This window comes from Leptosomus discolor, chromosome 10 (genome assembly GCF_034619465.1).
Source record: "Leptosomus discolor isolate bLepDis1 chromosome 10, bLepDis1.hap2, whole genome shotgun sequence".
NCBI lineage: Eukaryota > Metazoa > Chordata > Aves > Leptosomiformes > Leptosomidae > Leptosomus > Leptosomus discolor.
In genome coordinates, this window is record NC_141400.1 from 9,265,966 (window position 1) to 9,410,144 (window position 144,179).

General features: G+C 44.3%; 1 protein-coding gene across 1 annotated transcript; it reads right to left on the bottom strand.

The window, feature by feature from the left end:
• Nucleotides 1-9,678: 9,678 nt before the first annotated feature.
• Nucleotides 9,679-83,731, bottom strand: HTR4 (5-hydroxytryptamine receptor 4). Its single transcript, XM_086470827.1, has 6 exons — nt 83,601-83,731; nt 83,401-83,526; nt 82,212-82,412; nt 67,727-67,880; nt 65,241-65,809; nt 9,679-9,766 (listed from the first exon to the last, which is right to left on the bottom strand). Exons 1-6 carry the CDS (start codon nt 83,729-83,731, stop codon nt 9,679-9,681), a joined length of 1,269 nt encoding a protein of 422 aa, XP_086326953.1.
• Between the last annotated feature and the right edge of the window lie 60,448 nt (nt 83,732-144,179).

Sequence of the window (144,179 nt, forward strand, 5' to 3'; positions counted from 1 at the left end):
CAAAGCAAGCTGTTTGCTGGAGTACAAAGGCAGCCTTGCAAACATTAAATCTGATAGGTAAAGAAAATGACAAAGGAAGCTTTGATATGATTGCATAATTTCTGTCCCCTGCTTCCTTCATGTACTTTGCATGCATGTGGATTCAGGGAGAGAACTAAAGAGGAAGGATTATCTTCCCTAGGTTAGCCCCGACTTCACAGTCCTTGCTCAACAACACACTTCCTGGGTGGGTTATACCTTTGTAGATTTATATGCCTATAGTGCAGACGCATGCAAATGCACTAGTCAGGGGGGTCTCCTCTTGCAGTCAGTGAAGAGAAATAAGCGCTTCCAGGGCCTAATTCAGCTGGCCAAAGGCAGGTATTGACTGGCTCTCCACTAATTGGAAACTGATTCTGAAATGACTTGTGCCACTGCGGGCAAGTGCTCGAACTGTTTTATGCCTCTTTTCCCCTGTAGCAAGTAGGGGTAACAGGTCTTCTGAAAGAGGATGTGGTGATCATGGCTGTGAGTTGCTCAAGAGCCTGAGAAATGTCATCTAAATAGCAAGTACGTAAGACAAATAGATAAAGCAGAAAGCATGCTTGGGATGTGGGCACTGTGCAGAGAGGAGCACAAAACATCGTGTCGCAGAGGTGGGCAGTATGCTGGTTCGTGCTTTTTGCTCTGATCAGTGTTTAGGTTTTGAAAAGCAAAGGATTTTGAAGGTATGTTTTTGTTTGAGGAGAAGCTGTAAGGAGTTGATGGAGACAGGAATTTTGCTTCTACCCTCACTCTAGTCTCTAAGCTCTTCAGTGTGTTAGAAGCAGCTGCAGACTCCTGCCCTTCCCTGTGATTTCTGCTCCAAGTTGCGAGTTCAAGCAATTCAAGCTTAATCCCTTGTCGGAGGGAAGACAGGACATATGTATGTACACGTGTGCACTGCATGTGGTAACAGGACAGCCAAAACAAGTCCCTGTCAACTGGAGAGTTTCCATTAGCCCATTAACAGTCGTTAGGTGTTGAGATGAGATAAGCTTTCTCCATTGCAGACTTGTTACAGAGCAAAACCACCAGCTTTGTGTTTGCAGGGAAGAACTTCTTCTTCCTATGGTATGATGTCTCCAAAGGAGTTATCGAAGTTGGAAACAGGCCATTTAGTATGAGAATGGGAGATAGGTATGAATGCATAGGTGTACATTGTGTGTGACAAGTGGAAAGGAGACATTTCAATGTTGGGAACTACCCAGCCTGAACTGTGCATGCTGACCTTGGTTTAGCCAGTCCAGCTATATCACACACTTCCAAAGAAAGGTGAGGCAGGGACATGAAACCTTAGCAAAGCAGCACAAGAAGTGCTTAACTTTTCTGGAGGTATCGCCCCGTAACCTGGCTTCATCTCAGAGAAAACCTTTAGCTGGGAGCTTTCAGTACAAGGAATCGTTGTTTTGAAGTGCTTCATTTATGAAGACCCACAGCAATGCCCAGCTTTCAGGCATTGAAGAAGAGCTACCTGAGAAGTGGACGTATTTCTGGTAAGGAAGGTGCTTGCAGAACAGTCATTCGCAAGAAAATATTCAGGATTGCAATAGGATGGGCTGTTAAAAAATGTCCTTGCTTCCACAGGGCAGATGCATCAAAAGTAGAAGCAGAGGATAGGTCAGCTTTCTCTTTCAGCAAGTATTTCCCATGATGATCCACAGTTTAGATGTGAGCCTTTACAAATAGAGCTGTAAAGGGCATATGGAAAGCCGTACGTTGGAGCTCTGGTATAGGAGAGGGAGGTGGCAGTGTTTAGCTGCTTCATATAGTTACGTTCTGTGGACAAGCTACCAAATCTGTGGCCAAACTGGAGGTCTGCAGACAAGAGTCTGAGTGTAAACAGGGAGAGCGCATAATGACAGTCCTGCTTTGGGTGCTGCTGTTTCTTTGTGGAGGGAGGACGGGTCATCTTTTAGGGTTTCTTAGATGAGGGCCACGCTTCTGCTGTAAAACCAAGCAGCAACATTTTCACTCAGTTTTCAAAGCACAAGATCATGTTTCTCGGTGGTCTGCGCTGGCTGGCTACATAACTGAGGTGGATTTCTGCTTGAGAATATTTCCCAACGTAGTTTCATCTCCTTATCTATCCCTCAATCTCTTCCTCCTCCAGGAGCAAAGGGAGACAAAAATCACAGATTTTACGTTAAAGTTGGACTCTGGCTTTGCTGCACTCCTCTTTCCAACTTGTTAGTTGGGCAAGGAAGGGAGCAAGCAAGTGGAAGTTATTGGGTTAAACATGCCCGGTCTAGCTAAGGGCAAAAGCTTTGGCAGTATGAAATGGGAAATGAGTTGTACTCTCAGGTGAGACTGTCCACAGGGAGCAAGCGCTGACGACGCAGAACTCGGTGTAGGCTCTCAGGGGTAGATAACTCCTCTCTTGGCTGCTCTAAGCTTATGCAAGAGGAGCGCAGATGTTCACAGCTTGAATTTCTGCGTGAAGATGGTTACCAGGAAGGATCATGGGACTGCTATTGAGGGATGTAAAGGTGGCAGCAAGTGAACTAACTCTTTCAAAGAGAGTAATGATAGTGGGGCACAGTCATGGAAACTGGTATGGAATAAATGTATGTGTTAATCTATGTAGTCGTTAAAATAACCCCTGGATTAATAGCTGTTGTTCGGTCACTGGCAGTAGTTATTACAGTAATGCTCTAGACTCTCCTTTATGTTTCCTGGTTTTTACAGATAGAGGGATGCCCTTGTATAGGGTTAGATTTAGAGATCAGTGATATGAAGATGACTGTTGATAGGGCTTGATGGCCGTTTTGGATACTCATTATGTCAAGAGGCCTGTGGTGGGTGGGATTCATCTGTCAGGAATATGAAAAAAGATTCATTACTGAGGCTGCTGGAAAAGGATTTAGTTCTGACACTCTCTCTGGATCATTGCCTGACTGAAACACACCCCATGGCAGCTGGAGGTCCTCATTTGGGGCCTCCCTAATCTTAACTTGGAAGAAAGCGTCGAGGAAGCGAAGTGTGCGACTTACTCAGCAAGGCAATAAATTTTCCTCTTGTCCCGAAGGACTGAGAAGCCGCCTTCACAGTGTCCCTTAGAGACTACAGGCCTTTGCACTACAGCTGTTGTGTAAGGAACATCAGCTAGCATTGCGGTCCCAGTCTGTCATGGTCCAGGAAAGGTACTTAAGGTTTCTGTGGGGTTTTTTAACGATCAATTTTAAGAACTTCAGAAGATCAATGAAAATCATTAAAAAATTACAGAATTCTGTAAATTGTCAAGTAATGTATGCTAAAATGATGTTAAGCTCTTCTGCCAAATCTTTGAAAACCTTTAAGTAATAAGCATATATTTTACAGGAAATCTACTAGATTTCATAATAGCATCAGCAATTTCAGTTCAGTTTAACAGGAAGTTGAACTCGGATATTGGGTAAATTCTAGTTAAATTATATCTGATTTTTTAATTAGGTGAGAAAATTCCTGTGCTAAGGTAAGTCTTTATAAGATTGAGTGAATATGTGGTTCATTTGGATTCAGAATGATTTAAGCTATACAAAAATTGAAAGAACTAAAAGCTTTTATATATTTTTATTGAGTTCATATTAGTAGAAAAACCAAATGGATTTATTGCCTTTTGGCATGATAGTACTCGGAGATGGCTCAGGAAATCTGATGCAGAGAAAAAGATCAGATCCTAAACTACGAAAGGATTTACAGTTGACAGTTACAGAATGAAAATGCTCTCCTTGGCTTTAGTGTTTACAAAGATGAGTGAGAAAACTCTTCAGAATGACTCAGAGTCTGCCGTACGTGGGCTGCCTCCTCCAAGAAACCATCATTTTACTGGCATCGTTACGTATTTTTCATCCGTGCTAGGAATTAAAAGGATATGATTTGGACCCAATTGGTTAGTTCTGTTGCACACTATTAAGCCAGGCTGACACCAATAAATACTTAAATACCGTTTGATTCTTCCTCATCTTTGCTGAGCAGAGCCATTTTTGAGTATATTCCATTCTAAACAGTCCTTTGGTCAGATGATCTTAGGTTGAAGATACCTAAATTGAGAGGTATTTTGGCATGTGCAAAAGCATTTAAGTACAACTAATACACTATTACTGATTATTCACAGAGCTCTTGATCCCATTTAGGGGACAGTAGGAGTGGGCAGGGTAAAATAAAAGCTATTTTGAAGTGTGCTGAAGTCAAAGGCAAGGTATCATTTAGCCCTCAGCTCTGACTCATATTCTAGTTTTCAGTGGTTACCTAACACATTTCCAGTGTTCCCTGAAGTGTCATTTGTTATAACAGAGACTCACAGAATAGTTTGTGTTGGAAGGGACCTTTAGAGGTCATCTAGTCCAGCCTCCCTGCGGTGAGCAGGGACATCTTTAGCTAGATCAGGTTCCTCATGGAGGACCAGAATTTGCAAAAAGAAAGAGACTCTCTGGAGCAAGGAATTCATACTGCTCAAAATCAAGGTCACCCTAATAATAGTTTTCATTGCTCGTGTGAGTCCATTTGGATTGCACTCATTCTGCAAGCTAGACCAGCGTCACATCACAGTGACCCTCAAACCTGGGACTCCTTCAGGTAGACATGCTAGGCCATGCATAGGAGCTAGGGCTCCTATGACTGTGAGTAAGTCATAACCAATAATGAATTAAGCTTATTAATATGACAGTGTCTCTGTAAGCAAACGGTGGTGGTATGTGCCCCACTATCTGCTTGTGACTAGAAACGTGCAGAGAACAGAGCATTGAGAAAGAGGTTTTCAGTGTGCTGAGTTTGGTTTTTTCCACTCAAGTCCTCTGCATGCACTATGTGCATGGCCTCTCTTTGAAGCACACATGTCTCTATTGAGATTGGGGAGGATTTTAGCCTTCAGTCAAGCTGAATGTGGAAAATGTAGATTGGAGCCAGGTACTATGTGGGTGAGGAGCGAGTAAGGGCTTCCCACGCGTCTCCACAAATACCACTCAGCTCCAATGCCATCAGTCCCTCTTGTTTCCACTGCGAGCCCCTTCTCAGCTCTGCTAATGCGCCGCAACTGGAGCGTAGGCTAAAAGGCAACGTCCTGCAGTGTAATGCAAATGGAAGCTATTGCCTTTATTTTTAAGCCACTGTGGTAAATGTTTTCATTTCTTATTGTGCTTAGACAGGCACTGGATCCTGCAATAGGAGCAGGTCACATATTACATTTCAGAAAATGAAAAGGGTTTTGAGAATTTATTGAAAGCATTTTTCTAATTGTTCTGCTGAGATACCGTTTCTCCTTTCTTTTTTTGTTGCTCACTCCAAGACTGAAAACTGAAAATATATTCAGTGTTGAGAGAACTGTGAAGGATAAATGTGGAAGGGACTTCTCCCTGTAAGGATTCATCTGTCGGCACAGTGTTTATGAGTATGACCTGCTAGTACACTTGGGCTGCAGCCATAGCTCCCTACACCTCGCTAAGCAATGCAGCTGCTGACCGCCTTAAGCACTGACATTTACAGAGCGTGTATTATCCAGTTATTGCTTCACATCCCTCCAGACAGTCTTGATCATCAGCTAATTGAAGTGTATGGCTGCTTCTGCGCTCTTCCTTGGACCTTCTGTTTTGTGACCACAGCTTCCCCTTGGTGACGTGTTTATTGTGCCTCTGAATTTTACTTTGCAGCATGACCATGACAGTTCATATTTGGGTCAGCTAAGCGTCAGAGACATGGAAAGCTGCTCACTAGGAAGGATGGCTACTCATAGTGTCGTGCACCCTGACACCATCTAGGGCCCACCTAAAGTCAGATGTCCCATAGTTGTAGTGTTAGGCTAGGTTTTCAATCTGCCTCTGGAAGTAGTCAGCCTGTTGCTCTGCTTCCCTCTTTCAGCACAAGTAACCTCAATGCATCTTTGGATTTGCTTGTCTGGGCACATGCCCTGCCATCAAATGTCACGTAAGACCTCAGAAATACTTCTGGAGCCTAGAAAAATACAGAAATATGGAACTACAACTGTGTTGATTTTCCATACAGCCTCCTGAAGAGTTTCATAAAGGCCCAGCCAGCCAATTTCTTATTAGCTAGCTGTTCTGCTAGCACATTACCTCTGGTGAGGAAAAATGTGATCAATTGTAATCCAAGAAAACAGCTACAGCAAGCATTGTGCTTAACACTTCTGAGGCTAGTGCGATTAAAAAAAAAAAAAAAAAATAAAGGCTTCCCAGACCATAAATGCGGTGTGATTTGTTGATGAGTACTAATATATTTATGTGAAGACATAAATATATGGTTATTAGAGTGAATCTGTGAGAGATGGCAGGAAAGAGATGGAAAGCAAGGAAGAAAGGAGCATCCTTTTTCAGTCAAATTCAGCGGGAAGCTCAGAGAAACAGAGCTGCACAAAATTATATCTGACTCCCCATTTGCAAATGCCTGTCTTGAGCGTGATGCACATAGCAGTGACATCTCTCAGTGTAGACAGTGAGAGATGAGGTGGACACAGCACAGGTAAGGGAGAAAGAATGCTCAGTAACAGTCTAAGCAAAAGTGTGGGGAGGAAGAGAGCTGGTGCACGAGAACTTGGTGGAGGAGGCGGATTGTTCTGGTAGATAAATATTAGGAACTTGTATTATAAGCCAAGATCTCATCAGTATTTTCAAAGCAATGAGGCCAGATTCTCCCTTGCAGTTACAGCTGTTTGAGTATATTGCGAGGCAGGTGGAAAGTATTACCTGGTAGCATCTTATGTTTGGAGTGAAAACAGTAAAAGAAATGAGCATGAGCTGGAGTTTACTGCAATGTAAATAGAGGATTTTTTATTTTTAGAAACAGCCAATGTGTTACATGTTATTCAGCACAGGAAAGACTCTGACATCACTAGCCAAAGTGATCAATGGGAAGATTGACTCAGAGGCTACAGGAGCAGCTACCTTTAGCAAAGGACATCAAGTACAGCTCCTTTCCACAAGACAGCTTCTTTTCCATAGAAATTCTAACATTATTAACGATGGACAATGTCACTTGTTGGGTTCACAGAAGCATTGCTGAAATTATTGACTTTTTAAGCAGGACCTGCCAGGTGGTTCATGACAGGTTTACTGAGTCCAATGAGAAGTTAGCCAGAGATGACACAGAACGTGGACATTTCACGTTTGGTATTTCATTCAAATGCGGTGTTTGGATTTGGAGCCTTTTTTCCAGTCAAGGCTGTTGACCATTTTGGCTAGTGAGCTACTGTTCCCATTGATAGAGCCTTCTGAACATTGCCAATGAGTAAAATTCATTGTTGAGAAGTTAATTTTAAATTAAGAAGAGATATATTACTAAAGCACATAAAAATATAGGAGAAAACAACACTTCAAGGACAACAGCAGAAACAAACAACACCATCACTATAGCATCCCCATGCTGCTGGTTCCATATCACTTTGAGAAATTTCACACCAATGTCTGATGCCTTTAAACAGGGACAGAGGTAAAGCTTTTCTAGGATTTCTTTAAGAAATTTGATACTTGAGCTGAAACCAAGACAACCCATTCTGCAGTCTTACATATCCAAATCCAGACAAAACCCCATGCACAGTTCCACAGAGGTGTAGATCATAGGACTGAAGCAGCCCTGGATGGATTTTTTTCTAAACTTTCAATAATGGCCTATTTTTTTCATCCGCTGCTCTGTTTTGGTGCTAACAATAGAGTTGAACTGATAACAAAGTTTTTTGGAAAACACAACCCTGTAAAAACAGGTCATTGCCAAACTGTTCCTAATGATGAGCCGGGAATCGGCTCAAACTTTCTCACCCTTTCTTTTCAAATAGCTCATGATTTGCTTCAGCTTCAGCTTCGCATCAGCACCTATCATCACAACATGGCCTGCTTGTTTGCCTTAATACAGGTCACTGTATGTGCAGATACATCCATCGAACATACTCCCTTAGTGCTGCATCACTTTAAATAATGCTCATAAATTTCAATTGTCTCTTTCTCACTGCTAGCAATTTTCTACACTGGTAAGCGTCTGGCTTCTTCTAATTAGGGCTGTTTCTGGCTAGTGTCCTTTTGAATGCTAAAGGGAAATTACGTGATGCTTTATCAGTAACTCTTATGTGGAAGAAGTATTTAAAGAAGTCAGATACCACGGCAAGGAAGCCAGTTGTTCTTATCATGCACAAATTTTTCCTACTGAGCAGCATTTTTGTTTGTTCAAAGCGGGATTTGTTTGTTTGTTTACAGTAAATACCTGTCACACAGCAACAGAAATATTACTAAATAATAATACATATAATGGTAAGCTCCTGGGTCTAGAAGCTTTTAATGAAAAAAACACACATTCCTGATAAAAAATAATAAATAATGTCACTTTTTCTTTTTACATTAAAAATATCTGTACATGATTACACAATATAACAAAGTACAATTTTATTTTCTAGGCTCAGGGTGGCATCTCTGGGTTAGATCTTCATCTAAGAAGGGTAAAGGCTTGTAGTCTTGATCCTGCATATTTCCCACTGCATGAAAGTAATTTTCCCAAAGTTGTGAAGTCTACAGCCTTGCCTACCCTTTCCACGCAAAGGTGGAAGCAGCTCACAAGGAACACAGCAACATCTACGTGCAGGAAGCAGCTAAGGACTGAGATATTTGCAAACAGAGATGTGTATACAGTGATATTTGAAAGTCTTGAAACTTCTTGCCTCAACTGGAAGAGAACAGAAACAAATAGAAAAATAAAGATGGAAAATGTAAGTAGAAGTCTGTCTTCCTAATGTAGCTAAAGGTTTTAAAATGATATATTTTTCAAGATGGCACTTAGTGATCTATTACAGACTGACTGTCTCTTGGCCAACCTTTCTTCTTGGTAAGAACGCCCAAAGTTTGCTCAGGTGAGGACAGCACTGGCAGCCACATCCCGTCCATTGGCCTCAGAATGGCAGAGGATGGCCACTGTCTTCTAGCAATTGGGCTGGATTGAAGCAGCGCTTGCAGGGCCTTCTGTTAGCAGTGAAATGTCTCTGAGGTCCCACTCCAGCTTGTCAGGCGCTATATACACCATATGAGTCTTCTACCAATGAACTTGGCCAGGAAACACAATAAAAGCATTTACAAAGAAAGCTCCGCAAGGTAGGGTGAATCAGCGGCTCATGCTGACCTTTCACCAGCAGCTATAATCAAAGGGCAAACATTTCCTCTTACTTTGCTAAAGAAAACTTAGTGCTCTTTCACTCCTGACAGCATCCAGTCACTGGTGGGCAGGATCTTGCGCAGATAAAGCAGGCATTTAGCCTCACATCGTGTTAGGGCTTTAGCCAGAACTTGTAATCTTTAAGATTATGATATCACAGGACAGGGAGGTGCTTGTACACAGATGGCAGCTGGAAGTGAGTAACAGAAGTCCCTGCACTGGGTGGTTTGTATCTGTGTGGTTTCCTTACATTGACAGAAATCAGCTCGCTCCTGGGGTGGGGCTCTGACGCAGTCATATAGTCCAGCTGTCCTTGCAGATACAGCAAAGTCTCCTCAGCCATTCTGCTCAGGTACCTTCCCATGCCGCCATCAGTCTACACACGTGCAGCTGGATGTGCATATGAAGTCAGTGCAGGAGGCACCATGACAATGCAGATGAATGAGTTTTCATAAAGTCCTACTGTCTGTGAATCCTTTGGGTACCCTAAAAAGAATCTGTTCCTTCTGCTGGGCCATCCCTTTTCTAGGACTGTGACTAGAAACAGGACTCTTGGGATTCGGGGTCATTGTGGATGGGAAGCTTCTCATGTTCCTGATGATGCCCATTATGTAAAACAGCATACCTGGGAGTGGAACAACGTAAAGAAAGATTTGTTAGTGATGGTTAAAAGGACAAGTTTATGTAAAATGAGTTCTTGAAAACCTCAAGGTACATCTTATGACAGTACATCTTCCAAATATCTAGATCCCACATTAAGCAAATGTGAATCCCCTACTTCACTCCATGACAGGAAACCAAATTTTCAGTATGATACAATCAAGGCAATTCCTGAAAACCAAGAACCTGTTGGTTTTTATGTGTCTAAGGTGCGGCTGGTAATGAGAGAAAACTAGACCAAAGAACTAAGAAACACTGATCATTCGTGGGTGGACTAAGCTGAAGGCACTTCAGTTTAGTATCATCAATGCAAACATTTAAAGAATCATTTGAGACTAGCTTGAGAAGTGAATGCTGTTTAAGAGGAAATCAAGACCAACATTTCAGGGCGTTTCCACTTATAAAAGAAAGTAGTCTCTGTCTATTGCAAAGTTGGATTCAGTGCCAATTCTAGTATGTCTTATCAAACCAGTGCTGCTCAGGTTTTATGTCCTTTGGAGGTACCATGTCATGTGTACACCTCTCTGATATTTTTGCAGGCTTTGGGTCAGATACAGAAGAGCAGAATTCAGTTGTAAGGAATTCCACATTATCTCTTACTCTGTGCCTCATCTACCAGCTCATTTCCTGCTGTGCCCATCTCAACATGGCTTTCTGAACAGAACTGTTGATTTAGTTTGCTAATGACATGCATCTCTTTTCCCTAAGTGGTGTGCAATGCTTAGTAGGAATAAATAGATCTGAGGTGATAGTAAAAAATGTTGGCTAACTGAAGTAAAACTAATTATGCACATCCTTCTAGAATTTCACATCTAATCACTCTTGCTTGCAAACCCGCTGAAGGGTGTAAAGTAAGCCAGGTATCTTCCCTTGTCAGTCCAATTCATTTAAACTAAAGCTGAACCAAACCATCCTTCGAGTAGGTCCAGAAGCAGGAAGCTGCAAAAATAACTGTAAAAGCATATTTTTCCCTAGTCCAAATGCATATCAGGGAAATTAGGTCTCTGTTAAGACTTTCCTCTCCTGAGTGTTCAGGGGAAACACCCAAGACATACCTGAAATATCCGCATCCCAATAAAGATTAAAAAATAAAAAAGCCTAAGAAAACAGAATATAAGAGTTCTCTTGCTGTTAGCAGAGGAAAAAGAAGTACTATCAGCCTCATGATTTATTTGAATAAGCATTAGAAAAAAGATCAGGAACTCCTCATTGTCTACATATTCAAAAACTGATACTATGACATCAGTTTACTTGGCATTATTAATCTGGATGCATCTCTTTCTCCACTGGATATACTTGGGACTTAGGCTCCTGATTAAGGTGCTTACAATGCCACTGAAATGTCTGAAGTAGGTGATCTGAATATCCTCCAAATGATGTATCCGTTAGTTCCAGTAGATGAGCCATGCACTCGAAAGTCAGAGTATAAACTGTACTGCCTGTCTGAATTTTCCCTGGTGAATGTTCCTGGAGAAATTTACCCTCTAATGTACTAGATGCTGGTTTTCAATATGGTCAGGCTTGGTTGCCTTAATACAGGTCACTGTATGCGCAGATATATCCATCACACATACTCCCTTAGTGCTCCATCACTTTAAATAACAATCATAAATTTCAAAGAATGTGCTAGTTCTACCAACAAGATACGGACTTGATGTAAGAAACAAGAAAAGACATTTTGCATCTAACACTGAACAGACACTCTGACTAGATGACCATGAAGCATACAAGTCATAACGTAATTTTAATTTTATATACCAAGTCAGACATGGGACATCACGTGAGGCAATTCACCAAAGAGACCTCTAGCATGGCAAAGTCTCTGCTACAAATGGTGATACAGAGGATGAGAGCCAGGAGACCCCCCAGTCTGTGAACAAGGCAGACATAGTTCAGAGAAACTCAGGACTTGCTCAGAAGCACAACAGACAGGCACTGAAAGCTGACTTCATACAGGATATCCAAAGAGCCAAACCTTTCTTATTCTTCTGTAGTAGTCAGAAAACAGTTGTGCAAGATCAGCAATTTTAGCAGGTGATGCCGTTTGTTACAAAGGTGCATTAAGCTAAAGAGAAGTCAGTAAGGTGTCCCAGGATCTCGTGGCAAAAGTGTCTGTCTGAAGCCTCTGGCAGTTAGCTCAACACTTCAAGCTGTTTACCCTGTGGGGAAAGAGGACTGGTAGGAGAGGAGGAAAGAGCATTCGTATGCAGGGTGTGAAAGCTGTGCTGCAGGGGTGATGGCTTGCTCTGGTACTGGCACATCATTCTTAAAGATCTTACCAACATCTCCAGGAAACTGTTAAAGGAGTCCTCTGCCGGCAGGCTTTTGTGTTACCGGGTTTGTTTTCACACACTGTAGTTTTTCTCTTCAAATGAAAGTTCAAAGCTATCTGCCAGTTACAGGGCACCAATTTAATGTTGGATAAAAGACAGGATTGTACAGCCCTGCTTTTTTTCACACCACCATGTCTTAACTGATCTGGTCTCTGAAAATACAATTAATTTTTCAGGCATCGGTATCTATGGAAGCAAGTTTCAGAGAGAAAGCTCAGCTGCACCTGCAACTCATTTTTGCCTCACCTGCAGGAACGCACATCTAATGCGCCTCAGCTCTCACCCAGCTGAGAAGCCAAGCACCATGGGATTTATCTTACTGACTGCAAGAAGAAAACAACACTCAGACCCTGTATGTGTGGGCTGAATATTTCAAAAGAACTTTATCAAGTAGGTTTGAGTAACGAATACATCTGAGGAAGCCATAATATGTGAGCAGGAAAAAAAATTAAAAGGTTTAAACGCATTAAATAAATTATCTGCAGCAAATTAGTTGCTCAGCTTTCCTGCCTATAGTGAGTTCCTTCAATGGGATTTGTATACGCTGGCACATTAAGCTACCAAGCTCAATTACAAATAGCATCCCAGGCTGCCTTTGCCCTCTGCATCCGACTCCTCCAGAACTGGGGGCGAGTGGTACTGTCATTTCACCTGACAGCTTTACTCACATCATAAACACCACCATCCAGCAATAAAACCCAATAATGAAAAGGCATTACCACCTATAAAGGGACCCTGCTGCAGGCTATTCACATAATTGCCAAATGGTACTTTAATTGTGATGATGACCAATTTGGAGATAATTGCTCCTGCATCTCCTGCTGTTTCTGACAGTCCAATGGGCTCTTTAATTAACTGGCTGGATTAGCTCTCAGCACAGTGGAGGGGAGCTCTGTGGTTTTACCCTGTGTAAACCCACAACTGGAACAAGGACCTCCAGCATTATTCTGGGAACGTGGCAAGAGGCGGGGAGAAAACACCAAGGGGATGCAGTGGCTGTTTGTAATCTTCCCACTTTCATTCCCCGCAGAGCTATCCCCCACACCAACTTGTACAATTTATTAAGGAAGCAAAGCCATAAAATTGCTGTCTTTGGCTTCCCCAACCACAATGAAAAGAAAAATAGCCACCGTTTTCATGGAGCCTGAGGTCCGTCCTTAGTCCTCTCCTGAAGAGCAAACCCCTGGCATCCAGCTCTGTCCCCTGGGATCGTGCCTGTCTTGATAAAAGGCAGAAAGCAGTGCAATTGTGGGGCAGAGCTCACAGCTCTGAACACAGAAGCTAACCACATCCATTTCCTCAGCAGAACATGACCCAGAAGGAGGGGAAGCGATACCCTGATGGTGTGTGTGCCGCCCCTCCGTCAAAGCTCACAGCCACCGATCCAGTTTCCAGAAAAAAGCCTCTGTCTGGAGACAGTGCCTGGGGTCCTTTGGACAGCTGGGAATGGACAGGAATTGGAAGGTATCTGTTTTTTCCCAAAAATGCCTCCTACCAACCCTTCATGCTTGCAGTATCTGTGTAAAGCTGCCTACACTGGCTACACATACCCACGACTCCTCTGCACCATCAGAAGTACCTGGGAAGCACAGCTTGCAGTTCGGCAGCTGTTTTACCCGCGAATTACTCCCCTGCTTTTTAACTGTAGTCTTTGCCTTGAACACTCGTATCCATCTCTCTTCCCTAAGCTCCCTGCAAACTCGAGTTCATCACGCTGCAGGCAGTTAATCCTGGTGGCTGCTGCGGAGGGCAAGGGGCCCCTCGCAGGTACAGAAACTCTGCAACAGTTTGGACCACGTTAGTGGATGCTTCTCATTAATAACAAGCTAACAAAGGAGAGCAAAGACAGGCTTCCCCAGCTACAGCTGAATCACTGAAGGGCTAAAAGACTTGTGTGGCAGCATCTCCTGCACTTTCCAAAGCCTCTGAACAAACACTGGGCTTAGTGTTGCATCAGCAGCCTCCTTTAACCCTGGCAGGAGAAATAATTCTACCTAGAGGGTTATAATAATAGCAGAGAAAAAAAAATTAATAAAGTAAATGCCCACAACCATCCAAGCACGGTGAATCTTTCAGCTGGGCTGATGGCAGATTAATGGAGGAAGCCACAGCCATCCTAAACCCGCTGTAGGTGCTCTCTGTTTAGTAATCCTTTCCCAATACACCTGTTTACATAGTAATTGCTTCCATTTTTGAGCTGGCAGAAGGTTGTTTCTCTTGTCCTGACATTGACCGGAGAGTGAGGTGGGGTGAGGTTCTTGCAGCTGTCCTTGGACTGGGTTGGTAAGGGTTCACTTTTGGGACGGGGCGGGGGATACCGGGGGCTGTTAACGCTCTGCTCCCTCTGACTTTTGCCACTAAATCCCCTCCTGCTCGGCCTGGAAAATGAAGAACACAGTGTCACCAGGTAGGGAAGAGATTTTGCACACGCAGTCAGACACCGGGAGGTCCGTGTTGCTGCAGAGGTAGGTGGATGGATGCATTTATGGTATATATGTCTGTTACTGGTACTGCCAGGATAGCTCGGGTCTCAGCTGGGTATGCAAATGGCCGCAAAGACTGGGGAAGATTAGACATGACCTATACAAAAAGCTGATAAGCACCAAGTTTCATTGTATTTGCAAATCTTTTTGATAATCTTTATATTATAAATGCAGAATAGTTACTGCCAGAGTTTCTAAATACCTCCTGGTAATGCAAGAATAGAAGATAAAAACCTTGTACTAAATTCTTTGAAATAAGTGCTGTTCTTAGCTGTCCACATTAAATTGCTTGAAGCCTGTAATATACTCCACCACTGGCTGCAACAGTGACCTTACAGATGTGCTAGCCTGTGAGAGTCTCCTACTGACCCCACACTACATTTCAGGAAAATTACCCCTAACAGAAATGAAACTGTGATCCTCAGACACCCCTGTACTGGGATTTGGGATTTGTTGCCAGCAGTTCATTAGTGACTCCCTACTGGACTGATGGAGGGAACTCGGGCATGGCAGAGTCAGGCAAAGAGCAAGTTTTAACTGTGACATTCTTAAAAATTTGAAATAATAAGAAAATAATCTGCAGGTTTTGTGGCACTGAAAGTTTTCCTGAGTTTTTGCCAGTTTCTATGAATTTGTCTTTTTTAAAAAAAGCCAACAATTCTGTAAAAATGACAAGTGAAATTTTTCATTTAAAGGCTTTGCAATTTGTTGTTGATTTGGGGAAGTCCTTTATTAATATTTTTATTTCAATTTTCTTTTGGTCAACTGCTTGCATTCCAAAAGAAAGATTTCTGATTAAACCAAGCATTAAATTTCAACAAAACCAGACTCCAAGAAGTCTAAATCTATTCATGTTTTCCTGATAGTAGCACACTGTAGTCCAAACTAAAGCAGAAATCTTTGTGTTGTGCTGAGCTCTGGCAAGCTCCTTTTGAAGACAATGCAGGCCCTGAAAAAATGCACAGGCTAATTTAGTTTACAACTAGGAGATTTAATAGATTGGAGTGGATGTTTAAGGGAGGTCAGAGCATCTCAGAAACATGCAGCTATAAAGACTTAATTGCTAGGTCAAAAATAATGAGTTTCAAGCTAAAATCAGTGTGGTATAGAAAATGCTTTTCCCATTTTCCAACAATTTTCAGTTAAAAATATTTTCCCCATTTCTGATCTGGAGCAAGTCTGCAACTTCTCATGCAACAGAAAATTTAAAAAAAAAAAAAAAAAAAAAAAAAGAGCAGACTCCAATTCATGTTCAAGGCTGGTTTCTGCCTTTTATCAAGGTGACTGATCTAACTACTGTGATATTGGCAATTTTGTATGAATGAGCACTCATCTGCCTGTCTCTTTCATTTTCTCCTTTTTCCAGTTGTTGATTGCCAGCACTCCAAATGAAACATTTCAGAGTACATTTCTTCCTTAATATGCAACCAGAAACTCCCTCCAGGACCCCAGAAAACTTCTCAGTAACAGCTTCTGTCCAGCCAATATGCATCTTTGAAGGTTGTGACAATGGCTGCAGAGGGAACCCAGAAAACACGAATATTTCTGTTTATTCTTAGTGAACATAATCAACTTTTCCTCTGCTCTCCTGTTTCTCCCACCTTTAGTTCTGCTCCCAGTGGGCTCAGGCAGGCAGACAGGAGTCCTGCATGTTTGCATCTCATTTTCCAATAGTTCCTCTGAGTTTTGGATGTAAAATTCTGATAACCCCATGGTAGTGCCACAGCCGTGGGGTTCAAGTGATGCCAATTGCTTTGGTGCAGAAGAGCAAAGCTTTCATCTATAGGAGACCTGTAAACTATGTTTCTGAGCCGCTCAGCAGCAGCACAGCCCTCAGACTGCCCACTGAGTGAAGACGACCTGCCACAAGTGGCATCTTGAGGTAGCCTGGGTAGGACATACACACAAAGAGGTGTGAGGGTCAGGAATTAGAACCCGGATAATGGCTAGAACTGGAGAAAGAGAGGCTCCTTCAACCTCAACAAAGAAACCTTGACACTGTGTCTCTGCTTTCATCTGTGTTCAGACCAGATCCTGAAGACTTGATGTGAAAATAGTGGGGCAGAAGATCTCAGAAATAAAATCCTGCAAAGGACTTGAAGTGCAAAGAACTGTCTCCAAATCCATCACACACCTTGCAAGATGACGAATCTGGTAAAGTGAAGCTGGTACAGTAAGATTCCCAAGAAGGAAGGCAAACAGGTGATGATCGCTCCCAGTTATAGCACAAAAACTCTTGTTATTTGCAGAAGCACCCTGTAAACACTTGTTGGAACTAGAGGAAGCCAAGATGTTACTATGTAAGGTGTGAGAAACCGTGAAGATTTACATTTTGCTTGAGCAGAGACTCCCATTTTTAATAACAGAATCTCCCATTATTGAACTTAACTACCTAAAATAGTAGACTATGGAAAGAATTAGCACATAGGTAGAAGCTGGTTGGAGCCACATTTTAAGTGGAACTAAGCTTCCAAACTGAATAAAGAATTGATATTTTTCTTAGATTTGAAAATTGTGTTGGTCCAAAATTTATCTTTCCCTGCATTTTTCTTTCTCTCGCAGCTGCAAAACTCTTCAGTGGTTTCCCATCTGGAATATGTGCAGTACCACTGTTGTAGCTTCACACTCTATATAGTGTCCTTTTCTCAAAGCTCCATTTCTTTCAAATGGACTTACAGAGAAAGAGTAAATAACCCTCTTCAATATCAAATTGAGATTACGGTTAACAATCACTTGGCAGACCAGAGTAGGTTATTTTAATGACCACATCATTCTGAAATAAGCCTTCCACCATCTGTTCACTCCCATAATTATAAATGCAAACAGCATAATTCATAAATGCACTATAAAAGAGAGGGAAAGAGAGAACAGCTTAAGATGACTGTTTGTTACTTACTCCAGACAGTGATGCATTGGCTTACTTTATTCCTGTTTCAGGAGCAGATAGAAAACAGTCTTTTAATTCTGTGTTTTATGGCAGTCACTAACCCACAGTAAATGATTGCCTGTAGATGATAGAGATGTCATTAAGTGCAGTACAGTTTCTGGTTGGCATCATTATTTAGGTATGCCTATGATGGAAGTGTCTAAGAAAGATCCCACGGACCATCCCAGTGGGTCAGGAATAAACTTTGAGCGTGTTTTTCAGAACAGCAGGATCTTTCCTGTGGCATTGAAGTGCCTTCTAGGGTTAGAGGACCTAAGGGTAAAGATGACAATGCTATCGTCTCCCTGAAAAGACGCTTTTGGCATTTTTGAAAACTGGGAAATCTTGGGAAACAGTCAGAAAGTTGAGAAGGGTGTAAACACAACATCCAAGAATCTGGAATTTCCTGTTTTAATCTGTGACATTTTTCATTTTAAAAGAGGCAAAATTTTTTTTTAATCTGAAATACACAAAATGTCAAAATGAAATGTGAACAAAATATGTTGTTTCATTCCCATTTTCCTTTGAAAAAAAATGAATACACATAATCCAAATTAAATATATTTTCATGAAACATTTGATTTTAATACAGCTGCGTGTTTAATTTTCAAAAGGTCAGTGTAGAATTGTCCCTCTCTCACAATTACCAGGTTCATAGACTCCATAAAATTAAAAGCTTTCTAGTAACTGTAATCTCTGGGCTGAACGAATCGTGCTTCCGGCCACTAAAGTGAACTTCCACATTTGGCCATCAGCAGAAAATCATTATAGCAGGATAAGTAGAATACCCCTTACCTACTCACCATGATTCCTGGGGCAAAATGGAGTCAGAAATTACAAGCTTGTTCTATCTTTTCGTTGGTATGTATCAACATTGCAGAACAATGTAAATCGATTTCATATTAAGTGCAGAATTAGCAATACATCCAATTCTTCTAGGATTAATAGCTCCTGTTGTTTCTCTGTGGGTTTCTCATTTCTTCCTGTTTCTGAGATGAGAAAGTCACTTGCAAGATTTCCTAGCAATAAGGTTTCAGATTATTGTGTATTGTCCTTGTGCTGCATCTGACTGACCTGCAACCCAGAGGAGACCAGCACGTTATCAAAGGTGAGTTTACTAAAGGCAGGTCTTTCACTGTGCGTGACTACCTGTGATCTGCTTTGTCCAGCAGAAGCCAGTTCAGTGAGAATTTATCTTCTAAACATATGGCAAACCAATGAATATAAAAAGAGAGCATGAAGTCAGAAAACACAATGAGAACTGCTCCAGGACAACTCCCTCAAATACCAGCTATATTCCTTTAATGCTGTAGAGGTATACTTAATGTTTGTTTCTTGTACACTTTCAAGCGCAGGACTCCCAGCCAAGTGAGCTGGAGGAAGCTGGATTTCAAACCAGACAAACCCAGGCACGGGGACAACGAAGCCATCATTATGGCTGGCTGCTGCTTCTGCCTGGGAGCTGAGTTAGCCTGGATGGCAGACGAACGTCTCCATCCCCTCCTCCTATGGCTATTTCTTTTCATTGCAAGCTGATGTTGTGCAGAGCCCGTAAAGATACGGTGTGATTAGCTGAGTAAAGCAGCTGGGGTAGATGATTTGCTAAATTGCCTACTGGAGCTCTGGAGCAGAAACAGCTGATCAGACACAGCCAGTATCTGTCTGTCCCTTTGCAGCCAGGCCCAGGAAAGCACAGTAATGTGGCAAAGAAAATGAAATCCATCCTCTGCAACAAGCTTTACATCAGGGACCTTCCTTTGCCTTCAGTGTCTTTTATTCCAGCCTTAGGGAGGCATCATCATTTATCTGTGTGTAAAACCCACCTAGTCAGTGGACTTGATGTCTCAACCAGCATCAGCACCAAAAAGAAAATATTCCTAAATTCTTAAAATGTCCTAGCCAAACTTGAAGTCTGTCCTAGCCTTACTATTTAATTATATTTTTTTAAATAAAGAGGAGCAAATATCAGTGGACCATTCCTCCTTTGAGATGATGCAGTCCTTTGGGAAAACATGGGTAAAATTCACAGTAATATCATCAAAAGTTCAGTTTTCCCACTGCAGCTGAATGGTGAAAATCCAGATTTCAGGAAAACATTTGGATTGCTAAATTATTTATGTGGATATGACAGCAATGTTGATTTTAAAGGCCTTTGTAGTCAAATGTAAATACAAATTTGTCTCTATCTCATGACAAGTGTTTATTTTTTTCCACTCTTGAGCAGTTATGCTGGTTATCTTAATTATCTTTAAATCAAATAATGCTGTTCAGACCTTGTGAGCTGGAATTAAGCACTCATCATTCTTTACTAAATTTCAGTTAGAGGTTTTAAAAACAGCTGTCTCCAGCCCACATAATCCAGCCTTCAGTACATTTTGTAAGACTTCCACATGTCTCCTCAGATTTAAAATTAGCAGCCAGTTGTCCAAGTAAGCAAAGCCCTCAAGTGAGAGAAACACCACTGGGAAAAAAATTACTTTCTTTGTATCTGACAAGTCACAGAAAACAAAGAAAGCATCTATCAATACATTTGTTTCTCTCCTTTCTTTTTCCTTTGTTCCATCATTCCTGAAGGATGTTTAACTCAGCTGAAGCTCGCCTGTTCTCTCAGCTCTGGCTGCTGCTTGCTCTAATGACCTACAGCTCCAGGACACGTTCCCAGACCATCTCAGTCAGACATGGCCCAAGGCATTCTCATACAGTACCAGGAAAGTCTCTGTAGCTACGTAAGGGACGTCCTCATCTCCAAAAGCGGAGGTGTGCAGGTAATGCCTAGTGGATATGTGAACGTACTGCTTTAGGTTGATGTACAATAGAAATGTTTCATACTTTTTTCTGGCAAAACAAGACCAAAATCCCCTCCAGTTAATTTATTATTTTTTTTTTTTACCGTAGAAGCGTATCTTTTTTAAGGAGGATGTTTAACTCCTTTTAAAAGTGCAGGCAAATTATAAACTGAAATATGATTTTGAAATAAAACATCGAAACACTTCAGTATCTTGTTTCGTTTGCATTTTCTCCTGCTGAAAACATCTGCTGAATCTGACCCAAACAATTTGTTTCCCTGGAACTGCAAGTGCTCATTACACCTTCCTTTTTTGATTCTTTTTATTGCCAGGCTCTATTAATGAGTTTGGTCTAAGAAAAATTATAGGAACCCTACTTTAACTTCAACAGGTAACCCCAGCACACTGCTCCTTTGCTCAGAAGACTCTTGTTGTATGAATGGAGAAAAATCATATTGGTCTCTCTGGCAGAGTGCTGAACACAATCCTTCACCTGGCACAGGAAATCGATTGGATAGAGATTGATTGATGAAGATAACTAATTAGGAGCCTGGCCTGAGTCAGCCAAGGCATTTCACATAGATCAGCAAAGAAGCAAAGAGTCAAGTTCAATAAAAATAGGGCAGAAGGAACACAATTTTTAAATGTAATTATCTCTGGGTACTAGCTAAAACCTTTTGCCTGGTGTTATCAAGTCTCGTTGTATTGAATAATAACCTCTTAAGGTCATAATTACATTCCTGATAGACATCAAAAGCTAAAAACAGGAACATGACTGCAGATACTTTAATGCTAAGCAAACAGACAAATGCTAAATATGTGCTAATAAGAACAAAGATCAGTTAAGTTGTTCAGCATGGTCTTTTAAGAAATTTTTGACAGAAGATTACCAGGGACACAGGACACCTCAAGACTGCAGAGGTGGCTTTTCCAACAATTCCTGTTTGATTGTGGGCAAACCATGCCATTCCTCTGAGCCTTCTTTCATCGCAAGTAAAACAGAGGTAATAATACTTCCTTTGTATGCCTTGTCTTTAGATTTTAGCCTCTTTCGAACAAGCATTGTGTCATTTCAGATACGAATGGTGTCTGGTACAACTCAATCATAGTTTGATTCAGGGCTGTGGTGCTCCAGCAGCAGCAATTAATCACTTATGTAAAAATAGTTTGTTTCAATTTTAAAATGTCAGAAACGCCTTCCAGGACAGAACAACCTACAGCTGTAGGAAAGGTGTTTTATTTATTGAAGAACTTCTTTCCTCCTCCACTAAATCCTGGGAATATCCTGCCTCTGGGTCACTGACTGTAATGCTGCTCCCAGGCTGGAGAAATCAGAACAGGGAGATGACTGAGTTTGGTTTGGACCTCCTGTTTCCCATTGCACAGTCACAATAATTAGATTCCACCTTTCCTCTGGTGGCTGAATCCCTCCCCCAGTCAGGCTGCAGTTCTGCAGCGCTGTGCTTGTGATGCTGAGCTGGCATCGGGACTCTCTGGCAGCTGTCCTCTCCTGCTGACCACATAACACTGCTGTCCTGGTTTAAACTTCAGTTTTACCTGGCATAATTTCCGACAAGGGGAACAGTTGAGACAAGCCAGGCACCATGCCTGTTGGCCCTGACCCATGCTGGACAGGTTTATTTTCCATTGCCTCCAGTGGAGGTTGCTCTGAACATCCATCTGATGTTTGTCACTGTTGGCCAGTTATTAATTGTAACATGGATGTTGCTAAGATATGCCTGAGATTTTTAATAACTTTTAAAGTAAGAACAGCAAACAATCTCTAAGTGGGGCCTGGAGAGGCGAGCAATACAGGACGTGATCCCTCGAGCGTTTGTGGCTGAGTATAGCTTGTGTATCTTCCTGCCTGCCCATTGCCTAGTTCTCATCTTACAAAACCAACCCATCAGCAGCAAGCAGCTGAACAGGTTAAATTTTTTGGCATAAAGCTGTGTCACCATTGAGAAAGTGAATACTTTGGGAGATAGTTGCCAGATCTTCTTCATGAGCCAGAATCGCTGAACTGCTGGTGGCTCAGTGGCTTTTCAACAGGGCTCAACTGGACCTTAAATAAACCAAATAACCACATACCCAAAGCATGCCATCGCTGTTGTCAGAGTTGTTCTCTGCTGTCAGCCTCACCCAAGCATGAATGCTCAACTGAGAATGAACTTTCTGTTTCCCAGGGAGCTGATAAACTCCCGTTGCTGTTGTCCCTGTGCTCCCGTAGCCTGATTGTATTTTCCCTTTCATGCTGAAGCAGGTGCCTGTGCCTTCCAGAGCTGTCAAACGTGCAGCTTTCAAACAGCAAAACTCACTTTAAAAATCATCTGCCTTATTATACCATTAGCAGTTTTGATCCTGACAGCACAATAGCTGCCACATTTCTCCAGCACATCCCAAATGCATCTCACTGTCCCCTCGCTAGAAAGATTAATGGTTTGTATCTCACCTCTTCCTGGGTGTAAGGATGAGAACCACAGGCACCCCTACGCAGAAAAACACCCGACTCAGGATGTGTGAGGGATGCCACCTCTCTGCTCCCCTCCGCCCCGTTCATGGAGACCTGCTGGGGCACTGGCACCCCCAGCTCTCTCCCCTACAGCTCTGAGTGCTGAGCAGTGCTGTGGATCTTAAACAGAAAGGTGATGCTGGAGGGGTTGAAGACCCCCCTCATCTTGATCGCTGAACTTGACTGTTGCAAAGTACCAGCATATAGTGCAACATTTTAAAATAAGCCTGCTTTGCTTTTTGTTTAGAGTGCTGAGGCAATGTCTGGAGAAACAGTCTTGGCTCTCATGTCAGAGTGAACCAGGGGCTGAAGAAGGCATCGCCAGGAAGGTCCTCAAGCACCTGGGCTGAAAGGTACTTTTTCCTCATCCAAGTCCAGTGGAGACATTAGAGATATGGCAGAGATTACCAGCTACCCCATGCCACTTCTCTGCTGATACAGGGCTGTACCACTTGCTGTTACTTTACCCAGCCTAATTTTGATCATCCAAAGGGTGTTTCTACAATGATTCCCTCAAGAGACTACTTCATGTGCTAATAGATGTTATCATTGACTGGCTTTGCTGACAGTCATCTTAATTATACAAGTCCTATCTCGCAGCTTGGACTTTTGTCTTTTTCCTAGCCTTATGCTTCTGTCTTTCAGCTGCTTGATCTGAATGATGTCTATAAGTTTCCCTATTTTCCACTGCAGGACATCCTGCTCAACTTTAGCAAAAGGCCTTGGACTTTGGATATTATGAACATAAATGTGACAATGATTAGTGATGAAAAACATGGGATCCACACACAAACCAAGATGTTGGAGTCAGTCCAGAGATGTTGACTTCTTCCATCATAGGTTTGCAACTTGTTAATGTTATAGTAGTTGATGTTTCCACAAGAGAAACAGAAACTTGGGCACTAAAGGACAGAAACTAAGCTAACTTTAAAATCAATGAAGAAGCTATTTGCTTTCAGTGATCTAATTATAAACACCAGAGTAAGCAGGTAAGTAAATGAGTGAGGCCATTCAACGCCATGCTGCAGAAGATGGGCACTTTCCCCTTTTTCTCACATTAACTCTGTATTTCCATTTCTCTCTCATTAACGCTAAGTTTGGCACCACATTATATGCTCTAATTACCTGCAGACTTTGGCCTACAGCTCATTTTGGCAACATAATTAATGCAACATTCATAAGAGACCCAAATCTGGTAATTAAGAAAGTACTTGGAAGTGCTCACTTACATTAGAAATACACAGCATCACGTTAAGAGCGGTTTATAACTACCCACAGATGGGATAGCTCATAATAGGCTTCTGTTTTTTAAGTAAGGTGTTTCAATTACTGAAGTACAAGCAGGATCAATTAAGAATATTCAAATGGAAGATAATGAATGTTTTCTTTATAAATGGAGATCTCGCAACTGGCATAATTAGATCTTTCATCTGCTAGGAAAAAACCACAAGCCATTCGTCAAAGCTGTGGAATGAAATAGTGGCAAAAACACTTGGAGCTGTTTCCTTGTGCAATGGAGATACCACAATTTCCAAATGTATTGCAGCACCATGAGCCCCAAGACTGACTTTTGTTTGTCAGGCTTCAAACATGTGCCGCAGTGTTAGGATTGCAGCTACCTGGGAAATGGGTGGCTTTTCTGCAGTGAAATAATCAGTGAAAAATGACAATTGCCATTTGTTGAAATCTTCTGGCAAAAAATTCTTCATCATTTCTTGTGTCTACTTTGTGTGTGCAACAGCAGAACTTTTTTTTGTGTCAAAACAAGACTTTCTATGAAGAATTATGTGTTTTAGAACAAAAGTCTAGCATGTGCACATTGTTAATGTCAGTCACTAGTTTAAGTTCCTTTCTGAATAGCAAACTATCACAAACTCCCTCACAGCATCTGGGGCTCATGCATGTTCCCTCCTACTCTGCAGCCTGCCAGTAAGTTTTCTGGTCACCAGGGTACATATCATCCTTTCCTGCCTTTTGTAGGGCCAGTTCACATATGTGCCCATGCAATGTCTACAGTTTTGTACCCTGGCAACTTCTGAATATCCTGGAAGTGGTGGTGTGAAGCTGTACGTACCCTAAGGCACCTGGTAAGATCTGAAAATTGTATTTTCTGGTAATGGGACAATGACACACAAATTAAATAACAAAACCTAGTATTAAGATCAAAATAAATAATAAAGATCCTTGTTGGTACCTTTAACATCTCAACTGGTACCTACTTTGATCTAGGTTAAGTTGTAGTAAGTCTTACCAACTTAAGGTAAAATTTCTTTGGCTACAGTAGCTGCTGCCTTTTCTCAGCTTTCCATCCTGCTCCCAGGAAGCATAGGTCAGACAGAACCATACAACTGTAGAATCATTCAGGTTGGAAAAGACCTTTGAGATCATCAAGTCCAACCATCAACCCTACTCTACCAAGCACACCCCTAAACCATATCTCCAAGCACCACATCTAAACGACCTTTAAACACATAAAGGGATGGTGACTCAGCCACCTCCCCGGGCAGCCTGTTCCAATGCCTGACAACCCCTTCAGTGAAAAATTTTTTCCTAATATCTAGCCTAAACCTACCCTGGTGCAGCTTGAGTCCATTCCCTCTTGTTCTATCATTAACTACCTGTGAGAAGAGACCAGCACCTGTCTCTCTACAATGTCCTCTCAGGTAGTTGTAGAGAGCAGTAAGGTCTCCCCTCAGCCTCTTTTTCTTAAGACTAAATAGCCCCAGTTCGCTTAGCTGCTCTTCACCATCTTTGCTGCCCTCCTCTGCACCTCAGTGTCTACTGAGGTGCCCAAAACTGAACACAGTACTTGAGGTGTGGCCTCACCAGTGCCGACTAGAGGGGGATGATCACCTCCCTACTCCTGCTGGCCACACTATTCCTAATACAAGCCAACATAGCAAACACCATGTTGTGTTGAATGGGAGTTGCCACTCCTCCTTCCTTCTTCCTCAAGGTTTTTCAGTTAATATTTCTATGATATGCATTAACTAGCACATTCCTGACTTTAGACCGCTTCTCTCTTACAGCCCACTGGGTATAAATTCACAAAACTTTATACACCATAGTATGAAAAATAGTAACATGCCAAACTTTTGCGCTGTGCTCATAAATAGTCATATTTTGTAAGCATTTTACCAGGTTTAAATGTCATACCACAGATGGTGACATTGGAAGTGGGTGCTTAATTTGAGTAAAATCTCCATATTCTCCCCTGTACAGCTTTGGTTTGACAAATGGACACTGTGTTTTCCCTCCCTGCCCTAAGGGCACCGGCAGACCCTCCGTGCTCCCCATCCTACTGTGTCCTATACACACCCCACTTGCAAACATTAATTCCCTGCATCACTTTCATAGACAGTTGCTCCTCATTTTTAGCATGGTTAAAACCGATACCAAAATAAGCCAATAAGTACATATTGCTTGGTGGCTGTGTTTTCATTCCCCTGTTGTTCTTCAGGAAGGATGATGCTTCATTTGCTCATCCGCCTTCTCTGCCAAGAGCTATTTCACAGCTAGGTTAGATCATCTTCAGGAGTGAGCTGAGGAGGACAGGAGGTGCCTTGACAGCTTCTTCATTTCAATATGATTCAGAGGTTGCTAAGTCCCCATTTTTCTGTTAGTTATATCCCCAAACATCCTGTGATGATAGCCTGTTATCTGACTTCAGCCTTTCCAATCTCAACAGGAGTAGTTCCTGGACATCTGCTAGTAAGGCTCTCGTATGAGTGATGCCACCTACTGATCCCCTCCAGGCTCAGGGACCCTCTAAACTTCTGTGTGCAAGAAGGACCTAAGGAAAAAAGATTTCTCATCTAAGCATCATAGCAAGCAGAACATCATCTATTCTGAAGACGTCCAAAAGAAAAATGTCAAGTTCAGTCTGATAGACCATGTCCAAATATGGTTCTCCACGTGTCAGGAGAGGCAAAAATCTGAAGAGGAAAGAGTAGAGCTGCAAACAGTTTCTAATTTTTTGGGAGGGTAATCCAAGAAACTAGGAAGCATAATCAAAGCAGATACTTATTCTCTGGTGGGTTTCATAAAGTAAAAAGAGCCCTAGGCCATTCCTCTGTTACACAAATGCGTTGTGGATTGGAACATGACATTTAAGAGCTGTATTGATTAATGTATTGATTTTGATCATAGGAGGAGGTAACTAGCGCAATCAAAATATCTGGCAATCAGCTAGGAGAAATGCACACAATAATCACTGATAAAGTCATATTCCATCCCCTGCTGACACAATTAAGTTTTCGGTTTCCTTGCAGAAAGACAATGTGGAGAAATTAAGATTCAGGTGAAACTAGTCATTTATTCTACTTGATGTAAAGCGGAATGCTGGCAGAAAACAAACAAAAAATATTTTATGAATATTGAGTCTTTGGATTGACTCAACCAAGCTTGAGTCCTTGAAGTGTATGTGAAACTCTGGAGTTTGTTGGAATGGGTCTGTGGAATATGTGTTTTCATTGGCATTCAAGTCATATCATAGTTACACCTGAAAATGACAGAGAACAACCAGAACAGTATCTGGTACCTAAATCTGGATGCTAACTGTCAAGACAGATCACAAACATACCTGTCATTTGCGCTGCGGCAATAGTCATTGTATGTTTTAAATATCATACAGATTTGGAATTGCTATTAGCTTCCTTAAGGAATTTCTTTATAGGTTATCCAGCACAAGAAATATCAGTGTCTTACTTAAGAAAGAATGTTTAAAGTGTGAAACCAAAACCAGACATAAAGTCAGCAAAACCCCATCTGTGTTTTTTTCTGTTTGTGCTGTTTTAGGTCCTTCAGCCTGAGCCAACGAGGTTGTATTGGTCAGGTTTGCTTTACAGGGTGGGACCTTAACCATGTCCTTGCAGCATTTTCCCTGAAGACACCTGCTTACCTGTCTGAACTCTGCCCTGTCTTTCTAACTAATGGCATCTCGGAGGCTGTCATTGCCTGAGAGATTCCCAGACTGAAGGAGGCTGTTTAAAGAGAAAACGCTGCTGTGGCAGTCAAATGCATCTGTGAAAACGTGCTGGGAACATTTAGATAAGGACTTAAACTTCTTTTTGAGAGATCCGATTGTGCCTTTTTGTGCTGTTTGCAGCCACGGTGAAAACATGTGCATGTGCTGCCTCCGAGGTTGATTCCTTCAGGCAGAGCCAGGCTAACCACAGAGGCAATTTCTTTCCCCTCTCACATAATGAGTCTCTCACTGGTGGTTCCAACCCTTCAACCTATGGACCTGATGTCCAGAGCCCCGCAGTCCTATGCTGTACAGTAATTCAGATGCATCACTGACCCACCATACTGCAGCTTTTCTGAGCCTTGGCAGAAGCTGGTGGGATACCATCCTTTGTCTGTGTCTCTGTGTTTGTGCCTGTGTGTGTAAATACTTTATTTGTGTATACCTGCTGTTAACACTAGGCTACTTCTGCTATTTTGTGATTTCTTTTAGTCATTCTGCTGCAGACAAGAGTATCTTTCAGGGCTCACAAAACTGGCAGACTCTGCCCATTCTTTGCTTTATATATTGCCTTCAGATTTAAAGTGCAGGAGCAAACAGGTAAGTTCAAACTTCTGAATGTTGTGACATCCCCTCCCTTGGTTAGTCCTGGGCCTCTGTATTTTCTGCTTCAGAGGAGACAACATAGTCTACAAATCTCTGCCTTAGCCTCCGCTTTGGTAAATAAGTGTTGCTGAGATTTATGTTTGTTCCGCCTCTTGAGGAAAAGCAATGGTACATGCAGCAAATGGAATGGAAAACTGCGGTTTAGCCAGCGAGTTTCAAATTTAATTGACTTACATTTTGGCTCAATTACAACAATCATCTGTCCATCCTCTTACAAAATAAACCGAATTTTGTACCTACAATTCTTTGTGTTACACTGAGGCAATCAAAGATGCACTTTGCCCCAATAATTTAGCAAAAGATCGCATACCTGCATGATTAGCATGATACTTGCTACATATATAAAACACAACAAGGTTTTGCTCTCTTTTTATGTAAACTCATCTCTGTTCCTATAAAAATGTGAAGATGTATTAGCGCTTACCAGAAAAATAATACAAGGTGTGCTGGACTTTGCAGACATTTGTTCTTTATTATTTTATCCTCCTAAATGCTTTGTTTGCACTTCTTTGAATGGTCTGACAGTACTCATTATTTTTAAAAGTGGAATGATTTATTCTAGAGCAGAGACCTCTGATTTGGCCAAAGTATATGGTTTTCACACACTGCGACTCTAAGCTCTTCGCTTGTGCTAGTAATCACTTGTTATTTATAAGTGAGCAAACCTAAATATTTACCTTTGGGTGTCTAAATTGTGGCACTGGTTTCCATCCAGAACCATGGTATCTTAAGACTAGTATCTGAGAACAGTATGATCTGGGTAGGACATTGCCACACACCCGGCTAATGAGCACATTTGAGTTGAGAAGTGTGATTTCAACCATACATAGCAATGAAATTAAAAGTTTCCAAACATCCTCCCTGTGATACTGAAAATATCAACACTGAGCTCCTGGTTAAATGTTCCTGTTTCGAAGCTAGATGTGTCCCTGAGAGCTCTAGGTTTCTACACCAGCTGCTCACACTAAAAAGGAATAGAATAGAATAGAATAGAATAGAATAGAATAGAATAGAATAGAATATTTTCTCTTCCAACAGAAATCATTCTATTCTATTCTTTTAGTGTGGAAGGTGAAAGGGAGGCATGAAGCTACAAGTGATTGCAGTGTGAGAGAGGGGGAAGGAAATATTTTGGTTAAATTTGAACATAGAATTAACACAGAGAAAATAAAAACTAATTATTACTCTGCAGAGCAAGAAAATAAAGGAACATGTACTGTTTTGAAGGCACCAACCAAATACAGAGCAGATAGTTATGCATGCTAATGCTGATCTGAAGAAGGGGACACCCTTAGCCTATCCCTCTCTGGTATTCTCTAAAGAAAAATAAATAAATGCAATTAAACTGACAAGACAGAAGGGACCTTGGGGTTTGGAACGTGTGGAGAAACAGCATGACAAGAGCTGAATACAACTGTCAGAGTTCAGTACACCTAATTTCATGTCATACATGTTGACTCAAGCTTGCAGATAAGTGAGCTGACTGAAAACATCAGTAAAGTAAGGGTAAAACAACTATAAAAGAGCCTCAGGAGCTCAATGCTGTTTCTCCTTGCAATTCACCAACACAGAAAGACAGAAGATTGTGAAAGATTTGGAATGCTAGAGACATTAGCCCAAGATGGCAGCTTCTCCTGCCACGTTGTCAAAGCAGCCAACCTCGACTTTCTCTTTCTCTGGAAGCCATGGAGCAACCACCCACCAGGATGCCTCAGTAATTACCTGCATGGTCATGGGAAGGATTAGAAGGAGGTGATCACAAAACTCAGGTTTCAGTGCACAACCACAGCAATTATGTCAGGGAAACACAAGATTTTTAGGAACAGACACCTTAAAATGATAAGCCTTTTTCACAAAGGTCATTCATGCAACAACCAGCTCATCTCCTTACTTCACCCACAGACCATTTGCTATTGCAGACCCATTGCATGGGTTTACATGTCATGATCTCCACACTGAGCTTGCAGCCAAATCTCTCCGTGTTTTCCCTAACAGTGTGGCAGAGGAGTCTAGGATGGGTTACCTGAAAAATAAGCCTAATTTAGCAAGCAGAGATGGTGACGGTACTGACCCTGTGTTTCTAATGCAGTCAGGAAATCACTTTCAAACAGGACCACGGATCTGGTGGCTCCAGATAAGACCTGTCATCTCTTGTACCATCCAAAAAAGCAATTCAGCTACCAACATGGAAGTAATTTCAGCTGACTATATTGGTGCAAAGAGTGTTTTTCTCACTTTACAGCTTTTGAATGATCAAAAAACACTAAGCAAGATCTCACAGTGATTAAAAGCAGTCTGAAAAACACGGCTTCACCTACAAAACTTGCTAATACACTGCCACTTAACTCTGGTGGGAATTCCCAAACTGGCTGTGGATGCACCACAAGGACAACAAAACCAGGACATTGTGGTACTGAGATCTCAGACTATTTAGGATGCATAGCTTAACAAAACAGCTATTTAAAAAAAATGAGACTCTTATGGCTAAGAAATCAAAAACTGAGAGAGGCTACCTATTGAGATCACCTATCATATAGGTATTAGGGTTGCAAAACCAGAAGCTGAGAAAAAAAAATGTATGGGGAGACCAAGAATAGGTGCAGATGTCTGCCTGGGACATTGGCATGCCCTGAGCCCATGTGTAGCAAGAGAACATCACAGCTGAGGCATAAAAGGTGTCACATTGTAATAGGTCAAATGGGGATTTCTGGGCAGGGATTCCCCAGTTCTTGTAAAAAAAAAAAAAAAATCTCCAGCTTGCCTTTACTTTTTTTTTATTTGACCCAGAACGACTAAGCTTCTTGCTTTCTTTTTATGGGAGAAACAACTTAGGATTTCTCTCCTGAAGTAAGAACTGATGACACCGATTACTGATATTATCCTTTCGTTCTGAATAGGCTAAGAAATGCTAATTTCTCCCAACCATTTCATACAGCTGGCGTGCCTGGAGTGTGATAACGCTGTTACACAGACAAACTGTGTTGCTGTCAGAGTAAAATAGAAATTAAGAACACAGTAATCCAGCTGCTGTCTCAGAGAAGGCTTATAAAGGAAATCTTTTGGCACTTTTAGCAGTGCTTTTATCTGTGCTACCAAGCCTCAGCTGCCAAGGTGTTAACTCCTAGCTGTTTAACAGGCATGCCTGTGTTTGGCCAAAAAAATGGGTGTGTTCCAGGGGCTACACATCCCCTCATCAAATAAACTTGGTTGGTGAGGCTGCCATAGCAGTATTACTGAGCAACATGGTGCTGGTATGGGCATTCATGAATTCAGCGTGTCACAGCCACTTTGTCTAGCGAGTTTTGAATTGCTCCGTTCCTCCAGCTGTAAATCATGTTGCTTAATTAATCTTAATTAAGTGTTGCGGGCATCTCGCGAGCTCAGTTACCTCTTTATTTAATTACAGTAACATACCATATAATGATCTCTGTTTGATGGGATGTTTTAGACAATAGTTTAATCCAGAAACTGAAAGAATTAATTAGTTCTTAGAATAAGTCTCTAAACGGGTGGCCAAGTAAACTGCATGTTTGTCACAAATGCCTGGACTCATTAGTCGTCGTAATGTATTGCTGTTATTATATACACAGAATCAGAAATACGTTGCCTGCTTCTGTGGCTCTCACTTCTCTGTAGACTCTTCTGAAGTAGGAATCAGACTAATGTTAAACAGAGATATCTGGCATTTGTCAGCTGAAAGGCTTGGCCACAGCCCAGGAGAGTTTAGTTTCACTCTTGTTCCATAAACATTTAGTCCCTGTGAACTGGCCCCTCTCTACATCCCCAGCTATGGTCTATGGTCTGAGCCACGTCTCAAAAGGGATGGAGTGCCCAGTGCAAACTCTGACAGAACTCCTGGAAAAGCACCTCAGTGTTTGCGATGGCCTCAGGGCAAACAGGGCATTTCCTTCCCTACCACCTGCCTGTGTACCTTTATGGGCCATAGTAGTTCCTTTTCTCAACGAGGCCCAGAGCTGCCAGCCTCCACCTTTTCTTTGCCAAAAAAAGAAGCTGGGTCAGCAAAAAATCAAATATTACAGCAGAATTCTTGTGGCAAGACAAAGCTGAGCAAAGGCAGGGGACTTCTCCAAGCAGACCACAGCCCCTGAGCGCCTGGGGCAGCGTGGCCCTGATGCTGCCGCACCGCTGGGCTCTGCTCCACTCATCAGCTTGACTCGTGGCAGCCTTTGCCGTCACGCTTTTCTCACTTTGCTGCACACGGCTGTTACTCCTTCAGCAATACAAATGGAGGGGAGCACCACATGAGCTGTGCTGGCAACAAGGTGAGGTATGCAACCCCTGCAGACTCATGTTTAAGACAAGCACTTTCTCTCCACCCACCCACCCAGATGTACACACCCAGTAAAATACACTTCACTGTAAAAGTACAACACTTGCTAAAGAAAAGTACACAGAGCCTGACTGGTTTGCTATCAAATTTTCCATGAACTTACTGCTTTTCCTTGAACCGAGCAGGGAGGTTTAGGTGCATCAGCAATCTCTCCATGGGTAGGACACGGGTTTTGTGGGTTAGGAGGCTGATGAGAACATGACGATCCTTGGAGACTCAAAAATAACTACTGAGGGGGAAATACTCCAAAGCAGCATGCAGCTTTCATTCATAATTCAGGAATCGGCTTCATCCAAATGGGGAGAAAATCCAGCTGGCCCAAAGCCCTTACAAGCATAAATGCTGGTTTTCCGGTACATATGGCAGTACCATTCAAAGAGCTATGACAATGATACTGTTTATAGCTCTGAAAATGGCGCTGCCATCTGCACCATGGTGCAGCGGCTGTCATCCCCAGGACACGACTCTGCAGCAGGACCCGTCCCATGCCCTGCTCTTCTACGTGCTCAAGTGTCCTGCTAAAACACAACGCAGCTCCCGGGTTGTTAGTTGACGTAAATGAGAACAGAGGCATGATTTCGGTTGAGCGATCCCTGCCATCTTAAAAGCACCCTGAAGTTCCCGTTGTGGTTGTCTGGAGGAAAAGACAAGGAGGTGCTGGCTGCACAGTCTTCTGCTGCTGTTGCTACAGTTGGCACCTGGGGGAAGCACCGGCCCCCTGCATCCTATTCCCTGCAAACGCTAAGGAGGCTGTTGCAGTAGTGCAAGTGGAATATAGGGACACAAGCACACGTGCACAGGCACACACACGTATGCCAGTTTCAAACCCCTTTTACCCTGAGGTTTAACAGGAAATAAAGGGAAAGCCTTCTTCTGTTTCTTGATTCCCCCCATAAACTGGCACTTTTCTTTCCTTCACTTTTGATTAAAGTCAAGACGTTGCAGTGGCAGCACACTACCAGTCAGCGAATGCTGCACAACATTGGATGTTAATTTCTCCTGGAGAACAAGCACGTGGCACTCGCAGGGCACGACGCGCACGCTGCACCTACCAAGCAAATTGCCAGATATCCACTTCCCAATTAATCCCAGTGTGCTGCTTGCAATGAAGCATTGATCATTATTATTGCCCTTTCCAGCTGGAAGCCAGATCTAGGCTGCGTATTTCCAGTTGCTCTTTGAAAGCAGTCTTCAAAACTGAAAGATTTATGCTTTGGAAAATTGTGCAGCCCCTCATTTGTGTTGCTGCAACATCTTTCCACGAGAACTGTTGATGACTACAGCCATAACTCCCACCAGAGATTATTCTTCTCACACTAATGCATTGTTAAACTAGGAAGAAAGACAAAAAAGAGCTTTTCCTTCTCCTTGCCAGTGGCATCTTACCTGCAGTCTCCAAGGATGATTGTGGGAAAAGGTTTGTGTTACAAGCGGAAAATACTTTTTCTGATGTCTGAAGTGTTTGAAGCAGCTGTGTTCCTACAACAGGCACTGACAGCTTTCCTCTCAGTGCTTTTAAGCCTCAAAAATACCCAGCAGGATCTCAAATAACTTGTGCAGCCTCATCGAGTACATCATCAATAGCAACTGTGACAAAATAACTGAGGGACATAAACAAGGACAAATAGAGAAGCAGAAGAACAAGGAGCAGTCTTATCATCCCAGTTCTGTCTCTAACCCATGCTAAATTGGCCCAGAGCTGATATAGCCTGGGGGGGTGACAATGGCTCATGAGGTTAGCCAGAAGACTACTGCCACGCTCTGGCAGAGCTGCCTGTGCCATGGCTGTGAGAAGGAAAGCAAAGGTGCTCACTGGTTGGGACAACCAGTATTGACTTTGGCTTTCAGGCCAGCTGGGATGGACACAACCACTCCAGCACAGCTCTGAGGCACGTCCTACATCAGCCATGAGGATTGACTGGAAGACTCCACTGCCTCTCCTGCATTTCATTAGCAGTAGCTGCTTGCCCTCCCTAAGCTCTGCATCCTCACCTACGCAGAGCGTGCCTACTGTGTACAGCTTTTACCTGCAGTTGAACAATTCAGGATGGGACGACAAGTAACTCAGATTTTTAGAGTGAGGTTAATGCAAGGGCTAAAATAGCATGTCCATTTACCTTATAGAAATAAACAACTTAATTTTCTGTTCACATTATAATATAAAGGGCTCTAAAGGACAACACTATCTCAGAGAAAACGTCTGCGTGGTTTGAGCATGGATTTTCTAAGTGGCAGTTTGATTTTAAAGACTTGGCAATACTTTGAATTTACTTGGCCCATGAAGGGAATGTATTTAAGCAAGGTGCTGTGCTGTTTTATGAAATCATTGTTTAGAAGCACAATCAATCCTCCTTTTTGACTACAATTTTTTGGAGGCTATGGATCTGCTTTCTTGAGTATTTCAGGAAATGTACGCTGTCAAAATTTTGTAAAGAATTGTTTAAGGAACTAGGAATGTAGGAGTGTGTTTGTGTCACTCTGGCTCTGTAGGTAATCATCAAAGCTCAGCAATGGCTTAATGAATCTGTTGGAAAATTTTCTCCCTTTGACTATCCCTGTGGAGTTCCATTTGGGGATCCCATAAAGTGTAGCTTCCTGACCAAAGGAGCTAGTAAGGTGGGTTTTGTTTTTCTTTTTTTTAACAGCAATTACTTGTACCAAAATATTGTAGTGCAAGTTCATTCTGCCCCAATGCTCCAGCTCTCTGCTCTGATTCACAAAGTGAACCTCTCATTATCTTTCACCAGCGGCATCGAGGCAGTCACCCACTTCCTTAAGAAAAGAAATGGAGCAATCCACACTAACCAGGGAGGCAGCCCCAACCAAAGCAATGTTCTAAACTAGATCTGTCACTGCAGCCTGCCAGGGCTTCTCATTTCATCACAATTCCATGTTTTGGAACAGCCAAATTTACTTTCGAATCAATCATGTGGTTCAGGGATTGCCTTGGCAGCCTGGAGTTTTTTTGCAGACTCTAATCAAAGTAGTGGTGTCTTTAAAGACCGTGATAAATAAGGACTGGTCTTATCAAGGTCAGATTGTGAAATACAGCTCTGCACATCTCACAACCAAGGTAGCAGGAGTCCATCCTGTGAAGGAGCCTGCCAAGCCATGGGGTCAGATCCTCAACAGCTGCTATTAGGTAGAGCAGTGTAAGAGGCAGTGGACTGTGCTGATTTACACAAGCATGAACTGGCTTGTGCTGGCAGCATTTTGCTTTATTTGTCCTTGCTCCTTGTTGCTTTCTGAAACCGAGCTGTTGTCCTGACCTCTAGGGAGGTATTTTTCACTTTGACCAGGAAAGTGTAAAATCCTACCAGACCAGATCGGTAGGGTTTCTATTTAGCATAGATACAACTGACTATACTATGGAAAATCAAGATTTTCCTCTCTGTGACTAGCAGAGCAAGTGGAGAGGTGTTATGTTCAAGTGTTAGTGAGTCACAGGATTTGGCAGCACCTCAGTTAGCTTGGATTGCTCCAGGCAGAGTTAATTATTTCACTGTAAAGCACAGACAGCAGCAAACAGAACTGGAGATTGTAGATCACCTTTTGCTTGACCTCTTCAGCTGAACTTTTTGGAAGAACTGCAACCAAGATGGATTACAATTAAGTGATGGACATGCTGAGTGATGTTTGTGTAGGGATAAGAGCATGTGGCCATATGATGGGAAATGACAGCGGAGAAATTGCCAGAGGGAGGAAAGCAGACACAAAAACTCACGAGGACATTTCACAAACACTTGACACAAAGAACTGAAGGAGTAACAGACATGTTAGGTATCTACGTCTGAAATTTAGACCTTTGAACTCTATGCTCAACCCCCATCTAATTACGAGTGCCCAGTAAAGTCTCTTAGATCTCTAAGTGTGAAGAACCCAGAAGAGCTACTAACTTGCCTCATGCAAAAACTGCAGGAGCCTCCTAACCTAGGTCTGAGTGAGTCTCAGCTTTCCAGCCCCATCCTGTTGGCTCAGACACGCTGGCACCAGTGACAGCAGCTTAGCGAGCACAAAGGGATTTGGAGCTCAGCCTTCAGGTCTCTTTTTTCCCAGAGAGAGTCAAACTTATTCCTCCCCCATCCTACAGTGACCCTTCACCTCCAGACTAGTAACTGCTTTTGGGTACTGATTCCTGCTCATGTTTTCTGTCAGAGTTTTTCCATTCTGCACAAGTATTTAAATACACATGCAGTTCAGGATGACTTTTTAACTTCTGTGACTAATGCCCCTGCTTAGGAAAAGGAAGATAAGGTCAGTGCCATCTCCTTAGCCAATGATTGCTTAAATACAGCGACATCAAGTAGCACATCAGCAACTGAGAAGAACCAGGATGGCCTGCCCTCTGCATCTCATTCCAAAAAACATCTCAAAGGAGTCTGACCAGCAGAGTGAGGCACTTCTTTCACCTCACCTTGCTCTTACTGCCCTGTGGGCCACCACAGCTTGTGTCCCACCCATGAAGGAGCACATGGGCCTTCCAGAAGGTGACAGGACATGGTGAAACGGTCTGACGGCCTGAGACTGCACTTGCACCCTGTGCATGCTTATTAACAGACATGCAAATATGAGCTGAAGAAGGCAGCCAGCTGGTCCTAGGCAGTGGTTTAGCCAAAGGAGTAAATCACAAAATTATAATTCTCAGTGAGAGAGCTCACAGGCAATGGAGCTCTCCCTGAACTGAGATACTGCCTGTCTATGGTGTCCTTCAATGCTGTAAAATATTGTCTTTTTCACAGCTGAAATGTAGCTGCAGGGTGCTTGTGTACAGAGCCTGGCCAGGAGAGGGTTATCAGAGAGAGCTGTCCTTGCAGAGCAGGGAGATGGATGGGGCAGCCAGGAGCCTCATTAGCACCCAGTGCCTTGGTGAAGAGGAAGAAATGAAAAGAGGAAGGGGCAGGGGGGGGAGGATAGTTGTACTTCTGGGTGCTAAAGTGGGTGTGGTGGTGTAAGAAGCTCTATTAGTGCTCAGATATCCTGGAGACCATTGAAAAGGTGAGGGAAAGATATTATAAAAGTTAGGAATGAGAGCGGGTGATAGCTGTGCTAATCTCACTAACAGTTACTTTGGCTGAGGAAATCTTTGTGGGAGTTACAGGGTTTGTACCTGGGCTCTTCCAAGTGCTTCCCTTTGTCTTTCCTCTCTCTTAAATGAGATTTAGTGCTCCCTCTTCTCTCTGCCTGTCTAGCTGTAAATGGCTGTGGGGCTGGGGAAGGACCTGAATATAGCTGAAAACCAGTGCTGCTTGTCATAGCCTGAGGCACAGAAAGAAAGTCCATCGGGGATAAAATGCTGTGGGGTGATGCCAGCAGTCATTACTGGGAGACTGCTCTCCCTCCCCTGGACACTGCAAAGGGTGAGAAGATCTCTTTGATGCGCTCTGCTTCATGGGTGCTTTTGTACTTGCAAGTATATCCAGCAGATAGTCCAGATGGCTCTAAAACACCCCGGAGCTTCCTCCTAATCCTTCAAGTTACAGTGACGGCCAGGAACTGGGAGGTGCTGGAAGTTACTGAGGTTTTTCTTCTCTTCTAGTAATGTGCTGTGTGAGAAGTGCTCAGTGTTCCTTTCCTGTTTAGCCAAGGATGCTCCCTCTGTGCCTGAGGTCCTTACTTTGTGTTAGTCTACAAGTTAGCAGCTTATGCAGTTTCCACTGGCTGTTTTCAAAAAGGCATTTTGGCAACCCCTTGTTGCTGAGGAATGTCCTTTATTTCTTACAGCCTTTGAAGGGATGGTGCCAGCTCTCCATCAGTGGTTGGGAGTTTTGCAGTGCAAAACTTCAAAAGCAGGTTGAGCACCAATACAGGGAACAGATTGCAGCCTGATCACAGCTCTGACTCTGCGTATGCTGCATCCTATCCAGGGAACCTGGCTACAGAAAACTACAGATGGCAGAAACAGACACTGCGTTTTCCACTTTGAACTCTGCTGTCTTAAAGCAACTGTTGAAATCTGCTGCCTCTCTTCAATATCTGAGTGTCCTACTGAGGAATAAACAAAAGCATTGAAGGGAAAAAGGAGAGAAACCCCCTGCCTGCTACAAATCTGTTGGGATAATTGGAGGTTTTGTGTCTACTGGGAGGTGCAGTCTCCCCAGGGTCTGTGGCTTCATCAGCTGGATGCAGAGCGCATGGTCTGGAGAGCTGGAGGTTAACACTGAGATGCTGGCGCAGTTGTGGGTGTGTGACACTGAAGGGCCAGGTGCATTCTGTGTGCCTCTTGATGGAAAATGCGAAAGGCTGGTAAGTATCAGTTCTTGTGACTTGTCATCCCATTTTCAAGGTAGGGAGATTGTCATTGTGACTACTGCAATTTTCTTGGTCCTGAAATGAGCTCTGCTCCTTTTCCCTACCCTCTTTTCAGAAAAATCTTGAGCAGGAAGCCAATTTCACACTTACTCCCTTTTTCTCTTTAATGATGAGCTAATTGGAGCTGTGTGTCTGGAAGTGCCTGGCCCCTGCAGCATTCCCATGATGCTTGTCCCACTGTGTCAGGAACTCAGCTGGAACCCTACACACCATGTGAGGGAAGAGGAAGCCTCAGAGCTGTCAGAAGGCTTAACTGACTTAAGACAGGTACTGGAGTTTTCCACATCCCTATGAGAACCTGTCATGGCTGTATCTAAATTCTAGGAATTATTAAAAGTCCTGTATGCTTTATGCATGGGTCAGGCTTGGTCCAGCCAAGGGCCAGATAGAGCTCTTCTGTCCTGAGCACAGCCTGTGCAGCTCTAATGTGAAATTAATCCCAGCTTGTTACTGTTCTCTGTATCTTGTTCTGTTCCTTTATGTGGTACCTACTGGTGAGACCCAGCACTATTGTAACACAGTCCTTTCAGTGAGAGCCACCATCATCAAAAGGCATCATTCCTGCTGCATGTTGCCTGCAGCATCTGCAGCCAGGAGTACACAGTTCATGTCCTGGGGTGAAACATCCCCATTCAGTTGAGGTTTCTGCCTCTACCTCACAAATCTTAAGCTATACATCAAATGAGGCTTTAAATTGTGTTACAACAAATACTGAACAGACACACACACAGGGCTGCAGTAATAAAAGAAAGGACTTACACAGAGTGTTCATGCTTAGACAGGAGCTGGTCTACTGCAGAAGAGCAGGAGGAGTTTGGAGACAGAGGAACAGCCACTTTTAGTGCAGAAAGGAGGGAAGATAGACAGTGAGGTAGTAAGGGGAGAAAGGAAAAAACACAGAGATAGTTAATAGGAAAACGCTCTCCAGCTAGCCCGACAGTAAACACCAAGAATTTATATTGCAGTAGTGTCAAAGTTAGAACTACATCCCTAAAGCTCCCACTAAAGGGGAAACCTGATTTTTACAGTAGTGGTGGTAATTGGGTTAGAACTGTATGAGCCATCGGGTAGGGTCCTTTTTTCATAAACCGTTTTGGGAATCCTACAGCTTTTCAAGTATATCCTTTTCCCACCTCACTGATGATTTTAGGCAGGAATGCTCTACTAAGCCCATTTTCCAAAAGCTTTTCAAGTGTTGCTCAAGGAGGGGATTTGGTAGCTACATGTTGTCTTCCTCCTGCTAATTTCATGAGTACCACCAGCCCATTTGGCCTGACTGAGGAGCCTCTTTTGAGGAAGCCACCTGTATGTCTTAAAAGTCTAGGGAGCAGTAACTATGTTCTACCTACGACAACTGACGTATTCACTGCTAAGAAACTTGATTTATGGAGGCAATGCGGACCTGCCATAGATCCCTGGCAGGTGATCCTTGAGCCTTCTGGCAGCTCTAGTATGCTGGAAATGACGGTCTGCTTTTTTAAGTACAGGTGAGAGAGTGATAGTTGAGCTCCTTGATTTTGTCAGACTGCAGTGCAGGAATATCATGGTTACTACTTAATTTTTAGTAGAGCTATAACTATATCTGGCCGCTAGCCAGCACCCAGTGCTAACTTTAAAAATATACTGCTGTCGGCTGTGAACAAGGTACTACTGGTCTCTCAACAATCCCCTGAAGTGTAACAGAATTACTGGTGCCTCTTAATACACTTAACAGCTGTAACTCCCATCCCTAGTCTCACATTTTTCTCCTGACAGGCCAACACGGGCCTGTTAAAGTGCAAATGGAGAAGAAAAATTTCCTGTACAAACAGCAGCAGTTCTGATGCGGAGAAGTTGAGAGCTTCTTAGACCTCTTCATAAATGGTGATTTCCTTGGCTTTGATGGATTTGTTTGGTTTTTCCCCATTGGCAAGCTGCCTGGAGATTTACAGGCAGGCCTCGGTCCCTGTTGTAGATTTTGATGTCACTGTTCTCTTCACTTGGGCTGCCCTAGGAATGAAGAACACCCTATTGCCTGTGTATAGCACAGGACCTTGCTAAATTTTTCAACCAGTTTTTAATCCTTGGGGGGAATCTTTAGTTTCTTAAGATATAAGTAAAAGAAAAGCCATGCTGCAGTTGATAATTTTCTGTATTGAATAACTACCCTCACTGTTAGGAATCTGTGCCTTATTTTCAGTACAAATGTTCTAGTTTCAGCTTTCAGTCACAGGATCCTCCTTCCACTGCCTTTTATACTAAAGGTTGTCTTTGCCTCCTGGAAGCTTTGGTTAAAGACCAGCTTCCTCTTTAGGCACCAAATAAGAGATCATCTGTGAATCTCTCGCTGTAAGGCAGGCTTTCAAATATTTCAGTTACTTCATGCATTGTTCCTCCTGAATTTTCTGATTTTTTTTTTTTCATGTTCCTGATCTGAGCACATCAGAACAGGCTACAGCATAACCTGTGACCACACAGTATCAAACAAAGAGGTCACGTCTTGATATACCTTTTTTTCTTCACTCGTGGACAGGAGAGACCCTTTTGCCCTCCTGACCCACAGCTGTGCTGAGCTGCCAGATTTGTGTTTGGCTGCCTGTCCTTGCTTACACACAAGCCTCATCCTCTGCAGACCTGTCCCTCCCCCTGATAGAACTCCACTTAAAAACAACTCATGGGGATCAGAAAAGGGGACTCTGATCCTCCAACACCTGCCCAAAAAGGGAGTTTTGGGGAATTAAGAGAAGCAGGTAGCTGCAGTGGGATGAAGGCTATCTGTATTTGCCTTTCCAGCCTTGGATGGATTATCTTCAGCCATATATTCAGGTCATTACACATACACTTCCAAGAACCTGAGCAGAAATTCGTGAGATAAGAACGTGAATTTTTATCCCACAGTTATTAAAAAAAAAAAGTAAGCATCAGCTGTAGCCCTTGTTTCTCTGAGGTGTGATAGACCTTATTCTGCAACAACTACAAAAAATAAAACTCAGTGATAAATAAAGCAGTACATATGAACAGGAGTGTGCAGTCAAAACTATTTGCCAAACAGAAAAGGACAGAACAAGTAAGGAAACAGTAAGTACTTTGCAGGTTTGAAGAAGGTTTCACAAGCTGTGGAAGACACAGAAGCTAGTGTAAAATGCAAGTGACTAAGCAACTCAACTGGATGACAAGGAAAAGAACTACACATTAGGGGAAACTGTGAGAAGGAAAAATTTGCACGAAGTTAACAGACCTGACATATTTTCTGCATTTGTTTACATCTCTAGTTTAATAACAGCTTTTTCCTTTCAGCTCAACAATACCTTTATTCTTCTCCCGTATCTATCATTTTGAAAGCATCACACTGGAGTTGCACAATCTTTAGATGAGGATTTTATTCTCCTTCTGCTGACTTAAAATCAGGGTTGGAGGGAGGGCTTTGCAATACACCTGTATGATACACTGGATTGCAGAAGTGGAGTACCCACAGAACCCAGGTTCAGGCATTTTGGTACTGTGAATTTCCTTCTGGAGGAGCTTGTCTTTCTCCACTGATTTCTCTGGGGCAAGAGGGATGTCCCAGCTGAGGCATATAACTGGGGCAGTGGGACTATCCACCCCAGGTATCTGCAGGCTTGTGGCTACCTCGGACCTCTGCCTGCCTCTACAGAAGAGACGTGTTTCTGACACACAAACACTTGGATTTTGCTTGACCAGCCTGTTTTTCCTCCCCTAAAAGCCACTGAATTGGCTTAAGAGGCTGCAGTAGGGGTGTTAAGTAGCATCAGTTGCAGTGACAACGTAATAGCTGAAAATTATCCTGCTTGGGCACAAAAGCTTTGTAAGACTAATTTAACCACAGAGGATGTCTCTCTGAGCTTGTGTCATCTGTGTCATAGCTTGACAAAAACTGTGGCAGCAACAGCTGAGAATTCAGATCGGTGAAGAAACCAAATTTCAGGCATCTAAAAATTTATCTGAATTAGAAAACTTTCCTTATGTCATGAGAGTGTAATTTAGAGTTGCCCCTTAATACATGTCTGATGTTTCCAAGAGATATTCCAAAGATCAGTCTCTGTCCAACTGCTTCTCTTCTGCCTCCCAATATGATTTTTTTTTTTTTCACTTAAAGGCATATATGGATTTTGCATATAATGAGAATCTAATTGCCTCCAAAATGCTCAGCATCCAGGTTGGTACTGGAAGCCAAAGGGAGAAGCACTGCTGAAAATCAAAGCCCTTTTGTTTAGTCTGGGGGGGGCTCTGAAATATTTGCTTGTAAAACTCTGTGTGCATGTGTGCCTGCTGAATTCAAACAAGATGTGCACATGAGGTAGGACTGCTCCAGAAGAGCATGGCAGCCCGTACCATTTGTTTGACACTCAACTGTTAATTAAGCTGACAATAAGAAGCCCAAGGTAAGCACACACAATTTTACAGCCAAATTTTCCAAGGCAAACCCGTGTGAACCCATGTATAGGGGAAAGAGATTTTTTTAAGGAAATTAATTCAGCCCAAAGCTTATTTTAAAGGATTTTTATGGGCTTGTTCTAAAATTTGCTGAGAACAAAGATTCTTTCAAAAACAGAAAAAGAAATGGTGTGCAACTGAAGTGCATCATTTCCCTAAGTTCTTTGAGCTGTCTTTTAGACTCCTCTCTTCCATCCTGTTTTCTTCACTCCCACATGACTGCAGAAGCTGAACTGGGCGCTGTGCCTAGCGAGGGAGCTCCAGGGATGCCGAGGCGCTGCAGAAGGTGCATCTCCTTGCTGGGGAGGCGGGTGTGACCTGCTGGGGTGGAGCTGAGCAAACGTTCCCTTCTTCTGCGCTAACCACACTGTGCCATTGTCGAGTGCTGTGTTGTCGACGGTATGAAAGTGAGGTCTTCGAAGATCTGTTGGTAACACTTCTTGAAGTGTCACTCGTAATTGCTTTCTTGCCTATGAAGTAGCTGCTCTGTGCAGTTCTTGTCTCAAATATTGTATCAAAGTGTTGTAAAGTGCTTTCATTGCTAATAAATACTAACTACAGTGCTATAAAAACTTGTCAAAAAAGCACCATAGGGCATGAATCTCGCTGAATAAATTATATGTGCCTTTAATACATTAAACTGTTACTGTTTCTGTGCACTACCAGGCAGATGACAGATCAATCATGAATTATTCATACATAACATGAATGTAAGATATGACTGGCTTCTTGATTTTTCTTTCCTTTGGTACTAGTACTTCAGTTTGCCTGTTTGGCTACGCTCCGTTCCATGTAGCAACGCTGCATCTTCCATTCCTTCCAAAGTGACATATCCATATCGTCTTTCCTTCGCTTCTTAAAAAAAATAACGTATTACTGTGGTTTACACTTAAACAGCTGTCATATGTCTTTCCAGAGGTGACTTCAGTGATGGAAAAAGCGCTGCCAGGATGCAGACCTTTGGAGACTTTAAGGCTACAGGAACTTTCTATACTGCACTTTGAGAGGTAAGGATTTCAGAGCAGTATAACGCTCCTATGAGGATGTCACATTACATGCTGTGTGACAGAATACCAAGGCAAAGCACAGAAATGGAGAAAAAGTATGATGGGTTGTAAAGGGATGTGAACTACCGCTTTGTTTTTCCCTTCATATAAGTGGACGTACATGAAGATAAGCTAAATTCAGTCTGACGTTCACAGATTTGTGTTGGATGATTTGGAAAGCAGTCCAGAAAGGGTTATCCTTTACAGTGGTGTTTCCCAAGCTATTTTGGCCTGCCTTCTTCCAGGAGAGTGCAAAATGCAGACTGATGCCCTGGCAAATTCCATGCCAACGCTTGGCTGATGCTATGGGCCACGTGAATACCTGCCGGCTTTCAGGTATAGGCAAGCTAACGCTTGGTTGGTGACCAATGGGTCAGTGGTCCCTTGCAACACTGAATCCTCCTGGGATTGAACTAACAAAACCTCTTACTAGCTTCAAAAGGATCCACAACTGACCTGGAAGAACATCTTTCTGAACTAGAACAAAGTTAATGATCTTGAAAGCAAACATACCCAGCTGCATCTGGGTTCACAGCAGAGGTCGCAGCATTTGCAGGTGATTCAACTGCCTGCATGAGCCTCAGTGCAGTCCCACTGCTCTGGCGCATTTGATGTTGTTACTTAAAGGGGCTGCTGCAGGCAGTGATGGCTGCTGCAACGACATCTAACACATACTGGCTCATACCTGATGTTCTTCCCAGGTAATAAACAGCACTTTATCTATAAAGCTAAATGCTTTTTACTACCACGTGCCTCTTTAGTTACTGAAGTACAGTGGTGTGTTTGATGGGCCTGTGGAATAATGCAAATCAGCAGCCTAATTAACATCCCTCGGTTAAGTCTACAAGAACATCTCTTCAAAGACTGTTAGTGACAGTGACACATAACAAGTGTCAAACAGAATCCTTGAGGGACATGATTGTCTTTGAAACTGCTGGCTCAGTCACTGCCAACAAAGGTTTAACAAAGCCAAGATGGTTATTTTGACTCCCGTGAGGGAAAGCAGCATCAGAGAAAAGGAAGAATGCAGAATGGACCACAGCAATGTTCCTCCTTTCCAGCACAGTACTGTTCAAGCAAGGAAAAGTAATACAGCTCAGCTGTGTCCTAAGGGTTGTTCTGTTGCGCAAAACTAATTTCAAAACCTGTGCCTGTAATGTCTCTCTGTTTTCTGGAATTAAATTTAAAGAAAGTCCAAGTGAAGACTCCATGGTAGGCATCCCTGACTCTGCTATATGTGGAAGCACATAAAGCTAAACTCAGCTTCTGCTAGACCTAACATTTCTTCCTCCCCTGGTGAAAGAAAAAGAGGAAAAATATCAGTGAGTCTATCTGCTAGGTAACTCCTCACTCTATTAATAGGATAAACTTTATTTCTGCAAGAAGGGAAAGCTGTTGGAGCTGTCCTCTCAAAAATCCCCACATTTTCTGCAATGGAAGTATGAGATTGAGGCAATTTCAGCCAGCTGTGCATCTGACAGTGTCATTTTTCCTCCAGGGTCAGAATACCTCTGTGCTTGAGAGTTAATTTATAAACATTTTACATAGAAAATGCCGAAGCTCACTTCGATCCAAGTGTATGACATCTGTGGAGGAAGTAGCTCGCCTCTTCATGACCAGATGTTTACATGTCATTGCTCCCTCAGAATCTTTCTGAAAAAAAAAAATGTACATTTCTCCACAGAGTGATGGCTAAGTCCCACTGTGGATTTAGCAGTTACCATTGACATCAGGGATACCAGCAGAGAGTTCTTAAGCTTCCAGAAGATACTATTTCTTCTAATCCAAACAAATCAGTCCACCCTCAAACTTCTTTGCTGGTGGTCTGGAGCCCTGCAGCACACTCCTGCCAGGGCACAGTTACAACCTCCCAGCATTGCTCAGGAAAGCTCTGAGCTTTTAATGTAGATCAGCACCTCACAATACCCTCAAACACCCTTCACACATGGATCTATTATGCGGTTCCTGCTCACCTCTTTGCCTCTCGTCTGTACCAAGTTAAATTCATATAAAATAGCAGACATTACTAGAAAAGTTCACTCTAGCTACACAGAGATCACAGCCAGCCGTTCCTTCTTCTGGCATCCCACACTGCAAGTAATCGCACTTGATGTGGAGTGTGCTAGTAACATTTTCTATGCTTCAGTGACGTCTTGGGAAGTTCATAGGTTATGAATTTGAAGTAGCGTTTATAGGTTAAATTCAAATATGAATTCGTAAAATAGAGGGTGGTTAACTACCTACACTAACTACTTATGTAGACTTTGGGTATAAGATGCCATGGATACAAACATCAAGAGAGGAATTTTTAGTAAATGAATTAACTGCATGTAACGGGAGAAATTACAGAAAGACTTATTTTTAAAGAAGAAACAGCACTTAGAAGTCACCTAATAGTGAACGCTATTAGAAATCACAAACGTGTTCCCTACAGAAGGTGAGGAATCTGCTTTGTCTCTGGAAATTTGAAAATAGACTTGGGACTCTGACATGTGTCAGCCACAGGTTCCCCCAGACAAGAGTTACTGATCTTGTATGTTAAGATATGACTACTCTTCTGACTACAATGCCTGCAAAATAGTGAAACCAGTCTTTGGATTACAGTATTTCAGACGGTTTGACATCAGTAGTAAGAAAATACATCCAGGTTTATCCCTGCAATGTAAGAAAAAGACTTTGGATATTAAGGAGCTTGTGCATCTCAAAGGAGAGGACTACACTTAGTTATCAGTAAGAGAAAGGTAACACGTGGTTCAACGAGCTCTTTAAGCAAGAGAAATCACATAATTTAATCAGGATTAAGTGAAAACAGTGTCAAAGGAAGAATCCAGAAAAATCCTCCATTGATAGGGCTGTGATCAATGAAGGCCAGGTATAAATCCCATTGATAAAGATACAACCATAAAGAACCATAAAGCAACAAGAACAAAGATGATTTCCAAAACTACATCCTAGATGTGGCTACCTGAATATTTAAAATGCTGCCTTCTGTGACTGATGATAGTATCACTGAAGTAGCCATGATAGCCAAAGAACAGAAAGAGTAATGCAGAAGTAAGGACTGGAAATCATCAGCTAATGCAGGAATAGCCTTACTCGGCTGTATGTAATGGTTGATGTAGTATTTGCAAGACATTATGTACACCTAAAGACGTATGTAAAGAAATGTTGCATCTTTACTGGTGGCAAAACCAAAACAAAACCACATCTGTATCAATTCACAGGTCAGGTCATCTATTCAAAATGCAAATCCATTCTGAGCAGCGGATGTTAGCAACTAGAATATTTGCTATGCCAAATAAAGAAATAAAAAACACCTCAAAATGGCCAATTCACTGTTTTGAAATGCGCAGTTTAAGATGGAATGATGCTTACAGCTGACTAAGAACTGAAATCACAGCCGGATGCACACTGCAGACAGGCTCACAGCTGGCTTAGCGGGTACCTGAGTCTGATGAAGCATGTGAACCAGGCTGGCTGGCACAAGCAGCCACCAGCAATCGGAAATACAGGCAACAGTTAAGGATCCAAAAAGTGGCAAAACAGTAAAAGGCAATCAAATCACAGCAGATATACTGAAAGTCCTTGACACCTTCCTGGACATACCAAATAGCTGGCCAAAATGTCTTGAGAATAACAGGGCTCTCCTCTCCCACAGACACACCAGAAGCTTTAGAAGCAAATCCAACTACTGCAATGGGGAAGCTTTTCCACAGCGTGAGTTTACAGAGAAAGAGGTGGTGCACAGAATGCTTAAACAAATTCTCCTACAGCCATCAGAAAGGAAGAGGGTTACTGAAAAATGAAAAAAAAAAAAAAAAAAAAGAAGTTAACCTAAAATGAAAATGCGCTTAAACAATTAGCCCTGAGTTTGCAAGATGTCTGCTGCCACAACGAATAATAAGATATAACAATAATTGCTCAGACTTATATAGCATTTCTAGCCCTAAGGCATGTGGAGCTCTTTGCAAATGCTGATATGCATTGTCTAAAAACACTTTGACTGATAAAACATGCTAATCTCTGGAGAGGGCATCCACAGCCTAACACATTCAGCATAGCTGTGCAAAAAGGTCTTGATTGGGAGCTATGCAGTTGAAACAGAAGGGAAGCAGGTGGATAATAAATTGTTATCCGTAATAGAATTTATTCAGGTACCAAAATTACCTTAAACCCTGTTTTGGCCCTCTGGAATGAATGGAGAGAGTCCCAAAGGACTTGGAAGCAGATTCGGTATGTTGGCACGTATTACGAGGGATGTATGTGCTCACTTAAATGTAATTGTTTAAGTTGTGTTCAGTTATTTAAGTGGTGTTTTCAATAGGTCTGGGCTTTGCCATGTGACAGGAGGAGATGTCAGGCAGTCCAGCTGCAGGGAGCACAGCACTATGGGCAGCAGTGCTCCTCTCGGGGCAACGGGTCCCTGCTCCTGGTGCAATGAGCAATGGAATCCTAATTACAGCCAGAAGGCAGATAATCTACGTGTATCTTCATCCATCTAATTTCCCCATTCCCAGTAGCAGCTATTCACCTGTCCTGTATTCCCAACACAGGACACATTGCTGTTGAGAAGCTCAGCTAAATATTACATGAGCATGAATTCATTTTTCAGCAGCAGCTTTCTGCTTTATGTGTATAAACCTGAATAAATATCTAGCATCGTATTGTTTATTCAGGAAGCAGAGCTGGGATTAAATTAGGTAGTCCAATAATGGTGCTCTGTATCAGTATGGACTCAAGTGAAATCAGATTAGAGCTTTTCCCAACAGATAATGTCCCGCTTTTTCATCAAGGCCTCCAAACCAATTGAAGTTACCATTCAAATCACTTCGTGCAGAACAGGAGCTGCTTGCTTTTACTGTCAGGAGACCTAGAAGGATGAAAAAGTAAATGTGTGGAAATCTAGCCCACCTTGACTGAGTGAGTCCCACCAGACAGATGACTTTCCTACTTTTGTCATGGACTCCCTTGCTGTTTTCCTGCACTATCTTTTGCAAGAGAGAAGAAAGGAAACTTCAAGGAAAGCTGCAGATGCTGGACAGGAGGGAAGCAGATGGGAGAACGGCAGTGGGTGCTGAGGCTTTGCAGCGAGGGAGGCATTTCTGAAGCCCTTGGGAGAGCACAGTCAGAGCTCTCCAGGGCTCCGCGTGGAAACTGTGTTCTTGTTCCAGGCCAGCGATTGCAAAATGCTGGAGACACTCTGTTCATTATGCAAACTGGCTGCGCAAAGCAGAGAGAAATAAGAAACAGTCATGCGTGTCAAAGACCAGAGAAGTTTAATTGGAAAAGACAACAATTAATGTAAGTTACTTAAAGTTTCCATTTGAATCAGAGAGACAGTGAAGTGAAACCCAACGATAATTGCAAAGAGAAGAAATGTTGACCTGCAGCAGGACTAGACATCCCTGTGGCTTCTTTCCCTCTTCTGCTTTTCCTAACGGCATCCTTCCTTCCAGCACCATCCTCCGACAGCACTGGAGGGGCTACCATCATCTGGATCACCACAAACTTCTGTAAACCAGATTGCTTTCCATTTTTCATCAACAATAAACAGATTAAAGAGAGGTTTGGCAGAGAGTAACAGGGCTGAGCCAGGGGTTTGGTTATGTAGGTTTTGCTGGTGACATATACAAAGACTGAGCAGGACGCAGGGTGGTATGGGCAGGCAGGCAGTTCCTGGAGTTACTGGACTGAGCCCAGCTTCCCTGGCTGGCCCACAGAGCACAAAATCCCCACTGTTTCCTGCAGAAAGGGCTCTCCCAGAAATCTCCAAATTATCTGGGTCATACTGCAAATGGGGAGATAGTGAACCAGGGGTTAGGCATTCCCTAGGGAGATACAAACCAAGGCAATGAACAGCAAATCTCAGATTAGAAGGAAAGCCTTAACTGGGATCCTGCCCCACCAGAATACATCAATTGCCTTTGTTACCCAAAGCACAAGTCATGCAATTAAAAACAGACAAAAATTACTTGATATTTCAATCACTTCCAAGCTCAAGGTGCCCTTCAGTATCTTAGCTTCCCTCCCAGAAACAAACCAATGCAGCAAAGTTCTGATCTTGAATCTTGCATTACGCCAAATAACAAGAAGGGGTTTATCTTAGCTCTAATCTCTTTTTCCAATATACAGACATATTGAAAGAGATTACCTTACTAAAATTGAAGGAAACTGTGGTATTTTAAAACCCTAATCCCTTCTTTCCTGTGTAGGAAATAAGATAAAGATCTTGATTTCACTCAGTATAATTACAGGAAGCTTTTATCAAAAGTTCTTAGTTTCCTCTGGTGAACCATTTTTTTGAGCTGTGTACCAGGCTTCAGCAGTGTCCTGATTATTGGCAAGACAAGTGGTTTTCGGGTGAAGGAAGGTACCAGATTCTTCTGACACAGGGTGCAGTGCAGATGCCAGCACCAGCTTACCCAAGGGCAGGAGTCCCCATAGGAGCTGGTTTCTACTGGGACACGCGGTTTGCTTTGGTGGCGGGTTTCATGGGGCTTGGCTGGCAGGTGGGACTGGTGTGCAGACAGCGAGGACCAGGAAGGGGCGATGTGCACACACGCTGCCCGCACAGCCCAACGTGATGCCAGCAGCGCTTCATCGTCCCAGGGAGCTGGCGTGATGCCGAGCAGGGGAGGGGAGCCAAGGTCACCCCATGCCCTTTCCCTACACTTTAACCTTTTTGCATAAGAATTTTGATGTGTCAAAAGAAAAAAAATCTTAAAACTGTTCAGCTTTTAAATTTAGCACAGATCCCTAGGACAGAAAGAACAGGGAAGGGGTGGGACGAGGAACCTTACCCTGGACCTCACAGATGACAGCTGAGAGAAAAGAAATTAGTGTCTCAGCTTCCTACCCTGGGGATAACGCAACCTCAATAAAAAGCCTATTGCATTTACAAATACAAAGAAAAGCTTCAGCAATAACTTTAGAAAACACCCACAATAAAAAAATCAGTCCGCCCCCATGCAAGCTGGAGGTACACCGTACGCGGTAATGCTGGCGGTTGCTTCAGTAAGCACAGACATGCTTTGCCTTCCCAAAAACACGACAGGGGCAGAGCAGGGGCTGTATCTTAGCGAGCACAGCTTCAGAGAGGCTCCCGACTACCGTGTCTTGCCATAAGCTCCCACCCCCACAGAGCTTTAATGGTGTAAATCCTGCTCTTTATTTTCCACGCTGTGCTGGAGTCTCCCTTCCTCTTTTGCAGCTCTTGGTCTTTGGGATTCTTTTTTCTGTTTTTTGGATTTTAAATGATGTGGGAAGCGGGTGGTAGCCGCAATCACTGCGCTGCCTGCCTGGGGGTGTTTGTGCAGCAGGAGGCCAAAGGCAATGTGTGCCAAACACCCGGCAGCTCCCGCTCCCTTCCCCTTCGGATGACATTACAGTAGGACAGAAACAGCCTGGAGATGTGTCTGCGTCATGGTTAAGTAAAAGGGGCCAAACCCCCGCTGGTGTTGGCTCCCGTTGCTGCAGAGCTGCAAGCCTGTGTACTTTTTTGACTAGCTGAAGCAATCAGCTGGGCTGTAGCACCCCTTGGCTCTCTACCCTTTCTCCCCAGTTTTCCTTTTTAACCCTTGCACTTCAACAGTGAGGAGAAAGCTGCTGGAGGAGAGCTGAGAAGGCTGAGTGGTCCAGGGCTTGGCGACAGGAGCATCATTGGAAGGTGGGCACGGGCGATCGGTGTGGGGAAGCAGCCAGACAGTGATGGGAAGGGAAGGAGCCCCTACTGAGCTGCCCACCTTTGCCCTCCGCACATCCCCATGCACGCTGCCATGCTGGATTAAAGTCCTGGCCGTTGCAAATGCTTTTGCCCAGGGCGGACTCTGCCTGGAGGAGCTTTGTGTGCCACCAACTGCCACAGGGCGCCCTGTGCAGTCGCCTACTTGTAGAAGTCAGGAGATACATAAATACACACATCTTTCTTCAGATGAGGGAGAGGGGAAAGGAGGGACAAGACACTTGTGCAGATGATGATGTCCCATCTTTTTGTGGGTTGATGCTGCACAGAACAACACATGGCCAAGCCCTCTGCCAGGTGTGCAACCCTCGATTTTTATGGTCATAACTTCTGCTGTTGTGGAACAGACCCAAGGGCTTCTCTGCTCTTGCATCCTGCATCGCAGAGTGTATAATCTCACCCTGCACTTCATGACTCAGCCCATATCTCCTGTTTCAGCTAACATGTACCTCCTGATATTTATAGCGCTCCGCGTCCTGCTTGTGATCCTTCACAACTCCCAGTCACAGTATTTGTGAATGTTACTGCAGAAAAGACTGATGACAAGTTGTAAAATCATGCCAGGGAAGCTGGAACATAAGTTTGATTGTAAATATTGGCAAAGCTTCATAAAAAATTACAAGAAAGCTCCTCCAAGAAATTACAAACCTCTTTTTTTAGTTGTTACTGAGTCTAATGATCTCCTATATTTCTACAGAATACCTTTTCACATTTGCAGCTAATGAAATTTCAGTGAAAGCCAAATTATCTCTTGGCTACAACTAACAACATTAGCAAAGGGGAAGACTTCATAAGTGCTATATTCTAATTCCCCAGTCTGAGCCTTTTCCCTGGTACAAGATTGTCCCCCTGTACTATTTTTAACTACTTTGTCCAGTCTAGCTTCAAATGGTAGAATGAGATGAGGCATCTGTATGTACTGCACGTGCCATCACATACCCACTCTGAAGAATAAATGGGGCAATAAGGGCAAAGGTACAAAAGAAATGTATTTAGAGAAGTAATGGATGTTATTTCAAGGTCACCAAGAGCCCTTGTGCTGAACCAAATGCAAACCAACACACTTCTGCTGCCTCTGCTAACACTTCAGGGACAGAGATGGAAGTTTCCTCCTTTCTTGCACTCATCACCTGCACCGGGCTGCAATAAAATACTCTAGCTACTTACAAAGCCACACATTGCTGAGAGCTGATCGGTTTAGGCTGCGGTCCAGCCTACCAGCTCAGTGCTGCATAGTGTCCCTCTGCTCCCCAGCTGCCACTGCCTGTCCCTCGCTTGTCTGAGGCACAACCACTTGGCATTCGGGCTGCCTTTCCCCTCTGAAACTGTGCAGCACCCAGCAAAACAGTGAACTTGCTCCTGGCTGGGTGCTCTCAGTGTTAGTACAACAAAGCAATGGATTGAAAATGAAAGGGCTGAGGACACCCCTGTCCTGGAGACAGGGTCACTCAACCAGCAGAGATCCTTATCATCACCCAGTATGTCCTGAACAAAACAGGCTGCAGGTCTTCCCTGAACGTACTCTTGCTTTGTGTTCAATACCTGTTCTTGAACTACAGAGGTTATTGCAAAGAAAGCCAACCTTCAACTTCTAGTGGTAGAAAACTGCATATGATAATCTGTTTTCATGACTTACAATTTTCACTGTTAAAAACGAACACTGTATTTCTAAGCCAAGTTTATGCACTTAAACTTCCCAGGTCTTTCCCTTGCTACACATCTGTGCATTAGACTTCTGCACCCAAACAGACACTGATCTCTCTGCCTTCTCCAGTACAAGATAAATAGATCATGTGCCAGAATTATTTTGTTACAGCCTCTTTTTGAAACCTTTAATCACACCGCACTTTTTCCAGCCTCCTTCTGAAGCGCAGTACCCCACTGCCAGCCCTGCCTGGGCTGGGTATGTGGGCAGCACTGGCTCTGTGCCTGCTGGAATGGCCCCCTTTGCCCTTCAGGCTCAGTATCAAGTAGGAGCTGATGTTCAGCATTAAAGCCTGTTTCACACTGGCTGTTTATTAGATCAGCCTCTGGTCTGTGTTCAGTATGCCAAGCGGCACAGCCATAAAGACCATATTTCTGTAACTCTGTGGAAACATTTTCCTTGTGCTCAGTTAACCAAGTAAGTCAGAGCACAGAGTAGCCCTGTGCTGCTCGCTCTCATTACTGTTAATCCCTTGTGCTATCTGCATATGCTGTTATCAGCAATTATTTGTCTTTCTCCAGAGAAGATATTAAAAGTCAACAGCTTATGGCCAAGACATGTTCCTTAAGAGTCCTGACTAGAAATACACCCACTAGAAGATGCTAATTTTATTATGACTGACAAACTATGACGGTAATCTAGTTAACATGTGCCATGCTGATGTAGGTACCAAGTCAAACGTGTCACACCTTGCAAACTGTAACCTCATAAAATAAAATTAGTTGGGAGAATTGAGAGCTACTTTTCATAATCTCATGTTTACGGGTGGTACAGATATTACTTTGTCTTTTCAGATTTTTTTATATTGTATTCTAGACGAAACAGTCTGAACACTATTAATTAAGGACCATGTCCTTCCTTCCTATTTATCTGTGGGTGCAATTTGTGCCAAATCTGGATCCTGGGAATGAGACAGAGGCAGCCTCAGATACCAAGTTGCTGATCCACAGGATTACAATCGTGAAAAGCCCACTTGCCAGCCAGCGGGAAATACTGCGTTGCAGCCACTGCCCCGAGGGGAACGGTGAGGCAGGAAGCACGGGAACCCGGTCCGTGAGGTCATTTGGGAAATTGGGGCAATTACTGTTTCTCTTGCTGTTGTCTGATAGATGCAAAATCAGCAGGATGGGGGAGAAAGCTGCACTTTACGTAAGCAGGTGGTCAGGTATCAACAAGATCTGAAGCAGTTCAGCTCTGCTGTTGGTTTCCACATGGGTCAGAATTAAGGCAAAAGTGGGGCTTTGTGGGGTCCTGAGGCAGTTTCCTACTACCACAGTCACACCACATAATGAGATGATTTTTGTAAATTCATCAAGCATCAGTTTGTTAAAAATAAGACATCTTCCCCCACTAGTCTTACCAAGAGGTTGTTTCAAACCGTCACTGCCATGATGGCTGGAAACTTTCAACTAATTCCATGCTTAAATTTATTCTTGGCCACTTCATATCCATTTGTTCCTGTGACAGCATTATTCCTTACTTTAAATAACTCTTCTTCCTTCACAGTCTTTACCCCCCTGATGTATTACAGACGGCAATCAGATCCCCTCTCAGCTTCCATTTTGCCAGGTGAAACAAGCCAGCCATGCTCGGGCTGTGGTACAGAGCCACGCGGTGCCGCTTCTGCCAGCACAGGGAACTGATACTTGAACTGAAATTATCAGAGTGGAAAACACCTCTTCAGCAATTTCTGGCTGTACTGCCCAGAGGGCTCAGCCCTGGGGCTGTGCCAAAATAAAGAAAATACTCTTTGTCACCTCTGAAGTCACCACTTCTAAATGTTTTGGTTAATATAATATTTCATGCTTTGGGATAGACAGCTCTCACGAGGCTTCTCTCCTTGGCGTGTCTCTGTACCAGGTGGAATAAGCAGCCTCCAGAGTGACCCATGGAGCCACCCACTCGATACCCTTCCAGCAGTGCTTGTGCTGCATGGGGTACGCTGTTGGCCATGCCTAATGCTGTACTTGCAGACTTGAAACGGGGAAAGTGTACAAGACTGGTGAAAAGGGCTCCCTGACAGCACCCAAGGATGTCAGCATTGCTTATCCAGGCCCCTGCAGCTGATGAAAAATGACAGTACTGTAATTAAAGTCAAGTCCACCAAGACTTATGTCCATTAAATGAAAAATTTCATTAGCTTCTCTTGTGCCTCTTGCTAAGCAGTGGAGCGCCCCTAAGGACAGAGCCCTCCCAGGTGCAGAAGAGGACATTCCTTCAGGTCCTCCAGCCACCACAGAGCAATGTGATAATGTGCCTGCAGGGTACAGTCAGCTGAGGGTGGCTGCCCACAGGCCTGCTAATTAGAGTAATTTAATCACAGGAGCATGATAGTTTGCATGCAAACATAATGTTTGCATCTGTTTGCTAAGATGATGCAAAATAAATCCCTACCATCAAGGACAAGAATCAAAATCCCATCCCAAACATATGCAAAGATATTAGTTGCACCCTAGCAGTATTTCATCAGCTCCTCTGAAAACAAAAATTGTTTGTGTCTCTCAACAGGGAGTTTCCACTAAGCTCCTGTCGAAAGGAGAAGAAAAGCAGAATTTGCAGGGGATGGAGATATCAGGGGGATATCATAATTTGTTGTGTTTCTCAAGCTTTTGCTCAGAAACTTCCTAAAAAGAGCTTAGTGGGAATGTGCTTTATCAGCACATTCACAAAAGGGTGAAGTTCTTGCCTATTAGTCCCATTAATAAAGCGGCTGCAGGAGAAATTACAACACACGTCCTAAGGCTTAGCAGCCTGTAATTGCTCCAAGTCGCACAAGCACAGTAAAATACACACTGCTTACATTGTGCCTCCAAAATGACCTATGGAAATCCAGTGTGAAACAGTGAGCAATGAGACAACGAAGGGAAGAGCAGACCATGTCCAAATGATCTCTCTTGGGCTAACGACTTTGTAGTGAAGACAATGATAACATATGTCAAAGCTCTGATCCATCTTGGAGGATCATTAAGACTCCCAGGCAGTGCCTGCCAGTCAGAAATTTTAACCCTAATGGTCTGATTTTGCTCTAAATAACTGTATAGCTTTGGGCAGTAGTATCCTGTCACTAGAATTCTTTTCCAAATGATACTTTATTGATAAGAAAAAAACCACAGAACATCTACAGAAAAATCTGTTCGGTTTTTGTAAAGGGGAAAAAAAACCTTTTAGAAGGATATCCATGTTGTAGTTAGTGCTAAAATAAAAACAAAAAATCAACTTAAAATCAAAGACCTGCATTATTTGTATTTAAAAATTGAGTCACAGTGAAGATTCACTTCCACATCAATTTGAAATCTAGGCAAACAAAGCTAAATTAGCATGTTTGTAACTGATGGTTTTTGTTCCCTTGTCGGGTCTGTTTGTGAGTTTTGTGCACCCAGATGCCTATCTGCCCCTTGCCTATTTCTTAAGAGCAAAAGCGAAAAAAAAAAAAACCCTTTCAGAAACTCTGGGAGAACCAATAAATATTAGATTTTACCCTTTCAACTAACTTGATGGAGCCTCCAGGCAGCCTAGCAGAGTGAACGAGGAATGCAAATAGCTGGCTTTGAAGCTGAGGGCAATCATGAGACCCTGAGTTCGAACCTAAACCTTAATCTTTCACCTCTGAGCCTGCTGCAGATCAGAGCATTTTGTAAGTTTGTGCAAACAAAGCTGTGTTATATTTTACATTTTCTTTTATTTGTTTGGGGTATTTTGTTGTGGGTTTGTTTGGGTTTTTTTAAAAGCAGCACTGAAGCCCTTCCTTCCCCAGCTTGGCCAGTTGCTGCTGCATCCCAGAGCACACCATCCTCTTTCCAACAACACAGAGTAGGGTGTAACAACCCCCTGATAACACAGACTGTAAACATCTCCTTTCCAGAAATTACTTCCCTCGGCGTTACATAATTAGTCATTTCTGCAAATGTGTGCACGTGTGCGAGAGAGGAAGAGGAAAAACAGAGGGGAGACAAATACTAAGCATGATGTAGTAGCAGCAGACTTGGGCTCAGATTTCTCTCTGCTGCTACTGAAGCGGTTTTCAGGGACTTCAGCAGGGAGGGCTGAGATGTTGTCCTGGCTGTGCCTGACTTGTCTCCCCACACACGCTGCCACAGTCCCTCCTTTCTCCAACACACCTCTGCCGGTGCCAGCGGTCACCGCTCTGTCCTGGGAAAATGCGATAACGAAGGCACGCGTTCCCCCTGGTCTGAGGCTAAATGCACCTTCGCAGACGAAGCACCCGAGCTGGGAGAGCTGCCGGCTTTCCAAATGCCAAATGCCTCAGGAGAGCTGGAGAAGCGGCAGGTGGGCAGAGGACAGGGAGGCTGCGCTGGCCACGCTGTCGGCTGAAGGCTTGGCTGGGCTGGGGTGGGCCAGCCCCACTGCTGGCCCCAGCCCATGGATGCTGCTGCTGCTGTTGCTGAGGAGGAGGAGGAGGAATGGCGGGAGCCACTGGGGCTTTCCGACCCCCAGCAGCAAGTGTGTTATTCTGCCTTGGGAAGCTCTGTGGTCTCTGCGGCTTAGTGCCTAAGGAAGGATAAGAGATAAGAGGAAGAGGAGGAGGCAGAACAGGAGGAGATATTTCACTTGGAAATCCAGATCCTTGAGAGAGACCTGCAAGTTCCATCAGAAAGCAGCTCTGAGTAATAAACCTCTGTGTTTTCTGAGTCAAGCCACAACTGCAGCCCATGCAATCCCACCATCACAGGCAGGACGGGATCGCTGCTCCATCCCTGCCCTACAAACACAAGAGAAATGACGCACGCCAGGCACTGAACCTGCTACGTGATTCAGCCCATACTCCCTGCCTGGGTGCACAGGGAAACCACAACACCCTTTAACCCATCTTGTGAAGCCACGTCTGAGCCCAGGAGCTCGGAAACAGCCAGAAGATTTGTAACACGACAGCCACCAAAGGCAACTCTGCAGAAGGGGACGATGCATGGTGGCACAGGGACCCCTGGCCATCCAGGATCTGACTGAGCACTGATGGAGTTAATGACATTGTGAAATTCAAGCTGTCAAAAAAGGCATGGTCATTGAAAATCATCTTTCAAAAGACACAAATTGCTTTGCTTCCACAGCACTGGGCATCTGGGCATCCTGCTGGCTATTTGCTGCAGGCAGCACCCAGGCTGCCGCTCAGGCAGGGGTGTCCTCCATGTTGGGGTGTCAGGGACATCCCAGGAGCAAGGGGAGATAGGGGTCTGAGCTGGCAGCCTTGCAAAGCCAGAAGGGTTTCAGGATGGCTGCTCATCTTTGTGAAAAGCTACCTTGTGAAAAGTAAACAAAGGGGGAAAAGTCTCTTTAACTTACTCACTGTTTTAGAGCTGCACAAAGCAATGCAATGCCACCAGCCCATCCATCCTGCCTGTACGTAGTGGTCTCTAGCCCAAAGGCTCCTGTGCTCCTGGCCAGGAAAAGGCAGGGAGAAAGGAAGAGCTCCTACCCTTGCCTTTATGGACTAAAAGTGGCAAGACAAAGCTAAACCCCGGTGCAAACTCACCCTCAAGCCCCGACCCTCCTGCCAATCCCACATGTCAAAGCCTTGCACAGGGGAGTCTGGCTGACGAAGCAGGGGCAGTGGGTGCGCAAGGCACCCACGGAGCTCCCCTCACTGTGCAGGCATCGCCGGAGCCGCAACGCCCCTCAAACTACAGCAGGCATTTCACAGTATGCAGGTGCCAGGAGGGGCTTCCAGCTCAGCGCTGGGGCAGCTGTGTGGGAGGGATGTGGAGGGCACTGAGCCATGGGGCAGGACCACCCCTGTGCCCTGCCGTTGGGGAAGCATCGCTGATAGGCACACATCACTTATTCCTTTGCTCCACGGCAGCTCTGACCTTCTCTTCCCTACAGCCAGGGTGGATTTATTGTTATTCCAACAGATCTGTAAGCCATGGAGTTGCTAAACTTCTGAAAACTGGAGACCCGAGTTGCTGTGTTGCCTGTTCCAACAGCAGCAAGGAAGCACTGGGGCTCGCTGCAGTTCAGGAGATTTACTGGCACAATTACTCATGTTCCCTATAGGGATCAATAAGACTCCACAGCAGTGCTTTGGTGTTGAGCACTGGCTACACGCAATGATTTACTGCACACTTCCCTCAGCATTTTGTGCACCTTCAGATTGCTGACATAAGTGTGGCCTGATTGGGTTATTTATTTAATTTTATATTTACGAAGACAATGAATTTCCAGCCCCCAAGGTGCATGCTGCTTTTTTTTTTCACTTTGTTTCTCTTGGCTCCTCTAAAAGGAAAATCAGGTTGTGTTTTACTTTGGAGAAATAAAATTGGCATCAGCCCTGTCTGAGAAGACCTCTCTACAATGGAAAATGAGTAAATAAACCACTCACTGTAGCTTTCCCTGAAAAGACTAGTTCACTGCACTGTGCTGAACAGTGCACTTCTGAGAGGAAACGGGGAATACACCAAAGTGACCTCCTTGACCCAAATGTTCCAGAATTTGTCTACTCTGATCATTGCTCAAACATATTTTACCCAAAGTCATCTTCTTTGCTGTGGCAAAATTTCAGAACTTGTTTTGTCCAAGAATTCATGCAATGCTGATCTGGGTTCCCATCCACTTGAGCATTACGAGAGTTCTATGATTCACGAAGGCCTGAGTTTGTTGTTTTGTGTTGAATAGATATCTATGCATGACAAAATATATGCAAGCAATATGTTTAAAAGGGAAGATAGCATTTTTCAGGTTATTATGGCATTTTGCTTTCAGTCTCGTGGTGCACAGAACTCCTAAACACATGCTACAGCCATCCAGAAATGCCTATTTCAGTTAATTATTGCACTAATTTTTGCCATATGTTAGAGTCCTCATTGTAAATTCTCCTATCCACTCATTCACAATGATTCCTAAGTTCTTTCAATGAATGATATTCCAAACCATAGGTTATTAGAACTATGAATTGCAAATATTTATAATGAATTACACCATTTGTGTTGCAGCCAGAGAAACAAACCTTTGTATATGACATGTGAGTGGCAATCTCAGCCATTGAAAAATGACCAGGGCATGAATTTTGGATTGTAGCCACACCTGCAGATTTCAGTTCACCATTTGCATGTCCCCTGCTTGAATTTTGCAGTTGGTGGTACACATCAGAATTTAAATAAGTGAATATCCAGTGGTAAAAAAGGGATTCTGGCAATTCCTACATTTGCAGAAAACAAACCTGGAAAAGAGGCAAATCAAAATTTTCTTTCAAAGCTGAATATTTAGTTCTAATACTCTTTCCCATCGTACATATAGACCCAGCTCTAACCAAATCCTATCTCCTGGCTGTTCATGACATCTTCAAAACACGTTTTGCACTACATCTTACCCTGCCCAAGGAATGGGTGTCTCTCACACCAGCTAATGGAGAGTTCAAGAACAAAATGGGTGACAGGAAATCCTTTCCCCATCTTCTGGTACATAATTTAGGGATAAAGTGGGGCAGTTGCCAGGGGATTAAGAAGCTGCAGTCACCCTCATACCATGGTTGAGCCACTGTGCTCCCTTGCCCCATCGCCACCAGGGTTGTGTCTGGCCCCAGGTGCGCTGTAAAGTCTCTTCCTGCCTGGGTCACCCAGAGCACCACAGTCTTTACCGAGCACTTGAAAAATAAATTTAAAAAAAAGAAAGAATGAGAACTGTCTCCAAAGAGGTCCCTCAGTCTGTGTGCAGCGAGTGGGCCTGCCTCTTCTCGCTGCCGTGTTTTACTGCACTCTGCTCCTCCTTCTTCTTTTTTTCCCCGTTCCTAATATAAATGTGAAAATTCCGAAAATGGGACTGTCAGACCATTTTGACACTAAAGTTATCAGAAGAAAAAAAGAAGAAATGCCTTCTCTCCCTGGAAGGCACTCTCACAGGTCAAACGCACCCAAGAGCAAGAGCCTGAATTTTAACAGTGACAAACATAATCTTGCACTTGCAGATGCACCGGTGAGATGGTTGTGAGCAAGGACAGAACGGTTTGGACAGGTAGAGCTGAAGGAAAGTTCAGATCTTCTCAAGATTGGAAGTGGAGAGGAGTGAGAAATTCCAGACCGACTGTCAACCACTCCTGACTCCCTTTGAGGCTAAACGACCCACATCAGCTTAATACAAAATTGCAATACTCTGTGGGTTTTGGGGGAGGAACTCTGCCCTAGATTTAGCACAAGATCTGCCCTTCTCTTCACTGCTCTCCCTGCCACAGTACAAAAAGCAGTTGTAAAATCCCACTTGCACAACTTCCCCATCTGCAGAAGCTCTTGGTTGGGAAGAAACAACTTCAACGTTGGAAAAGCAGCATGTGAACCAAGTCCAGCCTCTACGCAGCTTCTCAGTCGTGTTGGTATGAAGCCAACCCATACAGGAAGGTTTCAATATTTCAGCTGCTGGGCACAAAACCCTTGTATTTCCATGCTAGTAAAGCAAATGTATGTTATATCTTGAGAGAACCTGGCTCACTGAACTTCTCTACTATTCACGCTCAGTCCAACCTTTTTTGCATTTAAGAGAGAGGCACTGAAGAAACACAAATTCCTCAAGTGAGGTTAACTGTTCAAAGACTACAGTTAGTCTGTTTTCCTTTAATCCTCACGCCTCTATCATCAGTCCATAATCTGCACCAGGGAAATCAGTCACACTTTTCTCATCAGTTACAAAGCTGAGGAAAACAGAAAATAATTGCTCTCTGAAGTGCTGACGTGCAGAGCCACATCCCTCCGGCACGCAGAGGGAGGAGGGGATGCAGCAGTGGGAAGCGAGTGCCTTCTGCAGAGCTGGAGTGATATGGAAAGGCAGAAGATAATCTGACTTGCAGTTGTACCATGTTGAAGGGAGGCAACCTGCTCTTACCCATAAAAGTACTCACAAAAGCTAGAAGTGGACAAGATGCCTTTGTGCAGTTTTGGTTCGTATGAGGCCTTTTGCAACGGTTGTCACATCCAGATTGACAGGATTGTTATATATTTCTATGGGTAACTTGTATGTGGGAGCAGAGCAGTATAGTGGGAGGGAGAAGCTGGAAATGAGGAAAGCCTGATCTCAGCTCCATGGTGGGATCCACCATTTACTACAGCCCACCAGAGCCTCCCCAGTTGGCCAGGATGGCCAAGACCGTGGCCACTCCTAGCTTTGGAAGGAAGGTAACCCTTCACATTTGCTTTGGCCATTGCAGAGACATTGACATGTTTAAAAAGAGTCTCAAAATGTTTGTCAGCTCAGGGACACTCAGCACAGAACGAAGGAAACCCCCAGCAGCTCAGGCCTCCTGGAGGTGTGCAGAGCCTCCCTGGCTGCTCACTCTCTCAGGAGCCCGTCTCCACTGCCCAGCATCCCCAGGGCAGTACTGGCCTGAGCCTGCCTCTCCCACAGGGCACCAGCAGGATGATGAGGTCTCACAGCAAGATAACTTAGTGCAAAAGCAGCGAGACATGAGGAGGCACTGGCATTGCCTTCTGCAACACTTGGAAGTCAAACGTCAGCATGGACTGAAGCAATTCACCTTCTGGGCTGCCGTGCTCCCTGCCCTCCACATCTCAAACCCACACCTAAGAGAGACTCCCTGTTGTCTCTCTGCCTTGTATACTTAACAAAAGGTATCCTGTTGCTGTGCTTACTAGCCAAAATAGATGCCACTCTTTCTTTGTGTTTAGGCCACCGGCCTGGCCCCATGGTGAGAGCACAGAGCCACCCTCGTTAACCAGGGACAGGAACGAGCCCTCCCTCCCTTTCTCCCTGCACAGGGATGCCTTTCCAGCATTCACCCCTGCAGCTCCCCAGCCAGAGATACTGGCTCATATGCTGTGGCATGGCACGCTGCACGCAACAAGGGCTGCTCTCTCAGTCCTCCTAACCGCAGCAGAGGAATATCTGGCTTGTCCCTGGGAGCATGGCTCATTTTGATAGAAATACAGGCTGAGTGTGGCATGCATCCATCACAGACAGAGGGCTCTGGGACCATAGCCCCCAAACAGTTTTTAATTAGCAGAAGATAAATCCATTGTAATGTCCTTCGTGCCTTAAAAAGCTTGAGGGCTGTCTCTCATCCATTATAACACTCAGGACTCCTTCCAAAACTTCAGAGATCACTGCAGAAGGGAGCCTGGGGCAAACCAGCAAATCAGACTCAGCTGGGAAGTGCTCAGTGTTTGATTCAGTCTCCAGATGGGTTCAGGTCTGAACACAAATGTGGTTACCCAGTCCTCATCTGCATGTGAACAGCCATGAATCCATCTACCAAAAGAACCAAACCTTCTCTAGACCGCTGCATAGAAATACCTTGTTTTTTCCCACGATTGCAGTTTGTTCTGATATTACAGGAGATAATTGTTCTTCCCTGCCTTCCTCCCGTGCTCTGCCTCCCACCCCTCCACTTGGTGAAAAGACAGCAGAGGGTGCCTTATACCACAGACCCCTCCGAACCCCTCTGTATCCCCACAGTGCACAGCCCACACACTCTCTCTTGCAATGAACACACTGTGGTACTCAGTGAAGGGTGGGGTGTGTGAAATGTGGCGTTCAAAATCATTGGGACCCCAAACTGCTGCCCACCAGGACTATGTCCTGCACCCCTGTGAGGCATGCTCAGCTCCCAGGGCTCCTGCAGAGCTGGGTGCTGCTGCTTTGCACAGGGGCAGGCTTACACTAAATGGCAGACACCCCAGCATTTTCTGAGCTGCTGAAACACAATGGCAAGTGTCCCTTCTCCCAGAGAGCCACTGAAGTGCCCCAGCAGGGTCAGGACATTTGGTGGAGTTCATCCTTTGCCTTTGCAGTTCAGAAGATGCAGCAGTGGCTGGTGGGGCTACAAAGGCACAACCTGAGAAGGGCCAATGGGGGTCATGATCCCTTTGCTAGAAAAGATGGAGTAGACAGCCACCCTTCAAGGTGCTCCCTGTGGGGTCAAGTTGTTCCCATCAAACGATACAGCAGGGCTTACCAAAATGCATAGACGGCTTCTGTGTTCTCTCAAATCTTTCCTCAACACACCTCTAGAGAAACTGCGCATGCCAACACTGATCTGTTATCTACAAACCCAGGTTTTTTGAGCACCCTAAAGATTTCTGGATGCTTCTCTTTCCCCTCCTTTTTTTAAACAGTTAACCCATTGGATATATCAAAGGCAAAGTGAAACCAATCCTTTGCAGAAACTCTAGAGAAGTACTCTTTCTAGTGACTCCAGGCATTTTGCAGCACCCACGAAACACTCACCTTAGTACATGAGTCGATCCATTTATTGTGGTGGTGGAACAGGGGACCGTCTGCCCCAAGATGGAAGGCCTTCGGTATCGCTCATCACCACAGCACAGGATGATGAGGAAGGCACGTCTGAAAGACTTGTTCAGGAAGGCGTAGAGGAAAGGGTTCAACCCTGAATTGATGTAGCCCAGCCACAGGAAAGCCGTCCACAGCTTTCCCGGCACCGTGTAGTTTATGAAAGGGTCCACTATGTTTGTGATAAAGAAGGGGGCCCAGCACAGGCAGAAGCACCCCATGATGATGCACAGGGTCTTGGCAGCTTTGGTCTCAGTCTTCATGCGGTGTGTACTGTGCTGGTCCGGGTGGTGCTGCCGGCCGTCGGTGGGGGCCCCTGCACGCTGCAGCACCCGGATCTGGCGGGCGTGTTCCCTGGCCGTGACGTAGATGCGGTAGTAGGCCAGTACCATCAGAAGGAAGGGAATGTAGAAGGCCACCACGGAGCAGGTAATGGCGTATGGCTTGTTCACCATGAATATGCAGTAGGTGGAATTGGAAGCCTTATTGAACTGCCTTTGCTGAATCTGGGGCAGGCGGAGGAAGGACAAGGACAAAGAAGGAAAGAAGTTCAGCACTGGTCCTTCAATACCAGCAGTCTGTTTGCCAGGACACCTCACCATTGCTTTCCAATTCTCTCTCCTCCTTCCCCTCTCTGATCTGCGGTACCTGCCTTACCCACTGCTGCCTCTCCTGCCTGTGCTCACACCATGGGCTCTCCAGCCCTGCTGGTCCCCAGGTTTGCAGGACCAGCGCACATTGCAGCCCTGGCATCCTACAGCACGCCTCAACCTGGCCAGTGACAATCAGCCTAACTCCCCAGTTCAGACACAGCGAACAGGAATAACTTCACTTTGCACCATGGGTTTTTTCAGTGCTCACTGCTCTGTTCATCAGGGCATGGTTTTACACCAAGGATGCACAAGTTTCACCCAGCCAAGTCCCACACGGGTATTAGAGAAGGACCAGATGGACAGGGAAGGGACCACACTGCAGCATGTAGGGGGCAGCTCCAGGATGGGGCTGACCCTGAGCTTCCCAGGCACAGGGACTGTGGGCAGCAGCCCAGGCAGGAGAAGTCTGCAGGTTGAGTTTCTAGGCTGAGATCCGGTCAATAATGTGTGATGGAAACAAAGAAGCAAAGAAAGAAAGAGGTCTTGCATGTGAGATTGGGAGCAGAGCAGAGACAGGATTTCTCTGAGGCTATTCTTGCTATAAAACAATGCCACTGCAGGTCCCTCAGGCCCATAATTTCTGGTGTTTATTCCAGGAAGAGAATAATCCTGGCTCCTGTTCTGTAATATCAAAATTATTTAATTGGCCATGTAAGGAAATTCACCTCTGAAATAAACTATGAAGCATTTTCACTAGGTAGTGTTTGAACCCTGCACTGCCTCTCAGCCCGCAGCTACTGAAATCCGCATGGTGAACGCCAGCAAGTTACAGGGAAGGGCAAGGCTCACACTGGTGTTTAGAAAATCTGGTACAGACAGCTGGGTGTTGAGACTTTTCTGAAAAGGTGGGGGCAAGAAATTAGCGGAAGAAATCAGAAGCTTGACATGGTTTGTCAAATAAACAAAATGCACCTCCCCTTTTCTACCAGCTGCAGGTCCTAAAGGTGCTTGTCTGGAAGCAATTTTGGCTTTATCGCCTTGTCTAGAGGCTTGTCAGCTTGCACCTGTTATTCTCCATGAGTCAGAAAGTATTCATAGCTCCTTGACTGAGACTTGGCATAGAAGATGCCACATCTCTTTAAACAAGTTCTTCTAAATAAGGTGTTTTCACGGTTTGCCATTTTAATTCCTGCATCTCTACATTGGAAGGATAGCAGATTTGCAGCTCTTAACTCCTTCCCCTGTAGACAGGATCCTGCAAGTGAAGCCAGGCTGCAGTGGGGAAAACTGACTCCTGCTGAAATGCACAGGGGAACTTCACCTCCTCCTCCCCTTCAAGTCTCACACCAAGACAGGGGATATCGATGGGACTGGCCCAAAGGATCATCCCTTCTGGGGAAGTCTGGGTTTCTTGGCTCTCCAAACACTGCTGGCACAGCAAGAAGGGACCCTCGGGCTAAGCTGGCAGTGGCCAGCACTTCCCGAGAGCTGCAGAGGCTGGGAGAACCGAGGCCTCCTGAGGTGTCCGTCAGGAGCCAGTTGGGGCTTGGTGTGTTTTCAAAGGACTACTCACTGAACTGATCAGTAGACATCAGTAAAAACCTCTCCAAGAGCCACCACTGTCTTTGCGTCAGTCCTTCCAGGACAGCGTCATTTCAAACCCCCTTAAAGAACAGCCTCCAGAAATTCAACAGCCCCTTTGAATTGATAACAAGAAGTTTCTCCTCCAGCCTCTCTTGCCACCTTTTCTCTGAATATTGCTTTTTAAAGAAGAATATACAGCACTGAATATGTTTGATACCAGGTTGGTGTACCTCCTTAGCTACTCACCAGATCAATGATGCCAATGCTATTCCAGCCTTGCATGATAGGGAGGAAAGAAATAAATGTTGGGATTACCCAGCACCCTCCAAGCATTACAGCAATGCGCAATGGAGTCATCTTGTTCCTGTAAACCAGAGGCTGGCAGCAGATAGCATAGTACCTGCAAGGAGAAAAGCAAGAGAACAACTGTCATCAAAGGAGACTTACAAGTCTTCTAAAAATAAAACTGTAAAGCATTTTCTCCAGCTTGTTTCTCCTGCCTTTCAAAACAGAGAAAAAAAGATTAGTCTACAGCCTATTTCCATTGACTGCCTCTCACACAAGGAGCTCAGGATATTTTCACAGCATGAGTAAATATGGTTTCATAGTGCCTTGCAGGGGAAAGCCAGTATTTTCTGTTTCCCAGCTCGGGAAAATAAGGCACAGATTAACGCTGTGGTTTGTCTGAGGTCGCAGAGCAAGGGAGTGACTTCATATTCAGCCCTCCTCTCCCTCTGCACTTAGTCACAAAGCTGTCTGCACCCTCCTTACCACGATGAATGAGTACCCCTTCCTTGCATTTAGCCATAACTGAGTAAATCGGGGTTTTCCAAACTGCAGTGGACATTTATTTTGACAAGACTGCAAAAGCTGTTATTGCAAATTAACAAAGTGTTTCAAAGCTGTGAAAATGTAAGCAAAATGAAGTGTATTTTTCTGTAACCAAGCTCCCTTTCTACCTCCCAGGAATCAGCCTCTTGTCTGGCTGGGCTTTAACCTTCTCCCGTAAGGACAGGGCAAATGTCTGCACAGGGCTTCTATTCTTTTCACTGTCAAGGGGACGTGCCCTATGCTCTCCTTTCTCCTCCTGATCCGTCCAACATATTCATAGTACAACAGGTCCCTGCTCTTAAAAGAACAACTAGCTATGAACTAGAAATGTCTTCTCAAAGAGATAAGGAATCAACTCTTCCATTTGTTTGGTTCCTGTGCTACCCACCTGCTAGCTGATCTCTACATCAGCAAGGTGTATCAAACATAAAACTGGAAATCTCATTGCCCTGAAATTAATATATACCCATAAGCATAGCAGATCAGCAACCATATCAGCCTACTGCAGATTTTTGGTGGTCCTGTCCTGACAGTCTGACTCAGGTTCCAAATTAAATATTTTAGATGTTTAGATTTTTGCATTTCAGCACACTGTGCAGAAACAGGCTGGTACTGATGTCCCCACAGCTGAGCAGAGAACTGGGGTCCAGAGGCACAAGATGGGCCCATAAATTCTCAGGTTTTCTAAATAATGAAATATATGATTCAGCTATGTGCCTGATGAATACATTTTCTTAGTGAATTAACAATGATCATCTGGTAGATGTAGTTTCCAGACTTGGTAAGCACAGAAATGATGCAATATGGTGCCCCATAGGATAGGATCACTGCATCGAACGAGCGGCCACAGTTTCAATAACTGTTTATAAAGGGAATGAATAATCTCTGTCAGAGATTTTTTTGAGTCGAGCCTCAACATCAAGGTGCAATGTGTACATAGAGAGAGCCTCCCTGCTGAACGCCTATAAAAGTCAATTTTATGAGGTCAGCAGAGTCATGAATTAGAGACATTAAATTAGCAAACAGACACTAAAGCTGAAAAACTAACCTGAGGAGAAGCCTGTGAGAATTTCTAAGTGTTAGCAGCACATTAAAATAAGGCATAGGTGAATGCACATAGCTTATGTGTATACATTAGAGAGATGTCCTTGAGGTGCGCAATTTATTTCATCAAGATTTGAGTGGGAACCAAAAGTTTTGTGCTAAACAGACACAAAAATCTAAGAATTTCCCATTTTTTTTAAGACTTTCTTTTTAAAAGTCATGTGGAGTCAACTGAATTGCTTTATTTTGATAATATCAGATTATATATTCCACACAAAGGGTTGAAATAATATCAAAGTGTCAAAAGAAAACATTTCTTAAAAGTCTCTCTGAAACAAGATTCAAAATGTCACAGGGGAAAAATGTTGAAACAAGCATTCAACTATTTCAGTTTGATCATTTCTACATTCTCTTCTGGTTTCATGTGTGCATGAAAATTAGCCTGTTCCTCTGAAAAGTTCCACTTTCAAAAAAATGTTATATTTGACAGTAACTGTTCTTCTAGAGCATTGGGTGAAATGTTCCTCTCGTGGAGCTCATGCTAACAGCCACGGCAGTCAGTGGGTCTGATTCCTGCACCCACTAATGTGGCCCTCACATCCTTCCCACGAGGGACAAGGAGAAACTGAATAATTTAGAGGACAGGATTTACATACTTTTGGAGCTTGCCTTCATTGGATCATGAGTTGAACAAGCAAGGGTATCCAGACTCGAAGACATGCAAAACTCAACTGGGTAAGGCCCTGAGTAATCTAATTAAGGGAAGATAGCTTTATGTAAGTTTGAGTTCGGCCCTGTTTTGAGAGGAGAGCTGGATCAACGACCTCCAGAGGTCCTTTCCAACCTACATTTTCCTGAGTCTACCAAACAATAAGGACCATCGTGGTCAGATTTCACTATCTTAATTATTTCAGAGGACAGAACAAATACTTCCTTTGTTCCTAGGATAACTACCCTCCTCATGACAGCCACAATGTGTTTGTGTAACCTTGTCCTGTGTTGCTAGAGCTTACTGCATTTGGATTTCCCCCTGCTCTCCAGCTTTCCTTCCCCCAGGAAACAAACTGATCTTTGAATTCAAACAGGTATTTTCGGCAACGTTTTTGACTGCTTATTAGGACAGATGGTGCTTCTCTTGGCATTACGTGCAACTGTTATTCTGACTCTAAACACAAGGGAGGTATCTCTGGCATATTTAATTGTTTACTTATCTGAGAGACACCTACTGGAAAGTGCTACCCAGTGCTGGACATCAAAGGATTCCCGTGACATGCCTGACAGCAAGTTACTGCAAGAGACTTTGCAGAAAGGGCAAAAGAAGAAATTCAATAAATAAATTGGAAAGAACAGCCAAGACACACCATTTCACATGTTGAATAAGCAAACAGCAGAGGAAAACCACGATGCATTGCTAATTAACTACAGCGGGAAAACAATTCTTCCAAGCAGTTTATTACAGTTCTTTACTTCTCTCTCTGCTGCAGCTGACAGCATTACGCTAGTAATAGTTTGCTATTAAAGGCCATTAGAGTAAAAATTATGCCTGTAAAAATGACATCTTAAGCTCTCATATTTCTTCCCTCCCAGTGATTCAGCAGCAATTTTCCTCCACTTAGATGTCAAAAGATTATATATATTTTTTTTATTTTTTTTTTTTGCTAACTGCTGCTACTGTGACTTCCCTTGTGTTCAGAAAGTCGAGCTGGGTTCCTCCTGCCCTACACCATTATTGGTAACAAGGTTCCGCAATCGGAGTGTGGGTGACAATTCTGCTGATGGTGAGGGAGGCAGAGAAGCAACAGTCCACAGCTCAGCAGGATTTCCATTCAATGGCCCCGAGAGTCAGATAATAGAAATCTTTTTATGCTAACAGAAGTCGTTTAAGTCACACCAATTTTTGCAGTAGCTGGTGATTTGATGTATGTGATGGTTTGGGCATTTAAGCAGCTATTTATTCACTGAGAAAAAAGTAATTATATCTCTAAGATTATCAATAGTTTTAGTCACAAGCTGAAATGAAGACATTTTCTTATTCTATATTTCTGCTTCCTTTCAAGCTAAAGCTGTTTTCCTGTGCTCATAAAGAATATCTATTATGTACTGGTATGACAGTGTGATGGATGAATATAAAGTGTTCATACATACACATGATTAATACGATGTCCAAGTTTAATTAAATATTAATTCTTACTATTATCAGTCAAGACCTATGTTTCTGCAGTTCCTTGAAAATGTTAACTTCCCTGTTAGCTACAGCAGAGTAGATGATGCAAAACACATTCTCTCCTCTGCCTCTGTTATGACATTCTTCATTGAAGGGGAAATACAAGAATCCCCTCCTGGAGCTGTAGATCTTCCAAGTAGCTCCATAAAGCTAAGGCTATTGTAACACTTTTCCTTTCCCATATCAGACATTTGCTACATGCATGAATCAAGTGCTAACATTTTACAGATGGCTCAAAAGAAGAAGTCCGTACCTCCTAGAGCCTTATTTATGGCTCTTATGGCCACTGAGATATATTTGGCTACCGAGGATTTGTGACTTGCCCAGTGTCACTTGGTGGCTCCATGAAACAGTGCAGTGGCCAGTCTCTGTTTCGGATCAGTTCCCAAAGTGGACCTCATGTGTTAAAAACACTATCCCAGCATCTCCGAGGGGATGCAGGTGCACCTCTATTATGTTCGCAAAAGCTATAAAAAAAGCTCAAGTTTCAGTGACTCATTGTCCCAGTCTGTGGGGCAATCTCCTCCATATCCCCAGATGCATCACCAGCAGGAGCTGCCACAGTCACTCGCACACAGTGCCCACGAGCTGTAAGAGCAAAATGTTTTACCCTTTCCCCAACTGGACTGGCGCTTTGCCTGCCGGCAAGCTCCTCCTTACAGTCAGTGCTACACGTAAAACCAGAAAGCAGACGTAAATGCCTGATGAACTGTACATCAGCAACACATTTGTACCTAACAGCCTTCAGCACTTTGGGTAGAGAAGACATAATATCACATTCCTTAGTAGCAGGATCACGGACAGCTTGCCAAATGTGAAACTTGTGTATATGTGAAGACAGGAGATGGCAGATAAGAGGAAAGCTGTGAAGCCAAAGAGAAAATAGGCAGAAAATGAACTTCAGTTATATTCTTGCCTTGTACAACTGAATGTTGAATCTGCTGTGCTGGCCCAAGGCTTTCACGGAAATGTAAGTGTTGTAAAGCATGGGTGTTTGTTGTTGCCACTTTGCCTGTATGCAAAATCCTACACATATGTGCACACACATGTATGCACACTCCTTGTATTATACCCTGCCTTTCCTCCAGTAAAAAAAAAAAAAAATAAAAAAAAAATCTCGAAAAGCACATCAACCTTTAAGTGTACAAGTTTATAGCTTCTAGGTTCTCACAGACAAGAAAGGAAAGACTGAGACTAAGGAACAGTATTGCATATCAACACACTGGTGACCTAGCTCTGACAGCAGCATAACTTAGCTGTGGTCCATGGCAAGGACAGCTATTTGTGGTAGTGACTGTCTGCATACTCACCGAGCACCAATAGGAGACTCCATTTGTGACCAGGAGCTGTGGTCAAGACTGAAATCAAAGGTCCAAGAACCTAGACAACCAGCTGGGCCAATAACATTAACATACACCGGTTTCTGTGGTTAAAGAGGAGCAGGCAGTGAGAGAGCAGCCAGCACATCTGGCCACCCACCAGCCTGGACATCCAAGCATCTCCTGAAGCCCATGGCAGTGGGAAAGCTGCCCTGGACAAATCTCCAGTCCTGGAGTCCTCAGCTCCTGCCTCTGAATCAGTGATGCTCTAACCACATCCCTGCTCTTTCCTTGCCTTCTGGGCATTACAGAAATAGAATTACTTAGCTGCATTAGATAATTCCTTGCCCTTGGAGAAAAATTAAAGTGTATCTCCCTGGTTTGCAATACAATTTTGTTTGAGTTGCGGGTATGTAGACACTACCCTGCAAGAAGCTCCTTAGATATCCCAGACAGACAAATACACACCCACCTTTACTAAACAGACTGGTTCTGTGGGTGGCCCACATTTAAAACCATTTGGTGTCATGTGCATGTATAAAATTATATACATACCATATGTTTTATCATCACTTTAGCCAAAATGAGCCAAGGAAAATTTACTGAATACTCATACTGAATCATTTTTTACACCCCTTAAACAATCTAGAAAAAAGAAGAGAAGCGGGTGGGAAAACTGTGGGTGCTATTAGCTCTCTCCCAGAGCAAGGGTGCGACAACCCTGCCTATACAGGCACTGTGCCTGTATGTGCCTGCTGAACCATGTCTTAAACACCAAAGTGGGAATGATTTGTTTGTGAGTTCCTAAAGAAAGAGAGGCCAAAGAACAGCAACAGGAGACAGCCAGACTCCACTAGCTGCCACCACAGGGGCCTCTGCTCTTAATCCGTCAGCCGGGAGGATGCTGAGCCTGGCCCAGGGGCTCCTGGGGGCTGCCTCCCCAGGCAGCCAGCTCAGATGCTGAAGACACTGAAAAGACACTGAACTGCACTGATGGAAAACTCCTGCAGGTGTCAGGGTCATTTAGCTTCTCCTCGCAGGACACAAGTTATATATAAGGATTTGGGTGGTTTGGAAAATCCTCTTTGTCTTTTTGGAGCTCTACTCTGGCACATTCCACAAAACCCAAATCTGAGTGTGCTTTTGCACACTCCTCCTCTCTCTCAGTGAACCCAGACTGGGCCAGAGGCTTCAGCTAAACCCTGACTAAGCGACGAAGTCTAAGGAGCTAGAATGTCAATTTTTTTTTTTGCCTGTGTGAAATTAAAACAGCGCTACTGGCTTTGCTGATATCCTAGTGAAACCAGATTCTGGCCTCTGCATAACCAGATTTTTAAATTTTTTTGGAGAGAACGGCTCTTTCTCTTTTCCTTTTTCCCACTGAGCAAATAAGCTATGGTCTCTAACTGTGCCAAATGAAACAAAGTTATGCACTGCTGGTCCAGGAAAAAAAAAGTCCTATAATGATTATATCTAACAAAATTAAATTCTTATTAGAAAAACAACGGCCTGCTGGTGTTGCAATAATTACACTGAGAAAAATGCTAAAGAGAACAGTTAATTGGAACTGGATAAATTTAGCTAGTAATACAAACAAACGTATGCTGCCAAACAGAGAGAGAGGACTCCTTCATGGTCCCCATGTGGGTCAGTGTGTGTGGAAGGTTACTGGCAGCAACAGTGGCAAAATACATCACCGTATTTCTAGAGGGTTTGTAAAGATTAATAAAGGACAGTGCATCCCTCAGGCTGTGACATGGCCATCTGCTCCGTTATTTTTCTTCATGCTCTCGGACGTGAATTCTGCAAATCCCGTGCAAGTTTTCTTGCCGAGCTGAGTGCCGACAGGGATAACTCCGCAGCTACGTGTCGTGTCCCGCAGCCCTTGTGGGCGGTCTCCGTTTGCCCTGGCTCAGCGCCTTCTCGTGCTGCCTCTCTGTTCCTCCACCTAAGCACCTGGGAGCTGTACGAGATCCGATGCTTTTCAGCTGAAAAGGACACGGGGGATTTATGGCCTGGTTCAAAACTATAGCTGGAATTTGTGTCATATAATCAGATTGCCGACTGCCTAATCATTACTTACTGATAGCTATTTAAAACCTAGTAAGTCTCCCCACTAATAACCTCCCTCTGCCCCTGGCCAGCCAGCAGATGTTTTGCAGAGCACCTCTGGGCACAGCTGCCTTCTCCCCGTCCTTGAGAAAGACATCATACTCCTGATCTCAAGCCCCACCACGGCCCAGGCATCCTTCGGCGAGCCAGTGGATGCCCCTGTGCCTCGGCTGCATTGGCCGTAACACCATGCAAAAGAAACGAGCACGGAGAGTGATTTGATGCAGCACTGGAAACAGGAGGCAGCAGACAAGGCAGGCAGAGCCAGCAACCACCCAAACCTCACCTCTCCCGTGTCCCCTGCATGGGCTGTCCCACCTGCACACCCTCCCATCCCATGCAGGGAGAGGGCTTCTTCTCCAGACAGACTGCCACTGCGGAGCACCGGGGTTTGGGAATTTCGAAAACATCATGTCTCTCAAGGGACTGTGCTAATTTGATGTCTGAACAGTACGTTAATGTTAATTAATGTTTGTAAATGGTGCAATGAGCATCTGTCACTCTGATGCTCCAACACTCTTTGGATACATCTGCTTTGCCTTAGCCTTTATTTAGCAGTGATTATGTGGTATGTTTGAATTACAGTAAGATTAGCGTTGAATATACAAACACACAGTTAGGTCTGTTCTGTTGCATGTTACATAGCAAATCTGCAAATGTTTCGAACATGGCAGGCTAACAGTGCACCCCGTGCCCAGCAGAGACACAGACTTGTAGGAAAGCTTCATGGGCTGGGACACAGTCAGGAGAGCTGAAGGAAGCAGAGAGAGGGTGCAGGATACTTTGGTGCATGAAGAGCAGAGGTGCTAGATGTGCATCTAAGCCCAAGAATACAGACATTTAGGACCTGCTTGTTTCTCTGTTGTTTTTTTTTTTTTTCCCCAAGACCTTGAAAAGTAATTGTATTACAAATCGCACTGCAAATATTGGAGAAGAAAATTGCCTTTCCCGACATGTTAACTGTATTTGGAGACTCTATCATAGCTTTTTTGGTCTACTTATAAGCAGCGTGATTATTTTTATTGCATAGGCACAAAGAATGGATATGTATGCATAAAAATTGCAATGAATAAATAATTCAGGGCTAAATCTTTCTTTTATATTAGAATACCAAAGAGATGATGAAAAAGCATAACCCAGTGACAGCAAAATTGGGATTCAAAGAGCCTTAAGATACCTCTGATACCTTGGAAAACCACTTTTTCAGATGAGACTGAGGGTTTCTCTAAGCCTCTTCAGTACTTTGCTCTCTGTGTCTGACCAGTAAGATCAATTTATCCTGTGGTGATTTCCCCAGATTTTCTCAAATGCCTTTAAGAATTAAAGCCTGAATGCCTTTATGCCTTTTTTTTTTTTTTTCCTTTTTCAGAGGTGCTAATGGAAATAGATACAAGATATTATCAGATAAAAGTCTTTTCAAGCAACACTTTCTGAAAATGTTGAAGAGAATGACTTTCCAAACCGAGTCCTGGGGATTAGATTAACCACCCAGTTTTCTTTAAAAAAAACCATAGTTGTATGCCCTGAAGTAAAACAGTAAGCAGGAAATATATGGATCACAGAATAAACACCAGCTAGAAGCAGCATACTCCTATAAAGTCTGCATGAACACTAGGGCAACAGCTAGCAAAAATTAAGTAAAAGATTGTGAAGGAAGCAGTGCTGTCAGTGCTCCTCCAACCCAGCTGCCAGGACAGGTGAAGCAGTGGTGATGGAGAACAGGTCGAGGATGGGCTGAGTCATCCTCCCCTCCACAGAAAATCCAGGGATTCATCTACCTGCTCTGATCTTCTCAGGGCCATCCACCACTATTTCCTCATCTATTCTGTCCTCTTAACACTACTTGGGAGTCAGTTCTCACTGTGGAAAAAAACCAACCCCAAAACAACCAAACATTATCACAGAAATTCAGCTTTCTGTTGTCAACCTTTAAAACCTAGGTCTGAGACTTTGTAGGCAAGAGAGGAAAAGAAAGACATGTTGTTCTTCCTCACATCAGAGTGAGTATTTTGAGCTGACCTGAAAGCTGCTTGGAGATGACCGCAGAATACTGGAAAAATTAAACTGTCTGGAAGTCTTTTCAAATCTCAGCTAATGTTTGCACAGGACAAGGGACAGATATGCTTTGAAAGCCTGTAGTCCAAGTCCCAAAAGGAAAATTTGGCGCAGCAGATGGAAATTAGTAGATTTTGCTAGCCTGTTAAATCCTAGCTGTGAACAGCACGTGTTGGGTGCACTGCTCATTTGGGTTAGAGGACGGTTACTCTATCAAGTCATTAATCACTATTAGACCATGCTGTCAGGTACCCACATTTTCACTAATATGCACCAGGAACAGCACAACTTTTTGAGTTCAGTCTGCAAAAGGAAAAGGATTTTAAAAATAGGCAAGGTGCTCAAGAAATAGATGGAATTTAGAAAATTTTTGTACTCATGTCTATTCAAATGTAACTGAAGCATGGGTATTTTCACTTTTCATCTTTAGCACTGACATGAAACGAGCTTGAAATTTTCTCCTTGCCCTTCTCAGGATGATCACAGACCAGAACACATCTTGAAGTGATTCCCCCAGGACAGTCACAGCAAGGGGCTGACACGTAGAGAAGGAGAAAAAGGCAGATTTAAATGGTGGGGTTTAGCCTTCTTCTGGTATTGAAAAGGGATCTATTGTTCTGTATCCACCAGTCCACCCAAGCTGTGGTGAAAATCCCTGTTGTCCTGCTTGCTGAGGAGGTTTGGAATAGCAGCCAAATTCATGGCAGCAAAAGCGAATTAGTCTCTGCGAAAAGGACACAGGAGTGAAGTGGGATTGTCACTAGCTCCAGGTGACCGGCAGCATGACATGGCACAAGCGTAACATCCCCCTCAGTGCAGCAAGGAAGAGACAATGGTACATCCTTAGGGATGTGGTAAGGGCCAAAATCAAAATGTCTGCATTCTCCCTGTCTTTTTCCACCCAAATGCCTCCTCTGAGAGATGGAGGGAAAGACCTCATGTTTCATTTCAATCAGAAAATGGTTTATTAAACAGGCCCAATAGGAAAAAAAATCAATGTCCTTGGTCTTTGTTAATGTTTAGCTCTGACAGTGTTGCTAGGTAAGGAGTACCAGGTTTTGGATCTGCAGGCATCAGGGTCTGCTGCTTGTGTCGTGGAAAGCAATTCTTTCATACAACACGTTTTCTGACTTGCCTAATCAGGCTGCCAGACCTTGCCAGTGCAGAGCAGGCACTGCAGAAATGCAAAATAACATATACAGTGGTAATTCAGGAAGAAAGAAAGTCTTTTTAATAGACTGTTTGGGGCATGAAAGAGCTCATGAATTAGCACAGAAACTCCCAGGCAGGTTAGGACTGTTTCTGTGCTCAAGAACGATGTCCAGGTGGATGTTAAACAACTTCAGCAACAGTACGACAGTACTCTACTGGTGTGCTACTAAGTTGTCTTTTGAAAATCATGTTAATCAGTCAGTCAATCAATCAGAAGAAGAAATACAGCTTTAAGAGAGGAAGATGACCAGGGACTGACCCACCTCCATAATATTTTCATTTACAGCAGTTCAGGAGAGCTAGTCCAGCACTACAGGAGGCACCTTGGTCTGTCTCAAGCCCCATGGTGGGTAGTCTAAACTTGACATTTGGTCCTGGGAGAACCCAGAAGCCCCTAGTCTTAGGACTCAATCAGATTCATACCGAGGTATCTGATCAAACAGAAGGTGACAAAAGCCATGCAGTCGACTTGGGATTCTCCTCTTCACATGAGACAGAGAGATCTTGGGCTTTCTCTTTCAGCTAACACTCACTGTCAGCAAACACAGACATAATTGTGCTTTCTTGTACTGGGAGAAGAAATATAACTTTTGAAATGTCTTAGATGAAATCCTGGCTTTTTTCGTGACAGAGACAAAGCTGCAAATTATTAACCATGGATTCAAAACAGCATCCAAGATGAACTTCTACAGCAACACAGAATAGCTAGGAGAGCTATATAAGCCCTGCAGAGATTAGACAGCAAATAAAAGTTTGTATGGCAAATTCAAGTGCCTTTGGAGAGGAGCAGCCTATCTTGGGGGTGGTGTTAGGGCTCTGCTCATGGTATTGTGTGTGGTGGTCATTGCTCTAACAAGCGCCCAATAAAGCCATTTTGAGAAGAGAAACAAGAAAAACGCAGTACCAGAGAATTACCTAGAATTTAGATCAGCTCTGCAGCCAGTCTGCAGAGGTGCCATTCTTGAGCATGAAAGCGTCAAGCAAACGATAAAGGCTGCGATAAATATCCATGTCAGGCTGCGTCCAGCCACCAGCTTGGAGAACCTTTTCTCTTCCCCTTGCTCTACCTGAGAGCAAAGAACAGCACAGGTATGGTAATCACATGTGAAAGAGAAAGAGCATTTGTGCACCCTGAAATAATTCCCTGAAACAAAATTTCAGGTTTGTCAGCTGTCAAAAATTGCGCCTGTGTTTCTGTATCCCAGACAGTGCAACTCTACTCCCTCACCCCTGAACTTGCAGAGGTTTTCAGCACACCCAGCACTCAGTAATGAATTCACCCTCGGCTTCTTTTCAAGCAATTTGACTGCTGTTTACTCTAACATGGCCAATACTGGAGGGATGGCAAATACCAGGGGATTTCTCTCTGTCAGTGCATTCATGAGGAAGAGGTTTAGAGGCATTTTCTGACAAAAATTTTGTTGCTGTAATACTTAAGATGATCTCCAGCTCCTTCAAATTCAGAGCCACACACACTTTTTTTTTCAATCAGTTTAGCACCAAGATTGGTGGATGTTGGGTTTTTCCTTTTACCCAGTGTGTGTGTGTGTCTGTATGTCCTTCTACTTTAAAGAATCTTTCTAATCCTGAAGAAATAGGGAAAATGTTTCTGGACAAGCAACAGGTTCAATTACACACTCAGGAAGCAGAAATCTTTAAAAGTGGGATAATTTCATCACAGAAGGCCAGGTCACATAAATAGAGTGGTGCTGATACGGGATTAATTCAAGTGCACTGCCCGTCCCCCTCAGACCCCAGTGCAGGGGATGCTGCACCTTCCCAAAACCTTCTCAAAACACACATGGAACAAGCTTAGAGAATTAATCTCTTCCAAAACACGGCTACAACTACCGCTTTCTTTCAAGACAGTCGTTCTCCTCCTCTGTGCAGTATTCTAGTGATTAAAGCATTGGCTTGGGATGGGGGGGACGGAGTGGGGGTCCCCAGACTCAGCTCCCCTTTTCCCTCTGTCCACAGCAAGGGGAACCATCTGTGTGTTACTGTAGGCAGCGATGCTCACCCTTTGCCATGGCAGTTCTGCATCTGGCAGAGAAAATTCAAGACTCCCAGAGCCAGAAAATAAAAGAGCACAGAAGGAAGAGCAGAGCTGTATGCTTCTCCAGGTGCTCAGACTCTGCTCTGAATGTCTCATTTAGTACAGAATAATCTAATCCATCTCGTTTTAGGTGTTTGTTTGTTTTTTCCATTTCCAGTTCCTTCTACTGAGTTGGCTGTTTGCAAACTCTGTCTCAGGTCTGTTTATATAAAGAAAATCTTCCTGTACAAAACTGTGATCTCTGATCTGTATCCCTAAAAAATTAACTGAGCCATGCGTTTCAAAAGCCATAGTCCCAAGGATGCCCCCAACCCCTTCACCACCCCCAGGGAGGCTGCCCCAGGAGCATGGTGACCGATGGGGACAGACAGCAGGAGCAAGAGCTCATGACATGACAAAGGGTGGCACAGGCAGGAGAAAAGGGAGAGTTTCCCTTCCGTGCACCCTACACGGGGGTTCCCCATCCCCTGCAGGTGTTAGAGATCAGGGGGTGAAGGGGAGGGGGAAAACAATATTTTCGTCTCCTGTCCCCTTCTCTACACAATCCCCATGTTTAATTAAGAGCCTGCAGAATCAAAGCCCAACATTTTATAAAACAAGGCCACATCCAAAGCATAGTGCCTAACACCTGCTTTACTGGTAATTGGCTCAAAGTTGTCAACTTTTTTAAGATAATGAGCTTCCTATTTGTGTTCCAGCCATCTAAACTTCCAGATAAGGAAACATGCCGTACCTATTACACATCAGCGCCTCTCTGGACACAATACTGTATGTGCTGGTGCCCCTCTCTCCCACAAAAAAGAAGTGCTGGCCATCAATGGAGAAGTTAGTGAAGTATCTTCTGAAGTCTGGCTGGGTACAGACTCTTTGGATGAAAGATGTTATTTAAATATCAATTGTCATGATGACAAGAACGATTATGGTTACTTTGGCCATACTAAGTAATAGTATTTTTTAAAGTATTGAAATCTCTGCACAGAACTTGGATGAAAGCTCTAAATACTGCTTATTAGAATAGCCAGAATTGTTTGCCATAAACTATTTAGGATTTTGGCTTCATTTTAATTTTGCAAGAAAAGTGTGAAAAAAAGAGAAAGTTTTTAGGATCTTCCACAAAGCCTATGCACACTTTTCACCAGCTTTATTTACCTCCTTGTTAGCAGTCACTAGTGGAGATGTGCGAACAGACGCCTTAGAAAAACATCCCATAAAATATAGGGCAGCTTGCTCTTTTTGCTCTTTCTCCGTATAATCTAGTAACATATGCCAAAATGTATCATTTAGTAATACTGGTTTTCATCTGACTGTATGGCTGCTAGCAGCAGGAAGAACAGTTCTGATAGCACTTGAAAGATATGTCAAATACGTTTTTGACAAGAGAGAGAAAGGCAGATAATTTAGTGTTTCAGTCCCTGGGAAGAGAAGGCTCAGCACAACACATCAAGCCACTCACCAGCCAAGCCTCCCCTGCAGCCCCTGGCAGTGAGCAACACCCGACATTGCAGTGGAGAGCAACGTCCCCGCTAAAACAACTGTGCACCTCCGTCTGTGACAGCTGCAGGTCTCTGGATACACCTTAAGGTGTCTTTCTTTACTTTAAAGAAGAAACTGTGCCATGTCTGATCAGTAATGCAAACAAAGCTGTCCAGCAAAGCAGCTGAGAGCCTGGCTTGTTCTATCGATATAAATCTCATTCCTTTCAAAGTTTTTCTACACTGATAAGGATGCAGAGGGCTCTCCAAAATCAGCCACTGACAGAGACTCGCTGCTCTACAGTTCCCAGCAGGTTCATATTTGCCCTTTGACCACTGCTGATGAGCAACAACACTGAAGAAACATAAAGCAACTAAATTATGCTCTGTGCTCTTCTGTTCATACCTGTCCAGTGAGATGCAGCACAGGTGCAGGATAGACGCTGTAGTGAGCAGGACATCGAGGGACGTTCGGACCAGGCAGAACATCTCTCCATAGATCCAGTTGTCCTGAACCAACTCAATGGCTCCAAATGGCATCACCAGCACTGATACCAGTAGGTCCGCGAAAGCAAGGGAAACAATGAAATAATTGGTCTTGATTTTCCTGCAAGACAGATCACAAAATTAGGGTGGAACAGTTTCAGTGCAGCATCCTCTACATGTGGACAGAGATTTCAGCTTGGGTTTGGGTCTAGTCTGCTCCATCACACTAAAAGGTCCTCTCTAATGTACTTGTCACTTTATATGGTCATCCCTAGCTTGTTCCTCGTTATTACAGCTAAGTATCCACTGTGTTCCCTGCACAAACGCATCTTTCTGCTCACACAGAAGCAGCAGATAGATGCTCACAGGCCTCTGCATGTGTGGCTCAGCCTCATAGCTTGCATTGGAGAGTGTGGGGTGGAAGAGGGGGATTTTATTTTAACTTGCAAATTGAGAAAATCCTTCCAGAAAGCACTGAGAAGAATCTACACTGAAGCTGTAATTTTAACTTGAAGAGTACTTTTTAAATCATAACAATAAAATAGAATTAAATCCATTAAAAATCCCACGCAGAATATGAATAGAGGCTGTTGAATACCTCACTCTGCTCCTGAGGCTGGTCTGACAACTCCCAGGGGTAGCAGCAAGCCTTAAGACAGGGGGTTTGCCTGTGACCCCCTCAAACCACTGGCAGCATTCACCAAGCTGTGGCAGTGCAGCACAACTGCAACAGGACCTTAATCTGCGTGGGTTTTCTGATGGGCTCATAAGGAAATTTGAGATGGAAAAGGGGTAGAGGCCAACCTGCCTCACCAAGGAACTGCTGCTTATCTGGTCTTCACTGAATTATCTGGGGTTTTTACACCGAGAGTGCTAAAAACGTAGAGGATGGCTACTAAAACGATCCCACTGCCACGGTGTAAATCTGAGCGGGGATGCACTGAGACCAGTGTGGGAGTCTGACATCCCCACACTGCAATGCATGACCAGAGACACCCTTCGTAGCAGAAGGTTAGGCCTTCAGCTGCAGGCACAGGAACTTTTAGGTGGGGATTTTTCCCCGTGTCTCCTCACAGAAGGGCAGGCGGTGGCCAGCTGGGTGGACTCACCTGAGCTGCCTGTCCCGGCAGACGGCCACCATCACCAACAGGTTCCCCAGGATGGCCATCAGTATAACGGCGGAGATGAAGGTGAGCAGCACAATCTTCTCCGCTACGCCGAAGCCCTCACTCGAACTGGGGAGCACACAGGAGAGAAAAAAAAAAAAAAAAAAAAAAAAAAAAAAAAAGAGAAGAAGCTGCAGTGGCACCAGGTGGGGATCACCGGGGCAGCGCTGAGGTGCCAGGCATGGGTGTTCATTTCGGCGAGTGCAGGAGCAGCATCCCCGCACACCTGTCGCAGCGAGGCAGCCTTCCCACCAAGACCATTAACAAAGAGCATTTCACGTTTACGGGGAAAGCTGGGAGGCTTGTGTTCATCAGCATTTCACGTTTACGGGGAAAGCTGGGAGGCTTGTGTTCATCAGCAGAAAGGCTACAGGCGGAGGACACGCGCAACGCCTGCGGCCGCCCAGGTTTCCCAGTGGCAGGTCAGGCAACACGTACGGTGCAGGAGCCCATTTCCGACAGCTGGAGTGAACTGTGTCTGATTTCTGAAAGTCTCTTCCAATTCAGAGCCTCTGGACGAAAATGTTTTCATTCTCTTTTCACCCAATAAATAATATTTCCTATGCAGAAGTATTTTGGTTTTCTTTCCCTTCATTTTTCCATTTTTTTTCCCAAGGTTTTCCTCAAGATGAGCATTTTTCATCTTGAATTTTTAAATCTTCTACACAATCTTTTCCCTTGTTCTCTTTTCCCTTCACTCTGGCTTTTGTTTTTTTTTTCCTTTTCACTTGGTAACTTTTCCAGAATTAGGGGAAAGAAAATAAATATTTTTTAAAGGAAGTGCCCAATTTCACCCTACTGCGACATCAATAATTTCTTCCAGTTAATGAAGAGAAAGAAAAGAAAAAGGACGGGTAACATGAAAACACAATGCTGGACATATTTTAAGTCTGCATTTCTGCAGATATCTTGTTAAATATTTCAAAAAAAGTTGTTGGGTTTTTTTTCTGAGCCTGGAAAGCAGGAAGGTAATACACAGCATGCAATAAATAGTGTTCAATTCCTCAAAAAAATGGTTTTATTACAAAATTTTGAGCCACTTTTCTTTTAAAGCCATTTCTAATTATGTATCCAGAACAAAATGCATTCTAACCTTCACCTGCTTGTGTAACTTTCCCTATTATGTTACATGAGTGAGAACGAGTGTTTGTTCATGTTATCAAGCGTGGCTAGAAATAAACTGGCATTAAGAGCAGCACTTGACACTAATTCAGCAGGGAAATTTCTTCACAGCGTACGGAGCTGGTATTTGGCACGCAGGATTAACGCTGATAGATTGTTCAGGTAATTGAAAAATTGAACTGTTATTCTGTTTTACTTTGACTTCCTCTGGGGTCACTTTTTATTTACTAAATACATTCCAGACTTTGACACTTTATCTCACTGAATTCTCCTGCTTTTGGCAAAGCTAAAAAAGATTAGAGACTGCTGAGGTCCTGCCTCTGCTACCTGTGCCATGTTAATAAGCTTCTAGAGACTGACTTCACTCTGAGTCTGCATTGCGGAACATCCACTTAATCACAATCTCCATTTTTGTCCCCAAAAGCGATGAAACTTTGAGTATGACTTTTTTGCCCACTGCCAGTTGCACCAGTGGGTTGGATCACAGCCTGCTGAAGTTGGACTCTTCATATTGAGTATGAACAACATCTCAGGAATTCCTTGATTTCCAACGTTTTACAAGGAAATACATCACCGGGTATAGGTTCATCCAGGTGGGTTAGGATGTTTATGAGCAAATAAAGAGGAAGAAAGGAGATGCCCTGGCCTCACACTAGTTTCATGGAAAAACTCATCACTAGGCAGATATATGCAGGCTGAAAAACAAGGGCAATTATATGGCTATAATATGAAAGAGGTCCAAAGCAACTGCATATCCTAGCTTCATAAAGGTATGTCCATATAGCAAGTAGTGCTTTCTCGCCTGTGAGAGCACAGGCAGCTTCTAATTCCAGGTAATCTCCTCTGTCAAAACTAAGAGATTAATAAATGCCATGTAGAGCGGACAGTCGGGTGCATCCCACCTCTCTACAAGGTTTTCAGGCAAAAGTCTCTGAGCACTGCCAGGCACGTGTCCTTCTGGAGGTGGTCTGTTGGGGTACCAGTGTAGCAGGAGAGGGGGCACAGGTGGCTCAGGGTGAAGGGCACCCAGTAAGAAATGGGTTTTGTCCTGAGATGGAATGAATGATCCCAGTCCAGAGGCAAAGGCGAAGGCATGACTGCTTCTTTTCCCCTGCCTCTGTCGGTGCTAATGTCAGTAAATACACTCCTGCCTAATGTAAGAAGGTCTCTGGGGTTATGTTGAAGGGGTCAGGCACAGCCATGGGTTTGCATCCAGCAAGACACTTATTTTTGTGAAAGCTAATTATAAATGCTAAGATAGGAGAAAGGTAAAATCAAGACGTGATTTTCTTTAGCATCCGAAAGAGTTTGCACTTAATTAGAAAGAGTTATCTACTGAACTTAGCACAACTTCAATGAGGGCAATTAAGGCCCCAAGAAGCTGGTAGCTCTGGACAAGTCCTTCACGGTGCATTCAGAAATGCTGACAAGGCTCTGTCTGAACTAAATGTGGCTTTCCAGTTTTTATTGGAGAGCATTGCTTCCTGACACCTTGGGTCATTAGTTCTGGAAAACTCTTGCAACGAGCGGATTTTGCGTCTACAGTTCTTGCAATTACACTGTAGTTGTTGCCTGAAATTTGCCTGTACTGGTCCAGTCATACTTCCTCCCATTTGATAGAAGAAAATCCCGACCAATCAAAAGGATCAGCCTCATCTATCATTCTGTTTAACAGTGGCCTGTAGGAGATGAAATGCCTACATGCATCTAGCAGTGCCTCCCTTCCATGCTGTCTCATGCCAGAAAGGTCTGCGTCACAGTGGGCTTGCGTTTAACAGCTCTTGGTGGATTCCTTTGCCTTCCTCTCTGTGGTCTGTCTTTCGAACTCCCAGTACACGGGAACCCTATCTCTGGGCAGCTTTCCTCCTTGGTCTCGTAGTAACATGCTAAACGCAAAATCAAGAAAATGGCATCAGTTTCTGTCCTATTCGATCACAAGTGACCACCCCAAATTGCATACAGATGTTCTTTCCTCAAACTTAAAGGTAATTGGCATCTAATTCCTTATCCTAACACTAAAATCTCAAGCCACCCTACAGAACTAGTCACTGGCCACACGGCTGCTCCTAGAATAGGATGTCACTTCCCCTGCTAGAAATCACTCTCCCTCTCTCTCATCCATCTCCACATACATCTGATCTCAAAGACCTCATTTTCCCCAGAAGCAAAGTCCTGCATTGGAGATTTCTGGAGGCAGGAAGCTGGGAGCTGCTGACACATAAACTTGCACTGCAGCACAGTCCTTTGGAAAAGGATGAGCAGCCAGGAGCAGGTCGTTCCCCATGGGCACCATGCTCAGTGGGATGCACAAGGTGATTCTCCTCTGGTGGAGCTGCACAGACTGCCCTGGGCCCACTGCTTGCTCTCCTGCAGATGGCTGCTGTACAGCTGAGGAAGGTCAGACACTTGCCAAGCATCAGTATTTTGAGCACAACTGAATGCCAGAGCCTTCGTTAATAACGTTCATCAGCAGAAGAAGACACCATCAAAATTAAAGGGAAACAGAAAAGAAACAACTTCAAAGGCTGGGCTCAGCCACAGGCCTTCTAGCTGGGTGCCAGGTGGGATGAAAAGCCTCAGGAATAACAGGGGTGCCGGAATCAAAGGCACCTCCACTGCCGAGCTGTAATTGTACCTGTCCAAATAACCCTTCACAATAGGCTAACATTGCTCCGTGGCTGCATCTGTGAAATAAAATGTCAAACCACACTGAATAGCACCATACAAAAGACGTTCCTTTTCCTCCCAAGTAAGCACGGCAGCACATACATGCTGGCATAGTGGTAAAGAGGATGATGATGGTTTAGTTTATACAGAGCCAGGCTGAGTTAGATTTCTATTTTCTCTTATCTAGCTTTGCCCATCCTTCTGGCATCCTTAAACAATTCTCATCGCTGCGTTATTTGAGCACCTTGCATCTGCACCCTGAGCGTGTACAGAGGAGAGACACCTCCCTCGTCCCCGAGCCCTGCCAGGGGGGGTGAGCTGGCCATTGGCTGTGGACAGGGCTTCTCACTGCACCATGCAGTGCCTTGGGAGGGGGGGCTGGCGACTGACCCTCCTGCCTCTTTTTTAGGGGAAGCCTCGGGGTTTGGAGGCTGCCTGCTTAGAGATCCCTGTCCCCTCGCCGCAGCAGGGACACTGGCTCTCAGGCTGGCGGCTGTGCTGCCCAGGGAAAGGCGTTTGCTGCCAGGATGCACTGGGGCCGCATCCCACGGAGGCAGGTAGAGAGGAGGAGTGAAGCGTTTTGATTTGACCTGATCCTTGAATTAGCTGCTCGGATCCTAAAGGCAGTGGGTTTGCGCTCGGACACAAACATTTCACAGTAATCGATACAACATGTCATAAATGCACGGGTGAACTGAACTGCCCGCTCATCTCCCGCTGGAAAGCAGCCGTGCCTCTGCGGGAAACCCCAACAAACAGCAGGCTGGTGCCTGCTATTGCCATCGAAAGGATGGCCCTGTCCCCGAGCTCCAGGACAGGCTCTTCGCATCTCTTCTGTCAAGGCATATCCTCTGCTGCTGCCTCCCTGGCGGTGACAGCATCGACGTGCCACGCAGCTGGGCCAGGCAGCACAGTGGGGGCAAGCTGGGTGCCCCAATGTGCTGCTGACTCCTCAGTGCCTGCTGCTCCCCTCAGGATGGGCGCAGGCAGTTCTGCAGGAGTAGAGGGAGGAGGGAGTTTCAGGGACGCCAGAGAAAAGGGCTCTGGAGGTGGAGAGAAATGGTGATTTTCACCATGCAGCTAGGACAGAAATAGCTGCAGACACGTCTGTGCTCTTCCTTAGCAGCAGCATTTTCTGTATTGAAGAGAAAACTCCTACAGCTGCAAGGAAGTTACAACTCAGAAGTTATAACTGGCTGAATATGTTGCTTTGGGGCAGAAGACTGACACTGAATTTCAGCTGGGTTTTGCTAAGCAATGGCACCCAAAGTGCAAGGATGTGATTTGGGTAGGAGATTTGTCCTTGCAAGGCAAGTATTTGCCATCTCCTTTTGTAAGAATCCCAGATGTTTTCCTCTCATTTGGGCTTATGAAGAAGAACAGATACAATAACAACAGGTGAAGACTTAGATCTGCTCTGTGCTCCCAAACATCTTCCTCAGTGGACAAGCTTACTGCTCGGCACAGAGACCTTCATCCCTTCCATCTGTTCACTTCCAGCAGCAAGGAGCTGTGCAAGTGAGCAGACGAGGAAGAGAAATACGTACCTCAGGTCTTCTTCAGCACACAGAGATTTTGTTTTACTCATCAATACAATCTCTGGGAATGCCAAAGGAGGCCAGCACTGACCCACATTTCACCAGATGTCGCTGTGCTTGAAGACTGAGGGGTGCTTCAGCTTCAGCCAGGATACAGGGCAATGTTTTAAGCCCACATTTCTCATCTGGTGTACCCAGGCAACGCTGCCCTTAAAATGGTGACATCCTCCCTGGTCTGTGTCATTTGACTTGGCTGGCCACAGCCCAGTGCTCTGAACAGAGACCAGCAGGTCCGAAACAGACACTGACACACTTGTCTATGGAGCATTTGCTGTGATAATAGTTTTGGAAGCATTTGGGAGATGTCTCCAAAGAGTCTCTCATGCCATGTTGCACTGCTCCCCTGGGGAACATTAAATAGGTATATGCATCACTAGAGGTACAGTAAGGATGTTGATCTGGGCTATGTTTCTGTACATCTGCCTTTTGAACAATATATCATCAAGTAGGAATATTTGTTAATTATTCAGTCTCAGTAATTCAAAGCTGTTATTAATGGAAGAAGTGGATATCGCTGTAAATTAAAATCAATGGTTTGCATAACATCTTTGATCAAATATGAGTGCCATGGCTTCTAAGCATGCTTCCCTGTTTAATAAAGCAGAGATTGATGGGTTTGCTATTATGAGGAAATGAGATTCAGACAAAATGATTGTTGGTTAGTAGGAATATAGAAATCACTTAAGGAAAAAGGTGAAATACTGATGTGGAATGAATGCTTAAAACCCATATATGGACACATTTAAAAGGCTTTTCTGTATAGTCATTAATGTGAAGAAAAAAGTGTAATTATTCTTTCAAGCTCAATTTCTACTTTCCTGTAAACACCTCAACTTTTCTAAACGACCTGAAGTGCTTTTGCATATTTTATGCAGCATTTAAACTGCATAGATCAGTCATGTCGGTAAGACCATGCACATTGCTCCTCTGGTTTTTGTTACACATGTCACACCCTGACCTCCCTGCCACTGCAGCGGGAAAAAACTGCTAATGAACAGCTCAGTGCTGAGAGCACCTTGGGCACTGCACAGACACTCCCGCGGGAGTGAGAGATGGAAAAGAGAGAAAGGGTTGAATAAATAAGCCTCTGCTTTTGGCAGAGGAGCACAGCTGAGAAAAGAGAGGCTGGATGGCCCATTTCCAAACTGGAGAGGAGTAACTCTGCCTGCAGAGGTAACCTGAAGCATCTCCTGGAGGTAGCCAGGGCCAGTAGTGAGCACTTCATAACAAAGGACGTGTGTAATTCTCACTGAAGAAGATTAAAAGCTTGGAGCAGTGGTAGCCTAGAAAAGAGCCGCCTTCTTGATTTAACAGTGGCCTCAGTGTATGGGGAACACATGGAAGAGTTTGTCCGCTTTGTTTTCAACCAAGCCATAGTTTTTCCCTCTGTAATTCCAGCTGACGAGATATTTCATGTAGGTTTTTAACTACAAATAAGCTGTCATTTCTCTCTCCTCCTTTCTACTCCCCTGATTATTCCTAGGCATAAAATCAGAGGCTGAGTGTTAAACACTTTAAAGTCAAGATATGTTATTTTATGAGTAAACCTGACAACGTGTGTCTTAGTATAGAAACACAACAATAGGGAAGATGTTATTTGATCTATGGCTTTCCAGCTGTTACCATATTCCTTTTCTACTGCCACCTAAAAATATTATTCAGAAGTCAGCATTAATCCAGAAGCATATAATTTCTTTTAATGCCTTCAAATACTACGCTGCCTGCACCACTTTGCTTCAGACTGTGCAGATGGCAGGACAACTTCTCACAGATTCAAAACAATTATGCACCTCACTTCTGTTTTAGAAACAGATTTAAATTAATTGAAGTATTGACAAGCCAGAAGTAAACAGCATTCCATGTATCAAAATAACTCAGCCATACAATTAGTTTTATTTGAGTGCCTTTTTTTTTTTTTAACCAAATTAATTGCGGCGGTGGAGCGGGTGGGAAGGTATGAGGTTTTCTCCTTTTATGCTGGTTTGAACCTCAAATGTTCTGCAAATTCAGTTACTTCCACTGATGGTGTGGGGCTGAAAACACATCACGCTACTACAAACAGCAGCAGCCCAAGTAGGACTGTGAACGATGAAAGGACTTCAAGCCACCTCCTCCTGGAGAAAACTACCGATAACATCACTGATCCTGCACCTCTGCTCCACGTGTCTCCTGGGGGCTGAATGCCATAGTGCTTCAGAGAATGAAGTGTTTTAGAAGCTGATAATACTGATTAAAATCAATTGTCAAGATGAAGCAAAGAAGGCAGGCTATTTAAATGTTTTTAAAATTCCCGTGTGGGTGTTGTGCAGGCAATCAGTACGTGCTAGGAGCGCTCTCCCATTTGGGAGCAGGTGCATGCTGGAGCTGGCAACGCTGCAGGACCTCAGGAGACATGGGGGCCAGAGCAATAGCTCCAGCTGCGCACACACCTCAGGCTTTGGGACTGCCCAGATTCAGGCTGACAGGTAGGCCACAAGGGGCTCCAAGTAACAAACCCAGAAAGACACGAGCTTTCTGCTGGTCCATGCCATTTCCTTAGCTTACACTAGCAGAGGTTCTTGCCTTTCCTGGATGGGAATCGGATCTGGGGCTGAAAACTGATCCTGAACAACATGATGCTTTATCATGATCTTCAGACAGACAAAGGTCTGAGACCTCAAGAGAGAGACAGCAGTTTGCACAGTTATGTGAGAAATGTGCGACAGAGGTAGGAAGCAAACCCAGAGCCAGTGAGTCTCCAGGCACTGCCTAAACCTTAGGGGCTCTCCCCTTGCAGGGAAGTTAGTCCGGACTCCAGCAGCCATGTCTGTCTCTGCTTCTCATACAATGAAGGATGAAACCCTGGCTCAACTCTTTCCCAGGCAGCAGATCAAGTGTTACATAACTTACACCCACATAGGAACGGATATTGCTGCAAGGCTGATGCACGTAAGTACAATCCTTAAAAACCATTAGACTGTCACCTAAAATATAAGCCAAAATTAACTTACGAAATTAGCTTTAGATTAAGATGACGGTATTTACATGGAGGAAGGGCAGCTCCTGCAATTACATTGTTTGGGATCCTCTAACAACTACCGCAGCAGAGCTCTTGTGCAAAGCCCTCTGCATTCACAAATCACAATCCTAGAATCATAGACTTTGAGTTGGAAGAGACCCATAAGGATCATCAAGTCCAACTCTTTGGCACTATGTTTTGTTCCTTGTAATATAGTTTCAAGTCCTTAAATTTTACTCCAAATGCTGCCTTCACATACTGAATATTCCGCATTTATTTTCACATAAATGTAACAACACTTTTCAGATATGCAGGGTCTACTTATTTTAATGAGGTTACCAAATACTCTACAAATAAGAAAAAAATCAAATCTCTGGCTTAGGCATAGGTAGCAATTTAGACACACTACAAAGTGCAGTAGGGAGTTTGTAACAATTGCTTCTCCTTTGTAAATGCTGAATAAAACCAAAGATCAAACATGCCTTTAATCAGAAATGACTTGATCAATTCCTAACTAGAATTGTTCCTCAGAAGTAAGCCCACTTACATCTACTGAACTACACGTCAGTTTAATGAAGAACAGAAGACGATGAAAGAACCACAAAAAAAACCCTGACTTTTGGTGTATATTCCATACTAATAATGTAATTATCCTCTGTTTTCCAGATAAGTGGCTCTTGCCTATCTCATGTCATGCAGAACTCTTAAACAGAGCAGGCTGTATGTTCAAATGACAAATACCACATAGCTATGCTCAGGAGATCCGATTTAATCAAGCTCCTGATTTCCCAGCAGCATTCTCATTAATTGTCATTCATTTAACTTCCTTATTCTATAAACGTTGAAGACAGAGTCAGTATGTACTTTCAAACAAGAATGCTTGTAATTCAGTTATCGTACAAAAGAATTTTACTTTACAGAGACACAAGCAAACACATACACATACAACTATCTCAAGCTTTATCTCAGTAGTTCAGGAACACGCAGTAACTTGATGCAGACCTGCAACATAACCTCCCCAGCACAGGAATGAGCTGGAAACATCAAGGTTTGCACTCATGCTAAATATACTCTGAGTGCTCAAATTTCTCACAGAAATCCGTGTGACACCTCCTGCAATAACCAGGCGCACTGACACTGATCGAGCAGAGCCCGCTACTCTTCAGGGGTGAGCTGCTCTTCCTGGCTAAAAGCGTTTGGTTCCCTGTCATTATAACTTTTCCCATAAAAACCAAAAAGTAAGTCCTACCCTCTGCCCACACATTCGTTTCCCCAAAGAGAACAATTTAACAAAACACTGTAATGGCAGTACTTAGTCTTTACTGGCATTCTCGTACTCAGTTCTCATTTTCAAAGCAGAGAAAACCTTTGTTCCCATCTTTGCTGAAAGCCTGGAAGTTGCAAGACTTTCAAATCAAAAAGCATAAAGGTCCTGCTCTGCTTTTGCAAGCAATATTTGCAGTCAGGGAAATATTGTTAAATGGGAGGTTTATAGTCAAGACTGGTGGAAAAGTCTTGGCATCAGGCTGTATATTAAAATATCCAGGCTGTATACTTTCCCACTGCTTGTTTACACCTTGGACAATAAAAGACAAATACAGCTATTAGCTATCTAACTTCTAATACTTCCTGGATAGTTTCCCAGTTTCGAGAATCTAGAGGAATGAAAGAGTTTCTTCTTGTTACCCCTGCTAATAGAAGACTTGGCCCAGACAAGATAATACATTGATTTCTGGAATACATTTTATTTCAGACACATCCCCCAGACACCTCATATGGCTCTGAGCCACACTAAACCAGTTCCCAGCTCATTTGTTACCAGACAATAGCAGGAGGTATTTACGCTTCTTTTTTGAAGACAGATAGGACTGTATGTCCCAATGAGGTTTTTTAAGGCACAGCATGGTGGAGTTCATCTGCTCCGCTCGCAAGGTGTGTGCCCCTTGAAGTATTTGACTGAGTGATTGCCCTGTGTCCCCAGGGAATGGTGTGTCTCCTCAGTACCTTCTCCAGTGCCACGATTTTGGAACTGCCCAACCAGTTCACGGTACCCTGACATAAAACACATCAGTGAAGCGGGATAAAAGTCATGTTTGCGATGTCATGCATTTCCAGCTCTGCTACCTCAATTTGAGCTTTACCACAAAGATCAGAATTTGGTAAAGCTGATTCCAGAGGAGATAGCCAGAAACCTTCCACCCCCAGAGTACATGTTCCTCAGATCATTTTGTATGAACCTCGCTCTTGTATTTAGGCTCCAGATAGGCATCTTTTCTAAGCAAGGACATGGGAAGTCCTTTATTCAAGAAAACAGCACTTAAATTTCTTGTTTTATTTAAACCTCCTCCTATATCCCCAGCTAACTGCATGTTCTGAATACTCTCCACAAAAGCCTCATCACATTTCTCACTTCAAATAAACAAGAGAATGTCAATGTGGGCAAGCAGCAGGACAGAGGAAAAGCACAGCTGGCACTGCTTTGTAGACGGTAAGTTCAGACACTCAGCTCTGATGCAATCCAGATCCCACCCAGGAGTCACTACCAGCACATTTCTCTGAGGCCAGACTAAGAAGCCCTGGAAGTGTTTGTTCAGTTGTGACTTCCTTTGGCTAACAACTGCAAGAGCTTCCAGGACGAATGTCTCACTGTGCTCGTCTGCAGAAGCCCTTAACAAAGATTCCTAGAAACAGCCATTCCTGGAGAAGACAGCAACATGAAGGGAGAGACCTTCTTCCCCACAAAGGAGTGAAATGACCTAGAAGTTTCTTGGTTGCATCAGGTATGGACTCTCCACTCACAGATTCTGTGAACTTCAAGTTTGATCCAGAACTGGGAGCTAGCTGCTGCCTCTCCCAGCTATCTCAGTGCAGGCTGATTTTAAAAAACTGTTTCAGTTTGATAACTGACAACTTGCAAATAAATCACACTCTGATACGCTGGGTACCACGGGCCTGTAATTTTCCCTGCCACTGACTGAGGAAACTGGTTCAAGAACTGTGAGGGGGAAAAAAAGAAGAAAAGAAAAGCTCAAGGGGAAAACAGAGAGATAAAGCCAGCAGCACTGCAATGGTACTGCTTATGGTGTCCTCGTTCAAGGGTCCACACTACCAGGTAAGTTCTTTAGACTAGAAAAAAAAGCCATGAAGCTGCATATCAAAATGGATGACAAATTAAGAGCCCTATTGGAAATAAAACCTACTGCCCAGACATACTTGGAAACAAGAAAACGCTGGAGAGCTGAAATTTGATAAAATACAGCAGAAACACAGGATCAGTTTGAGGGTTTAGAAGCCTACAAAGCAAGAAAGGCTGGGCATGTCAGCTGTATCATGTGGCCCTATTTGTAAAGTTTTGAGACAAGCGAAGGAAGAGGTAAGGTACCTGCACCCAGCATCTTAGATACACCTAGAAAACGGCACTGTAAACGCAATGGTCTTTTCAAGTGTCAGAGAAGGGACTGACCGAGCATACAGGCACAGAGTACAACAACCATTGGTTCTGGGTGTAATTTGTTCCACAACAAAGCAGGGAAACTGGCTTCCAACCCAGGGCCAGCAGATTCCTGGCAGTGCTAAGCAGCCAGGCTGCTCATTCAGGGGTAACCAGGAAATCATGTTGCCATTGGGCTTAAATTCTCTGCTTAGGGGTCTGCAAGGCTGTTGGAAATGCAACAGCACCTGCCAATCACAAAGCACTGAAAACCTTCATTAGTGACATTTCTGGAAAGCTGGTGCAGCGCATTTTAACTGAGGACAAGTACAGAAAGTTAATTCGTTTTGTGATTAATTTTCTGGCCATTAAAACTTCGTTACTAACTTCAACAGGTATTTCAGGTGAGGGACACTGTTAGCTGAACCAGTTTATAGCTATGAGCTCCAGTGAAAACTTCTGTTTTACAGTGTGTCACCAAGGGTAATTCTAAACAGATCCTCATGTTGCTGCAAGGAGACCGCATCAACAAGGACTTTGAGCATGGCTTAGAAGCAGAAGTATAAGCAACACAAAACCACTAGGTGCCTGCGTTGGACTAGACCCAGATCTGCTGGGCTCAGGAAAGCATACTGAGCAGTAGCTGAATTGCAAGAAATAAAGCCCCCATGTTTCACTGTAGCTGCCAGCTCTGTCTGAGAATCACATCCCCATTATGGCCCATAAAAATGGAAATTGCAAATAATGGCAGTAATGGGATCAAATCTATTCCAGCTGCTTGGGAATGGAGACAAAAAAAATATGCATTCTTCCACTCTAGCAGGGCCCAAAATACCACAAAAGCAGTTTAATTCCCAAAGAAGTAATGCAGTCTATTAATTTTCCAGGGATGTCTACCAGTGAAGAGGAGGTTCGTATCTTGATGCACAAGCCCCATAGAAGTTTCTCTGGCAGAGGCTGCAAAGGGAACAGCCCATGCCTCCCACCGACTCCTTTCCACAGAGTAACTCAAAATCTGTCTGGACTCCGGTGACATCCTCTACCTACCCTAGTCCTCCAAATACCCAAGCCCCTGGTTGAGTAGGGGCTCAGAAACATGTCACAGCTCTTGGACAGCTTCCTCACCACTCAGCTCTCAGTCCCGAGAACTTCTTGACTAAATTAACGTGAACCAGGTTCTTCCTGCCTACCTTCTTTTGTTGCATTTACTTGTTCTCCTATTACAGTGCCTGTTGAGCAGACAACAGCCTGTTCTCAGATAACTCCTCAGAGTTCTCAGGAAGTTTATGAGAAGAGCAAGCCCTGGGCAGGTCTCAAGGCTAGTCTACTGAGACAGTGAGCAATGAGCTGGCCCATCACCACAGCCCTGTGGTCTCACTGTGGAAAGGAGGCTTTGGAAACAAGTAGACTTTGTATTTTCAGGTCCTGGCCTTTAAGGCAAAGTTGAATAGAACTTAAATGTCGATAGATATAACTCTGGAGATACAGAGATGGAAAAAAATCATCTGAGCTCTAGGAGCCAACTGGGAGCTGGGGTGATTCTCCAGATTAGGCAAAGGAACTGGGGACTAAGTGAACTGTTACACACATTTAACACCTGGAACTGACTTCTTTTAAAAGAACTCAAAGTCATCAGGACATGCTCTTGCCCAGCACTATAACCACTGGGGTCTGCTTTTACCTCTATCTGGTACCCTGCTGGAGCAGTGACTCAATATTCCCACAGGGAGGGTGCTTGGGCTGGGAAAGTCACATAGCAAATGAACAAGCAGCTACTGGGTGCAGTAAAGCTTTGGGGGCATTGGAAAAGCAAGGAAAATGTCTGTGCCTATACAGTTAGAGATGAGCTATGAGATAAGCGCCCAGCCTATGTTGGGTGACAGAATTCAGATATGACCCCAAAACACCATGACACATTTCCTCTGCTCTCACATAGGCGTGAGCTCATGTGCCCCAGGAAGTGAAAGGTCCTGCTCAATTCACTCTCTCTCCTTCACTCCAACCCATCAACAGATGGATAGCCAGACATTTAACGGCATCCTGCTCACCCCATCCTATCCCTCACTAGCAGCAAGCAGAGCTGTTTTCATTCTCCTTCACTACTCTGAGCCTACAGCAATGTCAATGTGCAGTCAAAAGGTCAGCTGCTAGTCCATTTGTCACAAGTATACCAGCACAGAGCCAGAAATTCAGCTTCTGTCTCCAGCAGCCCTCTCCAATGTTCATATTCTGTTTCTAATGTTTTTTCTGCAATGATGCCTTGTTTGGTTTTGGGTTTTTTTTTTTAAAGTTTCCAGATTCACTGTTCCTCAAATGTGAGCAATAGAAGGGCATCTGGCAAGTGTGTGATCAAATTCTCCATGCAGTCCAGGCATTATATCCTGGAAAGGACCTGACTTGCATAAGGCCATACTAAGCTTTCAACAATTAGAGAGCAGAAACTTCATCAACTGCAAAAAGTCACCTGCAACAGGCAGACCTTCACCTCTCCACCTCCTATGCATGTGCTTAAAGGAAGGGCAGTTTGGCCTCCAGTTATTTGGTTTGTATTGAGGGATACAAGCACAGGAGCTGAAACTGCCTCTTTGCAAGTCCTTCTGCAAATGGGAGCCCAGCAGTTCACAGCACTAACGGTGCTTTGTCTCCTCATGGGATGATAAAGAACCCACTGCTTTTCTACATTTTTCAGCATGCCTCAAGTTGGGGATTTCCTTTTTGCCCCTTTTTTTTTTTCCCTTCCCCCCCCCCCTTTTTTTTTGTTTTGAAATAACCTACCCTACAATGGATTCACTCTTAAACAGCCAAAGACTCCCCAAAAGCTTCATCTCCACAGGATTCCTGTCCATCAGATAGCAAAGCCTGTGTTCAGACTATGGCTGCTCTTACTTAATGTTCTGACTTTGGGAGGCAGAGGCTGCTGCTCAGAATACACGTGATGGCAAGTATTCGGTTAACAGATGGGGCAAGACAGAAAGTTCAGGCAGCGATGAGGTTCAGATCTCTGACTGTTTGCCAGACCAGGAAGTCACATCATTGATGATTCATTGCCATAGTACAGTAAGGGCAAAATAAATAATGGAAAGACTGAACTAGGTAAGAAGAGGAACACATTTCTTATCTGCATCGCAGATGCACTCTGCTCCAGGGTAATAGTCTATCAACAGTCATTTATACTACCCAACAGCAGCTCCTAGACACATGGCCAAGCAACTAGCACATGTTTTGCTGTGGCATCTTTCATAACTGAGAGAAATGCTCTTTCCCAAGCAGCGAGTGGCTCGTTCTGCAGCAGCACACGCTATTGCAGCAGGACCTGGAGTAGGTAAGAGCTCACCGCAGCTCTCGGCATCGCAGCCCTATTCCCAAGACAGTATTCCCAGAAGAGATGTCTACCCAGGACCTCAGGACTGTCTTTCTGTACTTCTCCACAAGCAACTCAGGGAATTTTAACTCACTGAAAGGAGAACAAATGCCATTAGATTTCCACCTACAGCAAATACCCTTTGGTTTTGAGACACAACATCACGTCTGTTCTATAAGGAAACACAGCTCCGTTAATATGACTCACTGTGCCCTATTGTGTGCTCTTACACAACTAATCTGGTCCCGTGTCTCCCGTACAGCTCCAGTTTTGCAGCAGTCCTGTCTCTCAAGACACTCTAATACCTCCTCCCAGCTTCCTTACTCACAGCCTCTGAGGATGGCTGGCTCAAGAAATCCCGAACATGGGAGACAAATTGTATTTTGCCAGCCTAATGTTGAAGGTCAGCCCTGAAAAGTCAAGGGGGGTGCCCTGGAAAGCCCTTGCATCGCAGCTGCTAGTCTTGCCCTTCCAGGCAGCCGATGTGGGCAGAAGCTGGCAACAAAGTCCAGTCCATTTTCCTCCTCTGGGCAATCTGCTGCTTTCTAGGGCAGCTGCCCATTTTTCCAAGCCCTAGAGCTGTGTCTGCCCCAGGATATCCCAGGCTTTGGGACTGTTTTAACAGCCTTCCACAGCCTCTTCCAGATCTTCACTAGCTACTGCTCTGTGCCGAGACATTGAAACTAAGGAAAGGATGTGCAGAGAGACACCAAAAAGTTAATTTTTATGGCCCAGCTCTTTATCAGGGGCATTTTCATCTGCACAGATTCCTCAGGGCACGCTAATAAAAGCAGAGTCAAACATCGCAGAAGTATGCGATGGCCTTACCTCCCTGGGGGGGCTCAGCACATGCAGACAAATGGTGGAGCTGCCCCTCTGCCTCTGCACCCTCTAACTTATTTCAGAAAGTATATATGTCTCACTTGCTCCACAGCTGTCGTAAGGGAGCACACTATTAATTTGCAGAAGCTGGAGCCAGGCTTAAAAATTCCACTAATTAAGTGTTGGCGGAGGTGTTTGGAAAGACATTCCGATAAATATAGTGCTATAAAGTGTTTCCCTAGAAACTGAGAAAAAAGTTGAACAATATGAAAAGTACCCAGGCTGACAACAGCTATTGCTCCTGCTGAGAGGTGCCTGGGCTGTAGGGAGCATTCGGTGAGAGAACTTCTTCTGCAGGGCGTTTTTGGCTACCAGAGATTTTCGGTTGGCAATACAAAAATATGAAAGTGAACCTGTACACCATGCCTTTCTTCCCTGTGCCCTCCTACTTCACCCTTCTCCTTGCACCCAGTGTCAGCAGATGGGAAATGCTCTGTGAAGTCTATGGCTGCAGATTCAGAAACACCCCATGCATTTTAGTGCTCCCAGCTTGTGGACTCCTTCCTAGGCGCCCCTGCTGTGCCTGACCACCACACCACCCCCAGGCACGCAGAGGCTAAACCCTACAAACCCAGCAACCAGCTGTCTTTCAAATTCATTTTGTTTGACAGCACAGTTTATATATGGTCATATCTACAGCTGATGTAAATCAATACTGTTAAGTTTTGCCTCATAAGGGATCTGTAGGGTTTTACTTGTGTCTTTTCTGGCACTGTGTTCTACCTGCCATTATCCTTAGAAGAAAGTGCACTCATCCACTTCAGCTCAGCAAGCAGAACAGGACATTGTAGCACATGTATACCAAGGGATGGAATCACTCAGCTCTCATCTATGTGCTCCTCTGATTGCTGCACCACTCCTGCCTGGGGGATGCAGGTGGAGTAGACAGGGCTCTGTAGAAAAACTTCTCAATCAGTATGTCAGTCTCCACAGAAATGCATGAGCAAATACCTTTCTGGATGGATGATGAAGATATTACAGGAGGATTACAGCTGATTTTCCCTTAGAAAGGGGACAAGGAAGAGTGCTCTAGGCTGCTTCTGGCCTGTTAAATGACATTTTAGCCTGGTATTTCTCACCTAAACAGAAACGTGATCAAAGGTGTTGAGATAAACCATGATTTAATGACTCAAAATGTAGAAGCTGGAGAGGTTTTGAAAACAGCTTGTGTATGTATAAGAATAAACATTTATATTGCAACCTGCTGGAGGGATCTTACGCTGTTTGCTTTCCATGAATCCCCACTGGCAGGGGACTTAGAGCACACAAGCTCCTTCCTAAACCCCTTCCATTTTCTACACTTTGAGTTATTAAATCAGATGCTTATTTTGTTCCAACCACTCAGCACAGCCTCCCCCTTGCCCAAACAGCCACCTCTGCTTTCAGCCCCGTTTTCTGCCTGTCCTGCCTCACAGCTCAGTTCTTGGCCCCCTCGGTCCTCACTGCTGGCTGCCAGTGTCCTAAGCAAGTGAAGCAGAGGGACCGAGGGCACACACCGACTCCTCTCCTAGGACATCCCTTAGCTACTTCTGGGGCTTCAGAGACGGAGCTCTCTGAGTCCCTCTCTCCCACTACTGACTATTGGTCCTGCTTCCCCCCAGGTCTGGATGGGAAGAGGAGACCTAAGAACTTCCCTGCCTCTTTCTGCAGTCAGCCATCCTGCCAGTGTACCAGCTTTAAGTAATGAAACCATCTTAGAGCCAGCCATCAACAGCACCACTTCTTGTGGTCCATGAAGAAAGGAGCCTCTTGGGCCAACATAGCAAGGCTCCAGGTCTGGGCCAGCACAGCAGGGCTCCAGGTTTGGGACTCACTCAAACACACAACTTAATTAAGAGACGATATCATTGAGAAGGCCTGTTGTCAGAAATAATGTTCACTGCGTCTCTGCATGAGGTCTTCGGGAACAGCAGCTGCGTTAAATAATGGAATATTTTCTTTGCTTCCAAACAAACACAACTAATTCAACCGATTTGATTCCTTGTTCCCTCACCTTGCTTCTCATTTCTCAAAGTCAAGACAAGATTAATGAGCCCCACACAGTATTGCTGAAGGGCTCTGCATTTTTCAGAGTACTTCAAACCACAAAAATACCTTCAGCAACAAACTGAGAAAACTAAAGCTGATAAAGCCAAGTTTGGAAGCAATTAACATCAATCTAAAATTCAGCTGTTTTGGGAGCTCAGCTTAAAAATAAAAAGCAATTACTGTTGTGACAAAGTCAAGTAATACATTGTTTCTCCATAGCTGATATTAAGGAGTCTGCTTTCACCAACAGCTACAATAAAAAGGCTAAGATAAAAGCTATTTACTTACACTGAACATTCTCATGACTTTTTTTTTTTTTCAAAAGCCTATTTCTCAAGAGCATAACAGCCTCTTCCCAACACCTGAGGAAGCAAGAAGCTTTCACACAGTGTGAGCTACACAGAACAGCCCTGACCAGACTCAAAAGTGCCCATTCAAATAGCAGAGGTTTCTGCTTGTTGCCCAGGAGTGTGAGATCTCCAGTCAGCAGAACCACAGCTCTGCCTCCCCCCATCCTGGCTGGAAAAGCCAGGCAGCTGCTCTTCCACTTCTCCCCTCCCAGCTACAGACTTGAAGAGTAACAAGGGCTGCTAGTGCTGGAGCTTGCATGGGGCTCCAGTTGTCACACTGCGGAGAATCAATCAGTCTTGAAGATTTGCCCAAGGACCCACAAAGTGTTGCGAGAACTGGAAAACCACCTAGTTCTCAAAGCCCAGAGCACAGCCGCTTGGGTTAAAATGCTAACAAGAATGATTTAAAAAGCTGCCTGAAAGATGAATTGTGCAGTCAATATTTAGCATGCAATAGTAAGGTGCTTGCCCAATGGAAACATCAGCCAGCACATGAAAATCAATTCACAACTTTTGAGAAATGTTCAGAATGCCTCTCTATTAACTGCAACTTTTCAACCTGTTGCACTGCTGTAAACCACACCAGAGCCTGCCTGTGCCCAAAGCTCTATCAAAAAGCTTGAGCCAACGTTTTTCAAACTGTGCCAGCAGAGCTTCTCTGAGCAATTAACTGAATAAAAGCATCTGAGCACCCTGCAGGTCTAGGGTGGTGGGAGATTTGCAGAGCTGCATCATGAAGAGTCCTCTGTGGTGTCTGGTCAGCTACAACTGAGGGATCCCAGGAGGCAGAAATGCTGGGCTTGCCATGCAGCCCCCATAGCAATGGGAGGGATGAATGAACGAACCAATGATGAGTGCTGGAGCTCAAAGAAAGGAAAGTACACACAAATAGCCAACCACGCCACTCCGAATTGGTGTAGATTTGAGTCACCTGTGACCCCAGCAATGTAAAGGAGTCAGAATTAGCTGCTACACGATGAGGAGGGACTGGTATGCTGGCAGGAAGCTCTACTTCATTCCTGGCTGCAGGGAATGCTCTGTGGTGAGATGATGAAAATATTACCAAAGGTCTAGGAAGGCTTTACTAATCTTTAATAAGTCCACTGCTCACTCCCTGTACACAGCATGTTTGCAACCCACACTGGCACGTGCCCAAGAGAAGCAGAGTCCTCCCTGTTCAGGCCTCTCCAGGTTGCTCAGTGAGGTCTGCAGGTGCCATATTGGTACACAGAAGCTCGTCTCACAGTTTTCATGGGCAGAGTTACTATGGACCTACCCACGCTCTGTAAGAGCCAACTGCCTGGTTTGTACACAGAAAAACAAGAGTCCATGGACTCCCAGATGACTTCTGTACTCACAAACGATGTCTATTTTAGCCGATAACCTGGCACAACAGGAGCAGATCAAAGCAGTTGGTACTGAGACCCCTACATGTCCACTCTATGCAGGACATGAGGGGATATTTTGGATTAGATTTAGCCCAGTCTTCCTACCTGAATGTCCCCACCACACCTGAATGTGGAAGCTGCATGGTTTGAGCCCACGCTTCGAAACCTTTAGTCCTTGTTGTGGACTGCAGAGTGTCTGGTGTAGAGCTGCTGGTTTAATGTCTTCCAACAGGAATGTAGTTCACAAGTCCCCTTGCTAAGTGCTATGTGATCTGAACTGATACACCACACGTGGGGTTGACCAGGGGATTCAGTTTACTACTGCTCTGCACCAAAATGCAAGCATAGGCACAGTAAAGCAGACTGCACCAAAACAACATCTGCACATATTTTCCTCTTGTGCCCAAAGAGATTCAGACTTTTTCTGCTTTCTCCAAGGCTGTAAAAATCATTGTGTTTGTATGGAAGTGAAATTGTCTAATGCACCAAAGAACAGAAAAATTGAAAAAGTCCAAACGTGTTTTGAAGGTTTTTACAAGAACCACGGGCAAACTTCTTGTCATAAGCATGCAGGACAGCGGCCTGCTTGCTAAAACCCTCGCACCAGGTCTGGCTCCAAACAAAAGATTCAAAGTGGTATGTTGCCACCTTCAAATGGATGAAGTAGTTTACGCCAGTGGGGGTAGCAGTGAAGGCGTCTGCAGGAGCTCCTGCCCTTCGGCTGGAGGGCATCAGCAGCAAACAGCCTACAGATCACTATGTGCCTGCTGCGCTAGAGCTGGTCAGCAGGAAGGACCTCTGCACTCTTGTTTGTAGTGTGTCCAACCGGTATTTTTAGAAAGTTGTCTGAAATGAAGAGAGTAAAGAGAACAGCTTTTCTTTCCATACTCTAACCAATTGAAGGGTTTGAGTTTTCATTTCAAACCACTTGACAGTATCTCATTAACCTACTGCCTATAATAAATGTGTCCAATAACAATCACCAAGTTACACAAAATTAAAAAAATCTGTAAAATATAAATCAGAAATACATGTGAGGTCATTTATTTTTCTACTCTAGAATTAGAGAAAATTAAGTCTGTCACCCCCCTTGGCTGTGATAAATACAACTTCGAAAGCAGGCTGTCTAAAATTTCCAGGAACATCTCTCTAACCTCACACTGCAGCCTCTGTAAAATTCATAACCAAATTTTTCCACAGAAATAAAACATTTGTACAGTTGAATCTGCTGGCAATGCTTCAGGTAGCTAGAGATGGAAAGCCGCTCATCACTTGGGATCCTCTGGGGCACCTCAACCAAAGCTGCCTGAGGGCAGAAGACCTGCACCCACAGCCACCCCAGCTGGCCAGAGCAGGACAACTGTGGCACTTGTTGCTCTGAAGCAAAGAGCGACACGCTGTTTCCACAGGGCTCAGCTCAAAACAAAGTCAACCTGTCCGTCTCACAAAATGAAGGGCTGCCTTAGTCCAGCTCAGAAATCTGAGCCCCTAGGAACACAGGAATAAAATCATTCCTGAAGTACACCAAAGTGAGATCTGACCACAGTGTTTAATCAGGACAGCTGGGGAATGGTCAATCAATACTGATTCAGGAGAGCTTTCAAATTCCCATGCATTTTCATTCATCAGATCCCCAGGAATACCTTGTGTGGCTACATTTAACATCTAAATGGGAAGTCACATGAAATAACTCACCAAATGAGAAGTTCCTCCTCAGAGATCCTTCCACTGTCCTGCCAGGGTCAGACCACACCAGCTGGCCACTAACCAGTCTCCAGGAGAAGGCAGTCCCTTGAGGGAGTCTTTCCAAAAACCCTTCCCCAGGCCTGTGCAATGGGCATTTTCCACAGCAAGCTGAATGAAGGAGACCACCCAGCTCTGCTCACGCTCCAGCACCCCGAGCACTCAAACCTCCTTCCCCCCAAGCACTTCTCATTGCATTCAGGCTACATGACATATTGAGAAGTACCACAAGTAGGAAGAGAAAGCCTAATTCTGATGGGAATCAGTTTTATTTGGGTTGGTTTTGGGGGGTTGGTGGAAGGGTGGGTTTTGGGGGGTTGGGGGAAGGGTGGGCTTTGGGCTGGTTTGTTTTTTTTTTTTTTGACCAGGGTTAGGGCTGACTAGTAAATTTTACTATAGTAAAATTCAAAAATAGGAAGAAACCAATAATGATCTGCTGGTTCCTACAAATAGTGAATTACAAAACTCCAATAGATCACTTCAAAACATCCATGATGGGTCACATCTACTCACTGTTTGTCTCTACTGGTGGCAAATAGCATGTTACTGAAAAAAATAAATGGGTAAGGTAAATAAAATGTCACACTTCCCTCCCAGCAGAGCCTTCCTGTGCCCAGGCACTTGTGGTTCATGCAGTCACTGAGCCAGTTTCTCTGTGCCCCTTGGTGTTTATGAACAGACAGATTTTCCTTCTAGGAATGCTGAAATGTATAGTGGGGAATTTTTTTCACCATAGTGAGAAACGGAATATTTTTTCCTAGTGTCTTTAGAGGAAGGAAAAGATTGTAGGGAAAATTGCCTGGTGTCAGCACCTTAATTCCCTTTACAGAGAAACAGCAGTAGCCTACGCACTTAACTACCCGTCTGGTATTAAAAAGGCAAGACAAATTTCATTAAGCAAAACACATTACCTCTCAGCATTGATTACTGGGTTATAAATGTGACCTGCTAAGTGTGCATTAAAGCAGCAACCTGGAGTTGCTGGTGACTTTCCCGACACTTGAGTAGGTGAATAAAGACAGAGATGATCTCTCTGATAGTACAGCACTTTGAGGAGGCTCATTAAGAACAGAAATTGTCTTTGAAAAAGTATTATCTCATTCTGTGCATGCAACTGGAGAGAGTGGGTTGTGGCTTGCACAGAGGCATGTCCCAACCTGAAAGCCCACCAGCTAGAAAGCTGTGAGGACAGGGTGGCACGACAAGATCTCCTTTAAGGTGTAAGACCCTGTTCTCCCCTTTTCTGTACCACGTTTCCTCCTGATTCCTGTAACTCCTTAGGGAAAGGCTTCCTGGAAGACCAGAGTACATACATTTGATCTGTCTCTTATCAGAACAATTTTCTCCAAGACACTCCCCATGTACTTGCCACTTGAGTGTCCAGGCAGGGGAAGGGTAAAGAATTACTCCCTGAAATAAAAACTTGGGACATCATAAAGATAAACCCTGAGTGGATTTTAAGAAAACTCTTTGTGGAAATGTACACCTCTCATTGCAACTGGAATATTGCTTCCTCCCGCGTCTGGGACAGCGACATGGGTTTGGTCAGAAGTCTGATCCCCTTGTGCGAAGCGGGTTTGGTAGGTCTCAGTTCAGCTCCGCACACCGCCAGCGGAGGGCAAGAAACAAATCCTAGTCCCACAGAAAGGCCCTGCAGATCACACCTGAGGGAGAATGGCAGAGCTGTTACCAGCGTTGTGTCCTGGGGACAGCTGCAAACAGGATTTCCAGCCTTTTCGAACAATTTCTGACGGCATCACATTTCCAGGATCAAAACAATCCATACCGAAATTTGTCTCTCGCAGATACCGGTAGTGTGCCATGGGGTTTGAAATTACTTCAGAGATGTCATTTTTTTGCTTGCCCCAGTATAAGGCAGCAGAGATATGGCTCTAAGTTTTTAGACCATTGCACCAAAGAGGAAAAAAAAACCTAGGATCAGACTTTCAGCAGGCACAGATGGGCTTGTGCCTGGTCTTTGATGGGGCCCTATACACCGTACTGCAAGGAAGTCTTTGTCTTGGCTGTGCCACATCTGACATTTACACAAATAACAGGGTGACACTGCATCCTCACAGAAGCTTCAAGAAGCCCTAAACCAGGCGCTGCTGCATAAGCAGAGACCGTCATCTACAGGCAAACAGAAAATACCATGCTGCAGCTCTGCAAACATGCCATACGGCCTCTGGCACCCTGCAGCTCTACAGCTGGATGAGACACAGTATAGGAGGAGCTGTGTTATCCTACCTCACATTAACATCAAGTTCTTCCATCACAGGCAACAGGCATAGGTAGCTGGGAGTTCAATGTCCATAGAAGAGACCTCGTCCTGCAGTGGAGAGAGTTAGAAAGGACAGTTATAAATTAAAGGATGTCTCACGGGTGCACACTTTCACCAGTGAAGACACCCATATGCTGCATTTTGCCCCTCTGGCCTGGCTTCTCTTCAAAGCAGAAGTATGTAGACACATCAAAATGAAGTCATACCATTGCATAGAGCTGTCATAACACAATTGTCTGTTATCTACCCTGACATATCTTGTATCTCACAACACTAAGGTGCATGCCTGGAGGCAGGAAATCAAGCTGAAGTGATAGACAGCCCTTTGTGGTTGTGTATTCTCCACCCATTCATGCATAACCTAGGGCTAACAGAGTGCTTCAGAGTCCCAGTGGGACACTGGGTCTACTGAAAACAACAAAAAAAATTCCCCCTTTTATGAACTTCCAGGTCTTCACTGAGAAGCTAAGATCAACCTTTAATCCAAGCCATGATCATCACCTCTAGAAACTTCTGGGATCTGGATTCCCAGAGGACTGTTTTAGCTGCAGCAAGGCAGTAAACTACTGTAAGGACTGCTACACTGTCACAGAGAAAAGACTCTTCTGGTCAAATATTCAGTTTCCACAGGGGTGAGGAGAAGCTGCACAGGCAGAAGTCATATGATATCATGCATAGGATACAGATCACATCTAAGACTGTATCTGTCACAGTCCTCTGCAGACATCTTGTGTCACTTGTTGAAAAATCCCATTCTGTGTAGTGCTGCCTGAAATAGTAGCAGCTCCTTCCCTCTAATCACCACAAATGAGTTGGTAGAAAAATAATTTTAAAAGCCACAAAACCAAAGCATTATACCAGTGTGTATACACCATGCTGTACCCTTGATCAATCCATCCTGTCCTTCTGCAAGTTAAAACTCCAAAGGACCTCCAAGAGATGCACCTATATATATTGCCAAAGACTCTCACAGCTGAAATAGTCTTATTTCTAGAAATAAATGCCAGCAACATAAATCACTAATATAGGCACCATTCTCAAGAATTGGTCTCCAAGACCAACTTTTTATGAAGTTTATGAAAACATGTAATGTTGCAATTCTGGTGACACCAAGGACCTGAGCACTGCGATATAAATGACCACTTCCTGCCTATGCTTACATTCAAAATTACGTGCGACAGCATGCACACATGTAAGCTGCACTGGACCTAAGACTTTTCATGGTAACCTCCAAACTTTCAAAGCCAAAAAAAGTACAATCAACTGAAGAAGGGTTGCAAAACCTGGCTGGGAATACGCAAGTAAGAATGCTTGGTAAATTAGTTTCTGTTTTTACACAAAATTTAAACATTGACTTACCACTAAATTAAAATAGGTTTCCTGTGACACTATATTGTACAGCCTTATGAATACTTAATAGCAGTACTGTAATTACAAAGAACGAAATGATTTGCAGCTCAAGTTGAAATAAATGTACTTACTCCCAGTAACACTAAGTGATATAAATATTAATGGGATTTTTAATTCTATCAAAATTCCATCGCGACTCCAAAGACATGAATGCACGATCTTTATAAGGAGTTTGTGCATTTGCTGCTGTTAATCCAGTGGAAAAAACAGGGTAAGTTTCTGACCACTTCAGACTGTTGATTGCCCCCTGTGTTGCGTCTCTAGGGAGCCAAGGATAATGCCACCACTACGGCACTATTAATAACAACTCAAATGCAAATAATGCCATTGTGGTTACCTGGCTTCAAAGAAAAAGAGTGTAATAACACTGATTCAGACTTCCTAGATATGATGCCAGGTTTGCACTGCAAACGAACACCCACTATCCAGGCCTGGTTCAGTGTTTACCAGAATTAGTACTTCAGTAGGTATAGACTATACACATTTTTGGCAGAAAAACTTACTCAAGTCAAAAGGGTGGTTTTATCTGAGGGTGGAAACCTTCAGAATTTAGCCACTACTTACAGCTTAACCCTTGAACTGGTGTTTCTGAGGGCACGCTCGACTCCGGTGACTTAAAGACTACTGCTGTATTTTGCAAATATAAGGGTGAGAGGTCTAGAGTTTCTGATCATCACTTCTGCGTCCCCAAGATCTGATCTCTAACTTTTCTTTGGAGGAAAAAAAAAGCTCCCCTGTGCTCCTGCTCTGGAGTTCTTCCATAGAACAAAATGCCTCACAAGCTACTGGGACGGCTGCATGTCAAAGATGCAGGAATAATATCCTGGAAGATGGTCTTGGGGATGTAAAAATACAACCAATAGTCTCTGAGCTCAAGTGGACAAAAAGAAACCTAATTATTTCATCTCCAAAGAGGTTCAAGAAACCACCTACTTCAATTCATTCATTTGGAACACAGGTTAAATTAATTTCAGTTAATTCAGTCACAAATACATCAGAATAGGTCTGATACGGTGCTTTGTTTCAATGGGGACAGGAACCCACTCTTCCCTGTCCTGTCATTTCAAAAGGGATAAATACAAACCAAAGAGAACACACTATAAACTGCAGTCAAAACCCACGAGACCTTGACCCGTCTCCTCTGCCTGCCAGAACAGTTTGTGAGCACTGGTTAATTCTGCCTTACAGCATCCTTCAAAAGCAGATGTCTCAGTTTACCATGGAGGCACAAAGAGGTTGACTAAACCCCACCAAGAGGATTCAGAGCACGGCAGAAGCAACCCCTGGACATAAGACACAGATATTAAACTGATCTTAGTGTTGAGATAGCACAGATTATGCCACAAGGAAAATCTGGTCAAATTTCATTGACACTGATTCAGGGGAAATTGTTCCTTTGCTACACAGAAGAGACGCTTTAGTACTTATTGCTACAGTGGGAAGTTATGAAACTGCTTTGCTGCAGTTCATGCCCGTTACAATTCTGAATTACAAGGGAAATGTGTGTGTGTGTGTGGGAGCGAGCAAGAGCACAGGGTAGGAATAAGAGAAGACAGAAAAAATGTCACCTGTCTGCACCATCCCAGTCCCCCCATGCTCCCTTCAGTATCAGGGTTTAAGAGGTACCTTGGGTAACTTTCTAAACCAAGCAAAACTCGCAATTTCAGTACAATCAGCATGGTTGTCTTACCTACTCATCGAGATGTACTTTTCTATGGAGGCACCAGCATTACTGTTCCATCAGTCACAGCAAGTGTGACATGCTCAAAAACACAGGAAAACTTTTTTGTCTCCATTAATACTTTCTTCACTTCTTTTGTGTTTATTTATAGAGAAGAAATAACATTTTTGGTGCAAAATAGGAAAAAATGAAGGTTTTGAGGATTTTGATAAAACGAGGAATTTTGTGTACAATCACCCAGCTACATCTCAGTGTGCTGTTAAGTGTGTTTCTGGCAGCCATCCCACACACTGTGTGACAGCCAGCAACCATATTTCTTATATTGCACCTCACACGCAAATTATTTTTTCATATAGTTCTTTACATATTCCTAAGCACTGCAGCCCTGAGAACATGTTATCTTTTTCCCCACAAACATAGAAACAAGCAACATTTGGGTCTGAGCAGGCGATGCATTTATTAAAGCATCACACATCGGAAACCTCCCACCACTTTACAGGAGACTTGTGGTGTTTTAAGGGCTGTTAGTACTTTCATCTTTCCCCGCGTGATGAAGCATATAATGAACATATAATGAAAGGAAACTAAACCAATGATATTATTTAGCTTTTGCCAGCTTTTCCATAATGGGTTTTAAAACTCCTTCCCTTTTGCTCTCCCCATGACACCACAGTGGTTAGACCTGTAGTCACTGGAGTCCCAACAAAGAAAAATTACGTCAATGCCATGTAATAAAAAAATCTCCATGAGCTATTCTGTAAATATATCTGGCTCACACAGAGGGCCCAGTGCTATTCTTTGTTATTAAAGGGATTACTCATACTCAATTAGGAAGCTGTTCTCTGCCTCAGAAAGATAACACTGACCGCCTCACTCAACCCTTATACCATCCAGCCCATCATACATATATATTCCCTTCAGCACAAAAGAGCTTCTCTGCCGTTGTGCATGATGGTGATTACGGGCACACAGCCACGCACACCACTGCAGCCAGGTCAAATCTTCCTGAGCATCCAGCATCCAACAGCTCATGAGCAGTCCCTGCTCTACAGCATGGTCTGAGGGCAACAGCCCTGCAAACTCATGGTCTTCCTCTCCTGGGCTCCTGAGCCTTTCCATCCTGGCCTTGCTGAGAATAGCGCTGCTCACCACCTGCCAGGGAACCTGAGTGGGGCTCTGGGTCTGGTTTCTGGTACAAGTCTGGTTCCTGGCTTCTAGCACAGGCTCCTGCTCAGGCACAGGTCCACTCCGCTGGCCGGACAGGAGAGACAGGCTGAGCCTCCGCACTCCAGATATGTCTCAAAATGAATCCTCTTGTATCTGTTCTCTTCAGATCTGGTACCAGGTCTGCAATGAAAAGCTCACCACAGTAATCTACCGAAGGACTTTGGTTACCATGAGGGGCTAAATTGAGGCAGTGAAGAGAAGTGAAATAGTTTCACTCTTTCAGGTGTCAGCACAAAATTATTTTTGGTAACTCCTGCAAAATGGAAGAAAAACTTTTCAGTGATTTTGTATGTCAAAATTCCAGTTTGGGGTTATCTTGTTTGTTTTATTTTCCTGCAAAATTTTGTAATTTTAATGTGCACTGAAGTTACACAATACCTGTACCACCATGCTATCACAGAGACCTCTATAATAATGGAAACTTTCTATATTAGAATAAAAAAAAATAATAATTTAAAAACACCAAACAACCATGGAACTCTTAAACAAAAAAACCAAACCAACTAAACAATGAAACAAACAAAAACAGGCCTTCACAAAGAACTGTACTCCCAGAGAAACTTAACTGAAGTCAGTACTCTTGGCAGTATTTTCACTTCAGCAAAGCACAACATTTTTAAACGGAAAAAAAAATACAGGCACAGCATCTCTGGTAGGCTTGACACTATAGCTCCATAGACTTCCCTTTTGAGGCAAGAACTCCTCATCTTTATCCTCCACTAATCACTGCCACGAAGAGTAAGACAGATATATCATATGTGTACGACTAGTCCTAATCATCACTGCACAGGAGACAGGCTCTGACTTGGGAAAAGCAATCCTGTAATAAGCCTCAGCAAGGCTGCACTGATGGCATTCAGGGAAACCAGAAACCATCCATCTGTCAAGAGGAGATCAGCTGCATGTTTGTGCCTCACTCCTTCACCTGACACACCACCAAGTCATCTTAACAGGTGCTCCCCTATCTCTGCCCCTTCTCCTCCTCACCTCCTCAGTGGTGGGGGTAGGAAAGGGAAAACCCAACAAGGAGATGGATAAACCAATGTATCTTCCCAACCAAGCTGTAGGGACTCTTGGGGAAACATTATTCAGTGGCTTTAAGGTATTAACAAAGACTTCATTTCTCAGAGACCATAAGGAGTTAGCTGGTGGCCAACAGCTAATCCTGTCTCTTAAGTGACCACAGACTTGCCCGCTCTACGTGGTGGCCTTGGTCTGCCCAGTGGAGATGAAAACGTCCCACCAGATGACAGCAATAGCCACATCAGTCTTGCAAGACATTTTCCTTGCAAGGCACCAATTAACTGAGACACTGGCACATTCTTCATCCAATTTACTTCCATCCCACTCAAGCCCCATCTAGTTCCACTTTCTGTTACTGCTGATCATTGTGAAAAACTTACACCCCCATTCCCTGAAGTGCTGGATTGTGCTGCTTCATCATTTATGACACCTTAAATGAAGCCACGCCTAGGGTGGACTGAGCAGTCTGAAAAGCCCATTTCATTTTACCTACAGACAAATATCATACTGTTCCTTCTGCTTTACTGCACCACAGAGGAGGGAGGGGGATATACAAAAACCCCTAAATTCAGTTTCTGAATGTCTCACGCTCTCTGTGAAGAATTGGACTTTCCACTGCAGTTCTCTGGCTTCACTCTTCTCTTTATAAACCTAAGGTAAAAAAAATGCCTTTTTCCCCCTTCCTTTGCCAGCTTAGTCTTTTTACAGCAGAGTGTGGTGTGCAGGGATGATGACTTGAAGCAGCCTCTGACTTCATCATAGACACCCACTGTTATGGGTAACACAGAGCAGTGGACTGACATAAAAAGATGTCATATATGTTTGGAAAACCTGTTTAGCCTTCCCCTAGAAATTGATGTCCTCCACATCTCAGACTGTAAGTTCTTGGAAGTACAGGGAGTCATTTAGCTTTCATCCAATATTTGTGATTCCTGATTGAGGCCAGAGGAATCACTTTAACATAAATAAAGACTACTACTGCTATCTGAATCTGTGATTTCAAGAGGTTCCTTGCTTTCTGTAGTGAACATCTGCCAAATTAAAGCCCTGACTGAAAAAAAAAAAAGGCTGTTGCTCAATTCCCACCATATTTCATATTTGGGGTTGTGATTTTTATCATAGCTCCATCTTCATCAGTATCAGAAAAAGAGAAGTTGTTAGCAGAGGCTAACTGGACAAGATCTTCCCAGGCCATATTAAATTGATTCTGTGGAGTGACAGCCACCTCAATCCAAAGATAACTTCTTGCCCATCACTGTAGAACAGTCCAAATCCTTCCAAGTGTTGCAAGAGAATATCCTGCCCATGACACCACTTGAGGAGCAGGAAATACCAGAGTGATCCAACTTGTTCGCTCCCCGATAAAACAGCTCAATTTCCACTACCCATTTCTGATAAAGGCTCTGCCCCCTCCTACAGCACTTCTTGCCTTCTCTGTCACTGCTGTCTCTCTTCTCCCCACAGAGGACAAAGCTGATAAGAAATCTCTCAGTTGTCAGCAGAGACAGATTGCTGGACTGATTCTAATCAAATGTCACTCCAGCAGGCTAAAATGCAGCACTTTGCTTAAATGGAGAAAAATAAAAAGATAGACACGACACATCACCTGAAAAAGAAAATGGGAGTCCAGCTTTAAATAGAAAAAGACACAAGAAATGTCTTTTCACTGAAGGGTTATTTTTCCAAACAGCTCTTTAAACTTGTGGAGACAGCCTCTGGCTTGACAACCCGAACCACAGGCACTGGGTTTAAGGGGCTCGTGTTCCGCAGGGACGCAGGAGTTGCAGGCGGCACAGCAGGTCACAGCAGAAGCCAGCACCTTATGCTCGCCTGTTTGCAGACAGGCCAGCTTTTCTTCATGTCAATCTGGCCTTCAAGGCCTCTCAGCTGTAACCTCTGTGCCTTTTCAACCTTACACCAAGGTATTCTGCACTTTCAAAAATGAAAGCTTAAATTCCTCATTTGAGTACCAAAAAACTCTAACAGACAGCACAACGTCTTAGAAAGAGCACATGGAAGCAATTCTGCCTACCTGTTCTCTTGGACCAAATATTTACAGCAGTAAAGTTTCTATGGGCTGTTCAAGGGTGAGTTTGTTCCAATGCAGAGCCATCTGTACGAGATCCTTGTCTATACCATGCTACATTTGTATAAGAGGTCTGGGGAGAGAAAGCAGCTATAAAACCTGAGGCGTTATTTACTCTGACAGTAGTGTTATGAAATTTCACAACTCGCTGCGTTCACCTTTAGCAATTACTATCAGTTGGTAACCAAAACACTCCAAGTCTTTGACCGCAATATCAAACCCTCTGCATAGGAAGCCAAGAGAAACATCCAGGGTCTCTTAAAAAAAACAAGATACATAAGAGGTACAAACCAACAAATGAAGGCAAGAAGGGTGGTTGAGTTCAGCGAGTACATCAGACGTGTGGGTGGAAATACAGATGGGCATGATTTCCATGACACTGTCATGAATGGGTTTGTGCTTATAAGGACAAGCCACAGGGTTAGTGCTCCTTGTCACCACAAAGAACTTGAAACCATACCTGCGTTTGATGGGGGTTTGCACAGGACTACCACGTTTCCTTCTTGTTAATGTCACAAAAGTTCACCATAATTCACCGTAATTTTTCCCTGCCTCGAAAACACACTTTCCAGCTACTCTTGTTCTCACACCAGCACAGACCCAGGGTATGGAAAACCCCACCCCAGAAAGGCACCAGCTGTGCTTTCTGTGCCTGCAGTCAAATAAACTTACTTTGTTTACACAGCAGAGAAACGTACACTATAAATGCTAGGAAATATGGAAACCCTCCAGCTTTGACACAGTGTGATGGTACTGAAGGTAACTTGCAGCTCACTGGATGAGCTACATGACGCCCAGCACCGTCACTAACAGCTCTGCCCCTACAGACGGCTGCACACAGGCGGTGACATGGTGCTCACTGCACCTGAGAGCAGCTCTACACTTTACCAGGGATCCTTGCTTTTACCAATTCTCTAGTAAATCACTAGCCAGTATAGTGCCCTCCTACTGCAAGCGAACTTTACAGACAAGTGCTGGTGGTCTTCTGGCAGAGGTTAGCTCATACTCCAACAAGAACACTGCAGGCAGTGACGGGCAGTGACCGCGTCGCTCAGTGTCAATCCTCTGGTTTACAGCGGGTCCTAAGCCTCCAGCCTCTTGTTTAAAAAGCTACCCTGCTCCAAAGCAAACAGAAAATGATCCGTGGAAAATGCACATTACCATGGGCATTCATCTTATCAGAGATTCGCAGCTGCACTGTTCTGAGCTCTGCTAACAAGTACGCACCGGCAGTTGCCACCTTGAGACAGGCAAGGGAAAAAGCAGTGAAAGGAACCATCTCCCTCCTGCCACTGAGCGCTGTAATGTTACAGGAGGAGCCTGGAGTCACTCCCAGCTACCGCGTTTCAATACATGATACTATCCTCTGCTTTGCCAGCTGCGCAGGCAAGCCTTTTTCACCTGTTTTTGTTCCTTGTTTGGATTCCTGTCCTGTCTGCAAACCCACTTGGGTAGCAATGCGTCACCCAGGCTAAGGAGGGGAGCTGTGAGTCAAAGCAGATGAGCAAGCCAGGGAAGATTCCTCATCATGCTCTGCAGAGAGGAGCCCTCCAAGGCTGCCACCGCACTGCAGGCACCGTGATTCATTCATAGCACAACGAGAGGGACTCAAGCGTAACTCGTCTTTTGCACTACCTTCACCTCCCGCCCAACTTCCTACCTGGCTCGTTGTGTGGTGGACATGTTCCGCTCCCCACCTGGAGGTCATGCATGACTATAACTTTATTGTGTTGAAATAAAATTCCTCTGTTTTATTTTTATTGCTGCCATAAGATGGTTTTGTAGTCTGTGAAATGCAAGCAGGAAATAAGCTCCTGCTTTGAAGCCCAGTGCCAAGACACACCAGTTGCTGTGTTTACGGTTCTGCAACTCCTGGACTTCAGCAGAAAGAATATTTCCCGGCCTAGGTATCTTTGTTGTAATCACTCCTGTGTAACTATGACTAAGAAATCAGTAGGGCTGTGCCGAATTAGATCTTCTGTGATTTCAGCTGTGCAAAGGGTTTAGGCAAAGCTTTAAATCTCAAGCTTTAAAGATTCTCTGTTACTTCTGTCTGACCAAACAGACTATTGATGGGAAGTTTTGGGGTGCATCTGTCTGAATATCTTTGCAGCAGAGAACATCTCACAGAGGCTTAGCTGGAAAGTTTCAACCCACAGGATGAAAGCCTACAGGCAAAGACCTTACCCCCTCCTGCCCAAGGGTGCCAACACACCTGCTCTGACATGAGCACTGCCCTTGCTAAAACAAACAAACAACCCCCCCCCTAAAACTCTCTAGGCATAGGGGGTTGAGACAAATAAATTAATGCAAGTGTGAAGCTGTTGCCAAAAGACACATGTCTTTGAGCAAGGCTGCTGATTCCACACAGTTTAACTCATTGCATCACATTCATACTTTCTCATCAACTTTCTTGATTGCCACAGGCAGACCAGAGCCAGGAAGTTTCTGCTGCCCCTGCGCTGGGGTGAAAATGCCCTAACTCCACAGGATGCTCTAGAAAACAAAGCAGAGACAAAATTCCCAGAGCTCTGAGCTGCAGATATATGTAACCAACCCAACGGACTCATGCCTCTGTTGCCATTTCTTCACACTCCATTAAAGGATGACAGCTTCTAGAGAGAAAACTGGCTGAGTTAAACTTAATCTGCCTCTGGCTTACTTAAAAAAATTAGTTAGTTGAGCAGCAAGCTAAAATAATCACAGTCCCCAAGAGACCATGTAATTCTCCAGATCTGTACAAGATATATAAAGTGCACAGCCATCAGCTTTTCTGGTTAAGAAGCTGATACCATTAGGGAAAGTCAAAAGGTTAATTAATTAATTACTTTTTTAAAAGATGGAGATGATGCAAGAGGGAATGTGCTATACGTGCATTCTCAGCACACAGGCTCTGATGTTACCTACAGAAGAGTTTGCTCCAAATATTTCCCAGAAGTAACAGAACTACTTTGAGATGATTATAGGTACTTACATACTACAGCAATAAAGCAGTGACCTTCTCCGGTGGCAACCAGAGGGGAAGAACTGGGGTATGCAATTTTCCTTGAGAGAAGGCAGTTAAAAGAATCACTGCTGTGCTGGCAGTTGTGCCACCACCCTTGCACTGCTAGCAGCGGTCGAGAGCAAAGGGACTCAAACAAGAGCCTGTGCCCCAGCTGCAGGCTTTGCCAGCTCATCATCCCAGGTGGAAACAATAGGTTATCCCATCACAGAGCAGCTATTTTTAAGCCAGCCCCAGCCCTACTGGGCTATGTGGGGCCAAGAGCTATGTTGGTAGGGGGTGAGTAGAAGTTGGGTCTGGTGATTCCCTGTTTAAGAAGCATGCATGTGGAGGAAGTGTCTTTCTCTGCCAAACTATGCTGAGCTCAGCACCTTCCAAGATGCTGCTGTTTTCAAGTTCTTTTAAACTGAATTACCAAGTCGCTGCATCCTTCTCATGTCATTAAAAGTGAAGAAACCAAAGTAAACTTGGAGCTATGAGAACTTGAGGGTTGACCCTGAAGGTAACATTTTGTTAGGCTAAATCACAAGCCTTATGGCACTCCTGATGGGAAAGAGGAAATGCATAAATGAGCTCATAGGGCAATCTGCTTTCAAATGATTATTTCCAAAGTAAGAATGACAGGACATGCTCAGGTGGGCTGTGAGTTCTTATCAGCCAGACTCTCTAGGTAAAACAGATAATTGTGTCTGGCACCAGACAGCTGGTAGCTTTTTCATGTGGCTCATTTTCAATGGTTTGACAGAGAACAGTTATTTCTACGAGCACACATACTTTGAATAGTGCATTTTTCAAATTCTGCTCATTTCAGGCTACTACTCCCTGAAAAATGTTTTCACGTTGGGTTCTGCCGGGGAAAGCGTGGTAACGGCGTCCAGTTTTCCATTTCTGGCGAAGTGCAGGCTTGAAAGAACGGAAAATTTGGCAGGACTTGAATGTAGAAGGCTTCACCCCTCGTTTCTGGTGATACTGGAGGTACTCTTGGATGTGTATCCCACTTAGGATGAGATGTGCTGAAGCAGCAGACATTTACCCTGGACCAGGCGTCAACTCTACAGAGGCAGCTCTGTGGGTTATTCCCTCATCCTGATGTATCATGTGGAAGAAATGATGAGCATGAGTGCATTTGGCCAAGGCTTGTACATGGGACATCACGGTGCTACACTAAGAGGAAATGTTTATTAGATTAAGAAATGGTGATCGTGGCAGCTCTTTATGTTTCTGAGAAGCAAACAGAAAAAAAAAGCCAAAGCAGGAATCTATGGAGAGATAGACACATGCATTGAAGAGTTTAGACAATATCTAACGTTTTTAACACAGCTGAAAACAGTGAGCTAAAACAGAAAGAAGGATGTAAAGAGAAGAGAGCGATAACCACCAGGTCACAGACCTGTGGCACAAAGAAGCCTCCATGCCAACAACCCCGCAGGGAGGCACAGGTCGGATGTCACAGCTGTGTAGTATTTTCAAAAAATAGTGTAATGAGAAGAAAGGGGAAGCTGGTGGCTGTGGATATAAAGTAAAAGCTTGGGAATGGTCAGAAATCGGTAACAGTTGTAGACAAATCTGTAGGCTGCAGAAAAGGTTGATTTTGAGCATATTACAACGAAAAGAAATGCTAAAAGTTAGGCTGATCGGCTGGAAAATGGTAGAGCTGTTGACCATGATTCAGGTAAAGCAGACACTGCCAATAAATACTTCTGTTCTATTTTTGGGAGCCATATTATGTGGTGATGAACTTTTCCATCCCTGCAGATATTAAAAAAAAAAATGTTAAACAGCAGTTACTAATGCTAGACGCTTCAAAATTAGCAAGTCCAGATAATGGCATCTTTTTCTTGAAAAAGACTTTTTAGAGAGCTGGGTAAGGAACTTTACATACGTTTGATCTCGATTTCCAGTAAACTTGGACAATCAGAGTTAATGAAAAAATGCACCAATATTTTGAAATAATAAAGTGGATAATCTAGGTAATTATAAGCCTATCAATCCAAGATTGCTCCCCAGCACAATAATAAAGTCGCCCATAAAGAACACAATTCATCAAGAATTAAAAATGGGGAATGGAATTTGGCAAATAAGTGTGGATTAGAGGAGAATAAATTTTCCATCTTCATATTTTCAGTGATAACCAACAACAATACTGCTGTAATAAGCTGCTGTATTCTCTGATGAAGCAGGGATAAGACCAACTCCGTACAAGACTCCTGCGCAGAGTTCAACCCAGTGCAGAGAGAGGTCTGAAATGTACGTGCAAACATGGAAATGCTGCCTAATAATCCTGGTTTTAGCATGATCCCCTGGGAATCTGCTATAAGTTTTCTGCTACTCTACCTATGTCAAGTAAAACGCCTTGAAATCATCACTTACTTAAAGAGTTTGGTGGTGACCAAGATCAGAGGGATTGATAAATTTAAGCGGCAACACAGTGATATAGAGCAATCGGGATTGTTTGGATACATTTTGCAAGAAAACAATATGCATTTGAGTATCACCAAGGTGAGAAAACACATTTGGAAGCTAAAATAAAGGCAGTATTTACAGGACAGGGACAATACAGCCTTGGAAAGAGATGACTCTGAAAAGGAAATTAGGTCCTTGCTCATCATCAGCTCAATGCAAGTGCCTACTGCCATTTGTTGTAGCTAACGTAATTCTCAGGAGGATCACAAAATGGGAGCAGGTATAAGGCTGCTATGATATGTTACTCCATGCTGATGTTGACATATAAGAAAGATGTTGGATAGCTGGAAATACACAGCAGAAAAGCCATGAGCCTTATGAAAGAAGTGGAAGAGATGCTTTTACCATAGGATTCCTCCAGAGAGTAATCTACTTAGTTTATCCCAGGAGAGGCTGAAGAAGGACTGGGGGATATCCTGCAAGTATGTACTTAAGAAACAGGACACCGGTGACAGAAAAATCCTGGTGGCAGAAGGAATTCTGGGGGCTGAAAGTTGAAACTAGGCAAATTTAGACAAGGAAAAAGATGCATATATTTGACTTGTACCAACTATAGCTGCCACAGTCAGGCACCACAGGACGACCGAACACACTCCTATCAGGAGGCAAATCTCTGCAGATAATGGCAAGGCAAAATCTGTGAGCCGATCTGATCAATGGAGAGCAGAAATGGGAGCCGCTCCGGACAGTCGGGCTAATGGAGGGGAAAGGTATGACTGAAAAGATGAAACTGCAATGTGAAGGCACTGCAGAGCAACCAAGGGGGTGAAGATTGAGTAATGTATCCAGACTGATGTGCGTGGCATTTACCTAGTAGTTATTTGCCGCCTCAAGTCAGTGATTTCAGTCCTTCATTCTTTAAACACAGCAAATCATTCAGTGGAAGGAAGATTCAGCAAAAACCCGTGAACACAGTTATCTGATTGAGGTATTTTCTTTCTTTTCACATATGAGGCGCCAGAATCTCACTGCCTGTCTAAGCAAAAGAAACTTCTGTTGTTCAGACAATAGAATTGTGAAAATTTCATTCTTAAAATAGCAAGAAGAAGGAAAAAAAGAATAATATGTAAAATATAAACCTGTGATCGAGGACAAGAACTTTCCCTTCCCCTCTTCTGTAAGAGGAGAGAAAAGAATTACTCCTTTGTACCCCCTGAGACTTCAAGATCTTTCAGATGAGATTTAATTATTCGAGAGAACTGTTTGGAGCTTTTGTTCAAGATTTCATGCAACTAAGAGAGAAGCAAGTGCCACTTCAGAGCTTTGTGTTATGCTAATTGCTAGGATAAAGGCAGGCAAAGAAAAAGATCTGCATGTTCCCAAACAGTCCTAACTGTGCCTGAAAGCACTTGCTTCCCAAACTAATCCCCAGATACTTGCTGACTTACTGGTGGCATTCAGTAAGAGGTAGCCAACTGCAACAGACACTCTAATTATAGCATGACCTGTTGCTAATTACTGTTTGACTAATCCAATGCTGTTGTATTATTGCACTAAATAAATAACATCCACTCTCCTCTGGCACTGTTTACAGAACTGATTTCCCATTCCCCTTCCACTCCTGTAAACAGTCCCCAGTGACACCAGCTGCTCCAGTCAGACCCTGCAGGTGGGGAGCCCTGCCTCACACTTAACAGCGAGTGATGGACACGAGTGCTGAGCACATGTGACAGCCACCACCTTGGCCAACAAACCGCCAGCTCAGCTGAGGTCCTCAGAGCTGGAAGTATGGACTGGCGTGGCTGCAAGGGAGGTGCTGAGGATCCCACGTGCCCCAGAGGGATTTTTTCATGATGCTTTCAAGGCAATGCACCAATATCGTCAAACACCAGATGTTTCATCCCACTGTACACATTTGGGGAAGTCCAGCCCTGCATGCTTTCCAGCCACTTCCCTAGTGACCTGCTCAGATTGAAGGATTGCAGCCTTTCTGGACCCTCTCCTGTGGAGGCTGGAAGGTCCACCTCATATTCAGCCTCTCTGAAGCTACCACTACTAGGACTCCTTGAAACTCCAGCTATGGATGGGGTGGTCTGTGATACTAGAAAGAGAGTATGGCACCAGGGCACAAGTAACATCAATGAAGGTGTTTGAAATTCTGTAGTTTTAAACAAGAAAAAGGTTTGGTCACAACCAGACAAACCAGCTTAAGAAAGACCTCAAATTTCTCAGTTTTTGTCTCTGAAAAACATGACATACATCATGTCCTTCATGGATTCATTTTGGGGCAGAAGTCTGATGCAGGGAAAGAGCTTCTGCTGGGCATGGAGGTTGCAAGTCCTCTTAATTTACAAGCTACCTGTTGTCATTTTTCACTAATATTCCCTTACTTCCAGCCAACTGTTTAAGCTTCATTCTTTCGTGGTCTCAGTACTTATGCCAAACCCCTGTTGTATTGAACATGCATCATGTGGTGTCTAAGTGTGACCAGCTCTGAACAACTGCAGACAATTGTGCCGTAGGAACAGAAAAGCAAAAGTGGCAAATTTCCCTTAAGATCTCCCTTAAGGGGAATTCACACCTTGCCCAGCACATCTGTAGGATGCTCCAGCCTATAGAATTCTCTCCTTGTTCTTTCCAGGCACATACATACATGGCAGCACAGTGAGTATAGCAATGCATGGGTACAATGCAAACTCTGCAAACTGTGTAGCTTTGGGGGATACACAGTGGTGGAGGAGTAGCTGCAGCCTACAGATGCAGTTCAGCATTTTGAGACTGCTTTTAAAAACTTCTACGTGGGTGTTTGCAGAAGGATCCTTCTTTATATTTTCTTCACTGCTAGTGAAACAATCAACTTTTACTCATACTTACACAGTCCATCATAAAGTAAATAAAAAACCTACTTGTCCTAAGAAGTTGCAAAGCACTAAATCAGCCAAAAATAAATGTTCTTGTTGTGAAACAACTTCCAGATGCATCTGCCAGACTCTTTTCAGACTCCAAAGCTGCAGTATTTAAGGGTCCACAACACAGCCTGGATACAAGGAAAGAAATTTCACTGTTGTTGAAACAAAACCAGGTAATTGCTGGAGAGGCATTTCTATCCATGCTCCCTGGACCTGTTTCCCAGGGCTAGAAGGGAAAGTCAGTGGGGGCTTGCTTCACATGCTATTAATGGGAAACCTGGAGTCCCTACCAGGACTTCTTTAGGATATGGCTGCAAGCAGAGTTGGGATATCAGCGGTAGAGCCACAGGGAAAGAATGAAAATAGAGGGTTTGCGTGTGCACTTTCCTTATGCTCATCCAAGAACTGCTGCTTGCAAAAGGTGGCTAAGTCACCAGATGGACAGTTCCTTCAGAAGTTCTCCTCTTCCCTCCATCACCTGCTATTACAAGGACAGGTTTATCACAACATATCTATCTTGTGTGTCTCCTGTAACCTGCAAGTCCTCCAGGAAAGTGGCCGAGGCAGGGACCTTAATCTTTGAGTTCTCGTAACAGATCCTTAATCACGTCACATTGCTTGTGTGGAGCAGAACTGAGGGCTCTGATTTTGGCCTCCAGTTTCTGTTATGGGGTAACCAATAGGGTCTACATGGAGGAGGCTGTGGGGTACCTGAGCCAGGCAACACCATGCTGGGCACAGAGAAGGCATCTCTGCTGGAGGGGATCTAAGTGCCGCTAGCCCCCAGAAGTGATCTGGCAGCCGATACAAATCCTTCCCACACTTGGTTCTGACCTGAAACATGGCAGTGGCTGACCCAAATTTTCTTCCCAGCTCCTGTCCAGGTCCTGCATGGACTCAGTTTTCTTCTCACAGTTTGTGGGGTAAGAAGTACAGCTCATGAAAGGTGCCACTGAGTGTGAGATGCCCCAGGGTCTGCATTGTAATGTCACCAGTACAGTGGCTGGAGCTCCTCTGAGCCTGCCAAGGCAGAGGTGTGCTCGGTTCGGAGGGGAGCAGTTGGCAGCGTGTTGCAGCTGCTGCCCAGGAGGTGATCAGTGTGCATCTGTCTGCAAGCCCCAGAGGTGCCAGGATGAGCCCGTTTATGCTCACTCTGTACAAAAGCTTTTTGTATCGCCATTTGGAGAAGAGTTTCCATCCTGGAGGCTGCCCACTATCCTGGAGATAACTCATTCCCACAGTTCTTTGAGCTTGTTTGCAGACGGGCATCTGGGGAGCATGACCTACCCTCTGAAGTGACTGCATTGTTAGCACCATTCATTCGAACTTCAGTCAGTTTACAGACAGCTTAAACAAGCATCATTATAAAGTGAATTTTACAAACCTATTTCCTTGTTTTATATAACGTACAAGACAGGAAAGTTACGGATCTGTCTGCAAGGAGAAGTGTTGTTTACAGCACGAAAAGCCCAGCGATGCCAGTGCAAGAGAAGCATCTGCACATGCTGCCCTGGCTGTGCTCTGACCTTCCCAGGGGGCACATTCAGCTGCCCTGGGTGCATGCTGAGCTGCTCCAGATGAGCCCAGGGCTGTCCTGGCTGCACACTGAGCTGCCCTGGGTATGCTGTTCGCTCCCAGGTGTACGTCTGGGCACGACCTGGCACACCGTCTAATCCAGCTGCATCTCCAGCTCCCCACGTCCCCCCCTACGACAGCTTCGCTGCCCACACAGCTAAGTGCAGATCACAAAGCACTGGCATGACTTTGTTAGCCCTGATGATGCTTCAAGCCCGTGGGTTTACATCAATCAGGTCTTGAAGCTTTTAGAAGTGTTCACCCAAGACTGCCCTCCCAGGTATGTTCGTGCTAGTACAGTAAGGCAGCTTTGGGACCACACACATCTCATGCCCGACTGCCCTGGAGCCAACTTATGCCAGCCATCTCCACTCAATGGCTGAAATATTTTTTGCATGCGTCTGGATAAATTATCTGAGAGGAAACCACAGTGTTTAAAAGAAATGAAGAAAAGTAAGATCAGCTTCAAAAGCATAAACAAAAGCAATGCTCTCCCAAAGAGCTCCTCTCCAGCCTGTCCTCCCCATCCTGCATGTTTCATAACTAAGCTTTCCTACTCTAAATGGGAAGGGATCACACCCTCTCCCATCTCCAGCACCACACAAAGTGTGTGACAATCATAAAGATGACTTTAAACAAATTTCAGGATTACAGACAGGAACTTCGCCACACAATTAGCAAGTGAACAAAGTTAACAGTACTGCATTCATGTGGACTATGGGAAAACCAGACAAAGGGAGGTTAAAGGCCATGACCAGGACTACAAAATCAAACCAGTAGTAGAGCTGGGATTAGAAATCAGATTTTTCCTACTCTGAGCCTGCACAACATCTGCATTACCAATAGGTAATGTCCTCTCCTCTCGAGAGTATGAAACAGGACTCCAGATTTTGAGGTGCCTTTAAGACGCCTGCTGGGCTTTACTCTCTTCTGATGAAGATAATCAGCCACAGAAAATGAGATGCCATGGTTGCAGAACAGTTTTGTTAACACCCTCTAGATCAGACAAGTTTAACGTTTGGCTCCCAAGCAGCCGAGATGTGGTTCTCACATCAGGGCTATGCTGCGTGAATGGCAGCAGAGCTCTGCTGACAGGAGCCTGGTGGCTAATGCAGCCTGTGCCTGGCTCTGCGCGGCCTCAGCAGCACTGTTCTGGGAGCCACAGTCTCCCTCTCCATAGCTCTTGTGGCTCTCGCTGTCCAAGGCTGTGACATGCAGGTCCTCCATCAGATGAGTTGGCTGATCTTCTTCCAGAGACACCACAAAAGACTCTCCCTGGTACAGCTCACCCGCCCAGAGCTTCACCTCCGTTGACCCAACTGGCAGACACTCGAAGCTTGAAGGTAGTTCTTGTCTCCCAGAATTATAAACTTGGAAAGCTGTGCATGGGTCTGTCACTGACCCAAAATAAAAAAAGATCAGAACCTTTCTCTCCTGCAATGCAGAAGTGCAGCAGCAAATCTCTGTGTTAAATTGCCACCCAGTGTTAGTGCATGGGATGCCAGAAAAAAGAACCAGAGCCTTTTCACACTGTGCAACTAGAATTTACAATTCTTGGTTTGCTGTCTGATTGCCATACAGCTCACCCTCCGGCCACGTGGTGGCCATACCTTACCCTGCTGCACCAAGCAAAGTCCTTCCAATTCAACATCATCTGATCAAACGACTATAAACAAACTAAATAGCAGCAAAGCTCTTGATGGCTAAAACTGTTAAAATGTTTATTCAGTCTGTGAGCAAATGAACTTGTGCATTGGAACCATTACGGCTACTAACACTTGTCTAACTTTAAGAAGCTTTTATAAAACTTCGTAAACTTCTGTTATTAAATATGATTTAACTCCTGTCTTCTGGACAGCAACCTCTTGTTTGGAGGAGTATTGCTCTAAAACAAAACCGCATAGCAGGCTTTTAACTAAGATTTATTTCCTGTTTAAGCAAAAGTAAATCACTACACTAAGCACTGGAGTTATATTTGTCCAAAACCAGGAGGCGAGAAAAGTACAAACCTCTTCTGACTTTTCTTGTGTTCCTTGGGAAATGTTATGGGAAACAAAACCACATATAAAATAGTTGAACTTAAAAGCTATGGCAGCTTAGAGCTTCACCTGAGCTTCAGGTACAACCAAGTCTCTCACCATCAGTCCAAACAGGGCAGCAGACCACGGAGCTAGAAATGCCATTCCTAGCAGGAGAGTGCCTCAGCAGTCTACGCTAACTGTATTTGGTGGTCTCAGTTCAGAGGAACCATGAATGTGCTTCTATGCACACGTTCCTACCCACCTGGAGACTGGTGGACATGCATGTGAGTGCCAGCATGACAAAGTAAGTTCATAAGCACTTGGCAGTGTCTTCAGCTTCCTGTGCCCAAAAGACCTGTCAAAACTCATGGATGGAGAAACAAAAAAAGCAAAAAAAAAAAGGCAGAAGAAAGGTGCTTCCTCATGACAGTATTTGTAAAGGCGAAAACGTTTAATCCTCCCCTTCTGTAACAAACCCCATCATTTTCCCAAAGTCCACCGTACTTCCAGCAGCTCCATCACAGACACAGGCTAATGAGCTGTCAGTGCTAATGCTGTGCCACGGTGGGAGGAACCACACTGCACTTGTTAGAGATGAGATTGGATATAAAGCCTCAAGGAGATTTCCTTCATGAACAACTCCTTCAAGCACAGCCTATTGAATATGGTTTAGTTTTATATTTCATAGCTAAAAATCTTGCTGAATCTCTCCTGCTGTTCTGGTGTTGTGTTCTGGGGCAGCAACATTTGAAGAGCTGGTAAATCCCGACACTACGTTACACCCTTGGACTGCTTGCTTGCAGTATGTGACCAGACCCTTCTCGAGGCTCACTAGCTATTTCCCAGAGTCTAAGTTCAAAAGATAGTTTCACCTTGGGTTGTACCATCCATTGCAAAGTCAGTAGAACAGCCACACTCCCTTCCCAGCCAAGCTGGTGGAAACACTGCCACCAGCTTCCACAAGTTGGCTTGGTCGCTGTCAGAGAATACAAAAACACCAGACCTCGCAGAAGGTTGAATGAGGGTCAAGAAATAGATATCCTCTACGAAGGATTTGCCCAGTGCAGCGGGAGACGGCAGTCCTTCAATGACTGTGCTCTCTCTCATCTCACATTTTACTACTAGATACCAGTTCAGAAATTGTCACCTCTTCCCTACAACACAAAGTCAAAAAAAAGAAGAGGTGGGCACCTAAGGCTTGTTACATCATCACAACACAAATTTATGGTCTCTCAATGGGAAACACAGACAAAATGACCATTTGTAAAAATAGCTTCCAAGCCAAGCAAGGCTTCACGATCACTCAAAACTAATAATTTGTCATTTTCGTCTTTTTTTCTTTCCTATTTGTCATTCCTGGGAAAACTCTTCAGGATGAGACTTGTCATTTTCTCTCGGTGGATCGAAGGAAAGTCTGATTTATGCTTCTCTGGCATATTCTCCCATCACCTCTGTCCCTAAGCAACACGTGAGCTGTTTGCTCTCAGCAATCTAAGATCCTTCCGTATACATATAATTATCATCACATACTTCTCTGTTTAGGGTTTATTTTACCCTAAAATCTCTTGGCTTCAGCACTTTTTCAGTGGGTCTTAACTTTCCTTTTCAATAAATTATTCCTTTGAGGAATAAAAATCTTAACTATAGAGTTGATTCTCCCACTATATCAGTTAATTCTATTTCCTCCATTAGAATCAAATATGATTTCCACCAGCACAAAAGATCCAGCTAACAGTACTATGGCCACAAGCTCTTCATAGATCTCGTAGAAACTAACTGTAGCTCACAGATCTTTGATGCTGGTATCAATTTATTGATTTTTATCTTAATTTTGGATGTTAATATTCTGTATTCATCACAAAAGGTTTATGTGAATACAAAGCACTACATCACTTTAACATTGATATTCATCATTACTCATTCATCACTTTCTCGGGTTGGGTTGTGCCTGTGCTCTGCGCTCAGCAGCATGGAAGGGGTCAAGACAAAAGAACCCATGAATCCTAACAAGCCACTAGTGCTCAGGAGCTTAAAACAGTTCAACAGTAACTAAGCTGTTTGCCTCAAACTTTTTTTAAATTTTATTTCCAGAAAATAAATAAAGAGTAAAACAGTAAAGGTATGCAGGTAAACTAAGCAGAATGTATAAAACCTGCTCTTTCCCAAATTATTTTTTCAGATGTATAGTCAGTTGATAACAATACGTGAAACTTCCAGAGTTTTGGAAGATGTTCATGAATAACAGCCCCCTTAAGTTACAGTGAACTGAATGAGATGCTTCATATGTTTATCATATTAGCAAAATTGTTCTTCACTGACTTTCAGGACAAGGAAAAGACAGGAATGTTGTTCTCAGCCGCATTAGGGACATCTCTCTAGCGCAGCCCTTAGCCCTTTGCCCTCTCAGAGGAAGTCCTGCCTGCCCTACCCACCATATCTCCTGCCCGTGGTACAGCAAACCGCACCTCCTGACACTTCGTGCACAAAGGAGCTGTCTTTAAACAATCACACCACTCTCATCTGGCTCAGGAAGCTCCTACAGACACAATACGATTTAAAACAACTTTGATAAAAGGCAAATAATAATAAAAAAGACTGAAGAGCATATGGTCTACAGAAGAGGCTGGGAAGGGACAGGGAAGGTCACACTGTCTGCAGTTTGCTGTTGAAGTTAAATGTGGATTTATAACTGATTGGATCTTCTGCAATAAACCTTCCTTCACACCTGACTTCCCTGAGATCTTTTCCAACATCCCTGCTGATGTACAAAAGCATTTCTGTGGGATCTGTCAAAACTTACTCTAATGGGTCATCAAGGTTACTACATCACTTGCAGTGCAGCTTGTTATGGGTTGGGCCTTTGCATGTGGCTAAGAGCCACATGGACTGTGAATTTATGAATAGCATGATCTGTGCACATGCCTCATTGGGATTTTGGACCTTAGCCCACATGCTTCCTACCCTTGAGCTTGGAGATCCCAAATGTGTTGGCACCATTTGAACTAACTTCCCCAAACCAGTTTCACTTCTGCACCCTCTCTGGATGTACATGTGGCTCTTGGTCACAAGCAAAAGCTGTACAGGTAATAAACTTTAGGTAATTACTCCCCCATCTTTACATGGGCACCACAAGACATAGGACATAAGACCCATAAAGCATTCACACACAGGTAAGTTATGCAGCAATACGGCGATATGGCTACTTTACAGTGGCAGACCAAAGGTTTTCAAAGGCACAAATGGTCTGAGCTTCAGCCTTCTGAGGTGTCTTGTTTCTAACCCATTTCTGTCTTTTTTCATACAGTTGTCTCAGCTACTCCAATTACAAAACACAAACTGTTGTTTTGGTGGAGGGCTAGGAACATGCCTGGGGAATAACACCCTTCTCAGGAGGTCCTGCCTGGACCTGTTACACAGGTCGGAAAAAAGACAAAGCTTTAGCCAAGACAACCCTGTTAAACAGACATTAGTGATAACAGAACAGCTAATAAAAGCCTATCTATTTGAATTTCTATTTTCTATAACAAAGGTAATATTCTTTTGGAAGGGTTTTAGTCAGCTGTAAGTGACAACAGCAACCCCTAACTGAACACTCTGCCAGACTGGCCAAACAGAAGGGTGGTCAGGAGCGTACATGTTTCAGAGATGGAGGCTGAGACACAGATGGGAAGATAAACTGGAGCTGCTTAACCCCAAATCGCCTACTTCATTCAGAAAAACAACTCTTCCCCTGGTCCCTGCCTTGGGAATAAGGACCTAGACTTCTTCATGTCTAAAGGCAAATCTAAAACGAGAAAGGAAAGGGGGAAGGAGGTGAAAAAGACTCCAGTTATGGGTAGAGGCACTGGTGGGCTGTATCCCAGGCAGTGCATCATGCTTTCATAGCTTTTTTTAAAAAAAATTCTCCATACCTCTGAGTACAACAGACATTTTGAGCTGATGCTCTCCTCTGTTGAGCAAAGAGAGCCAGAGGTGCCTTTCTGAATTACAAGCACGATTCAAATTTTCCCCCAGAAGCCCTTGGGAATCCTCTGGTGCCAGCCTGCAGCCCTGCTCTGGTACAGCCCTATGCGTGGGGCAGGCCTCCTCCTCCTCTGGCTTCTCCTCCTGCTCCTGCTCCAGCCTGGGCTGCGGCTAAGGAGTGAAGGCGATGGAGGGGAAGGCAGGCAGTCTGAAAGCCAGGAAGGGGGGAGCCCTTTGAGCCTTTCAGTTGTCCAAAGCTGCCTTAAAGCTTTTCAGCAACACAGACATCTTCCTCCCCATCCCCTCTTTGTTTTCTGAAGGCAGGGGAAGGTGCTCCCTCAGGCTTAACTCCTCGACTGCACAGACCGGTGAACTGTTTGTTCTACTGTGCAGAGCATCAAAAGGAAATGTCAGTGAGATCTCTGAGATCCCTTTTCTGTCAGGCCAGGTTTTGATGTCTGTGCTCACAGCAGAGAGTACCTAATTCCTGAAGCAGTGATGTTCAAGGCTCTTTAAAGAGGGAGAGATCAGCTGATGCAGCAGACACCAGCTCGCTTCGCCCTCTCCATCAATCTGCTGCCTCCCCCTGCCTCAGCCAGTCCCTCTACTGCTTCACTGTATCCCATTCCCATTGCTAAAAACCTTCCTTATTAAAAGCAACAGATTGGGCATTTAATTTTCTGTTTGCATGGCAGGAAATCACATCAGGTCCTGCTATGAATGATCCAGAAGCAAAGTTTCAGCTCACTTAGTACAAGTCACTGTCTAATGCAGGAAGGGACATTATCAGCTCCAAGTGCTGATTGAGAATAGCTCAGCTTTTGTCACACTAGTTACCTCTGAAACATGTTCACTCGAGGAATTCATGGGCAGCAATCAGATATTTTCCTGCCTGCTTTTCATCACAGCTCATCAGAAACTGGGATACAACTGGGAAAAGGACAGAGAAGAAAAAGTCTAAGATGTGATGAGAGAACTAATTCATCCTCAGAAGAGGAACTGATTTTGCATTTTTTTTCCTGCTTATTTTACAGTAAATAAAGAATTAAGGAAGATTGCTGAAAATGTGTCCATTCAGGCAGCAGCTGAATTTCCTGCTAATTGCTTTGGGATGGTGAGGGAGGAGGGAAAGGGTTGGGACATTACAATAAGCAGTAAGTGGTGTGATTGGTGACTACCCAAAACCTTGCATCTGCACATACATCGCTAATGATAGAAATTAGAGACATGTTCTTATAAAAGCCCCCTATTTAGTGAATGATGGTGAACATTAAAAAAAATAAAATCCATCTTACAGCTAGAGAGAGAAGAGGAAAGTCATTTATCGTGGCTGGACAAACAGTGCCCAGGCTCTGCTCCCCAGCTTTTCCCAGCACCAGTCTCACGTGCAATGCAGCTCCTGCAGCCTTCAGCTCTCCCCAGCCACCTGCTCACCAGGGACCCAGCATTCCGACCTGCCTTGGAAGAGGAGCCGCTGAGGGCAGAATGAAGAATGGCTTTGCCCACCGCGAAAAGGAGCGGCACAAATAAGATTAACCCTTGTCATGCACTAAGTCTGTCTTTGTTTCTCTGCCTCCCGGGTAGGTCTGAGTTCACAAGGAGGGGGAAGCTGCTAGGAAACGTATGCAGAATAAGCACCAAGAGGTATTTGGATATACATCCTGGACGCACTCAGGAAGAGGGCAGGAGTACCTGTGCTTACAACATACCCTTTAAAAACACCCGTGGCAACAAGCATAAAGTGCCTCTGTACAGGGAAGCAGGAAACACTGAACTGAGACAATCTCCTCCCCTGTTATCTGTATCTTTGGTTTATTATATTTAACTACGCTTTTGATCCGAAAGAAGAACATCCTAATGGAAAACAGCATCAAAATCTTTCGTCAGCAACAACTTAGCAGATCTAGCAAAACCTCTGACCACCATCAAGTCAGCTGATCCAATAAGTAAACAGGTTTCCCCCACGAGTTTTCTTTGTGATTTTGGCTTTTTCACAAAAAAAAAAGATTACACTGAAAACAGACTTTTCCCACAGGGAGTTTCCATTTGTTGCTTAAAAAAAAAAAAACACAACACTACCAAGAAAATCTGCTAGGTCTGTCATTGAGTTGTTTCAGCTCCCTATTTCTCTTCAGACAGACTGTAAAACAGATTCTTAGGCCATGGAAAGAAAAATCAGACAGAAAAAAAGGGCTGGGAGAGACCCTGAGGAGCTGTTTAATCAGACCCAACTATATTTTAACTTGCTGAAGAGGACATTTGGGGATGGAGATTCCACGTGTTCCTTATGCAGTCTCCCAGAGGAGTACACATAGGGATTATTCTAGGGTCTATCCTAAATCTTTCTTGCTGCATTTTATTGCTGTGTCTTCTTTTCCTATCCCAACAGACACTGAGCTCTGTTTATCACTCTTCTTTCTGCAGACACTCCTGCATCTGAAGGGCAGTACCAAGAATCTGTCCCTGGCCACACTGACACAGAGCCCAGCCTGCCCAAGCTTTGCTCTTCTCTTCTGCTGATTTCTGAGAGCTCTCCCTGATCTCTCCTGTACCTTTCCTGAAGTGCAATTTCCAAACCTGAAAAGAGTGCTGAGAGGAATGACTCCTTCCCCTGCCTGACACATCACATTCCTCTGTATGAGTGCTGCTACTGTCTTTGCTCTTTTTCAGCATTAGTTGGCGGGTTTTGTTGATTCCCTGCTTTCTGTGTAAAACTTCAACGTCCTTTCCCATGCAATACCTTCCTAACCTATCATTCTCCATCCACTTCTTGGGCAGTCAGTGATTCCTGCCTAAGCACAGCTCATCGTCATCAGGTCCATCAATCTTCATGTGAAGATCCTTCTCCAACAGTTACTCTGTAATGAATACAGCACGAGTCCTAGGGAAAGTCTCAGGAGAGAGATTTCTGAGTTCTGTACTCGATCCATCTTCATAACCTCTCCACACATAGGAAGCAGACTCTCTGCACCCAGCTCCTGACATGAGACATCTCTGCCACCTGGGGTATGAAAACGTGTCTCCAAGAGCTACACATTCATAGTGACGTCCTGCAAATTTTCATGGTTCATGATTGAGTTCAAGTGCAGTGGAGCACACTGCAGAGGCCATTGCATGTCCAACATGCCAGTGGAAGTGGCAGATTTCTGCAGACATGGTTGACTCCCCAGAGGGATGCCTGCCACATACCAGGGAAAGCTCAGCAGAAACCCTGATGCAGTGTGATCTGTTTAGTAAAACTGTCTGTATTTATAATCAACCCTGGCTGTATGACTGTGACTTCATGTTCATTCCTATGAGATGCGTGCACTCCCAGCAGTGAAAATGGCATCTTGCTGTTGAGATAGAAGCCCATGATCTTATCCTCTTTATGTGGCCAAGCACATGACACCACATTCCCACCAGCCTTATTCACCATCCCCAGCGCTGCACTGGCTGGAGGACACACAATACCTGATCCAGCACACAGCCTGCCAGGACAAACCCACTCCATTCACGAGTGTTTTGACAAACTTAGGTGACTGAGAGAGGGCATGCAACAACTTGGTGCTTTGTGTTTGTGATGGGGTACTTGGCGTCGTCAGCCTGAATTTGTCCTCAGGTGGGAGCACACTTTACCACATGTAACTATGTTAAGACATAACTTCACATACAGCTGTTTACCGGCAGAATTTGGAAGACAGTGTTTCCCAGACCATGTTCTTCCCTCAACTACTCTGAGCACCGCTAACAGCTTCTGTTATGGCTTAGCATTGCTCACAAAGGCCAGATAGACGAGAGCCAAGTTTACAAGAGAAGAGGCTCCAGATAGTCTGGCAGTGCCTCCCCTATTAACAGAACAGCAGAGCAGATAAGGAGCCCCTGCCTTCCTTTAGCCAAGTAGCATAAAAATCCTAATTCATTCATTGTTTAAAAAGTGCAGGGAGTGCAAAGGAGTTTAGCTATGTTTTTACCATCTAAGTAATATTCTTGTAGAGGGATGGCCAGAAGAAAGCTGAAAGGAGGAAGACCTTTCCCCATGAAGTCTCTGCAAGTGATATTGATAATCCAGCTTACTGCCAATAAAAGGAGGGAACTAGTGTTGCTCAGTGCTCCACAGCAATCCCTACAAATTCTCTGGGATTTAAACTATAAATTATTTTTGATGTTGCCCACCCATCTCTTATTTCCCTATTTAACGGGAAGAAGAAAACCTCCTTTAAAAGCAAATTCCTCCATGAGCTCCGCCACTGCACAGTGCACATCCTCCTCCCTTTGCTGAGCTCGGGAGGTCTCCACGGGACACAGAAGTCGGCAGGTGCTTCATGGGGGCACAAAGGTCCACCTGAAATGGTCTGGACATGAACTCCTGGAGGAAGACAACTTCTTGTGGCTGGCAGGCCAGCGGCCAGGGCAGCCCTCTGCATGTGCAGGCTGTGACAAGGGGGAGGGAGAGCGGCAGAAAGCCTCCTGCGTGCCCCTCCCTGCGCCGCAGCTCTCTGGGGAGATAAGATGCATCTTCCCTCACTGCATCCTTGCTCAGCCACGCTGCAGCGACTACCATCAGTCCTGGGAGTGCCTCGCGTCTGGCCCTGGCTGCCGAGGGTCAGGGCTGTCCCTGTACAGCCCCACCAAGGGAGCCTCTCCCTGGAGGAGTGCAGCGGGAGGTGCAGGCAGTGATGTGGAGCCGGCAAGGTCTGCCCCACGCCGTCTCGCTGCGCTGGGCACTTGAGGCAGTGCCAGCTATGCTGCGGGGCATCCCATGCCTGACGCTATTTTTGCCTGGGCTTTGAGCTTCGGTGAAGGATGATAATCAGTGTGCCCTGTGTTTGCCATTTTTCTTTGCAGACGTCTTTGGGCTGCTTTTCTTGCTGTTGTTGCTTTTAGCTGGGATTTTTTAAGCCTTCGTCATCTAAAAATGTTTTTGTGTGCCAAGATTAGAGCCTTCAGTCTCCCTTGGGTTCCGTATTTTTGGATCCTTGATCTGGGCTCTCGTTGCTAATTTTTTCGTCCGTTTGTTTTTAAATAAGCAAAAGCTGTAATAATAAATGTCCAGGGACCCAAAGAGTAGTGAAGGATCAGATGTTTGCTTAAGAAGAGGGATGTGGCTGGGGAAGAGAGAGGAATTGACTGGGAAACACTGCATAGCCAAACATCCCAGCATACCTCACAGCTCATCTGTCAGGCAGTGATGCCAAGAGGGGAAGGCAGGGAGTTCTTGGGATGCGGATAAACGCGGATGAGCCAAAGAGAGGCAGTCAATCTGCTGCCACTGTTATCGTCATTGCTAATAATAAACAATGGCGCATGCTCGCAGACCACAGTCCGCGTCTTCAAAGCGCCTTGCAGCAGGAACACTTGGCTACTGGTAACCTTCACCCACCCCAAGCCTTTCCCTTGCCCTTCCGCCTGGCCAGGTGAATCCTGGTGCGGTGCTGGCTCTGGCAGCGCAGTGCAGCACAGCGATTAGCAAAGCAAGGCAGGAGGATGGGGGCTCTGCCCCCTCACCCTCCACAGCAAACGCCCACCAAGTCAGGGGCTCCAAAATCCTTCCGGGGAGGCACAACAGAGCATAGGTGGAAGACAGGGAAGGTCTGGGACTATGTTACATCAGATGCGAAACATGCAATTATCCACTTTACCCAAGAACTACAAAGTAACCTGAAATATAAATTTGCTTTCAAAGCCTGTTTTCATTCCTCACCACGCAAATTTCACGATCCCTGGCTCGCAGGCTTGGCTCAGAGTGATTACTGAGCACATGCCCTGACTGCCAACCAGCGCTGACAATGGGAGGAACCTGGAAATCCGTGAGATGCCAGCTGGGTCCCTAGCACTGTCCTTTGGAGAAGACAACCCTAAAGCCTGTCCTGGAATTAAAAGCTCTTCCCCCAAACGGGGTTAAATCAAAGTCAAAGACTCTTCCTTGAAGACAAAGCTGGCAGCCTTGTCCAAACCCCGAGACTGAGCAGGGAAGCTAAACTTGGCACCATCTGGTTCAGGCCATACTTGTACCCTTGTCCACCTCGCATTCTCCACCTCACAATGCTTTAAGCCCTGCTAGGCAAAAGTGTGTTCAGAAGCCTTCTTTTGACCAGGGCATTTTCCCCGAGATAATTTAGGAAGTGTGAGGGATGCTAAGAAAGCTGCTGTGTGTTCAAGAGGAACAGCTTCGCCTTCGCAGACCATGCTGAGAATATCCGCTGCTATGTCCCAGCACTTACCCCTCCTTCCAGGAGGTTTCAGAGCTTTCTGCAAATCCATACACAGCCCATGCCCTGCACAACCTCCTCCCCACCTTTTAATTTTTTCCTCCTCCATTCCTCAGCAATGCCTGCATTTGTTCCAGAAAACCCCAGCAAACCAGAGCTCCTTTACCTTCTGCCCTCAGCGCTTCAGCCCAGGAAGAACTAGCAAAGGAAGACCCAGAGCAATCCAGACCCATGACTGTATGGCCACAAATCCACCTTTGTGAGGGACTGACTGTGCCTCTGGGACACCTGCTATTATTACAGGCACAGCCGCGTGCTACTATTACTAGCAGCTTCCTCCCAAATAATAGATGTGATCACACAGAGCACAGATACTGAAGAGCGAGGCTGGTGTGAACAGAAGGGTAGGGGGAGAGGAGATCAAGTAGTCAGTCCTGTGCAGCATCATCATCACAGCAAGGGAAAAATCTGTGGAGATGGCTGTAAATAGCTGATGTTCAATAAAGGCCTGAGGTAGATTGCTGCACATGGCAAAACTGAACGATAAAATGATAAAGCATTGTGAAGCCAGGATTCAGAACGGAACACTTTGTAAGCTGGTCCATCTATTAGTTCTTGCAGTGTTCACCAAAGATTTATGTTTTAAAGATGAGAAAACGTGATTCCTGAGCAATATCCAAAAATGATTTGGTTTCCCTGTGCAGAAGTAACCAAATCTTTTTCAATGCAGAATAAATTTCTGTTACATCATGGTTAAGTTCAACTCTTCCCCTATTTACCCAGTCTCCTGCTTAGACTGCAGTAAGAATCCATCCCTGACCAGACCTGCAGACACCTGAGATTTGTTCATCACTTCTGCAGTTTATAAACCATGCTGAAAATTTCCTGAGATGGGTCTTCTGGCAAAATCTCAAGGTACTGCCTGAGGGCTGGTGTTAAGAGTCGAAACCAAATTTATTTGCCAAATATTATTTTCCTTCATTTACTGTCTTGAAGGATAACAGCCCAAATCAAAATCCACAGGCAACACCCCTGCTTCTATCTAATCTTTTTCAGCATTAATAGAGTCTCCATCTCCTGGCACAGAGATGCAGTATTTGCTTTTTCACCAGCATTTCCCTACCAATATTTACTATCAGAATTACTTCATTTACCCTCTTTCCTAGTTGTTGTGACGTCCATCATTCTGACCATGTATGAAATGATACCAGGGAACACACTGGAGCTTTCCCTGCCTTACCTCCTTAGGTAAGATACTTTCCTCTCTTAAAGGTAGCTCAAGAGCCTTTTTGTCCCCATGATCTTGTCAGCTTTAAAGCAAAACCAGGACAAGGTCCTGTCTGAGCAAAGTAAACCTGGAGCCTCAACCCTGGACACAGGGGTCACCATGCACATGGGTACACCCCATGAGAGGGGGTAGGAGGGAGCTTGTGCTGCTGAGAAGCAGCTGCAACCTTCCCATGTACATGGGATGGCAGGAGCAGTGGCGCAGGGTCCATCCCGAAATCCTCCCTGAGCAAATGCATGCTCTCAAACACCTCTCTGGACTCACAAGAAAGGACACAAGCTTTGCTCCCACCACTTGAGCAGCTCCCGCACCCCATCGCCTCGGTGCCCCTGCTCCAGCCATGATGGCTCCCCGGCACTGCTGTCTCCTCGCCCAGCAGCAGCTCTATCCACACATTTCTTCCGCCCCATTTGTGGACCAGTGGGAACCAGCAGCGTCACTGCCCTTCCAAGAGTTTTGCCTGCATAATGGCTCATTTCAAATACAATGAGAAAAGCCCTGCTCCAGACCATGGTGGTAGATGATCAAGTGGATGGTGTGAGCTGCCCTGCTCCACCAAAGATCTGTTTATCCCAGTGCCCACCACATTCCTCACTGGGAGGATCCAGCAACATCACCTGCTTGAAGAAATGGTGGGCTGCATCTACAGCAGCATGGACCCGGGTCAGGGTTGAGCCCTTCTATGGGAAATGTGATGGAACAAGAGCTGGTAGCTCAAGGAAAAGGGAAATCTTCATTTAACAGAGAGGGAAGGGGTGAAAAAGATGCTCAAGTGTTCTGCTCTTTCTCTCTCCACCTGAGTAGGGCAGGTTGGACTAACACATTTTGCACTTCAGGATTTTGACTTCAGGATTCAAGCTGCCAGTAGCACTAATCCTTTTCAAATGCAAAGGCACTTAGTCAGGTCTTCATTTTTTTGACACTTCTACCTTCAGGATTTCAGCTCTTACACTGACAAATGTCCCTGCCTCAAGTCTTTTTTAAAAAAAATAGTTAATTTGAGAAGCTAGACCTTAATATAGCCCTAATTCCCTTTGATGTCTCCCATGTAATTCACTGGAAGCACAATTTGCTGAGTAGGAGGGGTTTTTCATGTAATGTATATTTACCAACCAGCTTTTATACACCAAACAGTGATGCTATGGTAAATTTAACAGCAGTTTATTGGCATCCCATTGTCATGGCATTGTAATGTAAAACATCACTGTGGGTCCCCTACTGTGGTAATTTCATAACAAAAACTTTAAAGTACTTTTGAAGAAGCTATCAACAATTCCAGGCAAAACCAACCCAAATTCCAATGTCAGCATTTTTAATGCACCCATATTAATCAAAAACAGGCACCTTAGGAAAGCACAAGGTTATGACCCCAAAAACATCACATGCAAGATGCGTCTTCATTGAATTGCAAAATCCCCAGTGACCAGAGCCCATGTTCCTCCTTCTTCTGTCCCTGTAGTGCCTGACCTTAAACTGAACTGACAACCTATACCCATCGTAGGCCAACACATTTTAAGACAGAGCTGGACAGGAGCTGATGCTCTAGGGAGCCATGGAGGAAGGAGATACTCCCCATTGCAGCACTTCAATGTGTACAAAGGAGGATGCAAAGTGAAACTGGCCTGGTGCATGCATGGCATTCAGGAAGAGCATTCCACCAGCTGCCCAGGGAAGAGCCCTGGAAGACTGAGGACAACCACAGCTCTGGACACAGGAGGGTCTTCGGGCTCAATGACTGGCTTTAGTTACGGAAAGACAGAACTGAGGTCTCTGCTCTGCCCTAGGTATCCTTGGCTGCCCTAGGCAAATTGCTTCACTTGGTTTCCTCCACAACACAACACCCTGTCCCTATTTCAGGGGATTGCTGCAATTATTAAGGGGAATTTAGTCAAGGCTCTGTGAGGCCGATGGGTACAAGAAAGGACAGAGATGGTGACAAGAAAGGAGAGAGCCAAAGTTCAGTGCTGGCTGCCTGATGTGCTCTTCTTCTATAAGGTAATAATTTATCTTGCACACAGCTCTTCATAGATATTTGCACTCACTTTGCCTTGACTTCATGACAGACTGTCACCCACAGGTCTCACACACCATGGTGTCTCATGAAGAGCCCATCTTTCTCCTCTCTTTTAGTAGCTACTTCCTTCAGTGGCAATGGTTACTCAATGGATCAGGGAAATCCTGAACTGAATGGGCAGAAGAAAGGAAATTCCCTTCTTCCTCTGATTTCCTACTTTTCTGGTTATTTTTTAATCAGCATTGTGCAAGTAACGCTTGCTTTATTTTATTAAATGTAAACAGAAGTGCAGATAGGGCTGGTTGTTTTCTTTCACGAGTTATAATAGAAGGGATCCGATCAATAAGCTAATGCGGCCAAGCAAAGTGCACAAAAAAATCATGCACTCATAAAAGGTATCTCTGCAATTAGTTTTGAATCAGCTCCTGTGATTTTCCCCTGACCAGCAAGGCTCTTAAATTCTTTCCAGCAACAAGATGCTTACTTCACACTTCTCCGACATGCCCCTATGGTAACAGACAGGGTAGCCTGGCTCCTACTGAAAGACTTTCAAAGCTGCAGATGCTGAACTGCCTGCGTCTCCGAGAGCTGGTCCACGTGCAGCATGACCTGAAAGTCAGATCCAAGAACATGGATAACTCGAGAAAGGGAAGTCGATGAAGGCAAAGAGGAAGAGGGAAAGGGAACTGGCTTCAAGCAACTGGCTCTTGCATGCTTGCACCGTGGGTGTCTCTGCCACAGGTCCTGTTTTACTTTCACTAAATTCTCACCCACCCTCCTTGGAGTGAGGGCAGAGGGGTGACATCCAGACCCACAGCACTGCATATCACAAGCAAATCCAGCCCAGAAGAGTGTCTTGTACCTTATAAGTGTCCCACAGTGTGTTGACTGTATTTTCCCTTCTCGGGAAAAAAAAATAATAAAACCTTTCCTCTTTCTAGAAAACACTTCTTTTTCTACAAATCTCTGCAAATTAAGAAGGGCGCTATAAGCCCCAAATATTCAGTCACCTGCTACCTGCTCTGTCTAGCCTCTGACTTCCTGCTCTTCTGCCTCTCCAGGTGTGAAGGCTGTGCACATCAGAGTATCTACTGATTTATGTAGCCTGTGGAAGCCAATACAAGTTTCTGTTTCCCATGCACGCTCTGGGGCTTTATGGTATAACATAAGGCTGTGGAGTGAACCTGGCTGCTCCACCTGTGCTGGCTGTCAGCGTGGGCACACAGAGTGCTGTCCTGCAGGACAAGCAGCACCCACCACCCTTGGGAAGCTGCTGTGCTCTTCCTGCCACATTTCAAGCAAGAAGCTGGACCATCAACGCTCTCCTATTTCTTCACACTGGCAGTAGCAGGATACAAGTTATTTGCCTAAGGTTAGGCAGGACAGACCTGTGATATCCTCCTAAGACATTAAGCAGGTCATGTCTCCAGTGGACAGCATCCCCAAGGCAATGAGCTAACTCTCCTGGTTCATCCCAGGAAACAATGGCTTCAAAATCCTGGAATCCATTCAACACAGACAGTTTTTTCTTTAATTGTCCATCAGGACCTTTTGCTCTCTAATGCTTAGCATATGCACATTTATACTAAATTTGGTTTAAAAGTCAGCTCACGTGACAAAGTGCACCAGGGATGGGGAAAGCAGCGAAGGAAAGGAGCTGCCCAGCTGGCAGGGAGGACAGCATTACCACCCAAGGCGGTGGCTCTGAAGGCTGGCTCCTCTCTGGGAGCTCACCCACCAGAAACGCAGCCCCTCTACAGCACACTCAGCCTCCAGCACCCTGCCCACCCTCAGGGATGCCGCAGTGCCAGCATCCCCTTTTCTTCTTCCCACAGGTCCCTATTCATCTGCTGCCCAGTAAACAGGACCTCACTTCCCAAGGTGCCCTGCTGATTCAAACGGCCATGCTCACAAAGCAAGGCACAATGCAGCATGCCAGGTCTGGTCTCCAGCAGCGAGCCCTGACTCTCTTCTCTCCCCGCACACACTCCACCTGGCACTGCATCAACGACGACCACGCGTCTTCTCACAGAACAAAAGTCCCAGGAACAGCCCGGAGTTTGCCCCAAGAAGGCAAAGAAAGTGTCAAACCACTGCCTGAAATCATTTCCTTTTATTCTGTCGTTCCAGACACTGTTTCGAAATGCTTACAGTCAAGTAAGAATTTAAACAGGGTTTGGTTTTGCTTTTTTTTGGTCTTCTATTATTATTAAAGAAAACAACTGGTTTATTTCTTTTTTATTATTCCTCATCTGATATTTTGGAATTAATCATGAAGACATTTCCTTAGCTACTGTTTTACTTTTGTTTGTGTCTTTTTTTGTAGGTAGGAGAGCGGACAAGACAATCAGAGAAGTCCTTTTCTGGCTTTAAAAATCCACAGATTAAATTAGTGACAATATTACTGTCAGCTTCAGGGTGGGCATGATTTTCAACTTTGGAATCTGTTTTTCCACGGATGAGCCCCCTTTCACTGGCATAAATCAGTGCAGCGCAGAGTGCATCACCTGTGTCATGGGCACTGCTAGACCACAGGGAAGCAGCTGGGGCTCTGCAGAACAGGGGTTTATACCTGGTCCTGCTGCTAATCACCAACAGTGATTTAGAGAAGTCCCCTTTTCTCTCAGCATCCTTTCTAAAAGAATGAAATAATGGTGTTGCTGTCTTCAGTAACGTACAGAGTAAAAAATGCACTAGGTTAAGATCAAGGTATTATTACAATGACAATTTATGCTCCTTGATTACCTGGCCAATACTTTTTCTCACCTGAAAGTCTGGTAGTAGCAACAACAGACGGTACATCTTGCCAGGGAGAAGGGTGATTTGGAGAATAACTCATATGCTGGAGTTCAATCTAATGCTCTCTTTTCCTGTTATGACTGTACCATTTGAACGCAGCAAAGTAGTTACATTGGTTGTAGTGTTCTGTTGATTCCTAATGTTCTTGGGAGATGCTTAGTCTTCACCTTTAACCCTTCTGCTCATTACTATTTTACTGATTCCTTTAGCCTCCCTTATCAGACACCTACATGTTCTAACTTCTAATTTATACTCATTGCTGTTACCTTCCCCTATTTTTCTGGGTACAATGTTAACTCATTCGGGGTTTTTATTTTATTTCCTTTTTCCCTTCCCTGCTGAATGATTAAAATTTTGCTCAGTAATTTTTCAGGGAAAACATGTTTTTGTAACATCCCCACGGAGGGCCCATAAAAAGGAAGTACGTTCCACTGCTTTGACTCATCTAAAAATCAGCTGCATCCTTCAAGACCTTTGAGAAGCACTTTAATGGTGGCAGCTTTGACTTCACTAATGTTAAAGCAGCCATGACATACCATAAAAGAGGCCAGCACTTCAGCAGTGCCACAAACATTCTCCTCCAACTTTTCTGGTCCATATGAAACCAGCCTGGATCTCACCAATTACTTCACTACGGGCCCAGTCATACACACTCTTGTTCAGCTGAGGTGCACCACTAGAGTCAGGATGTCTCAGGACACCTTCTTGCCTAATAAGCAAGTACTCATGCATGGAAGAGTTGATTTGTTGGATCCAAACGTTCAGCTGCATCCTTCAAGTCCTCTCAAGGAGACCTCTGAGAAAGGCTTTAATGGTGGCATTTGTGACCTTCCTAATGTTAAAGTTGCCATTGGGTTCATTCAGCCTTGAGAAAAGAAGGCTTAGGGGAGACCTTACCACCATGTTCCAGTACAAGGGTGCCTACAAAGAAGATGGAGACTCCCTTTTTGCAAGCAGTCACATGGAAAAGACAAGGAGTAATGGGTATAAGTTACTCCTGGGGAGATTCTCATTGGATGCAACAGGAAAATTTTTCACAAGAACAATCAGCCATTGGAATAACCTCTCCAGGGAAGTCATGGATTCCCAAACATTGGACACTATTAAGATCCAGCTGGACAGGGTGCTGGGCCATCTTGTCTAGCCCATGCTTTTGCCAAGAAAGGTTGGACCAGGTGATCCTTCAGGTTCCTTCCAACCTGGGATTCTGTGATACCATTATGGTACACCATAAGATGGATGGATTAATTTCTTGCCATCCATCCATCCAAATTAACTCT

Bases quoted from the DNA above. Each gene is read 5' to 3' on its own strand.
- HTR4 (XM_086470827.1), bottom strand. From the start codon at position 83,731: ATGCTCTTTGTTAATGGTCTTGGTGGGAAGGCTGCCTCGCTGCGACAG. The intron at 67,881-82,211 runs GTATGAACAGAA...TTCTCCTTGCAG, and splicing joins TGCTGCATCTCACTGGACAG to GTACTATGCTATCTGCTGCC. The intron at 65,810-67,726 runs GTGAGTAGCTAA...CGCCTGCCCCAG, and splicing joins GCATTGGCATCATTGATCTG to ATTCAGCAAAGGCAGTTCAA.